The 123,114-nt window shown below is 40.6% G+C and overlaps 1 protein-coding gene across 2 annotated transcripts; it reads right to left on the bottom strand.

Annotated features, from left to right (window-relative positions):
* Positions 1-8,119: 8,119 nt before the first annotated feature.
* Stk32a (serine/threonine kinase 32A) lies at positions 8,120-121,975 on the bottom strand. Of its 2 annotated transcripts, XM_059246521.1 has the most exons (13): positions 121,792-121,975; positions 117,730-117,875; positions 86,763-86,818; positions 85,620-85,771; positions 61,240-61,413; positions 35,971-36,008; positions 27,725-27,814; positions 18,422-18,519; positions 13,547-13,663; positions 11,535-11,660; positions 10,037-10,165; positions 9,333-9,397; positions 8,120-8,581 (listed from the first exon to the last, which is right to left on the bottom strand). In XM_059246521.1, the coding sequence occupies exons 2-13, from the start codon at positions 117,779-117,781 to the stop codon at positions 8,485-8,487; spliced, it is 1,194 nt and encodes a 397-aa protein (XP_059102504.1). In that variant the 5' UTR covers positions 117,782-117,875; positions 121,792-121,975; the 3' UTR covers positions 8,120-8,484. The 2 variants fall into 2 exon arrangements, with proteins under 2 accessions (XP_059102504.1, XP_059102505.1); XM_059246522.1 differs by lacking the exon at positions 13,547-13,663.
* Positions 121,976-123,114: the final 1,139 nt, after the last annotated feature.

Genomic DNA, 123,114 nt, shown 5'->3' with positions numbered 1-123,114 from the left:
AATGACAGAATCCAGCCAATTCTTCCACTTGTTTTATGACACCAGTGTTTGCTTTCCAAGCCTCTTTTCTGGGTTGTGAAGGCCTCACAGGCAGAACACATGGAGAGAGAGGTCTCTTCCTCTTCTGCTTCCTTGGTGCTCATCAAAGGCTGCCACGGACAGTGTGGCACAGGTTCTGGTTGGGGAGAGCAGTGACTTTTCGATGGCCTTCCTCTCAGCCCTGGAGAGGCAGCTCGCTCTCCCTCCCTCCCTCCCTCCCTCCCTCCCTCTCTTTCTCTCTTTCTCTCTTTCTCTCTCTCTCTCTCTCTCTCTCTCTCTCTCTCTCTCTCTCTCTCTCTTTCATGCCTGCAAGCTGAGGGGAGACACTTGCTCTTGCCTGCTGAGTTAGCATCATGGCAGAGAGACTCAAGGGTGATGTGAGTGACTATCTCTTGATCTTCTTGGATCCAAACACATTCGTGATTTTTCTTTTTTCTTTTTCTTTCTTTTTTTAAAAATCTTTTTGGAAAACTGACTTTCTCAGTTGTTCTAAATCTTGACCCCTAATAATAATCTTAGCTTCTATGGGAGTAAAGCAGAGATTTAAGGAAGCCAGCCTTGAGTAGCAGGAGTATACCGTATGTTACCATCTTTTCAATTCTAAGCCATGTGTTTCCTCTTCTACTAGCAAGTCCAGGGGGTGGGGATATCACTTTTTCATTGGTACTAAAAATCTCCAGGGTGAGGTGTATGAAGTGACAGGACGCACCCTTCTTGCCATGGCACATGAGGGGAGTGGGCAGCAATGTTTGCACCCCCTTTTGTTTGTTGGAGTTGGAAGTCCATGTCCCCATCACACTATTTCCAAAGCCAATTGTGAACCTGATTCTGTGAGCGAGATAGGGGTCTGTGGAAGCCAGTGGGCTCTCCCGCAGGTAACATGCTATCAACTTTGGCTCAGACGTCTGTGCTCTGGAGGCCCACTTGGGAAGAAATACCACACTGTACTAAGTATTCTGAAGATCAGAGCAGGGCTCATACACCTTCTAAGTACTTAGGAGAAGCCGCCCTCTCTGCCTGCAGGTGGTTTTTGTTTATTTGTTCTGGTGTGTTTGGAGGTGGAGGATTTATTTGTTCATTTTGTTTTGTGGAGCCGGTCAATTGAGACCAGGGCCTCTCCCGTGCTAGGCAAGCACCCTTACACTGTGCTACACGGGGCCCCCAGCCCTGACTGCAGGTTGTAATGAAACTGAGAAGCAGAGAAACATGAGCAGTTTGGTTCTGAAGGGATTTGGAAATAGCAGAGGAAGGGGATTTCCCTGAGCAAGCTAGTTTCGGCTCCAATCATGGAAAAGGCCCTTTCAACTTCTCAATAGAGAATCTTGCTTTTTAAAGCTCTCATGGTGCTTTCATTTTAAAGGAAAATTTAGCAGAAGAAAATGAGGGGAGTGTAGTCTTGAATTACAATTCAAAGATAGGGGGATTTCTCCAGGAACTCAGAATGACTTTTACAGGGAGTTTTCCAGATCCGAAGCATGTTTACTATATACCTCAATAGCCAGGCTTGGCTGCAGCATAGGCTGTAGTACCATCGGTTGCCACCAGATGGAGGAAGAGACATGCAAATTAACTAATTCAGGGCCACAACTGTGTGGTTTCCCACGCCTGAGACCAACTGGTCCCTCCAAGGGCCTCCCTGGTCATGAGAAATAACCTTCTCTGGGTCATCTGCGCTGCACTTGGGTCTTCCAAGATGTGCCACTGTGCCGAAACTTGATGTTCCATTCGAGCATCCTCTGTGTGAGGTGCAGCTTCATGAAGCCCCCAAGGCGGGCCGGCACCATCTCAGGACGCCTCTCTTTCTTCATGCACTGTTAGTTAACACCCAAGCATAGAAATTCCCGAAACTTCATTGACAACTCCCCCACTGTTTTCTCAACATGAGGATTTTTCTAAGCAGCGTGTTCCTTGAGTTGAAATTTTATATTTAAATTGGTTCTGCTCCATAGATAGATCAGACAGACAGCCCCAGTCACTGAGTTTCTGGGAAGGAAAATGACAAGGATTGGGGGCTTCCTCCAAGATCACTGCCATTTTATTGAAAGGTGGGAGGGCATGATGGGAACTATCTTCTCTCAAGAGGCTTTGTCATCCGGGCTTTCCACCCAGCTCCCCTTGAAGAACACCATGTAATCTCTAAACCCCAAGTTGTTTCTAAGCCCCGATGGCAATCTATTGACATTCGCTCTGAAGGGTCACAGGCTTGAGTGGTTGAGAAGATCTTGGCGGAGCAATGAAATCGGCTTCCCAGTGAAGATATTCCTTCTAGTTCTAAGTTTTTTGAAAGTAATAGAATTATAGTCATCCTCCAAAATGGTCTTTTCCCCACTTCAGCGTCCAGTGGTTCTTTGGGTCATTTCTTCATGACAATACCCAGAGATATTATCTCATCTCCCAAGGCCTGAATCCTAACTCTGGACTCCATTCTGCTCATTCTACTAAGTCCCTTCCAAGAGGCGAGTGCTTCCCGATTTTGATTCCTGCCCTAAGGCCCCAGGTCTTCTCCCCTAGCCGGCCCCAGCTTGAGTCCTGATGCAGTCATGGGCTGGCCCAGGCAGCCAGCATCCCTCCTCGTAATCCCCCTTTGAGACATGGTGTGTGGGTGTTCAGTTCTGTGTCTGGTGGCAATGGACAGACAGTGAGTCTCCCTGTGACCTGTGCTAGCTGTGAGGCAGCTTGGAAACTGAAGAGCTGCCTGATTTGAACCGTGAAGAAAACTGTGTATTGAGTTAGCTGAGATTAAAGAAAAAGAAAAAAAAAAAAAAAAAAAAAGCTCATCAAGTGACTGTTAATGTAAACCTGGTTATTAAAATAATTATAAAATTACCAGCATCGTTCTCCAGTCTTTTGTGCATGGAATGCCGTTTCACCTACTGTATTGAAACTCGGGGAGACTGGGAAAACGACTCAGTGGGTAAGAGTGCTTGCTGTGTAGGAACAAGGATCTGAGTTCCAATCCCAGCATCCACATAAAAAGCCGGATATGACCACCATGCATGCCTGTAACCCCAGTGATGTGGTGGGATAGAGACAGGAGGATAGCTGAGAGACCTTGTTTCCATGGGAGAAAGTGATAAAGCAAGACAGCCGATGTCCTCCCCTGGCCTCGGCGACCATGCACATAGAAGCACAGCCACATACAAATGTACATGTTTCACACACACACACACACACACACACCACATAAAAAACCCACAAGGCAAAGAGAAAGAAACCCCCACAAGAAGACACAGTTGGAAGACGACAACTGTGTACAGTTTTCGATCACATTCATTCTTAGTGTAAAAAAAACAAACAAACAAAAAAAAACCCACATATATCAGGGGATAAGTCTAGCTGACTCTAGGACAGACTTTAAAAGGTTTTGTTTTATTGTACTTTGGTGTGTTTCTGTCTTCAGCCAAACCTTGTTACTCTGCTGTTCTGTAAACACGTTCTACTTATTTCCAAAAGCCTGGACTTGGAGGGGAAAACCCCCAAGTAAATCCATGATATTTTTTTTTTCTTCAGCAAGTTAATCTCAAACAGTCCAATGAGTGTCTGAAAAGAAAACTGTTGGCTATGCCCACTCTCCTGGGAGCTTCTCTGTGTATATTAGAGAGTTGGAGGTTCTGATTAGTATAATGAGTCTTTAAATGTTGTCCAGGCTTGGGGATGCAGCTTAGGGGTAGAGCATTTGTTTAGCCAGCAGGCAGAGGGCCCTTGGTTAGATCCCCAGCATGGCAAAAACAGAAACAACCTCATGCCCCAAACAACAAGGAAATAAAGTCCAGTTCAGGGCTCTCAGATGATTTTGGCTACTGGACCTTCATCGCTTCTCTCCCAGTGTTGGGAAACATTCCTGAATCCAGTTCTCGTTTATGTAGGGCATTCAGTGGCGAGGTGTACACTGGTACATGGGGGCCACTAGAAGTGGGATTTTAGGATGTCTGAAGAGCTCAGATAGAATCGTGAGACACAGCATTGCTAAATGTAAGTGGTGAACCCAGGCGGCTTTCCGTCTCAGCCCAGCCTTGCTGAAGAGGTGCTTCTGCCTCCGTAAAGCTCATTCCGTGTGGAGGTAACACCAGTCATTGGCATCTCCAGGCTTTCACTTCACCTTCCTAGTGTACCCCAAAAAGAGATTTCCTCAATAATCCCAGCCAAAGAGGATAAGTTTGTTTCACCTTCAAGACTGGTGAAACATGTCTCCCTTTTCATGACCAAGGAATAGCTAAGCCTATTAAAGACTCGGGTGGCTTTAAAAGGAGCCATTGGCACCTGCAATGATCCTAGTTGGGATGCAGTGTTCTGGGAAGGATGAAACAGCTTTTTAAAAACACTGATGACAGAGACACACTGGCTAACTTTCATACCTATGGAGTCTGGAAGTGTTCAGCAGCTGAGTCACACTTGACAAGGTCAGGAATGAGAACACTGAACAGGGATAAGAATAACAAGGGTATTCTGGTTTCCAAGAACTTTCCAGAATCAGCTCTCCTAATGCCAACCCATCACAGAGGGAACAAAAACCCAAGGAGATGGGAAATAAAGGTACCAGAGCAACCTGCAAAATGAGATCACGTACCTAGGGCTGGCTCTCTTCAGAATCTAGGGTGCTGGATCCTGATCTTTGCTCGGCTGGCTACTGGGAACAGCATCCTGGACACTTGGCATGGCCTGGGCAACAGGGCAGCTGGCATGCAGGACTTCAGAGCCCACTAACTCAGGACAAGCCCAGGAGCTCGCGGACTGTGGAGCTGTTGTGAGTCTGCAAGTTAGTTGAAAGTTCTCAACATGCCTGCTGTCCTTTACCTCAGATTATGGGCCTTGGAATATCCTCCCGTGGCTACGGCATAAGGAAAGGAACAGGACCCTTAGGAGTGGAGACCATCTCAAAAGAGACACCGATGGGCTGTTTGTAAAACTCAGGTCACAGTAAAGGGCAGAAGGCAGGATTCTGGTGGCACACCCTCTGTGAGTTCACTAAAATGTACAGGCACAGATCTCCAACACTATCCCTGCTAAAGGCTCATTCTTCTCAATGGAAATGGAAGTAAGGAGAGGTGACGTGGGATGGCCAAACACATACACAGTTGACAAAGGAAGGCCAAGGGCATGTTGTTACAGAAGACATTTTAATCCGTGCAGGCACATTTACATCACATACACTATGGCTCAACAGAAGCACACTTTTTTCTTTTTTTAATTTGGGGGCTTCTAAATCAGCCACCAGTTTAGAACAGCACAGAAAAATGAAATCTGGAGTCTCGGTGTCTATCATTGGGCAGAGACACTGAACTCACGGTGAATAGCAATCAGCAGTGGACAGAAGTAGGAGACAGATTTTGCGTGGACAGAACATAGGAACACGGAGGAACTGAGCAAAGTGCTAGCCATGCCTGTTTACTAAGCGGCTGAAGCATTGAAGTTCAGCATCTCTGTCAACCTTGAGCAGCAACATGGGTCTCAATAACCACATCAGCACTCTTTCTTCCTAATTACATATTCACACATCCACTAGGAAAGCCATAGCAATAGTCGTTTCTGGATCCCCACTAATTAGATTACTGTGGTTTATTTAGCAGTGTTCTGTGCTGCTTATAATTCATTCCTGTCCTAAAGATGATCTTGGCCAACACCAGGGCTGCTGTGGGGTCATTGGGTCCTAGCAGGGTACTTCCTTCCAGGGAGTGGGGATCACGGCCAGGGGTACTCCATGGGTAGGCTGTCCCATCCCTCCACTCTGGGTCACTGGGAATGCCTGGAGATAGCAGTTCACTGTGGTGTCACAGCTGGGACACTGTGGTTTTCAAACCTTCCTCAGGCCTTTTAGATGCTCTGGAAAGTACGGGAGGAAACTGCATGGAGAGATTCTGCAAGTAGCAGAAAAGAGGATGAAGTAGTCACATGGTTTTCTGATGTTCTCAGTCCCTAATTTTTCTCAGAAATATAATCGAGGGGATGTTTCATCTGGGGGGTGCTAACATTTAGCTCAAATTAGGGAATAAAGCCAAGACGCAATCACCAGGAACATTGGGAAAGTTTTGTTTCTGTTGCTTTTAAATCTCTTATTTAAATGCACAGCAGTGGGCAGTGCTGAGAGTCAGTTATTCTGCATAACCAGATGCAGGGATTCTGTTTCGCCTGGTGCTGGGGACCTAACCCAGGCCTTCGTGCATGCTATGCTCATATTCTACTGTGGAGGTACAGACCCAGCCCAATGTGTTTTTTGTTTTTGTGTTTTTCTTTTTCTTTTTTTTAAACTTGAAACACACTGTGTGCCACTCATCTGACTGGCACTAGAAATCTACCCAACTCTCACACTAAACTATAACCAGCACATCCCCAGTTCTGAAAGCCAGTGGTTCTCAGAAAGATGCTCAATGGGAATAAAAACTAGAGATTCGAACTTCAGAGATTGCATGGGATCCTATCCCCCACCTTAATGTTTAAAGATGCCTACCGTCCACAAGTCCTCATCATCCCCAGCGAAGACCTGCTGATCCTGCTGTCCTTTGAAAATCATTTCTGAAAGCTTATGTTTTGGAGGATGCTGACAAGATCCAGGAGAAGGAGGGGCCAGGTGAAAGAGGGTGAATCCATAGTACATCAGGTCCTCAGTACAGACAGACAACAGGCAGAAGCTGGAGTGTGTGTGTGGTCCCTGACATTTGTCGAGGTGCCAGCCTGGAGCAGAATCCAGTCACCTCGGGGTTGCTATGTTTGACCCATTCACCTGCCTGAAAGTCAGGGCAAGTGCTTTGAATTAAAAAGTGACTAAACATAACCAAAATATCACAAGCGACACACGAGAACTTCAGAGACAGGAGTTGGATAAAAGAGGCGGTGTTTGACTCTTTAAAAAAATATGGCTGCTCTTAGTAGAGAGGCACTATCACACAGCTATGCCAGAAGCTCTGGTGAACCATCCATGCTGGTCTTAAATTCAGCTCTTGCTTTTCTACACAGATTTACTTGCCACAGTGTCTACCGTCAATTTCCACCTGTCTGCCCGCCCCAAATGACAGCTTGCTGTCATCATGGTGACCACTAGATGGCCTCAGTTTCCAAGGAGTTGAAAACAGTGCTTTGTAAAGCCCAACTGCTTCTTCGTTCTACCCAGTGATGCCAGTGGGGCACCCAAAAAGGTTCTAGATTTCATTTGCGTCAGCACAGTGGTGTTACATCACATGCACATTTACATGAATACACTTTGCACACAATTGAAATATAAAGACAGGAAAGAGTGAGACATCAGTAACATTTTAAGGAGCTAGGCAATTCTTGCCAGCCATATCACAGTGAGTATAACGTAGAGGCATCAGTCTCCCTGAATTTGACCTCTGGGATCTGTACGCATCCTGTTGCTTTAAATGTTATTCTAGTCTGTAGCTGTGTGTGAATTGTTCCATATGTTAGGTGACCAATATGAAAAATAAAGGACCAAACAAAAGGTAACATGTTTCATGACAGAGAGGCAATGGACTGGCTAAGTTTTCCTTGCCTTGTGCTACCTGGAGTTAGGAGTTTCTCAAGGGAAACTTTCTCCAGCTTCCTGTTTTAACATGCCAGATAACTCTCCTGTAAGGTGTAACTTCACTGACCCGTTGAAAGCCTTCACTGGGGCAGCACTCTGTTAACCCTCTCCAGAAGCAGGTCTCTGCCGTTCCTGAGGAAAATCAGCCTTCAAATGGCGGGCGTACCAGAGAACGGCAAATGGAGTCCAATAGTTCACCCCTGCCACGTTGGAAGTATCAGAGCTTGCAGCATTTACTAGACTGCTGCATGTGATTCCTTCCATCAGTACCAAGTTCATCGGACCAAGGCCATATCACTGAAGAGAAGGTGAGAGACCATGCGCACAGCAGACCCTTGCTAACAGATACCATGCCAACATAGCTCCCCGCTGCAAGGTCCTATGAGTCTCTATGACTCCTAATCTGACCTATGTACTTGTTTCTGATGGAATATCCTATTCCTGTCTAATCAGGCCTTAGAATTCTGGCCTCTCTATGATATTTTCCAGCCCTGAAGAGGCTCACTGTATACAGTGTCCATTTTTACAACGTCATCAAATAGAATGAAAAAAAAATAAACCTACATTCAAATATTCATTTAAAAATAAAAATAAAGCCTGTTTAGAACAAGAACTGTGGCATTAACAGACTAAAGGCTAGCTCATCTGAAATAACGCTCTACCTTTCGAGCAGTGAACAGAAACAGAGGAAGTCGTTAAACGAATTGCTTAAGGTCACAGAGTTCACTAGTGGTGAAATCAGATCTGAGGAGCTCAGAACCAGGGCTCTCTTCGCTGTAGAGTGTTGCCACCTTCGAAGGATGTTCATTCACATTCTGTAAGTCGTGAGGTGTGAAGTGGTAAGGACTGCCCTTAGCTTTTCTGGACGTGATAATCAGAAGTTTCTGGCCAGGTACGGAGAACTGTCCCCCCAAAATGATGAAACCTCACAGGTTGTTATTCTCGCCATCCTCCTCTTCTGCATTGTTTTTGGTTTGTTCCAAGGCTAGATTTGCTTGTCTTTGATTAAAGTCTCTTTTTACTCTTAAAGGAGGAGAGAGAGAGAGAGAGAGAGAGAGAGAGAGAGAGAGAGAGAGAGAGAGAGATTTGTTCATTCAAAGGAAAAATGAATTTAGATTTTTGAAATGATAGCATATAATCCAATATTTTTTTATTCTTTTAAAACAATTAAAATATAATTCCATCATTATTCACTCCCTTTCCCCCCTCTCACCCCTCTTATGTCTGACTCAGCCCCCTCCCAAATTCACTGCCTGTTCCTCTTTACCCATTGCTGTTACAAATACAAATGAATAAATATATAAATACAACCTGCTGAGTCCATTCAGTGTTGCCTCAATTTATAGAGAGGTATGAGCTAAGAAAACTTTTAAAAATCATTACATTGGGCTGGCAAGATAGCTCAGTGGGTAGAGACACTTACCAACAGACCTGAGAGTAACCCCTGGGAGCCACAGGTGGAAGGAGAGAAATGACTCCTACAACTTGTCCAATGACTAGCCCCTGTCCTCCAAAATGTTAAAAACCTTTAAAAAAGTCCTTGTGTTTACATTCCAGTTCTCATAAGCAAAACTACAACACTAGGGTTATTTATCAGTTAAAAAAACACTGACAGAAAAAAGGCTCCAGAAATTTCAAAATTTTTATTCTAGATTTGCATCACTTTTATAATCAGAAAAATAAAAACTCTTAAAAACATATCAAATCTCTGCAAATAAAATCTGCCTAAATAGAGTCATTTCAAGCTGCTGGTCTGCACCCCACCATTACTCACTTTTCTCTGTTGAAAATTATAAATTCCTTCTGCACAGCATCAAGGTGCTCTTGAAGAAGACATGTCTTCAAGGTGAACATAACAAAGAAACAGAGGCATGCTTAGCTGGCACACAGGAACCACAAATAGCCAATAACCTATATTCACCAAGCAACCTGGATCAAAGAAGTCCTGTTTCCAGATGGGGAACAGATTCTGGGAGCATGGCAGGAGAGGAATCCCTCTACCAGGGCCATTGTTCTATCAGAACTAGGTACAATGATTTAGGAATTCTGGAATATATATATATATATATATATATATATATCTATCACTTTCAACTTCCATCGGAAAGTTATTACAATAGTAATAACAGGTTAGTTACAATTTCACCACTAATGCAGCAGTGGTTAACCCACCCTATGTGCCCCTGTCAGCACCTTCAGCAGCCTGTACCGGAGCTTTCAGAAAACATGATGGGAAATTACAATGATGTCCTTCAAATCCTGGGGCTTTGGTAGGTTCTGCTTGCTGCTGGTCATCAAGGAGGGGCAGACAGCCTAGGGGTCATGGGAGCTGTGCCTCCCTCATCACCAAAAAAAACCCAACATCAGATAAATGCAGGCTTCTGAGATGACCTCCCCACAGCAGCTCTGGGATAAACCGCACTTCCCTGAGCTTGTTGCCCGGGGGTGGGGGTAGGGGTGGGGTGGGGACCCACCTACCTGAGAGGAGTCACATTTTCTCATCTCCTTCTCTTTTTTTGCCAGGCGCTTCTTTTTCTTGTGAAGAGGTTTGGACTCCAGAATCATTTCTTCCAGTTCAAAAGTGGGGTCACAGTTGAGCCTGCCTTTCTGTAAAGAGGAAAGCATGACTCAGTCCTCAGATCCTTGCATCGTTCCTAAAACAGCCTAACACAGAGAACAAAGTCCTAAAGGGAGCAGTCCAAGCTTAATAACTTGGGCCGACTGAGGTTTTATAGCCTTTACTGCCAGCATTGTCTTTAACATTCTTTGATTGTATAGCTTGTTTATTTTTACAAACTTCTAACTATCCCTCAGTGAGTAATGAAGGAGACCATATTAAAATAATACTTCTAAGGTCTGAGCTTCTGGCTTTCTCAGTTTGTTCCAATAACCGCATAGAACAGAATCGTGGCCATTGTTTGTTCAGCTTCCAAGGTCACCAACCAAATTTCAACATCAGGATTTCTGAACATGAGGCCAAGGATTTGCCACTTGATAAGTTCTCCAAACGAGTCAGATTCACAGACAGACCCAAGATCTATATGGTGGCGCTTCTCCCAGGAGTCAGGAGTGGCTAACAGAAGGAAGTTTGTATCTGCAGCAGGTGGTACCCAGGCTCCCCCATAGTCATACATCAGCTATGCACACAAGTACAGACCTCTTCCCACTTTCCTGTCACTCACTAAGGTAGACACTTAGACCCTTGAATGTCACCACACCGCTCTCTCCTTCCTTCCACAGGGCTTTCATTTGACACACTAACTGGCACCTTATCCAGCTGTTCACTGAAACATCCATGTGCCCATGTCCCCAGAACAAGTGCCTCGCTTGGACTTGAACAGAAAACTCAAGTCTCCACAGGAGCACATCATTCTTGCCAGTGTTCCTTATCCAGTGGTATAATGCAAATCCCAGGCAGAGGAGAGAGGAGCCTCAGTAGGGCCCTCGCCTAAGTTTTATCCAGCAGTGTGGAGTGGGACACAATGACCCTTGTTTGGGTACTCACCCAATGGGAATCATCTCTCTGTAATTATTAGTTCCTAAAACTATAGATCAGTACAATAAAACTTGTAAAAGAAAAGGAATGATTCTAGGAGTGAAGTTTCCCACTAACCAACTCACAGATTTCTGTGGACATCAAAGATCACTTCCTTTCAAGAAGAAAAAAAAAAGTATTGTTCTTTTCAACCAGCATATTTCTGGAGATAACTATTTGGGAGACTAGAAACCTTTTACAGCACAAAACATGGTTAAAACCCAGAAGCCCAGACATCAACATCCCTAGATTAGAATCCCAGTTTAGCTTCTTGCTGGTTGTGTGATTTTTAGTTGCCAACCTACCCCCTGTACCTCTCTGTTTTCTCCTCTGTGTTGGGACATTTTTACATTACTGGTGTCATCACCAAATGAGACCCTGGATGGACTTGTAATGTGGACAGAGTGTGGGAACTCTTAGGGCTTGTTAAGCTTGACTTACAGTTGGAACGAAGCCGGGGATGAGCCTCTTCTGCAGCACTGCATCCCAGTTCATGTCACTCATGTAAGGGAAATTCTGAATGTCAGTCAAGTGAGAGAACCGTTGGTCTGGATTAGGTTCAAGTAGCTGTGGACGAAAGACAAGCACCATTGTCACAAGGAAGGCCAGATAGGTGGGCCCAAAAAATTCCCCCTAAGTGTTCTCAACTGAGTATCCAAGGGGAGCTCCTTGTAGCAGAAATGGAGCAAGTGGTTTGAGAAGACAGTGATCCCCTGCTCCTCCCCACGTGCAAATCAAGTGGAGAATGCATGCTTTGGAATAACAGAAGTAATGTTTACAAACTGACAGGGACAAATGGCTTGTCCCAGGAATTAAACAAAACTTCCCTTCCTGACTCTCCTACTGGGCAAGTTTGTTTCCTAAACCTTGGCTTGCCAAGCTCAAGTCACGGGAAACAGTACGAAGTGAATATCGCTTTACAGAGTTAAGACCTGAAGCTGTGTTTTTCAAATGATGCGAAATGGCCCGCAATTCTTTTTTTCTTTGTATTGTTTCTTCGATTTATGACCCATTCAAGCCCATATGTGATCTCACTGTACCTGGCTCACATGCAACTCCAGACCACACACAACATATGACTTCAATTCAACAGTAGCCAAACAAGCTCATTCACTACCCAAGGAGACACATCCATTGACCAGGTGACAGTGTAGTATTGACAGAGCAGTGTCAATATGCTGTGGTGGTATTGTGTTCCCCAAAATATTATGTACCCTAATAAACTTATCTGGGGTCAGAGAACAGAAAAGCCACTAGATACTTAGAATAGGCAGTGGTAGCACACGCCTTTAATCCTAGCATTCCAGAGGCAGAAATCCATCTGTTGAAGGATACAGCCAAGCATGGTGACTCAAGCCTTTAATCCCAGAAAGCAAGCCTTTAATCCCAGGGAGTGGTGGTAGAAAGCAGAAAGGTATATAACGCGTGAGGACCAGAAACTAGAAGCATTTGGCTGGTTAAGCTTTTAGGTTTTGAGTAGTACAGTTCAGCTGAGAGTCATTTGGATATGAGGACACAGAGGCTTCCAGTCTGAGGAAACAGGATCAGCTGAGAAGTTGGCCAGGTAAGGTTAGCTGTGGCTTGTTCTCTCTCTGATCTTCCAGTGTTCACCCCAATAACTGGCCTCGGGTTTGATTTTATTAATAAGAACTGTTAAGATTCCTGCTACAATAGGCTTCTCTTGGTTTCTATACTTACAAGGGAGTTGTAGAAAGCAATATAAGGACCCTTGTCTGTCAGAAAATCACACTAAGTTGTATTGATCTCAGGGAAGGTGCTAGAAGAGTTAAGGTGTGAAGCAGTGACCCAGGAGGAGAGGGTGTCATGTGTAAAACCTAGTGGTGATATATTGGTGAGGAATGGGAGGAGAGCCTTTCAGCCAAACCTTTGGCCAATCAGCCAAACCAACCAAAGGGTGACCAAAATTCTCAAAGTTTGAGAGGCTGTTTATAACCATTGTAATGCACAATTTAGTTTGATCTTTATTCAAAGACCAATGAGAAGTTGCTGAAATATGGGAAAGGGAACGGAAGAGAGTGGAGTGGCAGGAGCACACGACACATCAGAAAGGACTTGATGGCAGCTGGATTGGAGAAATGCCAAGGAGATGAAAGGCCGTGAAGGTGACAATGGCTATTGAAAGGATAAATTCAGGATCAGGTGATGGACTAGATATGAGAATGATGAGTGAGCCCTGGTGAAAGGACCAGCCATTGGGAGGGAGGACACGGGAAGAGACCCAAGAAATACAGGGAGATTAAGAATTATATGAGTTTGAGAAGGCCTTGAGACATGCAAAGACATGATAAGAAAGCCATGTATTTGAAAATGGTTAGTCACAGCAGCCATTTGACAAATGTGTGTTATCCTGAGCACATCTTGACTTCTAACCACAAACCGGGATATACACTTCCTTTCTTGACTCCCTTCCAACATGCTTCCTCCTGTCTCACCTTTTTAAGAAGGGATACCATCTCTTGCGACCAAGCAGAAGGGTACGTTACAATTGCCGTCTCAAACATGTTCACAATTTCTTTGCTGGAAGTACTGGAGCGGATATGATATGGTCTCTTAAGGGAGAAAAAGAGAAAGAGCTTTCATTTTTACAGGTCAAAGGGGGAAAAAAGCCTACAAGTATTTATGAGGTAAACTTTGAAATAATAAAACCTCAACAAGAACCCCTTCAAGATGATTGACAGGTAGCCACATGGGGTACCTGGTCAAGGGTTGTCAGAATTACTACAGGTTTTTTAAAGAAATGTCACCGACTTTAGTTTTTCATCAGAATATCCTAAGTTTTAAGAACTTGTTGTATTACAGATCCAAACAAAATATTTCAGTGGATTGAACCTGTCTCTGATGCACTGATTTCAAACTGTTTTGTTCATAACTTTCTGGTGTATTTATATAAAAAGTGAATAATGAAGAGAAAAACTTCAAATTATTATAGAAGATTGATCACAAACGGATCCATAATTTTCCCATAGCCTTATCTGAAATACAACAAAAACTAGGTGTTGTGGTGTGTGTTTGTAATCCCAGCACTCGGGAGGTAGAGGTAGGAGGATCAGGAGGTTAAGACTGGCCTCAGCTACATAACAAGTTCAAAGCCAACCTGGGCTACCTGAGAGAGACGTTTTTAAACAAACAAAAATGTAAAAACTAAACATAACGAGAAAGTTAAGGATAGGAAATATCAACTCCAGTGTCTAATACTCTGCTTCCATGAAGTATGTAGTGGAGAATTTTATGCTGGGCTAAAAGGTTAAACAAACAAACAAACAGCAACAACAACAACAACAAAACTTTTCTAGAACAGTCATGGTCATCTATGGCTTTAGCGTGAATAAAAGAAATTAAAAACCAAAATGAAATACGTATGAAAATCTCATTTGGAAACGTGTTACTTTCTAACCTATTCCGAAAATTAAAAAAATAAAATATTTTTTAAAATAAAAGACAAGCTAATGATGATTTTACATCTGTCCACTAGAGGGCAGACGTTATGGGTACTAACCTCTCTGCTGGGCTTTCCTGTCTTCTAGGGAAACTGTAAGCAACTTAAGAGCCAGACAAAATTTCCACATTAGATTAATCACAGGACACTAATGTGTGTGTACACATTTATCACATGACTGACCTTTTCCAGATGTTTAAGTAATCACTGACAGATGAACTAATCTGGAGGAAGAGGGAGTGTTTGTTTTTCCCAGTAGTCAATTAAAAGGTTTTATAGTGCAATCATGGGTTAGAGCTTCGAGGTCAGAAGGCTTTGGATGCTAAGCCAGGTCATTCATTTTCTGACCCTCAGTTCCTTCATGTACAAGATGGAGCTACTTTATCAGCAAACTGAACCACTGCCAAAAGGTTGCTGGGGAAAACGGGAGGAGGTAATACAGGGAAAGTTCTCTGTGGAGTGACTGGTGGCTAGCTGACAACATGATGGGACATGTCATAGAACCTGAACGTGTGCGGTCAGCAAAGAGGGAGAATATATGACTAACGGGCGTGCAGGAAGGGGAAGGGTTAGATGGGAGTAAACGGTGTCTTGTGATTGTGTTTCAAGAGTACAGAATGAGAAAGGGTCAGGGGAGAGACAGCACAAGCGTTCCATCCCCTCCCAGAAATCAGGAAGCACAGCAGGAGGATGGCGAGCTTGGATTTAGCCTGGGCTACACCATGATTCTGTCTCCCAAACAAAACACAAAGAGCTGCAGCTATGTGACAACCAACACTACGGGCATAGCTCCCTGGAGTACTACTTACCGTTAATACAAAAGTATAAAAGACATGGAGGTACTTTGGCCTTCTGATGACTGAGACTGGGGGGTGACAACAGGTTAATGTTTAAGGTCCGATCCACCCAAAGTGCAGCTAGGCTCAGAGGGGCTCTTAAAGCACATTTTCTCATTATTTTCTTTTTTTCTATAGATAAGAGTGTGCAAAATTAGCAGGAAGTTATTGCTCCACACACCTCCTCTGTGGTTTGGTTATGATGATATTTGTAATTAAATGTTGCTATTTCATTTTCTTCCGATTAACTGTATTTTTCAGCATAATCACGTACCGTCTCTTAGTGATTCCTTCCTAGAATGTGCCAAAATGGATGTAGAGGGCTTTGTCCCTCTCCTCATTTAATATGACATGTGCTGATGAATAGCTACACAGTGTGGATGATATTAAACTATGTAAGCTATATATCCCATTTTTAAAATGAATCAACAGTCTGATCACATGGAACAGAAAACACAAAAACTGATAAGCTTGGAAATATTTGTAAGATAATGTATTTACAAAATAGAGTTAGTTGTGAAAGTAAAATACACTGAGTTATTATCATATAGAAAGTTATATATAAGTACATATATATACATATATATGTCTCAGCAGGAAGTTAAAGCATGATTTATTTTTGTTGAAATTGCTAAATGTTTCTACATATAAATATTTGAAGAGGGTTTATCCACATGAAAATAGAAAGATTTGGGAGTGACAACAAAACACTAGGGATTTGTTTTATTTTGTTTTGTTTTGTCTGTTTGCTGGTGTAGATTTTGGTTTTGTTTGTTTTAATTTTCTATTTAAATTTTTTTGAGTTACATAACTTCCCCCCTCCATTTTCTCCCTCCAAACCTTCCCATATATTCCCCGCTGCCAGCATAATCCCTAAATATTTATCCTCATACCTACAGCTAAGTATAGTTCTCTCACTCCTCATCAAGGAAATTTTTCTTTGCAACAGATGGAGACCATTACAGAAAACCACAACCAATCAAAATGCAGAGTTGTGGAGTCCATTCCCAACAGATATATCTACAACACAACTCCTGCCCCTAAAGATCTAAAGATCATTATGCAAGAGGCGTGGCTCCACCTGGTGACTTGTGGTAAAACGCAGAAGAAGAGGGGTGAATTACAGATGAAAATTATGGAGCAACGAAGAGGCAGAAACTGAAAACTTGCATGTTTGGACTGTATTCATAGTGTAAAATAATGCAAACAAAACAAAACAAAAAACAGAAGAAAAAAATTAAAAAGGATATAATAGAAGCTCCCAGGGGGTGGGGGGTGGGGAGTGCTATTCTGAAGAGAACGTGACAGACAAGGCTGGACAACTAATTGATGAGGAAATGCTGCTTGTGAGCCACGGGCTTACAAGAAAAGTTAGAGGTGCAGGTGGGATTATGCCAGTAGAGAGAGCGCTTGTTTGAGTTAAAGCGTACAGACAGTGGGCTGCAATGAAGGAAAGGTGTCGGACAACTCAACATCTTCTGTCCCATCTTCATGGTCAAAGAGAACGAGTTGGACTCCGTTGCTTTCAACTTGGTACTCCTTCCTGCTTTCTTATTTGTCTCCTCTTGAGGGGGACTGTCTAACTTATGCCTGTGCCCATCATTCTATTTTGGAAGCACATGATTTGTCTGGCTTTACAGGCTCCCAGCTAGATGAGAATTCTGCCTCAGGATGAAACATGCCCTGAGTCCCATCCACACTGGATTTGGATGACATTCAGATGATGCTCGGGACTCTAGAGATGATGCCGGAGGGAGAAATGGCTATTGCTAATGGAATATACTTGAGTGTATTTTACATGTGAAGAGGAGGTGGGTTTTGGAGATCCAAGAAAGAGAAACACCAGGGTGTGGCTGTGTCCCTCACACACAGTCTTATGTTGGAGCTCTAACCCTCAATGAGATGGTATTTGAAGACAGAAGTATGGCAGACAGTTTGAGACAGAATATATCCTGATGGAAGAACCTGACAGTTTAAGAAGATTAAAAGACCCCCCCCCCCCGTTCTTTGCCTTCATATCCTCTCTGCATCCTTACCTTCTTCCCCCTGTTTCCCTCCCCTCCCTCTTCCTGTTTCTGTGTTGTAAGGACACCAGAACCCAGCATTGCTGACTCTCTGACCCAGACTTCTAGCCTCTACCAGCTATAAGAAAATAAATATTCTAAGTTACCCAGTTCACAGGATGCTATTTTGGTAGGCTGGGCTAACTATGATGAAACTTTGAGAGATATCTGAATTCTGCATTAGTTTGTAAAAATTGTATAAAATATTATTTTTTATTATATTTCTTTGATCTTTTTTTCTAGAGAAGAGTTTCTTGTGTGAGAAATGCTTCCATCGACAAGGACCCTACTCCAATTTGCCAGGGAACTCATACCCAGCAGCCACGCCAGACGGGGGACAAACAAGCAGTGCACAAGTTGTCTGGTGCCAATATCCACACTCTTTTTTGAGAGGTGTATCTGAATTAGAGCTCTGTCGAGTGATTGCAAAATGATTTTCTTTAAACATGCACGTATATTTACCCAAGATAGTGAGGTGTATTGATTTCCCTTCACTGGGAGTTTCTGATATCCATATTATTAATTTATCTATGTAATTAATATTAACTGACAGATTTGGTGACACATATAGGACACTGGACTAATCTGTGCAGAGGTCTCAAGGGGTATTATTAATACCAGACAGTGTAGGTGTTTTCTGATTTCAAGTAAATGGCTGCTTGGTTCTTAGCAAATACTGCATTCTTTCATTCAGAAACAGAATCTGAAGGGGCTAGGAAGACGGATTAGTGTTTAGGAAACTGGCTGCTTATGAAAAGCCTGAGTTTGGTTCCTGGCACCCACATCAGGTGGGTTACAGGTGCCTGTAACTCCAGTTTCAGGGGATCCAATGCCCTCTCCTGGCCTCTGTGGGCACTGCACACATGTGGGGTACATACACACACGGGCACACATACATACACATAAAGAAACAGATCTTGAAAGCATGTTTTCTAGAATAATAAGAAATGAGAATGTGTGGTTCTACTGTACCCGGCCTCTCAACAGTTCGTAAGCTGTCACCCCCAGGGACCACCAGTCGACAGCAAAGGAGTATCCTGTTTCCTTCCTGGAGCTGAACATCTCAGGTGCTGCAAAAACCAGAAAAGGTCAGTTTCACTCCCCGTGACTCCAATCAATCTGTTTTCCCAACACATTCCTCCAAAGAAGAATTAGCAGCCTGAAAGGTGTGAACTCTTTCAGCAATGTTTATTATTCATTGGTAGATTGCTCACAGCAGGCAACATTTTCTAATTTTTTAGCTCTCTTAGCACTCCCATTCATCCGCTAACACAAACAGATACACATAGATCTTTACGGACAAATTCTTCTCTTATTTAGAGCCAATTACTCTGTAGGTCCTATTGGGCCTCAATTGAGCCACTACCTCTGAGACAAAGAAAGCTGAGGGGTAGAGAGGGGTGTGTGTCTTGATCTGGAAAGTCTACACTAAAGGGGCTGAAATATATAGCAATCTCAAACAATACTTAAGAGTTGTACAAGACAAATATTGGCTTGGGGATACCTGGCAGCATCAAGGGAGGTGAATGCAGCCTCCTATTGTGGGTGAGAGCAGGAGAAAAGGAGAGAGGTCACTCAAGGGAAGTATAACACTTTGCAATAACCATGGGACATTCATACTTTATAACTATAGTTATCTGAATTGACTCTACTGGAAAGTGGTCACCATCAACTGAACCTTCAGAGATGACCCCTCAGGCCTTCTTTAAGCACTTTGTCATACCTTTCTGAGAATATACTTGCAGCCTAAAGGTTACAACAGGGGACATGAAGTGCAAAGCAAGGACAGGGATGGTGCTGTTGCTCACTGGTACACACACAGTGTCTACTACAGAACCTGGCACTCAGAGTCGGTAGATAGAAACTTATCACACAGAGGAATGAACACTGAAACCACCAGACTTGTGGTTTCATTATCTCTCTAGTTGTGCTGGGTTCAAATGCTGCCTCGACTACTTCCAGTGCCCATGAGCAAATCAGTTGGCACCTCATAATTCCTGCCCCCAGCAAAATAGGAACACTAAAAAGACTTCTTTATCAGTTTAGAAACTAAATGAATTAATGCATGTCTAAATGTCAACATAGTGTCTGGTATTTGCAAACAAACAAACAAAGAAACAGAAGCAAATGTCCATAACAAATGAGGAATTTATCTAGTTCAAAGGTGCACAGAGTTGATGCCAAGCCTCCTGTAGTGAGTTCCTGGGCAAAGGAAATCCTGAAGACATAGCTTCTTTATTCAAGTCTGCTTACCTGTGCATTTGAATTCTAACTAAATTTCTGTGGACAGCTTCCCATTACAAGGGTAGAATATCGACATCCTGATGCTCAGGACTGACTCTAAGAGCTTCGTGCTGGAGGACTAAGTGGGTCTCCTGCCCTGGTGAATTCATGTTTCACGCATCACTGTGTCCGTTCTTCAAGTTCCAAGTCCCAGTGCAACTGGGGAGATAATGGCCCTGACCCTACAGTGCTCCTGCACCTCTGGATACAATGGACTGTATTTTCTCATTCCTTCTTCAATGTTGTACCACAAATCATCTCTAAGGCAACAGGTGGCCAACATTCCACTTAGAAGACATCCAGACCATTTGGAACCACGGCAGAGACACTGTTGTTAGGAAATGTCAAAGTAAATATTACACTATCAAAACAGTATACTCTCTAATATCAAAGCATCCTTGAAGGAGGTATGACTATTCTTTTTTTTTTTTTTTTTTTAAGACAGGGTTTCTCTGTGTAGTTTTGGTGCCTGTCCTGGATCTCACTCTGTAGACCAGGCTGGCCTCGAACTCACAGAGATCCACCTGGCTCTGCCTCCCAAGTCCTGGTATTAAAGGCGCCACCGCCCGGCATGACTATTCTTTTTGATATTCCACAGTACAAGTAGATGTCTACCTTTGATCTGCTATTTGCTCTGTTTTCAACCATGAAGCCATTTGTATACGCATTCCTCCACTAAACAAAGCTTCACGGTGTGCTAAGCCCCGAGGAATTATGATGGGAGTTTAAGAACAAAAGCCATGACAACATACAGAAGTGCAGTGACTCTTTAGGCCCTCACACAGGCAGACAGTGATGGGAGAGGCCGAGGGGCTTTCTCTGATTCTTTGGGAAGATCCCCTGCTCCCGAGAGGAGCCAAACGGAACTGGAAAGGCATCACTTTCCCTCCAAGTAGACAGGAGGAGGTCTTTTGTGTGGAACTTTTTTTTTCTTTTTTAAAGAGTTTTTCAATATACCCATTTAGAAAGCATCTGAAACAGAAGAGAAGTGAACAAGTACGTAGAAGCCAGTGCCCCTGTGGCCATCATGCACGATCTTGCTCCCACCACAGCACCTGTCCTGTCCACTGTGCTTAGAACTCACCATCCTGAATTTTAATTGAATAATGCTTTTTTTTATACTAATATATACACTTCTAAAGAACAGTTTAATTTTGCCTGTATTATATATACTTCCTCAGGGCTATGAATTAATGGACTGAGGGAGTAGCTAGCAGCATAACTGTTTACTTAATTTGTTTCAAGAAATTATAATAAAGGAAACATTAACAAAGTAAAAAATGGAAAAAAGGTGAAGGAAAACATCCTTATATTCTATCAAGTCCTTTTAAATGAAATGCTAGTCTCTGTAGTCATTTGTGTCTTGCTTCTTTAGCTCAATAATATTTGCTCATGATTTATCCAAATTACCAGACAATTTGGTTTGTTTGAATTTAGTTCTACATGAATACATGGTGATTTACATACCTGCCCTATTGTGGATAGCTGTTGGAGTTATTTTCAATTTGGGAGTATTGCAAACAGTGCTGTTTGGACCACTGCTGTGCTGCTGTGATCCTGTATCACTAGTGATGCTGTCAGGAGGGGACATGCTGGAGATGGGGGTGTGCATTTCATACACCTAGATAAGGCCAAAGTACCCAACTAAGGGCTGTGCAGCTCACACCAAGGCCAGCAGCCGAAGTTCCTTCTGCTCAACACTCTTTTCCACACTTTGGGTTTTTACTGATTTGTTGCATGTGCCATTTTATTTCATTGCAATTTAAAATGAATTTCCACTGATTACTAACACACTTGCTACAATTTCCATGTTTAACTGGGTATTTGAGGATGATCATTTGGTGTTCAGAGTTTAAAAACCTAGACACTAGGTTTTTGTCAGGATGTAAGGAAAAGGTCTCCCAAATAATTCTATAATATAATGAAAATAACTCACAAGATTTAGCAGAAATTACCTCAAATCTCATCCTTTAGTAAACTGTGAAAATGATGAGTTTTGGAAAAAGAACATAAACCCTTATAGCCCATACATTAACCTACATTATAAAGCTATGACAATTAATACTGAAAACCCCAGAGTACAGATATTAGTATATGAAGTTACTTAAGTGATGATTAATGATTTTCAAATCGGCATGGGAGGGCTGTAATTTCACACAGAATTTCCAAATAATTACTTAATAACCTAACAAAAATAAAGTAAGATTCTTACTAAATGTATGTTCAGTGAAAGTAGTGTAGAACTGATAATAAGTAAAAATGAATAGAATAAAGAACATCTTAGCTAAACTTATCTAAGATGTGGAATAAGAAGATCTAGCTAAGAACAGCATCCATGCCAAAAACCCTGAATAAATCCACAAGCAAACCTGAGAGACAGGACATGTGCTCCACATGTGCCAGGCCCTGGGCATGAGTCCTAGCCCTCCACACAAATACGAGTAGTTTGATCATATTAACAAGAAGTTCAGGGCACATGCGAGCAATCCCATCAGTCCGGAGACAAAGCAAGGAGACTGCTGCACATTTGAAGTCTGAGCTCATAGAAAGTTCCAGGCCAGCCAGAGCAACATGGAAAGAGACTGCCTCAAAAACTGAATCTTAAAGCCAACAAATTAAGGAGACAGAAAACTCGTGTGTAATAAGACAACAGATACTACACAGTAGGAGCTAGGATTTAATATACCCAACGCATAAAGGAAGGGATTATTTACATAATCACTAAGCAGCACCAAGTAGAGAAGAAAAGCAGACCCAATAAGAAAATGAGCAGATTCTATGAACATGAAATACATAAAAAGCCACAGAGATGGATTTCAACATCACAATGTGGTCCACTCCCACTGATCGTTTTGGGGAGGTTGAGGTCCTGATAATTGGGCACAGGTGAGGATGCAGGGAAGTTCATGTGTTATGTTCTTCCAGCACAAGTGGAAATCAATATGAACCTTCAGGTAGAAACCTCAGCCTATGTGTCCTGTAACCAGGAATTCTTTCTTGCAATGTTAATTTTAGTTAACAAGTAAAACTTATATATGTTCATTGTACACAATACGTTTTAAAATATGAATATAGTGTGAATGGATAAATTAAAACAACTATTAATTCAACACATATTTACCATTTTTTGTCATTTAGTGTGTGTGTGTGTGTGTGTGTGTGTGTGTGTGTGTGTGTGTGTGTGTGTTGTACACTTGTGCACATTCCATTCTGTGACGTGAATGTGGAGGTCAGAGGACAACTTGTAGGAGTCATCTCTCTCTTTCTACTATGTGGGTGCCAAGGATCTGCTCAGCCATCTTGTTGGCCCCCTTCCTGCTTTTTTTTTTTTTTTTTTTTTTTTTTTTTTTTTTTTTTTGGTTTTTTCGAGACAGGGTTTCTCTGTGTAGCTTTGCGCCTTTCCTGGGACTCACTTGGTAGTCCAGGCTGGCCTCGAACTCACAGAGATCCGCCTGCCTCTGCCTCCCGAGTGCTGGGATTAAAGGTGTGCGCCACCACCGCCTGGCCCCTTCCTGCTTTTTATATTGATAAAAAACCAAAGTTACTCTTGATTCTCAAGCATAGAAGACATTATTTCATAATAGAAGTCATCACAGAGAAATAATGAAGTTGGTAGAAATGATTCTGCTAACAAGATTTCTATTACAAAATTATATTTCAAACTGAGAAACAACCAAGTACTCAACAATCAAGGAAGCTAGACACATTGTTGTGGTGCACTCTGATCTGCAGCACATGATACAGAATGTTAGCTCTGTTTCCTGACATGGGAAAATGAACAGTGTTAGTTATCAGACAAGACTCGGGCTCTGTTGGCAGAGGAAGGAGGTGTGTTGACTGACTTGAACGAAGGGCATCAGATGGCTCACAGGTTCTCAACTTTCCCAATGCTGCGACCCTTTAATATAGTTCCTCATGTTGTGCTGACCCTCAAACATAAAATTATTTCATTGCTACTTCGTAACTGCAATTTTGATACTGTTATGAATCATAATGTAAATATCTGATATGCAGGATATCTGATATGTGACCCATATGGAAGGGTCATTAGAGCCTCCCTTCCCAGACCATGCTCCTCATCTTTCCTTGGACCTGTTTGCTAACTGCTCAGATTGCTCACTTCTAAAGTAGAAACAGCAACAGTTATTGCCTTGCAGAATTGTCTTCAGAGTGAGTGATCCAAGGCCTCCTGTCAGAATGCACCCAGCAAGCTAGAAATGTCAGTCATTACACCATTATCACTGCCATCTCCCCAAACGTTCCAGGCTAGGTGTTTCTAGATTCAGGTTTAATTTCATGCTCTGTCAATCACTTGCTCTGTGGTTATGATCATGCCATTTTCTCTCCAGGTTGGATTTTTTAATGTCGAAATAAAAATAGTAGTAAAATCTGTCTCATGGAGTTGTTTTAATGATATATAAATATTAAAGATGTAAGAAAGCACCTGGGACATCATAAGTGCTTACTACATGCCAGCAAATGTTGTTACCTTTACATTATCAAATGGATATTTACGTTTAAGAAATTTAGTCTAGTCCAACTTCTAAAAATGTAAAGATAAATGTGTTTGTACATAGAGAAAAACATTCAAAAGGAAGCTATAAACATCTATTGGTAGGAAAATTAATTTACTTTTTGCTTGTCAGCATTCTGTACTTTTTTCATAGTGGATGTGTGCGTGCATTCGTGTGTGCGCATGCGCCCCCCTCCCCCACAGTTTCTCCTCTAATAGGGAGAAGGCTTTAATTGGTGAACTTCTAATTGATCTGGATTATACTCACACAGCTCTAAGGAGAGCTAGAATAACGAGGTGGAATAGGAGGGCAGAAGGTAAGAGCATGTGGAGGACACGCCTCTCATCTCATCTTTGATTCAGCCTAGACTTCTGTCTTCTTAGTTTTTTATTCTTTCTTTCTTTTCTTCCTTCCTTCCCTCCTTCTTTCCTTCCTTCCTTTCTTCCTCCTTCCTTCCTTTCTCCTTCCCTCCTTCCTTCCTTTCTTTCTTTCTAGTTAATTGCTAGTGTTCTACACCACCATTGTAAAGTGGGTGCTAGAAAATTACCTGAAGGCATAGTTTACTAAATTATATGAATACAATTTTAAAAGAAAAAGCAGGCTTGTAACCATAATTCTTCATGAAAAGAGATCTATCAAAAAACCCACACACAAAAAAAGGCAAAAGCAGTTGTTGGTAAAGCCATAGGCAATGTCCTTCACACATTCCTTTTGGAATACAATGGGAAACATTTCTAACATGAATGTCAAACTAAACTGGTTCAGCTCTTAAAGAATCATGAGTGGAAATTACCCAGCATACATTTTGCCTCTTATGCCTCCCAATATCTGAAGCCAGACAAAGCTTGACTTAAGGCTAAGACTTTCATTTCAAGACGACTAATTGTTACTGTGCAGATCATGGTAAATTGCTGAGGGTTGGGATGTCTTCATGTAAAAATGATAGGTATAGTCAGCCTTATAGGTCAGGTTGAGAAAAATAAATGAATACATGGATGTAAAGTATCTAATGCATTGTCTGGTCCACAGGAAGAGTTTGATAAATACTAGCAATTGCCCATTAAAAGTGTGAAAGTGGGATGGTGCCTGGCCTGGTATCTGGATCCCAATTTCCTTGTTATATCCTATGAAGATGCTAGAAATGACAAGTGTGAAAAAATTAAATTATACAGATATTATACTTAAAATGACTGGGGAGAGGAAAGAAAGTGGTCCTCCCATGCTCCTGTCACCATGGAAACCATCCCTAGAAACCTCAGATGCATGCTTTATGACTTGGCGCCAAGAAAATAGCCTATAATGTGGAAACCTGGGGAATAAACTGGACAGACCAGCAGGCCTAGATATTCCCTTTTATCACTAGAGTGCCATGGGTTGTAGGCAGGAAAATGGGCTGAATTATATGTGCTCATTATTTTAGAAGTGACAAAAGAAATTTATTCTCCCCACTGGTCATTGAGAGCCATGAAATCTGCAGTTGTTCAAATGTTACATATAATAAGGCCTCTCCCCCCCCCTCGAGACAATCTTATGGTGGTCTTTCATGTAAGAGTGACCCCCCGCCCCTTACATGGAGGAAAGAGAATAAAAAACTGGTAGGAAAAAATTGAAAGTGACATTGCTCTTATCCTTGATTTTTCAAGTTCAGACCTTTTTCTATGAAATTCTCTGGCTGTATCTAGCTTGTTTCATCCATTCTACCCTTTACTGAATCCCTTTAGTTTCAACAGCTTTAAAATCTTAACTAAGTAAGAGAGATGCACAAGAGGAGACTGTGCATCTGCTAGTAATCCTGCATTGTTGAATGTCTTGTAACTGGTTGGTACCCCACCCCCACCCCATTGATAGTTTATCAATTATCAAGATCTAATACATTTTAATTCCTTTACTTATTATAATGCTTCAAATATCTTAAAATTTAGTATGGTGAATCTTGAAAGTAGTCTCTCAGAGCTCAGTCACCCACCTCACCAGGCTGGATTTTCAAACCTCGGTGTAGGGATGGAGGACTGGGCTGGCTCTTACAGACCTCCATCTCTTGTTTCCTAGCAAGCACTGCTTGTGTTTGAACATGTAAAAGGGACCACGAGTTCCTACTACAAGTATGATGAGTCTGCCACAGGGCTGGCAGAGCTTGCCATTTCAGCTTGCACACCAGTGACCTGATGACTTTGTAAGCCTGTTGATGACAGGGGATCCACCCTTAGAAAGTCTGCGGCAGTTAGTCTGTACTGCAACTGGTGGCATCTCCAGTGAACCATACAGACGTGAGTCTCCTTTCTAAGCTGTAACTCAGCACTGGAGGTACCCCTGTGAAGCTGGACCACAAGTTTTACCAATCCCTCTCCACACACCAAAACAGTCAAGTTCTGTCTCCTACTACTAATATGTGTCTCCACAGTCAAGAAACCCTCACGAACAACTAGGGTCTGTCAACTCAGGAAACAGCAAGCCCAGAAGACAGACAGATATCTAACTCGAATCTGAGGGTTAAGATCCTGATATTACAGCCAAATCAATAATTAACAGATAATTATGAGAATTAACTCACATCTGTAGCAGTGATGTGAAAGAGGATGCACTTCATTACTGTGAGAACCACATGTCTCCTGATAAATAGTTCTCTATATTTTTCAGCGCAGACATGGGGTACAGCAAGTTCTACTAAAACGGTGTTTCTCTGCAAATAAAAACACCACTGACAACTGAAGATGGAATTTGTAGCTGATTTGTTGCTACAATTAAATGTAGATTTTATGGGCTATTTGACTCCCAGCCCTGCATTGTTAAATTCTTAATCATCAAGGCAAAAACCAGTTCCATATATCTCTGTAAACGAAGGAGTGCACATAACCGAACAGTTCTTAGGCATAACCTCTTTAGAAAATTAACTCATGAGATTGCTGTGGAAACAAAATTGAAGCTAACCCCATAACTGGGAAGGTACTTTGGAAACTTTACCACATTGTGCATGCACACAGTATAATTTAAATAATACTAAAATCATTACTCTGGTCATATGTTACGACTCATTTCTGATTCTTTTGTTTGATTTGTTTTGGATCTCTCCTACTGGCATGTAAGTTCCATGAGGTAAAGACATTGCATGTGTTGTTTTTTAATGGGTCATGATCATGTCAAAACCCTTTCACATACATGGGTAACTAGCTATTGACTGAATTCATACTTTCCTTCAGAAATGAATAGACAACTAACTAGGTCATAAGCTAGCATTTGTAGAATGTGATCGATGTCCCTGCTGGATCAAGGTCACCCCATGTAGCTTACTAATGCAGGTGCTTCACTTCAGACCTATGACATCAGTAGTCTCTCAGGTAAAGCCAACCGGAAAGGAGTCTGTCTGCTCCCAGTCTAAGTCCTTTTGAATTTGACCCTCAACAAATAGTATCTAGAAGAATTAGAAATAAAATATCTGTTCTTACAAAGGAAAGACACTTATGAAGCTGCTCACACCCACCCATGTAAGGCTTGGTGCCAGCCACGGTGGTGATCCGAGTCTCCTTGGGCAGCAGAGCAGCAATGTTGAAGTCTGTGATGTGCACATGCCCTGCGGGGAGAGGAAGACCAGGAGAATGTTAAATCCCTTCAACCTAGAAGAACAGCCATCCATCTAATTGAAAAGATCTGGATGCTTAGCCTGTTAGTTCTGGTATGCTAGCTGCAACTGAGTACAGGCAATAAAAGCTCCCTTATTCCATTCTCTAGGCCAATGAAGTTTTAAACCAGCAGGTCTGCAGCAGACAGAGCATGACTCGAAGCCATTAGTCTCTGACTATAAACTTGTAGTACAACCTCAGACTGTTTGAAATGTGGTAGATGAGTTCATGCTCCAGGAACTCTTCTGGGTGTTATTGTCTGCTGACACCAGTCTAAACTGCCTATCCTATATATACCATATAGGCCACAGCCAGGGCCTTGAAAAGTATCACAATTCTCATAATCTCATATGAGATCATTTAAAAAATACAAGTAAAACTACTGGCACAGGTATGGGTGCACATTTTTGTTGTTGCTGCTGTTCTCCTTGTTTTTCTAAGACCCCATTTGTACAGGGGAGGCAGACAGGGTATGTTGCATTCAGTGACTTCTAACAAAGTAAATTCTATTAAGGGACAACAGGAAAACTTCAGAATTTTATTTAAAGGGATTGGGGGCCAGGAGATGTGGTCTGTGTCCAGACCTCTGTCCCTGACCTGTAGTAGACATTAAGTCTTTTTCCTACATTGAGCCTAAATTTCCCCACATTAAAAAATAATGGGTAGATTAGACGACGTCTAGGGACCCTTGGAGTTGTGAAACACAGCAATAAACAGGTCTCTCCTGGTTGTAACACACTGCAATAAAGTGTGTGTGTAGCACTTAAGTTTGGTAAAAAAAAATATACCTTACATAATGTTCCAGGGATCCTGTGTATACAACTGGAAGGAAAAAATGGGCAAAGCAGGAAACTCAAGCTAAGTTGTATGTTAGCTGTTGCACAACAGTTATCTGCCTTGCTAGGAACTGGGAGTGTTGGCATTCCCATTTATATGTGTTGGCTGCTTTGATGAAATAGGGTTAGAAGAGGGAATACCACTTTATTCTCCTTCCGGGGTCCGCAGTCGAAACTCCCCACACCAGACTCCACAGTCTGCTTCTGTCCATCCAGCCCATTGCTAAAGAAAACTCTCACTCTCTCCATCAACATGGCTCTGTTTTGTGCAGAAAGTACTTTCTTTTTGTTTGTATGGCATTTTCATAAGGTAGAAGGAGCGTTTTGTCAAAATGAAAGTTAAAGTATTCTTGGCCAAATCACATCAATGAATAATTTCACTAGCTCTCTTTAACATAGTTCTTGGTTTCTTTTTACTTCTATTTCTCCGTAGATCATGATCCAAATATTGGACAACTTTGGAATTCGATGCAGATTAGGTGGACCTGAAATTGCCCCTGTTATGAGCCTGTTCTCTGGAGTCAGGATGTGTGGCTTTAAGTCTAGTCCCCACCACTACCCAGCTAAGGTACCTTGAAAAAGTCACCTGTGTTCTCTGACTGTAGTCTCCTTACTAGGTAAGGTTATGGGAAAATGAAAGACAGCAGTGACTATGGGAGACTTAGCCCAGCACTCGTCAGGGCACCAGAATTTTGACAATCATCAGAAACTAAGTCATAGTTTTTGCAAAACACATGTTCCCCTCCAAACTCCCCTCCAACTACAACTGAATGGATAGGAAAGCCAGGCATCTGCATTGAAAACAAAAAACTCCAGAAGATGGTCATGAGCAGTTAGGCATGGAATCTTTTCCTAAACCTTGGGGAGGTTTTCCATCATTGGTATATGGTTGCCTAGAAGCATGTTGGAGTAGAATGTAAAGGATGCTTTGGATACGCCCAATCCTGAAGCCTGTTTTCTGGACCAGAAACATCAGTGTCACTCAGGAACTTGTAAGAAATGCAAAACTCTGAGCTTCTCCATATTTCCGGGTCAGAAATATGAAGGTCCATGTCCCAGCATTCAAACAAGCCCTTTAGGTGACTCTGATGTCACAGAGAGCTTGACATCACTGTTTTGAAAGAAGACCTGGCTCAGTGGAATAGTGAGACAAGTCTCACAAGACTACAAAGTAAGTATGGGGGAGACTGGCCCAAAAAAGACAAACCCAGTCAGCACTGACTGTCTTGTGCTCAATGTGGGTGAGTGAATGATGAGTATCTACTAACACCTGCACACGATTCCTTCAGTTTTCACAGTGCTGTCACTACCTGTCCCAGTGAAGTGGTCCCTGTTGTATAGGTAACTGGCTTATAGCTAAGTTCATAGGATCCAGAAGTGGCTGAATTGAAATTAAGATCTGGAGATTGGTTTAGGATCTAGATGTTGTTCTAGTGACATTTTGGTTCAGATTCTGAACCTCCCAAAATGTTGTGTGTTCTGTCACAAAACCAAAGGACTGAGCAACTTGAAACACGTAGTTTTTGATTGACTCAGACATCTTCCCCTGCCAGGATGTGAAGGAAATATGTGAGACCTAGGATTTATAGGAGCTCTAGCTGGTGCTATGCCAACTTCCCAGTGCCATGGGCAAAGCTGAGCCTCAGTTCCCATGGGTGCTTCTGTTCGGAGCTTAGCCTGCCAGCTCTCTCCTGTGTGGTGAGGGTGACTTCCAAGGCTGGATTATAGGGATGGGTTCACTGTGATGGTGATGGAAGGAATCAGGACTTTCCTTGAGAATGAGGAAATGTTATACCTTCTTCCACAACCCAGGGCTCCAAGCAACTCCTGGAATAAAGTGACCAACCTTAGAGATACTAGATTCATTGTCTTTGCTTTGGTGCTGACCTCAGCATTGTAGGATGTTTGCTGTAAAGTTTTTTCATACAAGACTAAGGACTTCCTGATCTAGATACCTGGGGGAGAGTTTCCACCTTGGACAGCTTAAATATCCTGAACTCATCTTTCAGGGCTATTCAGATCAGCTATCACTGCTATCTGTATTCTTCTTCACTGTGCTCAGTTTGAGGCCCCTTTCCTCAACACATCTCTCCAAGACACCGTATGTAATCAGCTGGCAATGGCCACAACTGTTAAAACATCCAGGTTTGCAAGTGTTTACAGTATGTGCAATAAATAGAATTTTCCTGTGATGTCAGCTATTCTCACCTATAGCTAAGACATGATCATCATTATCTGGGGCCACATGCATTGTCTTACATTTTAAATAGGATGCTTTCTTGAATTTTTTCAGCATGTGTTGGGACTCTTCATGGAGGAAGCTAATAAGATAGAAGGCTCCGTTCATTCTCGTTCTCAAGAATGAATTTTCACCTCCCTCTCTTGTGACTACAGATATTACAAAGCTAAATTATGTATAATTTTATAATCACCAAAGTCTTTGATATGCCAGAAAGACATTATTGTTCCTCTGAATATAACATTCATTTCCCAACTAACTTAAGAAAAACACAAGTTCTTTAGACACTGAGTAATTGATAGAATTGGATTGGCCAGTTCAACTGGTAGGATGTGAAAATACGTATCACAACAGTTTGCTCCGATTCATCCAAGACCTGGTGCCATATTGGCCCTGAATTAGTATAAGTGAGATATCTGGGGAGAGCAGTAACTTGAGTGTTCAAAATGAAAAACATTTTTTATGTCAAATGCTGAATCGTAAGAGATGTTCATTCACACTGCAAAGAGATGTTCATACACCATCTTGTATGATCTCACACACATGCCACCACGTGCTGGTGAAAATGAACAATATGAATCATTGGAATAAAACAAAGCTTCATCCTTTTACTGAGCACAGGTGAATTAAGACAGGAGCCACAGGGTGTATACCATACTCAAGTGGAAGGATGGGCACAGGAGGAGGCGTGTAAGAAAAATGACACAGCCGCCCTTCTCTCTAGGCCAGGGGTGAAATACTGAAAATGTGGTGCCAGAGATCAGTGACGCTTCAGCTCTAAGAGGAACATGGGAAATCGGAACAGCTGCTGCTCCAAGGGGCAAGCATCGGTTTGTGGTCCAGCTGATTCTCATAAGAACAACCACATCAGAAGCTTGGAGGAAACAGGTTTGGGAATGTAGTCACTTAAAAGCGACTAATAATTTTGGTTCATGAACAGTGCTGAAGTCCTAAATTGTTTGTAATCTAAGTGAAAATGACATCAAAACAATTATCTTTTCTAGAAAGGGAGCCCCAGGATAGGATTTCCAGAATGAATCCCAGACTTTTCACCCTGTCTGCTTCTATATTACTCATAATCTTTTCTTTTATTAATAGCAACAATTCTGAAGGTGAGTTCAGAACGGGAATACAATATAGTTCCTGTGGCTGTTGTTGCTGTTCATTGTTTAAATCAAAGCCTGGTGAGTAAAAGGGGGCAATGGAGATTTCCCATTATCTGAGACACTGGAACTGTCCCTCAGGAAGGCTAGGAAGACAGTTTCCACATCCCAAGCCACAAAGCCCTAGCCAGAATGAAAATGCCAAGAACAGTGACCTCAGATAACTGTGTAAATGAAGGAAGACAGGTTGGACCATTACAAGGAGAGTTACTTGAAGATTAAGGTAAAATGACCTTGTTTAAACCCAGGATTCAACAAGAAAAAAAGGATCATTGGTACATCACATCTTAAAAGCCACAGTAATTCTCTGGGGAAGGCTAGTAATCGCTTAACTTCCGTAGACTCTATCTTTAGAGATCTGAGCTATATCAGATACATACTGCTCTACACAAAGTCACACAGAACATCATCAACACAGTCCTTGGCCAGCTCTGAAAGCCTCTACAATCTCATGGAAGCCCCACTCCCATTTGGTTCTAAGTGGTTTCTGTTCATTTGTTTGTTTGTTTTTATGGCTGACATTGCATCATACGTTGTCAGTGTTGTGTTGGTGCTTAAAAGGATTCCAACGTGTTCTTGTTTTCTGAGAAACAAAGGCACAGAGACTATTTGGGCAACTTGACCAAACTCTGAGAGCTAGTGAGAAGTGAACTGGATTTTAAAACAATCCAACTCTGGTATTCAGACTCTAAACAACACTATAATCATTCTTTCGCAAGAGTAAACTCTCTGTGGGGCTAAACTTGAAAACTAATTGACTAATTAACAAATAATTCACTCACTTTCTTCCTAATCTATAATCACCAAATTTCCAAGAAAAAATAATGATGATGAGGAGGACAATGATGAAGAGAAAGTAAAATGAAGGATGATGGGTGCATGTGTAGTATAAGCATGAACAAGCATGTTCTAAGAACCAAGATTGAAACTGGAGTGAAAAATGTTTCCATTGGTAAGGTCTACATGTCTCCTCAGAGTCTTACAAATGATAAAGTGATAGATATTCTTGCCTAAGGGCAGCTGTCTGTCATGAAATGTAGACCAAAACCTGGTTCTGCTAGGCCAGCCATGTTCTCCCAAAAGCTTGGTGACACAGAGTTGCTTTTTGTCTAAATAACAAAAGGGTGGTGTGTGCAGGCTGCCCTTCTCTCCAGTAATGAAAATTCATAGTGTATTTAAACCAGGCATGGGAGGATCATGCCTCCCCTGGAAGTCTGGGAGAGCTGGTGTTTTCATGAAGGTCACCTTCATGGTAAGTCTCAGCATTGCTCTGAATCTCAGAAATGTGTTCCAAAATGTCAGAAGCTATAACGGTAAAGAAACAAGACATTGGAAGGAAGTGGGGAAAAAAATCCCTTCAGACAGTCCATAAATAAGTAATGACTTTGCGCTTTGCAATTAGGGGCCATGAACAAAGGTGTTTCTTAGCTCTCTGAGCCTAGATGGGGCTGGGGAAAAAAATCAAGTTTCAATTCAAGAAGGTAAATAAATAATAAGGGAAGGTTGGTCCTTGAAGTTTCAGTTTTAATTGCAAATCCTGCCTATCAAAGTTGAAAACATAAGACTCTTCACAGATTCAGGTTTGCTTTGCAGAAGATTTTCAACACGAAACAAGGGTGAAATTGCCACTGTGAAGTCAGGTGAGGGCAGCTAAGCACCCTGGGACTCCACAGGGCTTGAGTCACACATACCACTTTCCTAACAATGCACCTAGTAACACAAGGGCCCCCTCCTGGATCAATCCGCATGTACCCGCTGCTTTAAACAATCAAGTGAGTTGCTCTTTGACTGTCCTATACCAATACCCATTTCCATTTGAACATATTTTAAGATACAGTAAGGAATGAAGGAGGAAGAGAGATTAGCCAGTGTACTAGCTGGTTTTGTGTGTCAACTTGACACAAACTGGAGTCATCAGAGAGGAAGGAGCTTCAGTTGGGGAAATGCTTCCATGAGATCCAAACAGTAAGGCATTTTCTCAATTAGTGATCAGTCTGGGAGGGCCCAGACCATTGCGGGTGGTGCCATCTCTGGGCTGGAGATCCTGGGTTCTATAAGAAAGCAGACCCAGCAAGCCATGGAGAAGAAGCAGCATTCTTCCATAGCCTCTTCATTAGCTCCTGCCCCCAGATTCCTGCCCTGTTTGAGTTCCTGACCTGACTTCCTTCAGTGGTAAACAGTAATGTGGAAGTGTAAGCTGAATAAACCCTTTCCTCTCCAACCTGCTTTTGGTCATGGTGTTTGTTGCAGGAATAGAAACCTAAGCTAGCCATTACTTCACACTGGTTTGGGGCTCATGTACATTAAGGTAACTGTGTCCTCTGAGTGAGCTTTTAGGTAACATCCTCTTATGCTTATGCAAAATTGGACATGTCTATGATTAAAATCAGATGCACTGTGGGAGAAAACATAGTAAAAGGAGCTTACATCATTCAATCCTATCAATCAAAACAGAAAGACCTTCCTAGCAACCAACCTTTTCTCCTGGGCTGCGTAAAAATGAAGCCTCAAACCATAACTGGGGCTCTTGGACACTCTAGCTGCAGTAGGCTACTGCTTCTTTGCAGTGTGTCTTCTACCGTCTTTAAATGAAACTGCTTTGCCATTTGTATGCACTTTTTCAATTATCTTCATGAGATGCCAAGAGCCTTGAAACACTTATTGCCAACAGTGCCCACTGGCAGTACTCCCCCATTTACAGCAGAAAAGCTGTGTGCCCTACAGTATCCCCTGATGTAGTACCGATAACTCCAAAAAGACTTTTTAAAATGTTGAGAAGAGGGCTGAGGAGGTATCTCTATGGTTAAGAGCACTTGCTGCTCTTCCAGAGGACCCAGGTTTGATTGGCAGCATTCACAGGGTGGTTCAGGGCAATCAGTGACTAGAGTTCCAGGGGATCGTATTCTTTCTTCTGGCCTCTGCTGTTGGTGCACGCACATGATACACAGATATACATGCAGGAAAAACACTTATACACATAAAATAAAAATGTTAAAACATGTTATAAATAAACCATGCCTATTTCATTATGTTGGCAAAAATCTTTTTTTCTTTTTTTCTTTTTTTCTTTTTTTTTTTTTTGAGACAGGGTTTCTCTGTGTAGTTTTGGTGCCTGTCCTGGATCTTGCTCTGTAGACCAGGCTGGCCTTGACCTCCCGAGTGCTGGCATTAAAGGCATACGCCACCACTGCCCAGCCACAAAATCTTAGCCAGTGAGCTTGTACTTTAGGCAGCTACTATCCCTTCATGATTACTGCCATTTTCCACTATCAGTTTTACATCTGGGCCAAATAATACCATTTTTACCTAATTTACATTTTTTCTTTAAGCTCATTTATTTTCTTAACTGAAAAAAAAATGAACATAAGACTTGATAATCTCTTATGTGTGGAAGGAATTTGCCTTCATGAGATGCCAACTATAAAAGAATACACTAACAAAATCATCTCAGTTACTTGGTGGATACCATTACCTGACAAATGCTCCGCATTCAGATTAGCTCTATCTTTCACTGGAAGATATTAGGAAAACTAGTACTAAAATAACCAGATAGTTTTCTGGAAGAAATGTAGCACTGGAAGAAAATAAAGAATAACTTTCTCATTGTGTTACTTATCTCAATATTACTTAAGAGTCTATTATTGGATTATTACATTGCTATAAAGTTTTCCTATCTAGTCTCTCCTACACATAGATGAAATGTATATATGATATGTGTGTATGTACATATATATATAATATATATATATATAATATATATATATGTGTGTGTGTGTGTGTGTGTGTGTGCCAACTGAATCAAGCTAGGGTGATCAATGTGTTTGTAAATACCTGTCACATAAATGATTGCAAGCAAATCATTTACTTACCATGTTCATCCAGTAAAATATTGTCAGGTTTCATATCCCTAGAGGAGGAAATAAGGAAAAGATAAAGTTGTTCATAATAAAACAAACAGAGCCATATGGTAAAAGCAAAAATGCTCAATAGCTCCTATTTAGGGTTGAAACATTGTACTAGCATTTCATCCTATTATCATAGAATCTGATACAGTTAACATTAGATGTGTAGATTAGAAAACTAAGGATTTAGCCAAGGTCATAGGTCAATAAATGGAAGAACTGGGTTCTGAACCTCGGCTTGTCTCATGCACAAAGACTCTTAATTGCTATAGCATGAAAGTATTGGTCATCCCGGGTTTATGGGACATTTACATTGACATAAAGTAGCATGAGTAACATTATCCATTGTCTTCCTGTGAAACCCCAGTTACACATGATGTAATGCCTTTAATTGCTTAATTATTGTACTTGGGGTAGTAACAGAGACAAATTGTCTATAAGTTAGTGTATAACATGACAGCTGTAATTACTATATATATATATTGCATTGTGTAGTAGAAATTTGCTAAGCTGGTCAATTTCTGACTTGCTCAACTCAAAGCTAAAAAGGTAATTGCATGAGAAGGTAATGGCAATCTGCTTGGTAGTAATATTCATTTTATTATGTATATATTTATCAATGCATCATATTGTATACCTTTGAAATGTACCTTTGTTATTAGAAATGAAAAACAAAACCAAAAAGATGATAAGGGGAAGAGAAAACCACTCTCTTTCAATGAAAGGAGTTTGTGTTGACAGATGTGACCATTGATGGCTACAGTGTTTTCCATGTCCTCATGAAATGATTACACTGGGCAGTTCTCCTCAGTCAGAGACTAATACTATAGTTCATAACAACCCAAAATTCTCTATGCTCAGATTTTAACTACCCCTCCCTAATGTGCCATTAAAATACTTCTTCCTAGATTCACAAAAACCATTAGGAAGGAAATTGTAAAATGGATTTGGGAACACATTATCAGCTTGGTCAAGTGGCTTTTATGTTGTCAGATTAAAAAATGACCTTAGCTTTTGTCAGACCAAGGCTGGACATCATCTTTTCTTGACAAAATCAATAAGCTTTTAAAAAAAAACTTACTTATAAACAGAAGTCAGTACATGCTACTTCCAGCATTCAGGTGGCACAAATTGTTGTGAGTCTTGAAAATTCCCTTTCATGCCGTGGGCATGTTAAATTCATTCTGGACCCATAGAGGGATCATCTTTCTCTGTGGCAGGATTCTTTTCTGTGCTACAGGGTATAATTTACTAAAAAGTCAGTGTAACAGGTCTTCAAATTGCAGGTTGCTGTGGCAAAGCACTCTTGTAATATTGAAGACCTGTCTCCACACCCTTTGTTTGAAGAATTAATAAGTCCAAACTCACACATGTCATAGAAGCTAATGCATTATCTGGCTCTGTGTTCCAGCTATGTGAACATGTAGGATCCTCTAACATATTTCCTGCAAACCCTTGCCTGCTTGTTACTGTACTCGTTGCTCTTTAGCCTGAATCAGAACCTCTCACCGCCCCTCTGAGACACAGCAGATTCATCCTGGGCATCAGAGATTTCACTTCCTCCAAGAAACCTTCTATGACTTTCCAATGCTGGACCAAATGTTTTGATGTGGTTTTGCCCCCACCCCCACCCCCCCACCCCCTGTAATATGTGTCACACTTATATGTAACTCTTCTTCACAGTTAGGTTCATGACCTCCTTGATGCTGGGGATGGTTTCTTGGACAGCACATAGAGTCATGGTCTGTGGTGGTCATTAACAGAGACACAGGGAAATTCTAGCACACAGTAAGGGGGATCCAACAGTACAGGCCAGTAGCTACTGTACATCACCAAAACTCTCTGTAGGAGGAAGCTGGAGGTAAACCAGGTATCAGGCTCTTTCTGCCATTTTCAGATCGTATCCAGTTGATATCACTGTTTTCCAGGAAAGCAAGAGGCTCAGGCAGGAAACAGTTGGGTATGGCAAGGCCAATATCAATATCTCTTTGCCTGTGTTTATGAGGGCGCATGACAGAAATGAATCAGCACAGGTTTCATATTTTGTGAGTTTCCTATTAAGTACTTGAGTATCTTGGTTGACTCTTTTGGACTTTCTTATCTTTTTGTCCACTAGGTTTCCCTGAATCTATCTCAAAACTTAGACAATAATACAGAGGAATCAGAGAGATGAATAATTGGTTGAATATGCTTTCTTACTTCAATATTATATTTCCTCTCCCTGTATTTATCTACTTAGGTAAGCCACTGTGCTCAGATAACAGAGAGAGAAATGAGACCTTGTTCCCTCAGGGATGGGGAGGATGAGAAAGATACATAAGGAACCAAACCAGAAAGGTATGAAATGGTAAATGGGCTCATTTGTCACAACATCAGTGAAAGAATATGAGGAAATCTAATAAAAATGTGGATTTTTAAGCACTGTAATAAGTTACATAAGCTTAGACTCTAACTACACAGTTTTTTCAAACTATAATGAAGTAACTTCTAAATCAGTTCAGAGAAAATTACAGTATGATAAAATGGCTTATTCGTGTACCAGAAGAAACTGAAAAGAAATTGAGAGAGTTATATTAAAATTCCTACTAGATCAAGTTGAGTTTTCTAGTTCTGAATTTCAACTCCATTTCCTTTCTTTAGAAACACTTCAGTACCCTAACGTAAATCAGAATAAGAAACCACATTTCCTAAGCTGATTATTTAACTTGTAGCTGGTTTAACTTAATAGCCAATAGAACTGGATGTGTTTGAGGTTCCCTCAGAAGCTTGGAGCAGGGAGGACTTTCTGCCCTAGTTCAGACCTAAGCCATCAGACTCTGTGTCTGTCCAGAATTAATGGGATCCTCTCAAACATTCTGAGGAAAAGCCACATTCAGAAGGCTCATCAGGAAAGCAACAACCACCAATAGTAGATGCTGTTGAGCATGTGAAGGAAATATGCACACTGTTAGGAGAACTTAAGTGAGTCTGGCCATGGTAGAAATCAGCATTAAGGTTCTTCTAATGACCAAGACAAAAAAGACACAGCTATGTTCTCCACACAATAGGATGGAAATAAAATTGAGGGTTCATATCCAACTAAGTGTCAGTGTGCCAGGCAAGGCTGTGACACTGGCCTACTCTAAGGTCACTTCACATTTTGATCATTCCTCAAACCCTCACACCCTCCCTCACTTATTGCTTCCTCTCAATAGATGACTGTACGTTGTCACTTTGCAAAGAGCAGAGAACCTTGTGGACCCACCTACCTTTTAATTTACCACTGGCTATGGCATACCAGCTCTTCTGTGGGACTTGGAGTCCTGTCCTCTCTCCTTTCATACATTCCCTCGGTAAGTGTCCTTGCAGTCCACACCAGCTCCTCCTTCTCCTCTACGAAAATATGTTACAACCGAATCTCAAAGAAGCCACTTCCATCCTCACTCTTTCCTTAATGATGACACTTCTGAATTGAATGTTGGCAGGTGGAATTGGGAATGGCATCTGCCACTTTTATCTCAGATCACTAACCAAACTTTCATCTTCTTGGGTCCTTGAGATTACCCTCATCAGGTACGTCGGCTCCCTCACTGTGCCAAATCCAATCATCAGGCAGTTACTCATGCCTCAGTTCTGGCGTGAGGTGGGGGGTGTTGATCACTCCTTCCCACATGACACACTTTGTTTTCATGGCTTAGAAAAAAACCTCATTTTCTGGATTTCTTCTACCATGGAGATCCCGCCTCAGCCTCCTTTGCTAGTAACTTCTTGGTTGATTCTCTAAATGTGGGGCTCAATCAAGGTTTAAGAATATGCAGAACTATATCCCACTAAATGACTGCATTTAGTCTTATGATTTTAAATAGTATTTACATGCCAAATGATAATGCATATGAAGCACATTTCTAGTCCTTACCCTGGAATTACAGATAAGTACATAAAATTGCTTATCTGATGGTGTCATCTGTTTAAGATACACGAAAAATACAAAATTCCTTGAACAGAACCTTCTCTGTCTATCCATAACCCTCACACAATAACAAAATGATCCAAGAATTTCTTACCCCAGTATCTGGCCCCATAGTTCTCCCATTTTAAAATGGAAAATCTTGAACTAACTCTAAGCTTTCCCTTTTGAATTCCTAACACCAATTGCTTAGCAACTGCTGATAAATCTACCTTTAAAATAGAATTGCTGGAAATAGCATGGGGATCTCCCAGAATACGAAGTATGAAAATACCACATGATACAGCAACTTCATTTCTAAGGTGTTTAGCCCAGAGGTCTGAATGGGAATTTGCATAGGGATTTGTGTGCCCAGACCCAAAGCAGTGTTATTATTCACAACAGCTAAAAGGGAAAAGCAACCCGTGTGTCTATTGTTACGTGAAAAAGACAAAATATATTTACAATGAAGTACTGTTCTCTTAAAAAGAAGGAAATTCTTATAAATGCTGCAGCATTAATGAACACATTAATGTCTAGAAGACATTGTGCTGAGTGAAACAAGTCAGATACAAGAGAGCCGTTATTGCATGGTTCAAGCTATATGAGGTATGGAGAGCCATCAAATGCCCATAAATGCACATGCTAGAGTAGATAGAGAATGATAGTTTATCATTTAAAGGTATAGAGCTCTAATTCCGGTCAATGGGAAAGCTCTGAGGATGTGAGGTGGCTATGGTTTCAACCATGTTCAAATATTTACTGTATTTTGTCATTAAAATGATCCAGGTTCATAGCTTATACAATGTAAGCATAAATAGATGAATTAGTAACAGAATTAACATCTGCTGCTGCAAAAGCACTTCTCCATCAGATACTGCCATGGTACCTTTTCCTTGCCTCCCTGTTTTCTCCTGAAAATCTCTCATCTTCTTAGCATCTGGCAAGGAGTATCATACTCCATGTGCCTTCCCTGATTGAGCTCCCACTGGCTTCCACCCCCCAGGGAATAAGAATGACTCCACATCTGCTGCCCAGTACACACAGTAGTGTGCTGGTGCAGGTCAAATTGCACCACTGGCCTTTCTCCATCCAGCTCCCTAGCCTCCTTTCCTCCTCTCCCAGACAGCCCCTTATGCTCACAGTCCTGATCCCTGCCCACTTCCATGGCTGGAGAGCAAGGTGCATCACCCCCACCCCATCCGTCCTAACGTTTCTACCTGTCCCATAGTTAGTAAAATACCATCACCACCAGTTGTTTCATTGTTGATCTGCTCATTATTTCTATCTCTTCTATAAGGATGAAAGTTCTCTGAGCAAAGAGTGTCATGTTTAATGCTGTAGATACTGGGACTCATAAAAGTGCCCAGAACAGAGTAAAGTGTTTTAGTAAATGTTCATCATAAAAATCACGCATGAGCCGGGCTGTAGTGGTGCACGCCTTTAATCCCAGCACTCAGGAGGCAGAGGCAGGTGAGTTTGAGGGCAGCCTGGTCTTCAGAGTGAGTTCTTGGACAGCGAGAGCTACATAGAGAAACCCTGTTTTGAAAAAAAAAAAATGCATGAGTCCTGGTACTAAACTCTGTAACACAAAACAGAAACACAAAAGCTTCCAATAGGTCTTCCATGGCAGTTATACTGCATTCGCTGCCAGCCAACTGCAAACCTGACCCCTTTTAGTAAATGTCTGAGCATGCATCAGAGTGAGGGATGACAGGCGAGCTCTGTGCAGTGAGCGCAAATGACTTCAGACAGGGGCTTTGAATTTGGAGAGTGGTAAAGTCTAAGTCTAGGGACGCACCTATTCAATAAACCACAAACAAAGCTATGTCTTTCTGAGTCTGCTCTTTCCACCTTCAAGGACTATAAACAGTAGGAAGAAACCCAATGCTCCCTGTGGTACAGTCCAAGTGGAACTGATATATCTGTCATTCTCACTTGAGTGACTTTACAAGACATTAGCAGAGTTTAATAGGCTAATTACATCCCTTCACTGCACCTACCCTGGAGTCAAGTTGCTCACCCTGCAACTTCACACGGGGTGTGTGAAAATGGGGAACAAGGAACTCATTGTATCCAAACCCAGATCAACTTCCCAAGCATCCCACAATTTCTGACTAGGCAACAGGTTTGTTTGGTTTTGGTTTTGTTGTTGTATAGCATACCCTCAAGCAGGGTCATCTTCAAGTTCTTGAGAGGGGAAAATTGTGTGTGTATGTGTATGTGTGTGAATGTGTGTGTGTGTGTGTGTGTGTGTGTGTGTGTGTGTGTGTGTGATAAGATTCAGAGTGTCACATAAAGACTACTGGTCCCCAAACTAGGCCTATATTAAAAGTATGGGGTGGTAGGACGGAAGAAGAAATTATAAACAAAACGTAAGTTGAAACAGGAAGCAGAGTAAAGAGTTTTCTGGACCAGACTGTGTCCCAGACACAGATACTATCCTCTAAGATTACACTTCACAAGCTTTGCTTACAATCCCAGTTCTCTCCCTTGCTTCTCATGTAATCTCGGACCCATAATTTAAGCTAGGATACCTGACCTTTCATCATCTGCACACATGATCTGATCTCTGTAATGGAGCCATGGTAAGGAATAAAGGTGGAGCCCTGGTGAGGAGTAAGGGCTACACAGCCTGGCAAGGGTCTGCACTTAATCTCTGTTTTACCAACTGTCTGCTGAATCTGCTCATCTCCAGCATCTCTTGCTCTTTGCTCCAGGGAAGATGAGTTACAGAAACCATTAGTAGAGGATCAGATAAAGGGACTGTGGGCTCTCAGGACCACACTGAATATTTCCAATGTTCAGTAAATGTGTTGGACATACTTGATATTCCTTTTAGATACATATGACTATTTTAGGTTAACAATACTTTCTAATTTTCATTCCAACAAACACATCCATTATGTGGTAAGAAAACAGGTTCTATTCATTATCATGGTAACATTAAGAGGGGAGGTGTTTCAGGGATCAATGAAAATGTCATTTGGCATGCCTTAAACAATTTGTGTTTCTCTTCCCATCATGTCACTCACGTTCTCTTCTCAGTACCTTCCCATCTCACATAGCTTCTCCTATAGTCTGTGAATTTCTGCCCAATTGCTCCTGACATAACCCCCTTAGCATACAAAAGCTACATCATTAGACACCTATCCCAGCACCCCCTGCTTCTCCAGATCCCCACCACCTAAGCTTTTATCACCTAAGAAAGCCTTGCTTTTTCAGTAGAGTGGGAAGAGGGCAGGAGGGAGCAGATGCTGAGGGACACTCAGTGGAAAACAGATTAAGCTTCAGTAGAGATTGTTCAGGGAATTAACAGAAACATTAATTCAAGACACGGGGAAGAACCTCTTCACAGTCCCCCATTTCCAACGCTGGCAGGAACCATGATGAAATCTTAGTCTGTGACACAGCTGTCACTAAGGCTTGAAAGGGCCTGGCTGAAAGCTATGTTTAAGTGCAGAGTACAGTGGAGAGGCCAGCCTGACTTCCAATGTCTTTGAGCCCTGATCTTTAGTGATTCACCCATGTCTTGTTCTAAAGGAGCACCCCCTGACAGTTGTCTCTTATTCTTGATTCATCCCCAAAATAAATCAGCAAAGCTGATTTTCAATCAATAATCTACTAATATTCTCATAATTACCCTGTTTATAAATGGCAGAGGTGGTATTTAACTCACATACCTTTTCCTCACTGACTAGCTTAGCTATTTTAAGTAGAACGGGAGCTAGGTTCCCTAAAGACCAATTGAACTAGTAGTTTCTGCCTAAGTTGATGACGAAGGCTTCCATGGACAAAGGGAATGAGGGTCATGATTGATTAGCAGTTCCTAATATGAACACAGAAGGGATGCTTGGGGACAATCACCAAAACTTTCTGGACCTGTCCTACCTTCTAAACAATGCTACTACTTCTAGCTGGGGTCATTCTTGCCTGTGCCATGGTAGCTGAGTGACAAACGTCTGATAACAAGTGTCTTTCATGTCTCAGAACAGCTCTGTGCTATGAATGTCACTGCATTTGGACAGATGAAAAAGGAGAGGCTTAGAGAATGACATCTCATCCAAGATCACCAGACAAGACCTCACAGAGCTAGAACCCTACCACAAACTGATGTAAATCTGACTTAACTTTTGGGATCTTCATGCCTTACTTCTCCTAAGGAAAGAGAGAGAGATGTTTTTATACACTCAGAGGTTGAGCTCAGCTCAAGTTGTCTTACAGCAAGTATATTTTTGATCATATTTGCCTACTGTAGATTTATAAGTCATACACATATTCTACTTTATGATGCTTTGCTAAAGATCAGATGTTATGTGAATGTAGTTTAAGATACATTGATATCGAAAAGGCAGAGCCTAGTGAAAAGCTGGCTTTGCTTAGCTATTATTCCAGTTTCCCATGTCATGCTATCTCTCCCACTCCATGTATTCCTGCCTTTGTGGTGCCGTCTGCCATAAGATGTCTGCCCCAGCTGCAGGGGCCTCACAGTGCTTTAGTATTTGGGCTTCCAGTCCCCATGAGTATAAGATAAATAAAGCCCATTTCTTTATAAATACCCAGCTACAACTGTTTTGATTTAGCAATGAAAAATAGACGAATATATACGTCCAAGTCTATTTCATTTTTTTTTTAAGTTTTCACTTTCTCATTGTAGAGAAAAAAAATCTGTTCTCTGTGAAGATGAGATGCATTCATCCTGATGACACAGGTTCCCAGCAGTGGAGAGAACAGACACCCCAGCTTGAGAAGTGTGTCTGTATATAATAGTCCTAGTAATGAGAGTTTTAAAAATTGCAATCTCTGGAGACAATGCTTGCCCAAGGAAGAGTCTCCTTTAGGGCTTAGCATAAGTCAACACTCACTAGTTACCATTAGCACCTTTGATTCAGATCCACTCTGGTGGAAACCCACATGCATCAACTAATAGAGTAACAGGGACCCAGGCCAACTCACACAGCCACTAAGACCACAGTGAACTCTCAACTCCACAGGGTTCAAGTAAAGATGCCCCAGCCTGGAGAAGGGAAGGCACCTAGAAGTAAGGCGGAACCAAAGGGAATAAGGTCTATTAATCATAGAGAAACAAGGATAAAATCTCTTTTAAAAGTCAGGTGATGGAGACGAGTATTCAATTAGAAAGAAGATGTAATCTATACTTCAACTCCAGAACCAAAGGCACCCTCTCTAGCAGAAGGAAAAATAAACTTGTCATTTGAAAATGAAGCAAATTAACTCTCCAGATGCCAAGAGAATTAAAAATAAAACAAAGCTAGAAGAACATCTGTATCTTTCCAGAGCAGACTACGACTCCAAGAGCCCGGGGATGACAGGATTTGTATGTCAAGCACATGCCTTGTTTAGGAAACAAGTCACAGAATACAACCAGCTGGTCCATGCCCTGAGCTGTTTTGTTTTACTGTCCTATCATAGCATACAAGGTTATAATGAAATGTCTGTATCAATTATGTATCATTTGCCTGAAAATCATGCTAAGTGTTTTACGCATATTATTTCAATTACTTCCTCCCCTGCTCCACCAAATACCTGATGGTAAACAGTATTATCATTTTGACCTTAAAGATAGTGATACTGAATTCAGGAGAGACTGGGAAATTGTCTAGGTCTCATAGCTACTGAAGGGTGGAGTAAAGCCAGGATTAGAACATTGGTTACGTAAACCCAGACCCCCGTTTTGAGTGGATGGAGATATGCAATGTTAAAACTGCAGACAAGTGCGTGATGTGGTCACAGAAGGAGAAAAACCAGACATCAGAACAATGGGGTGCAGACAGAAGTGCTGGTAGGAGAGTGAAAATTCAAGGCAGAGAACAGCTGCTTGGGCAGACGCTACAAGGAGGAGGAATGCACCCATGCAAATTGCTTAAATGAGCAAAATTGCAGTTCAGGCTGACTGGCCGGGTCCTGCATTAATCGCTGCCTTGTTTTTTTTTTTTGTATTTATTTATTTTTTTACATGTGTTTTGATGCTAGCGACAATAATCTTACCTCTCTGACTTATGCAGGGAGTGTGAGGATGCCCACGGCAGCTTTGATTGCTGCCAGCTGGGATGTGCTCCTGGGCAATGAGCTGGGATGTGTGCTCTGCTTTTTGATCATTGAACTGGAAGGCTGCGCTGCACTGTGACCATAGCAGAGGGAGGAAGACAGCCCTACAACCATGTAATCATGTCTGAGCATGATGGAAATGCACCAGGAAATCCACAAAGCTGACTGTGGAATGGTGGCCGTGTCTTTACCACCTACTGACCTGGACCACTCTCTTCCCCCACCCACTTCCCAGGTAAAATCTCTCGAGATGGACAGTCAGTCACTGCACTGTTTTTTGGCAGGACCTGATTCTAAGGAATATGGTGCTTACTCAGTACTCACCAAAGCACCCAGCAGAGCCCAGACCCTCCTGAAACCCCTCCTCACACTTTCTAAGATTGCCTGCCATATTCCCCTGCATCTGCAGCTTTTTCCTTTGGAACAAATACCAACAAACATACTGGGTTTTAGATTACAGATGTGCTTCATGCATTCCTGGGGATGTGAGCAGGTAGGAATTAGGTAGACACACTTCAGGAGGAATGGTGCATCCAGGCTCCTGTGCTGATTCCATGCTGGCACCAAAAGCACAGCTTTGAATTCTAGATTGCCATTTTGTTCCATTAGTGATTTGATTTGCTGGTTCCTGATCTCAGAACATTTGCTACAGCTTTAGACCTCGCTTATAGCTCTAGGGCAGAAAGCAGCTGAACCCAGCGGCACTAACTGGGTTTCTCCTGTTTTATTAGGGAAGCCAATAACTTTTTTTCTTCCTTTTTGAAGAAGTCACTAGCCATACTGACTCATACCCATATTGAAGCGGGGATGTTGGGAACATAATCACTGTGATTGACCTAGCCCAAGCACTGAACACTAACCTGGGTCTTTGCTACCAACCTGGGGTTATCTCACCAAGAAAGAAGGGAGATTTCTATATAACCAGGCAGTTTGGAATGCCACTGATGCCAACTCGCCTGAGGGTGAACCACAGTCTGGTTATGTTTGACTCTAGAAAGTCAATGAATCTCCCCTTGGTATACAGTAACTACTGAATGAGCATTGGAAATTGTAGGAAGAATAAGTTGTACATAAGGACAGTGTGATAGATTTAAGTAGAGTAAGAATATAAGTGTCCTATGTAAGTATGTGAATTTGCAGATATTTAATGACTAGAATCACATGCTCACAAAGCTCAAAGAATGGAGACTAGTGGGGTGGACACAGGTGTAGCACTCTGATGGACCTCTTCTGGGCCAGGAGTTGTCACTGGGTTGATGCATCTAGGAGTATCAGGCGAGCATACTCTGGCATTTTATAACTGGTATTGAGACAAAGAACAACCCTCCCTAAATGCACTTGACTGATGAGTAGGTGATATTAGACTAAGTGCTCAGAAAAAGACATCAAATCTTTGCTGTAAACACTCCATAACGCTTTCCCTTTAAATAATCGAAGTTGTTAGTGGCACACTGCTTGATAGACAGCTGCCAGACCCTTCTCTGGTGCCCAGCTGCCTTGAGTGAGGAGCTGTCAATCACAATGTCCCTTGTATGATTGTGATCAGCTGGCTTGTGATCATGGCCGCTTAGCTGCTTTGAATACTTCCTGGACCTTCTGAGGAAATTCCACTCCAGCTGTAAGGACCACAGCAACTGTCAGCATCCACACTGCCCATCACACACACCCACAAAAAAAACACCCCAAGGATTGAATCTGTGCTTTATTCAGAGAGCTGCAATCTGGGAAGTCAGAATGAAATCTGCCTTCCCCGATCTTTCTCTCATTAGCATTTTCATACAGAACCCGAACAAAGGCATCAAATCCATTCAGAATCACTTCTGTCCAGGTGGGTCTTGTCTCTGGAACTGCCCCCCCCCTCCACTGCAAGGGGAGGGTTGACATACACCAAGGCCACAGAGCCTTGCACACCTACTGAGCCATTCTGGACCACAGCTAGTTTTAAGGTTAACTCACAGAGAAGAGATCATTGGCCACGGGCATGTGCTGACTCCATCCTTCAGAATAAAGTGCAGATGTGCTGACTAGCGACACGCCACAGCCACAACTGCAGCAGAGGCACTGATGTTCATACTGGAAGGCCTTTCTCCAGTCACAACTGCCCAGGACTGTTGGCAGCATCTTTGAGAGATGTCACTCAAGTCACAACAAATGTCAGTGACCTCTAGGTGAACCTGACTGCAGTCATTCCCAATGGTCCTTCCCATCTTGCTGCTGTCTCCAGCCAGGCCAGGTAGGGAGCAGGTCCCAGCCTGACTCAGTGCAAAGCCGGCGACAGATGAAGTGTTGACTATGCTGCAGAACTAGGGTCTGCGTCTGCCTCTCCCCTGTTCTGATTATGTAAGCATCCTACGTCAGCCTTCTTTGGTCAGTCAGGAAAGTCTGCCCATGCACTGACAACCTCCCTATGCTGTGACACTAGGCCATGTCATATTTTTTACTTGTTTATGATCTTTATGATGGATAAAGCGGGCTGAGCAGGTTACAGTAAGAATAGAGGAAATCAACCAACAGGCTTCCAGTCCCAGGCAGTGAAGAGCCACAGCCATAAGGCCACTTGAGAATGACTTATGGGGCTATAAGTCCTGGAAACTGCTAGGGCTATAAGTTTTCAGAACACTCAGCAACTTAGACAGCTAAGGAAGAATTCTAGAGATCTGCGCTACTGACTGTGGAGCCTGTCGGGCTGAGAGGCTATGAAGAACTCAGTAGAGTAATGGCAGATCCCAGCCCCGACAAGAGCTCCAGAGCTACCAAAGGCTTGACACTGAGAGCTTGGACTCTGTAGTGGTATTATTGGCTGTTACTGGGCCACTGTAATTCAACACACAAAGCAATAAACCTTTACTGGGATACCTACAGCCACTTGCTGGCTTTGAAAGCAGGGAGGCCCTAAGCCTTTATTTCTGAAGGTGCAGAGCTATTAGCTTCTGGTTTTGAAAGCACAATATGCTTTTGAGTTGTGTGCCCAGATCTATAAGTGTCTGGCACTGAAAGCCGTAGCTATAGGTCAGTACTTCTCGATTCGGAGCTTTGGGCCTCTGGAATTAAAAGCCACTCTGTAAGACTCAGGTTCTGAAAAGTGTTAGACTTTCAACTCCAGCAGAAGCTGCCTTTTGCCTGTTCATTATTTCTACCTGACGAGTAAAAGAACCCTCATGTATTTGTGACAGGATGATGAAGCAGTTTGTGCAGACTACACACAAGCCCCATACAGGCTTTACTGTGTTACATAGTGTTGGATTATACATGTATGCATATATTTTATAAAAATATAAAGGTATATAACAATTAATAGGCTTTATATACATAAACACATATAATTAATATACTCATGCAACCGAAAATTAAATGCATAGATATATTAATTCATAGAGTCACATGATGGCAATTGTCTCAGTAACAAATGCTTCAGTCCAGCTCTAGATATTTCCAGCTTCACTTGAGGTAGAAGTTAGGGATGTGTGCTTTACAGTCAGATGATCCAGGTTCAAATCCCAAATCTGCAACTTCCTAATTCTGGGACCATGGGTAAATGCGATCACCTTCCTAATATGCATTCCTCACTCTCCTAATAGTTGCTGTAGTTTTCACTTGGCTATTTAAACAGATAAGATTCTATGTAGCTTAAGGACACCTACTCTATGCTGACTCTAAGCATAAGCTAAGAAATGTCTTGTCATGTGACTACAGTTACCAGACCAGGGATGGACTGGTGACCCAATTTGAGCTACTAAATAGGAATGAGAGTGATTAGAAGCTAAAATAAAAGCCCCCTTGGTATCCTGAGTCAGGTTTTTAGAAGGAATGGTGATCATTGGATTCAGAAGAGTTAGCATGGAATACAAGTACTGTGTTAGCATTACATGGAGGAGCAGGCTGAGGATGGAGGGTCCACAGAAAGAGCAGATGAGAGAAAGAAGCTACTTGGTCAATGCTGCTGCTGGATTGTTGAATACGTAATCTGTAGACAAGCTTACATCTGGATTTTCCAGTTTTATAGGATAATATTTATTTTATTATTTGAAGCAATGTGAATTTAGGTTTACCATTATTTGAGCTCTAAACTCGTGTACATTAATAGAACAAAGGACAATGAGCTTTACTTCATAAAGTTGTGACGTGTGGTGGTATTGTGTTCCCCAAAATATTGTGCACCCTAATAAACTTATCTGGGGTCAGAGAACAGAACAGCTACTAGATACAGAGGCTAGAAAATGGTGGCACTCACACCTTTAATCCTAGCCTTCTGGAGGCATGGATCTCTGAGTTCAAAGCCACACTGGAAATATCCAGGCATGGTGACTCATGCCTTTAATCCCAAGAAGTGAGCCTTTAATCCCAGGAAGTGAGGGCAGAAAGCAGAAAGGTATTTAAGGTGTGAAGACCAGAAACTAGAAGCTTTTGGCTGGTTAAGCTTTTAGGCTTTTGAGCAGCAGTTCAGCTGAGATTCATTCTGGATAAGGACTCAGAGGCATCCATTCTGAGGAAACAGGATCAGCTGAGGAACTGGCAAGGTGAGGTGGCTGTGGCTTGTTCTGTTTCTCTGATCATACAGCATTCACCCCAGTAACTGGCCTCAGGTTTGATTTTATTAATAAGATCATTTAAGATTCCTGCTACAGTGATGATTTAATTAAATGATCCACATAAATCTCTTAATACAGAACCTGGCACAAAGTAACTGTTCAGCTAAATTTCATAAAACACTGAACAAATAATTAGCAAGTGCCCAGTGTAGGAAGAGCTAGGTCATGAGCCACTAATGGTAAACTGAGAGTGTCAAGAGATGAACAGGTGTTTTCAATGTTTGTTTAACCATGGTGACATCACAGTGGTGACAGGTCTCACTCATTACACATGACAGATTAGGCTAAGCTCCATTATACTTAAAGCCCATGCCTTTAATCCCAGTACTCAGGAGGCAGAGGCAGGCAAATCTCTGAGTTTGAGGCCAGTCTGGTCTACAGAGCTAGTTCCAGAACAGCCAGTGGTACACAGGGAAACCCTGTCTTCAATAAATAAATAAATAAAGTATACTCAAGTCTATATTATTCTCCAAAACACTTTTGTAGCATTCATGACAAAGTTTGGTGGTGTACAGTCATGCTTACTTGTTTCCAAGTTGCCTATGACCACTGTCACTCAGTATGGCAGAGGTGATGTGTTAAGGTAGAAATGCTGAGGTCCTTAAAGTATAATGCACTTGATAGTTGGGCTTTGCAGAAAGTGTGTCTGTCTTGTATCATCAGGATAAGAAGGTGAGGGGGTCAGCTCATGGGTTCTTTCTTACTATGTGAGACCAGCTAACAGGATCTCTCTAATCCCTCCCATCCTTCCCTCCTGACCACACACTGTAGAGTGAAAATCAAGTTCAAGAACATGCCCTCTCCTGCTTGCTCTGCCTGTTCCCTAAGCACAAATATAAAGCAGGACTATGCCTGCACACTTGTTTGAATGTGGTAATGGTCTAGCCTCTGCTCACACTTGTTGCCTCACTCCTACCCTCACATGCCCTCTGCTCTGCACCAGGACATAACAAACACCCTAGGAGCTGTTTGTCTGGCTAGCCCTGCCACCAATGCTGCCAATATTCCAGGTCACCTGTGGGCATAGTGTTAAAGTAGCCCACACACCTCCGAAGTGTATTCACTCAAATCTTTGTTTACTATAAAGTACTGAACACAATCTGTAACTAACACAGCTCCCTCAGTATTTAGGTCCTTGTTGATTGTGTCATCTCATTAGCTGTAGTCCTTAAGAAGGCAAAGAAGGAAGAGGAGGAGGAGGAAGAGGAGGAAGAGGAGGAAGAGGAGGAGGAGTTATTGTAGTTGTAGTAGTTTGCAGAAAGTGTGCAGAGCAGAGGGCATGTGAGGGTAGGAGTGAGGCAACAAGTGTGAGCAGAGGTTAGACCATTACCACATTCAAACAAGTGTGCAGGCATAGTCCTGCTTTATATTTGTGCTTAGGGAACAGGCAGAGTAGTTTTCACCCCCAAAATTCTATTCCCAGCTATGTCCTTGACATATACATAAGTAAGCAATACTGTTTAGTATTAAATGATTAAACCTAAAAGAGTGACGCTTGTACTTCGTATTGCAATGCATGCTAGACTAAATGAAATTGTATTTAACGCAGCTCACAGGTTACATATTAATGAAACTCTTAACCTTATTGAAATTATTAAAAGTTCAGCCCAGCCTAGTTAAATGTTAACCTGTAAATGAGCATCCCCTTGCCTTTTCCAAGGTGGGTAGAAAGAAGGTACATTTTAAAGGCTCTTTGCAATTGTCTGAAGCATAATACCAAGAGGGCAGATTCTCTTGTTTTCACAGTGTGTAATTCATGCTCATTCATTATTTGGTAGCATGGCAGCAGATGCTGAACAGAGCACAGCAATGTAATACCCTTATTACTTCACTGTGTTTTGTTTCTAGGGCTCAATAACCACTTTGCTACAGCAGTTAGGAAAAGAGAACATTTGCAAGGGCTTGTCATCTACTGAAGATAAGATTTAATAAGACAACGAGGAGGGGCCTTTCCTTAAGCACTCCAGAGAAGACGTTAGCCTGAAACTTAATATTTCAATGCAATAAACAACAAGTGTTGTCAATACACTGAAAGAAAGGCAAACCTCAAGCAGAACACACATAGTGAGAGCAGTAAAGTCATCTACAATTACTCTGAGGCTCATACTTTTCTCAGGCTGAACACAATGCTATGGTAAATGAGGAAAAAATAAAACCTCCTTTACAGATATATAAAAGCAAAGCAAGACACCTTCAACCTGAGAATTCAAATACAAATGCTGTAGATAGCTGAATTATCTCACTAAAGTTGAAAGATAAAAACAAGGAGTAGATCTAAGCAGGAAAGAACTGCATGCTTCTGCTGTGTCATGAGCTTGGCTGCTGCTGGAAGTTTCTGCCTCATGGTTCTAGAGACTGCAAGTCTAAAGGATCCTTAGATCCATCTTCCACAGAGACCGTCCTCTCTTGCCTCTTCTAGAGTCTTCTGGTATTTAGGTAATCTACTGTTCTTTGGTTTATATACATATGTCTCCAGTCATCCATCTTCCTATGGCCATCGTGTGTGTGTGTGTGTGTGTGTGTGTGTGTGTGTGTGTGCACATGCATGTGCATCCACATCCAAATAGCCTCTTTTTATAAAGCCACCAGTCATGTTTGAACAGGGCCCATCTGAATGGTCTTATTTTAATTTGAATATTTCTATAAAGATCCTGCTTCCTAAAAGGTCACATTTTGAAACACTGAGGGTTGAGACTTGAATGTATCCTTTACTCAAAGTATGCTAGTCATTTTTTGTCAACTTAATATGAACTAGAATCACCTGGGAAGATAAACCTAATCAGAGGAATTATCGCCATCTACCTGGATTGTAGGCAAGTCTATGGGCATTTTCTTGATTGTTGAATGATGTGGGAGAGCCTAGACCACTAAGAGCAGTGCTATCCCTAGGCATGTAGTCCTGAGCTGTATGAGAAAGCAAGATGAGCAGGCCAGAAGGAGCAGACAAGTAAGCAACACTCCTGCATGGTCTCTGCTTCAGTTCCTGCCTTGAGTTCCTGTCCTGACTTCCCTCCATGAAGATTTACTGACCTGAGTGTTGCAAGATGACATAAACCTCATCCCCTCTGAGCTGGTTTTGGTCATGGAGTTTATCACAACAAGAGAAAGCAAACGAGGAAGGGGAAATATAAAATAACATACAGTCGTACCAACCACAATCATCTTGCAATTGGCTAAGTAGCACTACACAGCTCATGTAACCTGGAGGGTGTGTGTCAGTTATTTTCGTAAGGATAAAACTAAGGAAGCCTACAGTTAGAGCAGGAACAGTCTGGTTATTCTGTTTGTTTGTTTCTGTGCCGGGGTTGAACCTCAGCTCCCTATGAGTAAAGCAAGAGCTCTACCATTCTCCCTCCAGTCAGGACCTTTAGTTAGATAATCTTGCATTTGAATTTAGTCTCCATACACTAACTGTACATGGCCAAGTTACTTTAGTTACTTGCATTTGAATTTAGTCTCCATACACTAGCTGTGCATGGCAAAGTTACTTAACTCTGCCAAAGTATTGTTGACTGTCAAATGGGGTACTGTGTACAGCATGCTGAGTACCACAGGGCAAGGTCTTGGTATGTGTATAATAAATAACTCTTGTTAAGTCATTAAAGCAATGACGTATGTACTTTGTATTATAAATTAATTGGGCAAAAAGGCTGGTGAGCTAAAAGAAGTAAACACATTCAGGAATGAGAAAAATATCTCACCAGGTGACTCATTCTTAAGGGCTTCAAAGCTGAGCTGTCACTGGGTTAGCATATTCATTCATTAGGAACTGATCTGTCACTTGAATGATTAGCACCAAAATGATCTCATTTTTGCCTATGAATTAGCACCTCAAGAAAATAAAATATGACTGCTAAGATACTACAGTGTGTGTAAATTAGATGCCAAGGTGACCTCCCGGCCTAGATCTCTGCCTGCAATAAGCTAAAGAAAACAAGTATGATTTTGGTTCACAATTGAATTGCAAACAAGAGCTTGTCTGGTAAATGGGCTAAGAGCTGTTTGCCACACTTCCATGCTCACCAGGCAGATCACTTCAGTCACATAGCCTTCCTGGAGGGGAGTATATGTGTGGTAGAGAGCAGAGAAAGGACAAGCTCACGTGTAAAGACCGTCCTGCTGAGGCAAAGAGGATGCCATCCTAGAGACTTGTGCATGAAGGAATCACTTCTTACCCCTGTCAACCCCCTCTCTTCTTCCTCGACAGAGAAGTTCGGGACTCTGCCTAAAGTTGTAGAGGAAACTGGCATTGGTATGTGGCACAGTATACTTCTTCAGGAGAAAAGTGGCAGACAGATATTATGGGGACACCCCCCCCCTTCATGATTTCCACCTCTTGTTTATGTCCTTGAGCAAACAAGTTCTATCACTTGCTTCTAACCAACACTGTTTTGGGATTACTGGGACTATTGGGATTATGTTATAGAATATTATATACTGTTATTTGAAGATATAACTGCTGTCCTACTAGTCAGCTCATTCTAGAGTCTAGGTGTTCTTCTTAAATTTGACAAAGCAAGCTGTCATGAATCCTGCAGCTTCAAAAGGAATGAATTCTATTAACTTCCTGTCTGAGCTTATCTGGCCTAACCTTAAAGAAACCTCAGTTACACTATGTCCACATTCCAAGCCAAGGAAACTGGGAGCTGATAAATGTGGGTTCATTCCCTACAAAGGATATCAAAGGTGTCACGGAATCTCTTCTCCTGTAGCCAAACAGTAGGAATTTGTAGAGCAAATTAAGATTTACTTCAGAAAACACCATCCATTGTAAACTTACTTTGTACGATTATCACGTGTACTTGCTGTTCTCACTCATATGTTTACCTATGTTTACACTGAATTACCCAGTGACCCTCTACTTTGATTGGTGTGCCAGATATTGGTGATTAAACATGGGTAAAACATTCTCTATCCACAAATAATTACATTCAGGAGAGAAAGAAAGCATTATACGAATAACATCATGGCTCAAAAGCCACAATTAGAAGCCTAACCATGACCACTGGGCAGATGTAACGGAGTAGGAGTGATGGTGGCCTAGCCTGTGACAGAGTCACAACCGCTTATAACCTTTATAATGCATGCTCCCAAATTTAAAAGCCTTTCTTATTTGTAAACCATTTTTCATGATCAACTGTTATCAGTGCTACAATAGAGTGAACATCTTCCTCACCATCAGAGCCTCGGCTCTGCAACGCTGTCTGGTAACCACACGCTTTGAAGGGATCCTTGAGTATTTAGGCTAGAGTCATTGTTCCCAAGTTTTGTTTTGTTTTTTTTATTTCATTGTCAAGGTACTGCTTCTGAGAAGGATGATAGGAGTTTCTTAAAAGTTGCTACATCGGTCTGAAGGGTTGACAAGTGAGGATTAATTCTTATCTGCACTTTGCTTCAGAGTGAAGCTGGCTGCCTTTATTACTTCCTCCGCCCCTCTCACTATAACAAAGACAAAGGTAATAAGTGAAAGCACAATCCTGTGTTCTTCTTGATAATTAAAACTTTTCTATTATTCCCTGTTCAATATTTCCATTATTGATGGGAGATAACATTTCACAATTTTCTCTGTTGTGCTATGATTATTTATATGAATTGCCTAATAGGATTTTTACCTCATTCCTATAGGAATTTGGAAAATGATGAATTATAACTTCATTAGAGTGAGTTTTTTGGGTTTTTTTTTTTACTATGAGGAAAATACAATCAACCATCTACTGTAATCTGAGATGACTTACTGTTAACTGTCTCATATAGCTCATCTCCATAGCCTAAATTTATAATTGAGTCTTCTTTAATGTCTGGCAGGAGAATGACTACCAATTCCTTCTTGGCCTGCAATAATTAGTTTCCATCAGATTATTCATTGGAGGGACTGTGGCATTCTAATCAAATACTGTTCTCCTCACAGGAAGTATAATGAATTTAGGCTCTCTTATTTTTAATAGAAGCAAATAATCACCCTGTTCTCACTTTAAAGCCTTACTGACTTAATATAAATAAGGGGGCATTAAGATAGGATCTTCCACACTTTGAAAACTAAAGTCAGTTTTCAATCTGTGAGCACAGGAAAACATTTGAATTTCTTGACTAACAAGAAACTTGTCTAATTATATAAATCAAAACTAAGGTTATTATGCAACTTCGCCTTTATCAAAGAAAGCTCTGGAAATTGATGAAAATCGGCTCAATATTTTGCATATTATGGGAACTTTAAAAATTCAAGTTGAAAAATTCTATCAATAAATTAAGACAAAGATCCACTTATATTCCACGTGAAGTTTATGGCAAAGAAAGTAGGTGCAATGTTTTAGAAAAATAAGACACACATCCGTTGGCAGGGACATCAATGTAAGAACACAATTAAAACAGAGCCCATTTTACATTTCTCAGATAGAATGAGCTCTCTCTCTCTTTCTATATATATATATATATATATATATATATATATATATATATATATGTATGTCCCTCCCTCCCACTCTCACTTTCTTTATTTCTGTGTGTCTGTGTACTAGTTTTATGTCAACTGGACACAAGCTAGAGTCATGAGATAGGAGGGAGACTCAATTGAGAAAACGCCCTCATAAGATTGGGCTGCTGGCAAGTCTGTAGTGCATTTTCTTAATTAGTGATTGATGAGGGAGGGCCTGGCTCATTATAGGTGGGCCACGCCTGGGCTGGTGGTCCTGGCTTCTGTAAGTAAGCAGACTGAGTAAGCCATGTGGAGCAAACCAGTAAGCAGCACCTCTCCATGGCCTCTGCATCAGCTCCTGCCTCCTCCAGGTTCCTGCCCTGTTTGAGTTGTTGTCATGACTTCTTTTGATGATGAACTATGATGTGGAAATGTAAGCCAATTAAACCTTTTCCTCTCCAACTTGCTTTTGGTCATGGTGCATCATCACAGCAACAGTAACCTGAACTAAGACGGTGTGTTCATGCAGAGGGAGAGATTATGGACTCACATGGATACATGTACTTGTTGAGGTTAACAGGTTGAAATTAGGCAACTTCGTCAATTACTCTTCACCTGATGTTTTGAGACAGAGTCTCTCACTGAACCCGGAACTGAACAATTCAGTTCGGAAAGCTTGTCAATGACGTCCAGGGATCACCGGTCCCCAGTCACTGAGATTCTCGATGTGTGCATTTCTTATTTGAGTGCTGGTGATCCAAACTTATATTCTCATCCTTTTGTAGCAAGCATTCTCCTGACTGAGCCATCTCCCTGGCCCCTGAATAAAGACTCTCGTTTATTTGGTCCCTGTTACATGGTCTAGGTCTGATTGCTGCTTTGGCCATTTAAACCTCTTTTAAATCCTCTGAGTTCTTACAACACTGTTTCCTTATCGAACACCTTCTCTCTTGTACTCCAGCTTTCCTCATCAGTTTAGCTTCTGGTTTCAGATTATCCTTTAACCTGGTGGCTCCAGTGTGCCATCTTTGCCTGTGCAGCTGGAATATGGGTACTTGTGGACTGGTGGCCATGCTCACCTTACTGTGTGCTCTCCTCAGGCTCCAGCGACATTCAACCTCATGGGACAAAGTGTGGTCAGGAGCTCTGCATTTCCTCAATCTGATGCTTCCCCTATACTCTCACAGTGTAATGTGGGGTAAGAGCCTTAAGGACTTTTGTTTGTTTGTTCGTTTGTTTGTTTGAGACAGGGTTTCTCAGTGTAGCTTTGTGCCTTTCCTGGATCTCGCTATGTAGACCAGGCTGGCCTCGAACTCACAAAGATCCGCCTGCCTCTGCCTCCCAAGTGCTGGGATTAAAGGCGTGCCCCACAACCGACCGACCAAGAGCCTTAAGTTTTTTAAACAGGAGTTCCAGCTGTAAAATGGGGATAGTAATGCCACCAACCTCCTGTAACTAGAGGAAGACTGACTGGTAATTCCCAAATTCTGAGAAAAGTACCTGAACTGGAAGCCACTGGTAAATGGTGGGCTGACGTTATTCTTGTTCCATGCACATTCACTGAGTACTTACATCATTTTGAATCATCTACTGTCCAGAGGCAACACATGGGTGGACTCTAAACATAGAAGTTCTGTATTTTATAGCTGCTGTTCCATGTAATTGGTTACTGCACACTTGGACAAATCCATGATGCTTCATCTATTCTTTTTCATTCACACATTTTATGTCTTGGAATTCAGAGTTTTATAGTAGTATTCTAAGCAGCTGAAAGATGATTTATTCTGTCATCTTAGCATCAATCAAATGGAGCATTTATTTTACTGATTCTTTTGAAGGAAGCTATAGTTGTTTTGAAGAGTTATATTTTTAATTTGAATGTATTCCATGAAGAAGCCCATGTTATATATCACTAAACACCCTGGGAAAGAGCTAAACCATCAGAATGGAAAAATATGTGTTGTAATAAACGAAGAAGGAGATTTTATAATGAGATTCCAGAAGCCCAAATTGTTTCTGAATTCATCCCTCAACTTTACACCCCACAAAATCCCATTCTCAGAATAACACTATTACTACCTATCATTTAAATTCCTTAGACAGAGGGATATTCCTTAATTAACCATGTATCTGGTTTTTAAAGCCATTTTAAAGATAACACATTTAATTGATATCTGGCATTTTAATAGTAAAAAGCCTAGTTATTGGACAATTGAAGTATCTATCTGGCCCATTGTCATGAAAGAACTTTAACACTGGCAATATATCTTCAATTTACTAGAACATATAAGAGTTTAGCCAGCATCTATTCCTTCATAGTTTTTCCAAATACTGGCAAGGCAATGGGAAGCTAAGCAGACATGGCTTCACTCCTGGAGTAGAAGGGCACAAATGAACTAAGCAACTGCATATCAAAAAGTGTCAGAGCTTCCCAGAAGTGCAAAACGCTCTGATGGTCTATACACTACAATGCATGGGAGGTGAGTGGGGCCCACAGGCAGCAGACACACTCTTGAATTGTTCTGTGACCCCAAAAGGACAGCATCTTAGTTTGTTTCAATGCTGCATCCCGAATGTCCAGATTTGTGTCATTCATTTCTATGTGAGAAGACATTTTAGCACAAACAGGCCCTCTGAGAGTGGACAGAAGTAAATACTGTGTGAGTATAAAAAGCTAGGAACAGGAAGTTCATCCCTCATGTGTCACATGATTTCAATGGCCCAGATTAGATGAGACTAGTGAGGTGTGAGGGAAGAAGAGAAAGAAAACAGACACCAGCTAGGTGAGATCTCCTTCCGGGTTCCAGGTGAATTTCTAGCCTGAATTCCTCTCGGAATAAAGCCCTTCCCAGAAAAAGCTGCCAAGAGCCAGCAAGCCTGCTCTTCAAAACAAGGTCTTCAATTACCCACCAAATACCAGGTGTGTAAATTGCCTTCTGAAGTCCTGTGTGATTAACTGGTCAGTTTTCCATTTAACTATGCCTTAAAGAGCACATTTCCAGTACAAATGGCCTCTCCAAAGATGGAAAATTAAACAGTTACTTAAGTCTACCCACGTAGAGCCAGAAAAGAAAAAAAAGGATTAGTTCATGTGCCTACAAATTGTGGTAGTACCTGTTCATCCACAGTCTCAGAGCTGATCCAGAAAAGTTGCAGAGAAGTATGCTATCCAACTCAGGCTATACTGAATGAGATATAACTGTACTAAAATCTCAGTCAGTTCTTCAAAGATTAGAGAGAACAGTAGTGAGGATATTGGCATTGGATTTTATCTAATGATGTGTAATCGATGTTTGTATTTCACATGTGTATTTAGTACTCTCAGTATAACATGTCTCTCTCTCTCTCACTTAGGGTTGGAGAGATTCAGTTTTAGATCCTGACAGGGCCAACTGTTAGAAAATCTTTGACTCACTTTCTTTTTCGGTACAATGGGGACACTATAATTAAATGGGAAGTCCTTGTTGATGCTTAAAAATTTAAAACACTAATAAAATGTTTCTGAGTCCCCAGCACAAAGTAAACCTCAGTAAAAGTAATGGATATGATGATGATTTGATTATTAATAAACCTAGGTGATAATTTCATATTTATAAATCATGGTTTTCTCATCTTTAATACAAGTCTAACAGCAGCTCTGATCTTTATCCAGGTTGTTTTAGTGATAAATGATATATAGTATATGAGAACATCATTAAAGCTACTATTTTTTTTTTTACAATTATAATGTATCCTTTCCTGTCTACTTGGATGTATCCCCTTTTCACCCTTTATTTATTTTCTTAAAACACATTCTTTAAGTGCAGGAGACTCCTTGTTTTTGTTGCCCCTGTTAGCAGTGGACACCTGGGGGATTTACTTAATACAACTGTCATGACAGGAAGACATTAAGCCAAGTTTTCTCCTATGAGGAATTTCTTTCTTATCTTGCCCTCTGCATGTTTCCACCTCTATTTGAATTAATTAATTTAATATTGAAGTTCTCACCTGTCACCATTCCTTATCTCTCTATATGCAGTTATAACCAAGTACCAATAGACATTGGTAGTGATGTTTAGTCTTGTCACATACTGTGACCTTGGACAAATTAAACTTTATATGTCAGTCACCCACAGGGGCAATGAACCAACCCCAAAGGGCTGCTGCAATAACTAAATGAACATTAAATGCAGCGATGAACAAGATTTGTTCATTTCAGCTTCTTATCAAGCCCATGGATTGTCTTCTTGGACTTGACTGACCTGTGAATGATGCGCTGGCTCTGTAGGTAGTCTAGGGCCATGGCCAGCTCACAGATGAAGAGCTTCACCGTGTCTTCCTGAAAGTGGACATTCTGCTGAAGGTGATAACGCAGGTCCCCACCGAGTAGCAGGTCCACCACCATGAACATGTCTTCCTCATCTTGGAAGGAATACCTGGAACAACATTAGGAATATAAATATCAGGGCTGGAGAGATGACTCAATGGACAAAGTGCTTGCATGTCAGCCTAGGGACCTGAGTTTGAATCCCCAGCTCCTGGATAGAACCATGGCATGGTGGCTAGTGTGAGAAACCCTGCACTGGGAGCCAGACATAGGAGCTGATCCAAGGTTGGGGACAGACCTCTCAGGCCAGCCCATCTTGCCAAAAAAATGAGCTTTGGGTTTATTAAGACAATCTGTCTCAAAAGTAAGGTAGAGAAGCAATTGAGGAAAGACACTGTCAACGTTGGCCTCCATGTGTGCCTACATGAGAGAGTACATCTGCCTGCACACATGAACACACATGTAAAACACACACAATTTTTTTAAAAATAAACACCAACTACACTTACAGGATAGAGTACTGGAGGCAACCTCTAGTAGACTACTGCCATGCTCCCATTTCTTACCAAGAAATTAGGGAATAGTAAGTTTAAGTGACCTCTACCAAGTAAAAATCCTAACAAATGATACAGCCAAGGGTTCTCCAGAGACAAAATGAGATGTGAAAGAGAACAATATCACATCATGAAGCACAAACAAAAGAGAGAACTCTGTGGATAGGGTACAGTCAGAACAATAGGTATGATGGAAAGGCCTGAGTTTGGGGAAGAATGCATGGGCCAATTCTATGACAGGAACTTATTCACCAATCTATAGACATTGGGGATCACTGGCAAGTGTGACACCAGCTGTATGGCCAGATACCAGCTCTTCACTTGAAGGAGCATGGTGCTGAGGACTGGGAGACAGAGTGAGACAAAACCAGCCCCACATGGGCCCCTGTTGAATACAGCAGAGATGTGAGGATTTGTTTATATGCACAGAGCCTTGGTAAGGACGTTCTTCTCCAGTGGGGATTTGTCTTGTGCCCACGGCTCAGGCATGATTTATTGTCACAATGAAGTTCTCTAAATCAATACTGCTTTGATGTGTTTCTGTTTTCCTAATGTCACTCATTTCATATTTTGAAGTTTTATTTGCATTAAAGAACTAAGTCTCTGCAAGCAGTACCCAAGGAAACATAAATTCTCGGTGATGAATTCTTTGCTCAGGAGTAACTGTCGAACACCAATGTCAGGACAAATACTAAAAAGCGGGGTGGGGGGTGATTTACAAACAATAAGGAATGAGAATTTCAACACAGCATTAATCTGAAGGAGGTGATAGACTAATGAAGACTGATAGTCCCTGATATTTGTTCACTGGCTCAATAAATGAAATTTCATATTCACAGAGAAGATGTCAGAAATTAAGCTCTTGGGGAATTAAGACAAATGAAGGGAATAATTTTTGAAACTTTGAGATGTGCACACTTGGTATTATCTTTAGAAATTATGTATTCTCTTTACCTCAGTGAGACAAGCGGCTGGCTAGCTCTGCTTTAGTTTTAAAAGGCACCAGGAGAGCTGCTAGGTCTGGACACTTCCATTTGAAATCCTTCCAACTGCACCAACACAAACTATATTCACTGTGTTCTGGACATCTTTCAGTGAGTCACCCTGGGATAGTTAATATGTAATCACACCCCAGGTCTACTGCACCTCAGGCTGCTCTCAGCAGTGGAATGGAAAATATACTTTCTCATGGGATGAGTTGCTGATGGAACAAGGATGGTGAGAATGGGAACTGGGTACCAAAAGAAGGGAAAACACAGAGCCAATAATACATATAACTAGAAGCCAAGGGAAAGTTACCCTGTGGAGCAGACTTATGCTACACTTTGCTGTTGACTGCCTTGCACTCTTAGACCTGCTAACACATCAGGGGCTCTTCTCTCCTATTGTTGCACTAAATTCCAAGTGTAAATGTTCCTTGTACTAAATTTAGTGTGAACAAGCAAACATTTTTATTAAGGCTTGAGTTAAGAGATTTTTTATCCAAAGAAGAAACTGATATGAGTGCCAGTTGTGACAAGTTAACCACAGTGTTCCAACATGTAGGGGATTAATAATCAAAGAGAGAAGAGGCCAAGGCAAGAGGCAACATGCTCCCCTGGCCAGCAGAAATAGAAATTTAGTAAGCTGTGAAGGCAAGTCTGACTGTTAAAAATCATCTTCCTTCTTCAGCTTGTCACATCTGAATCCTACTTCAGTTTCTTAAGTCTCAAAGGGAAAAGATAAGCATTTAATATTCTGAAAATATTTCATTAAAAATATGCAGGCATAACATAATTTAGTGATACACAGAATGTTTGGGTTCTTAATATAATCTTACTTTTTAAAATAAACAGACCTTCCTGGTAACTCAGCATGTGTCGCAGAGGCTCATGACTGGGTTTCTGTAGCCATTGTTTCCTATACATGGCATAGTTCTTAGCCAGCTATGCTAAATTAACAAGTCTAGCCCTGATGCACGTGAAATTCACTAGGTCATATGTTCATTAATACACCCACAGGCCAATCTGATGGAGGCAATTTATCAACTGAAGTTCCCCCCAGGTGGCTCTAGTTTGTGTCAAATTTACAAAAACCTAACCATCATGGTGGTATTACACACACAAAACAAAGAAACAAAAACATGTGTCATGTGTATGTGTGTGTATGTACAGTGTACATATAATGGATATATTTTAAAAGACATAATACATACAAAATAAAAAGGAAATAAACAATGCTGATCCATGCAGTAAGTTTTCTGCCAAAAACTTACTTTGTCTAAATGATGGGATTTATGTCATTTTTAATTTTATAGTTTTTGTTTTGTATTTTGCTTGATTTTGAAATGCAAATAAACACAAGAAAAAATACATTCTTCTACTTGTATCTAATATTAGTTGCCTCATTAAAAAAAAAGAGCTAACAGTGTTGGCTTCTGACGTGTATAATCAAACTAGGAACATTCACCAAATACAAACTCAATGTCCATAGTTCTATACTATACAAATATTCCTTTCTTTAAATCGAACTTTTATACAATCCTGGGAGGTCAGAGTAGCAGAGTGTTGTTGTTCGTTTTTTTTACTCTTTGGCTCTTTTAGGGGGCCCACCATCCAGCTCCCAAACAAATACATGCAGAGTCTTATTCTTTCTTATAAATGCCCAGCCTTAGCTTGGCTTGTTTCTAGCCAGCTTTTCTTAACTTTAACTTATCTCTTCTACCCTTTGCCTCTGGGCTTTTCCCATTCTCTTACTTCTATAAATCTTACTCTTAACTCCATGGCTTGCTATGTAGCTGGATGGATGGCCCTTGACGTCCTCTTCCTTCTCTGGCTAATTCTTCCTCTCTTTCCTGATTTCTCTTTCTGTTAATTCTTTCTGCCTGCCAGACTTGCCTATCCTTTCTCCTGTCTTGCTATTGGCTGTTCAGCTCTTTCTTAGACCATCAGGTATTTTAGATAGGCAAAGTAACACAGCTTCACAGAGTTAAACAAATGCAACATGAACAAAGGTAACATACCTTATAATATCTTACAACAGCAGAGAGAAATAACACTAAATACCTTTGAAAAAGTCATATGGAAAGTTACTGCTGTAGAAACTTCCTAAAATATACATAGACATATGTATCATATATAAAAGGAGTTGAATGGAATCACTCTATAAGAGGGGAAATGCTTTTTGCAAACAACATAGGATATCAAATAAAATTCCCAGAGATGTGTATGGGGTACCTATTTTCAAGTCATTGGTAAATGTGGTTCCATAGACCCCCACCTCTGATGTATTACAGACTATTGTCATTTTCTCCAAAGCTCGATGGTAAGTCCCTATTGATGAAAACATTCCAGGAATTTGAGTCATAGGGCATGGAGAAAACAAACTGATACTAACCTAGAAGCTGCATCATTACTGGATAACCTCCATAGTTCTGCAATTGTCTAAGAATTCTACTAGGAGAGAAAAGTTAATCAACAGTATTACCTGATTGTGAAACCTGCAAGCTACAATAGCAAGTATTCTGACATGGTAAGCCCAGCAGTACATAGTTGGCATGAATGTTATGGGAGTAACCAACCACTCTATAATTGTATTGAAAGCCTGCTACACAAGAGAGAATACATGCCTAGTACCATTAACTTGGCACAAACAGCATGTCTGCTAGGCCCAAGGCCCTATTGGAGAACCCAATGTTTTTATTCTGCTAAAAGGACAAAGTAATAAATTATCCCCAAGCTCTTGTCTTAATACATACATATTACTGAATTGTTCACCCTCATTAATAAACTTCTTTTTTCATTGGTGCCTTTACCAATACGGACTCATTCATTCATCAATGAACTTCCTTTTCAGTAGATGGTGATTAAAATAAAACCCCACAACTGGTCAGCATGCATAGAATAAGAAATTGTAGAGTGCTCAGCTCTAAATGGAACATCTATATCACACACTTTCCGCAAGTCTCAAGGATCATCATGGAAGAGGTGACATAAAAACTATGAGAGTTGGGGGTAGTGAATAACTGCAGAAAAACTGTATTTTTTTAGACATGACAGGACTGTTCACACATGAATCACTATCACACTGACTGTGTGCATAAGATCTGTACAAGATCAAGTCAGCTAAAATCTAATCATGAAAAGAGGAGTTCAGGAAGGCCCACCTGTGTCTGAGGAGCCATTGGCAATTGATAGCTACTGAGGGAGGGCAGCTCAGTGTTCCTGCAGCCTTTGAGACTCTATCCATGCACATACAATCGTCACTAAGTGGACTCAGTGAGTTTGGAGAAAGGAATGGGAAGGTAGTGGAGGAATTAGAGGGGAGGGAACAAAGGGTGGATTTGATCAAAACACATAATATCCATGTATGAAATTCTCAAACTGTTTTTACAAAGAACTTTTATAGATCCTGTGGGTTTTGTATTCTATAGCTTCCCTGACCAACATCTTTTATATTCTAGCAAAAGTTTTGTTGAAGAAATCCAATCATTTTGTCACAGTATTTCAACAGGCTGGAGTTTTACAAATTACATGCATGTCCTGCATCTGATTCACTTCACAAGTCTGTATTTTGTGAAAACTGGTAGACCGATCTAAAGGCTTACTGAAATTCATGTTGCATGGATTGTTTATTTGGGGGGAGTGCAGAGCTACTTTACAGCTGAGTCTGTACACTTTAATAAATGTGTATATAATTAATGCATCTATCTTGTACTGTTATCTGCCATTAGGCATCATTGCCTAGAGCCTAAAGTTCTTTCAGAGTGGTAAAATTGAACCCTGTCATTTCTCCTTACGTTTTAAATGGAGTATTTTAATAAGAAAAATGATTTATTAAACTATTTAATTATGGGGAGATGTGGTTCAGATAGGAAAGATTAAAACAGATGCTTAAAAGTGATCTCTCCTTTAGCAATGATTTTCAAAATGATTTGTTTCCTAATAACTTTCAAAAGCAACCAATACAGTTTTTAAAAGTGTCCCAATGAGCTCAAGGGTTTGGTGTTATCATTCCTGTTGTTATTTGGTTTGTAATGTTCATCCTTGAACTGGGGAGACATAATCAAGCAACAACACAGACATATGACCAAGTAGGCTTCAATACTTTTATGGTATAAAAACATATTGCTAGCTGTTTTATATAATTTCTACTCCAGACAAATGTGGTTGTCAGAAGTGTTCTCTCTCTTTTTCCCTCTGTCTCTCTCCCTCTCCCTCTGCTTCTCCCTTCCCTACCCCCTCTCCCCCCTCCCTCCCTCCCTCCCTCTCTCTCTCCCTCCCTCCCTCTCTCTCTCTCTTACACACACACACACACACACACACACATACACACACACACACAAAATGAACATGTGCAGACTCAAGTGTAATCTACAATAAACACATATTAACTTTCATAAGGAAAATAAGTCCTTCTCCATCACTGAAGGTGTTGGTCTATGATAACAGACATATAAACATGTGTTAGTTCTATCCCATCAGACATACACTCCACTGTCAGAATGGCAGCATCAGCACCCACCGAAGCATCACTGAAAACTCTGTGTACTACTTTTACTCTTACTGTCTGTTATAATATTTCCAACTGATCAAGCACAGTAAAGTTGCTGTTAGTAACTCTTGCCACAAACTGGATACAGTATGCATATTATGAGAAAAGCTGAGCATTTTTGATGACTTATCACATCATTTTCTGCAGTGGCTGTACCATTTAACATCTTCATACACAAAGGTAATGGCCCCAGTTTTTCCACATCCTTTTCAAACAATACTCATCCCAATGCATAGGAAGCAGTGTCCCACTATGGTTGTGATTGCAGTTTCTTAATGTTTACTCATGGTATACACTTCCTTGGGTACCTATTGGCTACTCACCATTTTGGAGAAAACCCTCTAGATTAACAGCTTTTAAAATGGGATTTTTCCTTTTTTAAAAATTTTCAAATAAGAGTGTCTTCTGAGCCGGGCGGTGGTGGCGCACGCCTTTAGTCCCAGCACTTGGGAGGCAGAGGCAGGCGGATCTCTGTGAGTTCGAGGCCAGCCTGGTCTCCAAAGCGAGTTCCAGGAAAGGCGCAAAGCTACACAGAGAAACCCTGTCTCGAAAAACCAAAAAAAAAAAAAAAAAAAAAGAGTGTCTTCTGTATACTATCTATGGAGATTCTTGCCAGCTATAAACTGTCTCTATTTTCTCTCATTTTATGTGGCGCCATTTCACTTCTTGATCACAGCTTTGAAGAACTTTTTTTTTTAATTGGTAATGTCCAGTGTGTCTTTTAAAATATTGTAGCACACATTCTCTGTACATCATACTTAAGAAGCAGTTAATGTATGAGCTTGAAGAACTATTCTTATATTTTTGTAAAAGTTCCTAGATTTAGCTCATGTTATGTCTATCATCTATTTACATTAACTTCTATATGTGATATAAGGTTTCCATTCTTTTGCTTTTTGTTGCCCAGTTGTCTCATTACCATTTGCTGAATTATCTAGTTTTTCACTACTGGATTATCTTGACACTTTGGTTAATAATTAGTAACAATTGATGTGAGGATTTACTTTTAGATTCTCAATACTCAGTATGTCTATTTTTAATGCCTGCTACTCTGTTGATCCTGTAGGTTTGTAGTAAATTTTGAGATGGGCAAGTATGAACACCCCCAACATTGTTCTTTCTGTTCAAGATTGTTTCAGTTAGTTCTTGGATTGTTAAAAAAAATTCTCAGATCCCTTGAGTTTTTTTATGTGAATTTCTTTCTTTCTTTCTTTCCTTCTCATTTGTTTGTTTGTTTGTTTGTTTGAGTCAAGGTCTCTCTCACTATGTAGTCCTTGCTGGCCTAGAGCTCATTATGTAGACCAGCTTGGCCTCAAACTCATTCAGATCTACCTGCTTCACTTCCTGAGAGTTGGGATTAAAAGTCTGCAAGCTTCCACATTAGCATGTCTATTTGGTGTCATCCTTATTCAGCTCATGCTTAGGAAGCCATGTAGGTGAGAACTCATGGATGCAGCTTCTGACATCTCTAGGAGTCACAATCTCACAGCAAACTCCAGGTTTCACTGGCTCCTACCATCTTTCTGCCCCGTCTTGTTCAGTGATCCCTGAGTCTTAGACACAGGAGTTGTACTGTAGAAGTATTGTTTGAGACTGGGCTATACAATTCTACATTTTGATTGGATGTGTTTTTCTGCAGTGGTCTCTGTTGCAATGAAACATTTCATAATACGGACTGAGCAGGTTGTATTTATTTATGCATTGAGAAATACACACACACACACACACACACACACACACACACACACACACACACCAGCACCTAAAGAAAAAAGAGGCCACAGATTTGAAAGAGAGAGAAAGAGGGGGTACATAGGAGGGTTTAGAAAGAGGAAAGAGAAAGAAGAAATGGTGTAATATAATCTCAATAAAAAATTAAAAATTTCTCTTTTAAAGTGTATGCCACCACACCCAGTTCTTTGTAAATCTCAGAAGCAGTTTGTGGATTTGTGTTTTTTGTTTGGTTTGGTTGGTTTTTTTCAAGACAGGGTTTCTTTTGTAACCCAGGCTGCCCTGGAACTCTCTGGCTGGCCTCAAACTCAGGGAGTTCCCACTGTCTCTGCCTCCCTAAGTGCTAAGATTAAAGGTATACACCACCCCACACACCAGCTTCAGTTCCTGTTTTCTTAAACCATCCAGGACTTTCATAGGGAAAGTCTATAGATTGTCGGAAGTCTGTTGGTTTTTTCACTTAGCAGTACAAGCTGGAGAAAAGGCCATAAAGAGTTACCTGTCATTTCCTTTTCTTATCTGTGACATGCTACAATTTAGGTCCACCACCTTGTTTGCTCAAGCTATCCTCTGTGGGAGACCATGAGGGCTGTTTCCAAGCTTTTACTATTGGAGACTCAGGTAATACACTCCTACATACATAGTGCATGTGTCTTTTTATACTCTACTTAGCATTACCATATATTGCTAGGAGTAGGTTTGCTAGTATCAAGACTCATTATAACGGGGGCAAAGGCACACACAGTTGTGTTACATACTACTAAGTTTGTCTTTGAGTGTCTGTGCCAACTCTGAATCCCACCAGGAATATATAACAATGCAGACTTAGTAACATTCACTTTCTAGGGAAATATTGTTAAATTTCCAGGGATTTTTCAACTTTGGAAAAAATTCATCAGTACACCACACTTTAAAACTTACAAAGCTCTTATTTCTCTGTCTTCTTAGTGCCTTACAGAGTTTACGGAGGAAAAATGCAGCTTAAATACCCTCCTTATTCCAATGGCCAAATGACATTACCCACTCTTGTGTATTTTCCAGCCACATCACTGAAAGCCATGAACGTGATGACTCAGAGTATAGGCAGATCTTTTAGACAGAATAGAATTGAGAAAACTACTAGATAGTCAAACTTCCTATTTTGCAAGAACAATTTTCATGTACATCTCAGAGATATAAAAGCTTGGTCTGAGTTTATCTCAGCTTTACTTTAGTGTCTCACAATCTCAGGGTTATTTCTATTTCCCTCCTGTGCAATTCCTAAGCACTCAGACGCTTGCCTGTGATAGAGCATTTCAGAAACTTAGCAGTGGATGTTCTTCTGAATCATGCTGTATTTTCACAATTTATTCATGGAGCTTGAAGTCCTCACTTGAGGGAAAATTTTGAAGATCCTATGCTCTCTTCCTCTCTGTATCCATCAGGAACCCCTGACATATAGTGTGGTGTATCATGTGTACCTGTTTATTCAATGATGTTATACAAATATTTATTGCATATCTATATTCCTGTACAATGCATTGCAGTTAAAGGAGTGGCCCAAAGAATATGGGTTTTCTTCTCTCTTGAAATCAACCATTTAAAAAAAATATTTACACAAATAAGTGGTTAGAAAATTTTGACAAGAAATATGAAAGTAAAATACAAAGCACTATGATAGAAATTAACAGAAGGCCCTAAAATTAATTATAGGGATCATAAAAACCTCAAAGAAATTGGACGTGAGCCATAAACTGACATCTTCACTAAAACACAAAGATATGTAACTTTCACAGTGAAAAACATGGTGTGTAGTTTTTCATTTTAAATCACAGAACAGCCTGTAGATTATTTTCTCATGTCCTTATGCCATAGCTGATTGTTCAAAGTATTGACCTTTCTCTGGACAGAACTCTGCGTATTTTGTGATCCATAAGAGCATCATGCTTGCTCTAGAGATCTTGTATATGAAGCCTCTCTAGGGGAAATTTGACTACTGTAATTTGTACAGAATCTCCTGAGATGGTTCCCTTAGAGAATAAGATCTGCAGTAAACAGGCAAAGGGGAATAACACTTCTTGTTCCCCATGTAAATGGAAAAACCAAGACACATGCTCAGATGTTGGTGAGGAGCAATTAAATCAGAACATTACACAAAGGGTTAGAAAAAAAACAAGCATTAGAAATTGATAATTTGTGGGCTCTGTGACAATCACAGACCACTGCAGAGAGACCAATCCAATTTAGTGATTCTGGGTCGTTGACAGGATAGTAAATGTCCACTTGTGCTTGGGAACAGATGGGAATGTCTTGGCTGGTATTAGCAGGGTTCAGAAGGCTGAATCAGAAGTGTTGATCTGCCATTCCTGAGTAAAGAGATAGGTCATTCATCTGGCACAGTTGGACTGTCCATCCCTATGTCTCTCTGGCTCAAAAGACGATACATTCCTTACTGAACAAGATGGAAAACTCCAAGAATTCTATGGCAAAGGAAGGCTTCCCCAGCATAGACACAAGTGTTCTTCCTTTGTCCTTCATCTCCTTCTTTCTGATTCTCTGTATTGAATATGCCTAACTTCCTTTCAATCAAATAATGCCTACATCCAAACTGGACCAACATCATCTTCTGTAGAGTTGGGAGCAGCCCGGATTCCTGTGTTAGCAGGGATGTACTGCCTAGCAATGTTTCTGACAGTCAAAACTCCTCCAGGCAAGCAAATAAAGAACCACCCCCCACTTGAGTATTTTAAAGAACAAGTTATGATTTTGTTCCACTAAAATATATTATTTATCATGCTAAACGATGTCCACATTTTCAATTAGTTCTTTGACTGTATTTATTTGTAAATGCTTTGTTGAAGGAATGATAACTGAATAACTTACATACATAATGTTAAAATGGAATGTAAGTTAACATTGATGGGATCCAGATTGGCCATAACACTGGTTTTGTGGCTCTGACCTAGTCTGCCTATTTTTCTAAAGGGACAAAACGAACACATACCACACAGGAACTGACATGAAGACAGTATGAGACGGCATCACTTTCCATATGATATAGGAGATTGAATTACTTTCCATATAGATGTTCTTAAGTTTTTCCTAAGAATATACATCCTTTTTTTCTTTTTCGAGATGATGTCTTGCTAGGTAGCCCAGGCTTGCCTCAAACTTTCAGTCGCCTTGCCTGAGTCTTCCATGTGCTGAGGTGACAAGTCTACACCACCATCCTCGGCAAGAATCTTCTTGAGTCTATGAGAATCCTTCATGATGAAACCCTAATCTGATACATCTTAAAACATTTTAAAAACTACAAAACTAATATTTTCTATGTGCAATCTATGTAGAAAAACACAAAATTGCTGATTTGATTCACTTAGAATTTATAAACACAAATTTTAAATGGATACTTAGAAAATACCACTCTAATTTTCAAATTGTACACTTTCACTTATTTCTCAGCTTCTCTCCTTAAAATTTCCACACCCTTCATTCTTAGTTTATGATGTCATGAGGTAAGAAGAAACAGTAATATGACCATTACTTCCTCATAGGCTATTAACAAACCTGCTGCCCCCCGCCACCCTACATATGCTTAATATTTGGTGTTCTCTCCTAGTACAGTGAAAGAAGCATCCTCACTTCTACCTCAGGCTAACCCTTTCACCTGTACCTTCACCTAAGGCTAGTCCATTCACCTTCATCTTCCACATAGGGGATAGCCCATTTATACTTGTCAGTCTTTCTCCTTCTGCCCTTCCTTGACAATTCTTTCCTCTCACTGCTTTATCATCTTTGACATTCACCCCTATTTATATATATCTCAAAATGTATACCAAATAAAACATGAGTTTATAAATAAAAGAACTATACAAATAAGGTGAAAATATAGAATCTAAGACATTTATGAATCTCATAGTGACCCAGGATTTTATATAAGTGTATAAAGGAGACTGGAATTTGACCGAATTTGACCAAATACAGTTTATTTTGGCGAGTTGTTTTGTGAGTCCCAAATCAATTTACTTTTTTTTTTCAGTTTTTCGAGATAGGATTTCTTTGTGTAGCTTTGGAGCCTGTTCTGGAACTCACTCTCTAAACCAGGCTGGCCTCGAACTCACAGAGATCTGCCTGCCTCTACCTCCTGAGTGCTGGGATTAAAGGCGTGCGCCACCCCCATCCAGCCACAATTTACTTTTTATGCAATAGAAATGATCTCAATTTAAAAAGAAGTTACTTGATAACCTGTAGTACTCATTCATTTTAAAATTCATAGAATCTAGGGAACTTACTTATTGTGACCATGATAATAGATACCCTACAGAAAACTTCACATGGCATTTTAAAATATTAAAACCTGCTTCCAGGAACTCAAGAAAGACCAACGTGCCCAGGATCACTGTTGGGCTCAGCTTTGCTCCCTTTGCACAGGAGCAAAGGAATGAGACCAGACAGAGAGAAATGAAACCACCATTGTCTGCTCATGACATGGTTATAAATATTGAAAATCTATGGGGAAGTTACTGAGGAAGCTCAGCAGGGCTTGTGGGAATAATGCCAATATACATTTTATTTTAGTATTCAAGCAACAGACTACGAGAAAACACAAATTTAATAAAAAAATAACATTATCAAAAACATCAACTATTTAAGAGTAAATCTTAAAAACAGATAAAACAGGCCTCCACACCAGAGTTACATTAAAAACAGAAAAAAAAGGGAGAAAATCAAGGGTTCTCTACATTAACAAGAAAAACACGTAATGTATGAATGAAGAGATTTACTATTTTAGTATGATACAAGTTCTCCTTGAATCAATCTATGAATTCGATAGTACCCAAAATAAACACCAGTAGCTTTAAAGTACAAATTGAAAGGCTATTATAAAATTTATATAAGATTGAAAAGCTTCAATTGTAGCCAACAGATTGCCAGAATTGTACTGTTGCAAATGAAATAGGAAGCCACAGGATGTGGATGTGCCAGAGTAGCCTTTTCATCCATGGGGCTGAGTGCAGACATCCACACCTGTGTAGTACCTAGGGAGATAGATGATAAACAGGGCTGTGCTGCAGGAAGGTTCACTCTCCATCCAGCCTCCTGAAGCTCCCCGCCTCTCCTATGAGCACTGTGGAGCCCTCAGAGCCTTTAATCCTCAGCCCTTATGTCTAGCCTGCACTCTCTCCAAAGGGGCTCCCTTGCGGTCCCTGAAATGCAGCCACTAGCCAGTGCTCTGCACATTCCTGTCTTCTCTGACTACTCCCTGGAGTTTGGGCTTCTCCAAGAACATGGTGTTTACTCCCTACCCAACAACTGTATTTAGATCACTGAGCTGAAGCCCAAATCGAATCTGCTTCTCCTCAGATCTCCCCATCTCTGTGGACGACACTCTCATCCAGGGTGCTCAGGCCAACAAACCAGGAGTCTTTCTTTCCTCTGTCTTGTTAGCTAAGGGGCAGGTCTGCTTTTCTGAGCAGAGCCAATTAGACTTCTTCCTGGGACTTTGAATCTTGAGTGGTTGACACAAGGTTAGGAAATTGGTTGGAGTTGACTCATCTGGGCCAGACAGCCTCAAGAGTTTGCCCATTAGTCCCTGTACCTGGATTTCCTGGAATTGCCTTTGTCTCGGCTCTTCAACTTCATTTCTTCATCTAAGTTATCTCTCATGGGCCCAGTGAGTCTCCTTTGAGCTGAGTATTTTTAATATCTCTGTGTTGTTTTCTATAAAGCGACATCCCTAATATGATGAGAGAATAAAGAGTGGATATGTGTATTATGAAGACCCAGCTAGTCCGCGAGACTAGCCCATTACTCCATGAGACAGCCAGTCATCAAGTACATACAGTACAATTACTGTACATGGGCTACCCAATAACACTGTGCCTCTGCTAAGTCCTTCAGGGACTGCCCTTCTGTCTTATCCATGTACATCAGGATCATGCCCAAAAACAATTATTGCAATGAGGCAGAATTGGGGTTTAGAATATTTTAATACAGGCTTACGCACAAGGGCTCAGAGAAAGAAAGGGGCTCAGAAGAAAGCCAGGCACGCTTGAGAGCATGCGCGTGGGCTTCTTAGAAGAATTACATACAGTAACACACACACACACACACACACACACACACACACACATATATATGAGTGTGAGTGCAGACTCTTCAAAGGAGAGTTACTTCAAAGACACACTCTTCCTTGAAGACTTTCGCAGCTAGATGCACTTGGTTACCTCTTGCAGTTCCCAATTCTAGCACAACTGAGAGGTTTTACCATTCACTTGGTCGTTTGGTTGTTTCTTAAGGACATTTTGCATCTTGTGGTGGACGGTTCCTTAATTAACCACAGTGGTTCCTCTCCCTGCCCTCCTGAGATCCAGACTTTGCCATGACCCTCATCAAAGTAAAACCTGCTTCTCTAGCCCTGTGATCTGATCATGACCTCATGATTCACTTTGGCCAGTGAGACAGGAGAAGACGTGAGGTAGGCAGAGGCTGGAAATGTGCTTCTCATGAAGTGTATCCTTTTGTGCCTGTGGAATCCTTCCACGGCCACTTGACAGCACCCCATAGTTTCACTGCTGTGAAGACAGTAGCAGAGATGACTAGTACCAGTTCTCAAGAACTAGGTGGATTATTTTGGATGGCTGCCACCTCGATCTCGAACAACTTCAAATAAGTCCTCCCAAACCAGAAGAAATGCCTGGCCAGGCCATAGGGTCATGAGGAATAAAATATCGGGTGATAGAGACAGAGAGTCACTCTCCTTCCATGAGGAGCTTCACTCAATTGTTTAAAGGCATGATTTACTAAGCAACTACTATGTGCAGTATTTTATATATGTATTTGGATCATTTATAGCTATCTAGATGAGTACTGCTATTATTCTCAATTATGTATAGGGGAACCAAGCAAAGTACCTGGGGTAACTGGCTTAACTCGTAGTTAACAAACAGCAGAATAGGAATTAAAACATGGGTCCCTCAGACCCTAAGGCCAGGTAGGACCTGGAGTGAGTGTGATTATAAAATAGTATGTTTGTGAGGGTGCAAAAGTGTTATTGATATGGTGGGACAAGATCAATCAACCAGGAGCCAATAACCTGGTCCTACCACTGACTTCCTTGATTCATTCGATCAATGAAAAGGTATTTATTGATAGCTTGCTGTGTGCTGGGCACTGCTGTAAGAGCTGAAGAAGGAGACACAGAAAAGTGTGTAAGCATACTTGCTTGCCTTGTTATATTCCTGTGGTGGGTATGAGAAATAATAAACAAAATTAATTCTGCTGCTTTGCATATTTTGTAGGGGATTGTATAAGACAGAAAGAAGGCAAATTTGAGGGCAGGTTATCAGATATGAGCCCAGGCAGCCCCTTACAGTTAGTTGGCTCTGTATAACTCCTGGGGAAGCCCCTCAGTTTCTCCAGGTGTAGAATGGAACTACCAATCCCTCTCAACTGAGTTTGTTAGGATAAACAAAGACTCTAATATACAGCAAACCAAAAGCAACAGGACGCCATTCAGAGGCACTTTGTCAGTTACTGAGTTCCCAGTCTGTGACTCCAGAAAACTGAGTAAAGATCATTGGTAAAGCTTCCAGGCAGCCATTGGTGGGGCTGTGTGTGCAGCTGTCTGAAAGGACCTCTTGTCACGCTCCAGGTACAGGTGGTCTTTTCCACTTACAATAGATGACTTTGTCCTCTAGTTTATTAAAACCACGTGTGAGCCCTTTTCTGTTCAGGGGGCCCAGGGACCCAAGCAAGCAGGGAGAGAGGCCTCCAGAGTGCCTCGCAGCTGCAGGCTTAATCTCAATTAACAAAAGCCACCTGGGGAAGCTGCTGCAAGTCTATTTGTTTTCTGACCGTGGGTTGCCAGGGCTTTGTTAACAGCCCTCAGGGAGGGACTCACAGCAAGACTGTATTTACTTTTCCTGGATGCCAGCCCTGTCTAGCAGCTTTCACTTGATAACATGCCCTATATCTGAAGAGTCTTCCTGATTGGGTCCAGGACCAAAAGGCTGGCAAGGTTGAATGTTAATTCAAATGTTTTTCCTCCCTGACAGCTTGTCCTACAGGGGTGAACTTCTATTCCTGTTTCACAGGTACCCACACGCAGAGGCATTCTACTAAATCCTTACATGCCTTCCTCACAGTTTATATTTCAATGGCCATTTGATTGACATTAGTGTTTTCCTATCAATAGTAATAGTGTGCAGATAAGAGTTCTGTCTATTCTTGCTCATCACTATATCCTCTCACTGTGGGTGTGTGTTACAATTAGGATTGCCAGATGGAGCAAATAAGAGTACTCTATAGCCAGTTAAATTTGAAATTCAGATACATTCAATAATGAATAATTTAAAAATATGTCTGTGTGGCGCTTGGGTCCTAGGCTCCTATATTTATATGGCAGCCTGAAATATAGCTTGGTTCTGATGCTCAGTAGGTATACACACTAAAGAAGGAAAGAATGGGGCTAATGAGTGACAAAACTAGAAAACTATATGCAAATACTTTTCTGGAATGCACATATCAACATACTAAATATGGGTGTTTGAAGGGGTTAAGATGTCTAAGGATTTTCTGTTTGTCTATAAGATTCTTTTTCTATTTTTCAAATTAGTTGCAATAAGCAGACAAATTTTCCAGCAAATATACATGCCCACAAGGGGAGAGAGATACACATGCACACACACACACACATATACACACATACACACATCTATACATTCATACTTCTTAACATTAAAGCAAACAGTGTTTAAGAGAAATGTGTTTCTTTTTCTCTGCTTGAAAAGTAAAGTTTTCTGAGGACAACCCCAGAGGCTGGGTGTATCTTGAGCATGGACGAGGTTATTCAATGAAATACAGGAAAAAAAAATTAGAGAAACAGAAGGTGTGAAATGGGTAGGGGTTTTATATTTTAGACAATGTTTCTTAAGGAAACTAGCCTCCAAAGCTTTAGAGATTTCCAAGTAAATCTAATAGTTGAGCCAGAACATAAACCTGAGTTATATATAATATTCTGGGGAATATTTAATTAACTTGTGTTTTATTTGATGAATGAGAGTGGAAAATCAAAATCAACTCTAATAAAGGGTGAATTGCAAACACTTCCCATGATGCTTTGGAATCAAGCATCCTTCAAGTTAGTTGACTTTTGGGCATCCACACTGGCCAGTTAGTGACTAGTATTTTTAGAATATTATACCTGCATGGAACAAGGAAGAAAAAAAATGCTAACAAATAGTTGCAAGAGCCTAGATGCTAGGTAACCCTTTTCATCCAATGAAACAACCCATCATTCATTGTAACCATGTCTTCTGACAATGTGACTTAAAAATGACAGATCATTCATTATTAAGACAGATCATCATTATACAGAAGCTTTGTAACATGCTGATTTCTTCTGAAAAGTCTCACTTAAAAACACTGTAACTTAGGACAGAAAGCATTACAAGAAGAAGGAATACATGTCCTCTGTGAAGATTTTTATCTTAAGGATTAAAAAGTTAAACTGGCTCCTGCTAAGGGGCTATGGGGAGCGGGAGAAAACTCAAGGGAACAGGAACAGGGTGATGCAAAGTAGAAAGGGCAGTATTAGGAACGGAGAGGTTTCAGTGGAGGTTTCATTTAGGTAAGATGGCCAAGGAAATTTGTAGAGGAGTAACCAAGACTAGGGGTGTGTGCAAAAGCCATATGAAGACCTATTTTATAGACATTAAAGATACAGTTTCAATAAACAAGTTTAAATAAAGGTACCCTATACAGTGTGACAATGCTCTTCCTAGAGCCATAGGTTATTAAACAAAACTCTGAGTTCTAGGTATGGGATTCCCCCTTATATGCTGCAGATGAGGTATAGAGACCCACAGAGGTTTCATAATGAGAACTAACTCAGGGTACAAGAATCTGAGCTTGCTTTACCCAGCAGGGCTGCATAAGGGAATGATTTGAACACAAGCATGATTACCAAGTGTTTGGAAGGGTCTACACTTGGCTGTGTGGTATGCTTTGATCTAGCAAGAGAGAGGTCTCTTGCCCTGGCCTTTGGCATTGTTTTAAAAAGCCCCTTTGAAAAGGCAGAAGGGACCATTGGGTTTTGATCCAGGTTCTCCCAAAGCTATCCTGTGTTTCTGTCTTTCTCCTCTTCACTATCTTTCTATCTAAAAGTTTCTTGTATCTCTCTCCTCCTCCTAGGAACCCTTTTAAAAGTGGCCTCCCACAGATGGTGGCAGAACTAGGAACTTGGGTGCAGAGGAAATAAGTGGGGGAGGAAGCCCCACAGAAGGAGTGGACATGTCCAGTTTTGTATTAAGATTAAGGCAGTGGTAAACTATTCTTCAGGAGCAAAAACTATATATAGAAAAGTTAGGCTGTAGCAAGTATCTCTCTGTCTAGGTTTCTCTCTTTCTTTCTCTCTAACTTCCTGTCTATAAAATTAGGTAAAAATATAGGGTTAGGTATATGGATATTATGTAGGCTTAATAGGAAGGAACTTAGGGTAAGAGTAGAATTTCCCTTGTGCCATACCTGCAAACAGCATTCAGGAACAAGCAGTCACTGCAGACTTAGCAGTCTGAGAAAGAACAGCTGCTATGGGGCAAGGAAATAATAAGCAGATATTTGGAGATTCACTTATAGAGAGTTTGAAAACTAGGGGAGTTAAGGTAGAACCACAACAAGTACAGAGGTCCTTGGAGTTCACAGAGGAAATGTGTCCTTGGTTTTCTGACTATGGGACTCTGGACACAGACTCCTAGGGGGAGAACTGGAGCCAAAATGCAGCAATATTATGAGAAACACAGACCGGAAAAGGTTCCCATGGAAGCTTTTGGCCTGTGGGCATTAATTCAGGACAGCTTAGATCTAAGTCCCTGAGGTAGATATGGGCAGAATAAAAACCTTCTCTTCACTGGAGCTGCTGCTAGATGAGAATTCTTTTACAACATTGATCAATCAGGGTCAGTTCCCTCTTGGCCATGAAGCCGAGCTTAAGGAATGAAAAACTTGGGAGGAACTGAAGGGCTTGAAAGACTCTTTCCCCAAAACTGGAGGCTCTTCAGGTCTCTCCTTCTCAGAAGGGTACTCCTTTTCCTTCTATAGGGGTATAATTAGACTCACCTGGGGGGTCATCTATTAGAATGGAAAAGCTGCCCATAATTGCCCTGGCACAAAAGCCTCCTGGAACACGGCAACCCCTAGGCTGCTAGTCCTGTGTCTCCCCTTCAAACCAGTATTAAGGAGGAAGCTAGCAGAGGGTTAGAGGTGCAAGGATTTCAAAAGTTCCCGTAATTGAACAACCAGGCACCCAGGGTAATATAGTGTGAGTGAATGTAAGCAGAGCTGGGGGTGCAGGAGCTGCAACTGGCTGTAGCTGGGTTTCCTCTCAGACCTGAAATGACAACTGCAGCTCATAGCAGCTAGGTTTCCTCTTTGGGCCAGGGCTGCTTGAGAGTTGTGGCTCATAGTAGCAGGAGGAACCTTGAGCCCCTAGGGTGAGAGGCAGTTGAGAGTGCTCAAGCCTCAGGACTAGTATTGTAAAAGCCTTAACAGATCTAGCAGTTAAAGCCACATGGTTTCTATTTACTGGCTTTAAGAAAGTCTCTTTTGAAAGGACTCTTCCACAGCCAGCTAGCAGCTTTTCCTCTGGAGCAACTCTCCTAGGGAGAGCTAATTGAAAGTGCCTCTATAACTGAGAGTGAAATTTCATCAACACTTGTTTGAACTTAGTTGAACTGTTGCATTCAGAGGAGCTGCAATGAATTTTGGTAAATGGACTTCCCTCTGGCTGGTGACTAGCCGCCAGCTGCCACTGGGTGCACTTCCACCATGGGAGTGCACCACAACCGGCTCTAGGATGGCTAGGAAGGTCCAGAGGGTAAGGTGGTTGGAGGGGTGCCACATCGAGTGTTACAGCCCCCTAGCAGCAGCACTCACTGAATCCTGGGGCTGAGGGAGCCAAATACAAAGATTCCAGAGCCACTGATGAATTAGGCTCTGATTTCAAACTTTCAGGGGAACGTTAAGACTGTTATGAGAACTGACTTTTTTGAGCTTTTGCAAACCTCAGTAATGAAATAGTTTTGAGTTCACCTACAATTTTAACTGTGGTGATTCACAATTTACATACCCTCTGTCTTGTTGGAAGAAAATGTAAATAGTTCTGTTAAAAAGTCTCTTTTGAAAGTTTACTAAAGTGTGTGAAGTGTAAATAGTCCTATAGAGAGTTTGCTTTTGAACTTAAGTTTGTAAGAATTGTAAATATGTATAGTAATATTCATGCTAGTTGTTAATATGTATAGTAATATTCATACTAGAATTATGCTAATCTGTTGATATTAATGAACCATGGTTTGGTGAAACTAAGGGAGTCTTTAAGTTTGATGCAGTTGAATCAAGAGTTTATTGATCTAGAAAAAAGAGCTTGGCACAGCTAAGGCTGTTATAGACATCTTAGGCCCATCCAAAAAGGACATTCCATCTTGGTCATCCTCCACTCCTTTACTGGGGGTGTATGGCATCCCTAGGAATTGCTGTGGTTGTTCCAACTACTTCCAAGCTCTTAGTAGGAGCCTGAGTCAGAACTGAAGCTCTGTATTTCCCCTGCCAGAGGCTGGTAGAGATGGGCAACATTCTTCTTGCTAGCTTCCAACCTAAGACAGAGTACACTTGATGGAAAGTATATCTCCATGACAGGTAAGGCTGATTAGGGAAGAAGAATGACCCAAGGCAGGGACAGTCTGAAGGGCCCTTTCATATATTAAGAAGGGGGAGCTGTAGAGACCCCACAGATTCTTACTCAGGGTCCAAGAACCTGAGCTTGTTTTATCCAAAGGATGACTTGACCATGGACGTGATTATCAGATGTTTGGAAGGGTCTACACTTGGCTGTGTGGTGTGCTTTGATTTAGCAAGAGTCAGTTTTTTTGCCCTGCCCCTTGGCATTCTTATAAAAATCTCTTTTAAAGAGGCAGAAGGGACCACTGGGTTTTGTTCCAGGTCCTCTCGAAGCTACCCTATGTTTCTGTCTTTCTCCTCTTTGCTATCTTTCTATCTAAAAGTTTCTTATAACTCTCTCCTCCTCCCAGGAACTTTTTTAAAAGGTAGGGGCTGGTCTCCCACAATCAGGGAGTTGCCATAGATACCCAAAACAATACAGTCTATTGTCATTGTCCTGGGTGCCCACTAGAGCTCGAAGGTAAGACTTAATTGCACAAACTTTGGTCACCAGATGTGGCAAAATCAAGCTGAAACTTATCTGGAAGCTTCCTTTCTGCTGGTTAGTTCAACAGTGCTGGAATGTGCTATAATGGCTACTGAGGAAGAAAATTCACCTACAGTCTTACCCAGCTGTAAACACATTGAACTATAATAACAGTCCACCTGGCAGGATGTACCCATTGGTGCAATAGTAGCATATATGTGATAGGATAACCAATAACTATCTGACTGAATCCCGTGCCTACTCTAACAGAGAGAAATTATGCACAGTACAATAAACCTCATCAGGACTGGTGACTGGGGGAATCACTGGCCCTAGAGAACACACTGCTATTGTTTTTGCTAAGGGGACATGTAGTCCTACTGCCTTCTAAATACTCATGTTCATAGCCACAGATTAGTGTTTCTCTCAAACATTATCAAAGAAGGTTCTTATTACACTATGCAGTCATTAATGCAGAGACTGTAACTGGTGAAAACGCCAAGTGTAAGGGATTGTAGAGTGCTCAGCTCTAAAGGAGATATCTTATATCATCTGCTCCAAGCTCAGAGGATAGTGTAGAAAAGGCAGTGCAAAGAATGGGAGAACTAGAGGAGGGGAAGCTGTGTTCCAAAAATCTTCTCTAGATATGATGTAGCTGCTGTAGTCATGAATTAATTTCAGCTGTGTTTACTTGGACAAGCCCTGCACAAGACAGGGCCTGTCAATATTTTATCATGAGTCCCCACTTATCCCAAAGGGATTATAAGCAGCTAATGGCAGCTTGGAGAAGTGATGTCACTTTCTTTCATGGTGTAGGCACTGATAAGTTGCCTAGGCCCCATTAAATAACCTTCCACCTATGCTCATACAAGCAATCCTAATTAAATTCAGTGGACCAAAACATTCAAAAGAGACATGAAAGAAAGAGGGGCACTTACTGGGAAAAAGAAAGTTCCAGAGGGAGAGACGGAGGAAGAATGAAAGAAATAAATGGAGAATGAAATGATGAAAATTCACACACACACACACACACACACACACACACACACACACACACACACTACTGTCAATGAATAAGAAATAATTATGTGTTCTGCACTGTGTATGATGGATGTGGGGCTTCTCCTCCTTCTCTTCTATCAGTGGAGTTCACCCAATATTTCACTGTGAGATTCAGTGAAAACAACAAAAGAACAGGGTACATATGTCATAACACAGTGATTCTCAACTGTTGTTCACGATCCCTTTTGGGATAGAATGACCTTTTCACAGGGGTTGTAGATCAGATATTTACATTATGCTTCATAACAGTACAAAAATACAGTAACAAAGTAGCAACAGAAATAATGTTATGGTTGGGGGTCACCACAAAATGAGGAAATGTATTAAAGGGTTACAGCACCAGGAAGATTGAGAACCACTGTGAGAGCATGTCTGTCACACTATGGCCAGCTCCGCACATACAGTGAACAGAATGTGGTCTGGAATGAGAGAATTTCTAAACATTTTTGGCTTATTACATCCCGGCGCCCAGGTTTCATTGCCTGTACCCACATAGCCAGAAGAGATGAAGCACAAAAGAGGAAGTCTCTAGGTGTGTCCTTATGAAGAGTTCTTGACTCTAAAAAGGGAAAATGAGTTGGCTGTGCTTTTTAAGGAGGAAAAATATGACTTTGAACAAAGGGAGGCTATGAAGTGACAGCACCTTGTCATTTTTAGGGAGGAGAGAGAAGAGAGGATATGATGATTGCTAAGCAAGAGAAAGCCTGCATCCATTTTAGCATCTTACATGGCAGCATTTTGAATAGGCCACTCTAAAATACTGATTAACAAATACACCGAGGCTGTACCAAAATTAGACTCTTAGGAGGTCTGAGTAGTGCACAAATTATAATAGATCTATTTCTAAGTCACACAGAGCCCTCTCCTTTTCAACTGAGAAGCATCTAACACATTGCAGATTAAGTGGACTGTGTTAGGTAAAGATGGATGGAAGCAGGCTTTATGCACTGATGCCTCCAAAAGAATCTCCTCCAGCACATAGTGAAATCTCAATTATTTTTCCATTAGCATTCTCTGGATAAAGACTTTCATTTTCTTTGCTCCTGCTGGCGAGTAAGAACTACTTGGCATGCATATTTAAATAACAGTCATACTGAATTAACTTTAAGATCCAGCTCTTACCATAATAGATGCGTTAAAATGTACAGAGAAATGAGAGAGAGAGAAAGATCTCAATGCACAAGAAAAGCACCAGAGGTAATAAACATGACAAGTGTCCCAATGTCTTCTAAACCTTGGTTTATGGCAAAGGGTTTGAGGACTGACCCCAGATAGCTAATGTATAGCCAATGACATTTTAAGCCTGTCTAAACCTATTGACTGAGGAAGGCAGCACCTGTCTTTAGTGAATCACAAGCATCCGTAGCTGTTTCCAAAGTATAGCTCAAAGAAACCAGCCTGTTACCAGATACCTTAAGGAGAAAGTGTCTTCTACAAGATCCCAAGATAAACCTCATGTTAACGAGGGAGGCCATACTTGGTTCATGCCCCACAGTCCATCAGAAAAATCTATCTAATTAGAGATACCACATCTGAGCACATTCATTATTGGTCCATGTAATTAAAATTCTTTAAGAAACACTAACCCCAAGGGCAAGGGGGAATATTTATTTGTGACAAGTTGCAAAAAAACAACAACTTTGGGTTGAGATGGTTCAGTGGATACAAGCATGAGAATGGGAATTTGGATCCCCATAACCCACGTAAAGCTGGATGCAGCTGCACAAATCTGTAATCCCAGCACATCAAATAGGAGGTGGAGACAGAAGAATCTCTAGAAGCTTGTAAGCCCCACCAGCCTGGCGTGTGCAGCAATAAACAAGAAACTCTATTATTTCAAATAAGATGGAAGAGAAGGACAAACACCCGAGGTTGTCTTCTGATCTGCACACAAATACAATTTCACACACATCTACACTCACACTGAGAGGCACATATGAACTTAACACCCCCCCCACATACACACACACACTACACACACATATCGTATACACACATTAAAAGAAAAACCATTTTGGTAGATTGCTAAACTCATGTGTGCAAGGTCCCAAGTTCGACCTCCCAGCACCGCAATAAAACAAAACAAAACAAAACTTTTTTTTTTCTCATTTTAACACCAAAGTTTTGTACAACATAATAAGGAAAACCATAATGAGGATTGGCCAATGCACATCAAGCAGTCATGATGTGATGATGTAACTGTGTTTGCAGATGGATTCAGGCGTGTCCATTCAGAGGTGCAGTCAACACACTTACCACAGATTCACCAGAAAAGGATGCTCCAGGCCCTTCATGATCTGGAGTTCCTTGAAGACATTCCTCACTTCATTGCGCTCCACACACTTCTGTTTATTCATGTACTTCATGGCATACATCTTCTTGGTATCATTCTTCTGCACGATGCAGACCTGATGATGCAAACCTCGGTCAGTAAGTGATTAGGGAGAAGGAAGACTGTGGCTGAGAGACACAAAGCAAGACTTATTCTTCAGCATGGCATAGAGCCCTTGCCATTCTCTGGGATTAAAGTTCTTATTGTACTCAGGGTAAAGATTTCATTTCCATCCCCCATGTATTTAGTACATCAATAATTGAATCTCTGCTTCCTCGTACTAGTTTGCCTGCTTTTGCTCCTGGGATCTATGAGACATTTAAATCTGCTTCCGTGTTAAGAATCTTCTGATAACAAATAGCATCCTTGATCCTCCTTGAAGTGACTGGAATGGATGTGACTAGAGAAGTAAGATTAAAAAAATAAAAATTAAAAAAAAAAAACACTAGGCAAAGCGTTTCTTTTCCCAACATGGGTGACATAGTGGAAAAGAGTAAGCATAAGGAAGCAGCTACATAATTGTCCATGTTTTGTAATTCTTTTAGAGGCCTATACAACACTCACCCAAACAACAAGCAAATTTAATATGAAATCCCTGTTTTTAACTTAAAGTATGTCTCCATGGAGAAACTAATACTCAGTTTGAAGACAGAAGACTCTTACAGGAAGCTGGACTATATATATTTTTCATGGAAGCATTTTGGAAATTGGGGAAAATATAGAAACTAAGTGGCTTCTTTTCCTCATGAAAAATTTATGTCTCATATTCATAATATAACTCTTACTGAGAAATTTGCGAATCTGAAATCTTAACGTTCTTTAGGATAAAGAGAAAACTCCCCAAGTACCCTGACAGTAGGAGACTTGACTGACTTGAACAAGGCAGTCCTGAGCCAGCACAGGGTTCATCTTATAGTTGACTTTCATTATATGATGGTGACAATTTTGTAAAAGTACATTCTAAACCATTTCCGAGTTATCTGTCTTTATAATGCCAGCACCTCAACAATCTCTGACTCTGTCTGTGACCTACAGCTCTGCAGGTAGTTGGACAATTCAGTTCTTACCTTCCCAAAACTGCCCTTCCCAATGGCTCGCAAAATTTCAAAGTGATCAAAGTTGACTGTAAAGCAAGAGAATGAAGACTATTAGGAGTTTTGATAAATTACTTTTCAACAGCTAATCAAAGGAACAAGCACTGGGCTAAACCGAAGCACCTTGTCTAAAGTGACACAGCAAACTATGTTAAAATACCAATTTATTCACCAAAAATGACTTATTAGCCACTAATCACATGTAGCCAGAGAGCTTAGGTAGTGTTAAGTGAGCAAAAATAGGAAATCTACCTTTGTGAAGCCTGCAGTCTAACGACACTATATAGAGTGCTTTGAGATGAAATACTCACAAAAATACATGGAAACTTAAAAGTGCATTCAGTCCTAGGAAGCCCAGAGACAGTGGGGCTGTCTCTAAGAACACAGAACACTGATTTGCCTGTAGACACTGGAGAAGGTGTGTCTGTGACTCTAAGCCACATGGCTTCATGGAAAGCTGCTATGCTTTCAACTTTTTTCCCTGCTTGCCTATTTTGCCCCTACCTCACTCTCTTGTACTTAAATGATTTCAATTTCCCCAAGTAGTAAAATGCTGCACCCATAAGTTCAGAGAATGAACTCAACTCCAGCTTACAGAGGAGAATGTGTACATAGGTCCACTGAAGTGAGCTTTGAAGACGGGATGATCTGCACATGCTCTTTTGCATCCACAGTGTCTCATGATGAGAAGAGATATCCACTATGAGCACACATGATCTTTCAGGTTTAAGCTCATAAAATAATTCCCAAAGAGAACAAAATTCAGATTCTCTCTGGCAGGTGACAATCTTTGGTTTCTTGCCCTGATGACGTTAAGAAAGTGTATTTCCTAGTGTTGAAATAAGGATTTAGACACACAAATTCTAAGTGAGAGATTAAAAGAGTTTCTAGGGAAATACTGTGAAACACTAGAATGTATCTGTTATTGCTTAGAAAATTTGGCACTTAGTTATTTATGGGAAGGTAACATGCTATATCACATGTGTGCAGGTGAGGAACAGATTGGAGGAGTCAGCTCTCTCTTTCCAGAATGTGCATTCTCTGGACACTGAGCCATCCGTCCAGCCCTCTCTCAACCCGTGAAGAGCTGTTTTCTGTCTTTATTATCAACAATTAGCTTCTCTCCCCATGAAGGGAAAAAGAGATCAGGGGCTCCTGAAAGTGTCTGGGTTTTCTGAAGCTCACACGTTTTTTTATAATGACTTCATCATCACTTCTCTGAACTTCCATTTTTTTTTTCCTAGCACAAAATCCCTTTAATCATATGAGATCATAAGTCTACTTCTGTGGACTTAGGTTTTTTACAAATGGTCCATTCTAGACTGGGACCCCAAATAGCAATGTGATTTGATAAGAAAAATAGCCTCAGTTTCTCCATATGCTCCCCAGGAAAAATCTCCTAGGTGAGAAGACAACTTTACCTAGAATGTGAAGATAAAGCCATTTCCTTCCTGAAGTATTATTCCTGTGAATGACTCATCTACCACAGCATACACTCCAGGAAAGACTGTGTATCATTTTGCTCACACTGGTTTCTCTGCAGCCTCAGAAGATTACCCACCAAAGCAGGTGAAGCTGTAACTCTCTGTAGCCCCTGCAGAGCCTAGTGCCATGATTTATATAAATTTGGCTCCCAGCAAATTTATCAAACTAAGCCATAAGGACATTCAAGACTCCCCAAACAATTGGGTCTTGTAAATATGAATAATGTAATCATTTGGGCCATCTCAGGGAACATTTTGCTAACTGTGTGTGGAATCCCATTAATAAGTTAAGAAACAGGTTTGACATTCATAAGAAACATTAAATTTTTAAATGGAATAGAATAGAAAGTACCAGAAACTACTCAAATGGGATATGAGTAGAATGTCAGCTCTGAAACATTTATTTTATACATGTGGATAGATATGCAATTTTTGGTGTATGCCTTACCTTGAGTTGTCATGAAAATAGTTAGCAAAATGTCCTCTCGAATTACATATTGACTTGTAATTCAGATCAATGACTTTTTACACTCAGTACATGAATCTCAGGAATACATTATTTACTATGATAACATTAAAAGTACCGGGAAGCTTGAAGTGTCATTGTGATGTTAATCTATTTCACAAGCCATGTCTTTTTCTAAATCATTCTAAGCATTAGTCAAAATTAATAAAAGATTGCATTTCAAAGTACCTGGTAACTTTTGAAAGGACAAATATCAGCTCAGGACCCCCAAACCATATTCTCAGCAGAAAGGAGATTTAATTGCCCCAGAGGGACAGAGGGCAGGGAATATGAGACAAAGACAGGAGAGAGAGGATGAGGGAGAAGGAGAAGGGAACAAGGAAAAGGGGGAAGAGGTATTTGCCTAGAAGGGACAAAGGACTGCCACTAGATAGAGAGAAGATAGAAGTGGCACATAAAAAAATGGCAGTTTATAAAGTACAAGGGAAATGTACCCCATGTTAGAATGAGGTGTTTAATTTTAACTGGGCATGTTAATTAGGTGAGCCAAAGAGGGTTTTTGATTGCTGGACTTCAATACTTTGATAGCTGGATCTTCATAGTCTGCCTCAGGAAGAGGGATTGGCCCAATAAAAGAATAGGCCTTGTTGGCTAGCTTCAGGAATGTAACCTAATGGTTTTTAGCAAGGCAGAGGAAATTGAGAAGGTCAAGGCCTGCCAGAGCCACATGCTCAATTCAGCTAGTGCCCCTTCAATTTTATATTGGCAAAACTTCCTAATGTAATATGCCTTCCCAAATGTCAGTTCTCAGAAAAATCTGAGGAAAAAAATAAACATAGAAAACATATCTTGTGTCTCTTAAGTTAAAGAGAGAACAGACTTGGAGCTAGTGCCTCGCCATGCAAAGTCCCCCCTCCCTGGAATACAGCCTAGGGAGAAAAGCAGCTGCTGATGAGAAGTGACTAGGGGGGCTGGAGAGATGGTTCAGTGGTTAAGAGCACTGGCTGCTCTCCCAGTTGACCCAGGTTTGATTCCTAGAACCCACACAGTAGTTCACAACCTTCTGTATCCAGTTGCAAGGGATCTGATGCCCTCTCTGGCTTTTATGGGCACTAAGCATGCTTGAGGTACAGAGACGTACACGGAAGCAAAACACCTACACCCATATTTTTAAATGATTTTTTCTTTTTAATCATCCTCAAGACAAGCTCTAAATCAATCAAAACAGTCCCTCTAAATGCCTAACAGCACAATCACCAGTTAGTATGAAAGCTAATTTGAAAATACAACCAAAATTCATACATTGAGACAGTACTATAATGAGAGAGACAAATTCAGAATTGTTGATTTCCAACAGAATCCCAGTGTTTTGTAGACTTACAGTGTTTGCTTTTCTGATTCTGGACCCAGGATCTTCCACTGTCTTCCCAGGCATCATAATGCAGTTTTTACACATCTACCCACTCCAACTGAAGAGCCCGGGAGAGCAATGTGGAATTTTTCCTCTCATTTAGAATTGTTTGAATCAAATTATACTCACCAAGTCTTTCCCTAAACAGAAGCCTGCTGTCTCTAAGACACATTGCTGATGATATTACCAGTTTCTTTATTTCTCTCACTCTACCCCCCCATCTCAACATTTTGTGAAACTAACATTATTGAAGGAAGAAAAGGGGACCACTCTCTTTCAGAATATGAGATAAGACCCTGACACTAAGGCTTGGCAGAAGGACATTCTAGAAAGTGAAGCAATGCATCTTCGTTATTCTATTTTGAGATAACAATATTTGAAAACCTTGATTCCAGCCTTCGGAAGTAGCAAATCGTTAACATATGTGAGTCTATTGAGAACCAAGTCCCACAAACTGCTTATGTAAATCTTCCTATTGATGATGGAACAAGGACACCAGCTGTGTGACCCTGGACAAGTTACTCAATCTTTCCAAATCACAATGTCCCATCTGTAAAATGGAGCTAATTAAACCCAACAGGCATGATCCTTCCAAGATGAGACACTGTACGCCAGAAGTGTAGTGTCTGGCCCACTGAAATCTAAAAATGACAATCACTTTTAAACGTGCAGCTATTCAATGGAAATTGGACCTTATTTCCAAAGTTTCAATTCTGTTCCTACAGTGCAACCACTGTTACAAGTGCTAGGATGTCCTTTTAAGGGTTTTTCTCAGCATGTGTGGGTTCCTTTCTGGCAGCAGGACAGCACACTACCATCGGGACAGGAGCAGGTTTTCTAGTAACTCCACCGTGTCTGTCCATTCGTATAAAAGACAGAGCTCTAATTATTTTAAACTGACCATGTGTCTTCCATTGTCTCAAACTACTGCACTAATTGATGAGTATTGAAAGGTGATTTACTTATCTACTACCAATAACACTGCCCCAGATATCTTGGATGAGTTTTTGTGCATCTATTTGTAGGCTTAATTTATGGGAATTGGGCCAAAGTATGCCAGCTTTCTAGTGTGAAGATATTGTCAGTGGCCCTCCAGAGACACTGCACCTATCCTCCTTCATATCAATGACATACACGAGTGTCTTAATTAGAGTCATTATTACTGTGATGAAACACCATGACCAAAAGTAACTTGGAGAGGGAAGGGTTTATTTGGCTTATACTTCTATATCATTGTTCACCATCGAAGGACATCAGGACAAGAACTCCAATAGGGCAGGATCCCGGAGGCAAGAGCTAATGCAGAGTCCATGGAGGGGTGGTGCTTACTGACTTGCTCTCCCTGTCTTTCTGAGCCTGCTTTCTTACAGAACCCAGGACCACCAGCCCTGGGGTGGTTCCACCTACAGTGTGCTGAGAGCTGGGACCTCCCACCTCCATCACTAATTCAGAAAATACCCTACAGGCTTGCCTTCAGACCAACCTTATGTATGTATTTTCTCATTGAGGCTCCCTTCTTTCCACTATTCTGTGTCAAGTTGACATAAAACTAGTGAGTGCAAGAAGATCATTTTTAACTTGCCAACACTACTACACACAATTGCCTTGATTTGACAAGATAAAAATATGAATATATTGACTTATTTTATCTCTTTAATGAGTCAAGCTGTATAAATATGTTATATATTTTTCAGCAAACTACCTGTTCACATATTTTGCCTATTTGAAGTATTTGTTAGTCATTTTGACTTGCATGTGCACTTAAATTTAAGTAAATTAATTGATTATAAAATATCAATTCAATTTTTCTTGGCTATCCCTTTGAACACATTTAAATAGTGGAAGTCTTAGAGTCAAATGTATCCATCTTTTTCTTTGGCCCTTCTGAGTTTGTCTTATTTGAAAATTGCTTTTAAAAACATGTTCTTATATTTTAAATTAAAAGCCTTTTATAGAAAGTAGTGCTTATTAATTAATTATTTTTTAAAAATTAATTTATTCTGGTTGGAAAAGGGCGTGAGAATGTCACCACATACAACTGGAGGTCATAGGAAAATATGCTGGAATCAGTTCTCTCCTTCCAGGTCATTGAACTCAAGTTGTTGGCTTGCAGGCAAGCTCCTTTCCCTGCTGAGTCATTTTACAGGTCCATTAAAGCATTTGGCATGAATATATAATGTATATTATATATTCTGTAATACAAATGCTTTTTAAAAAAAATCTTTTTCTATGGTATAAACATAAAGTGTAACTTGTGTTATATACTCTCATACACAGAACCAAAAAGTTTCTAAATCCTGATGTTTTCAAGAACCTAAAAAAATCTGTGTGCATGGATGCCAATGCCGTTTCCAAGTTCTGACATTTTTTGGATATCTATCAGCTTCAAGGAGGTCTTCAGAACTTGCTTATGCTGATAACTTTTGGGTAAATGCTAGTTTATAAAATACAATGCTAACTTTTGATGGTTCATGATTCCAGTCACTAGCATATTAAGTCAGGACAGCCTGACTCAGGTCAAGAGCATCAAAATAAGACAAATTTCTCAGAAAATGGAAAAAAAGAAATAAAAGGTTTTTTTTATTCATTTTTCTACAATCTTTCTACTTAAATGTGATGATATTTAGTTCTGTGCTCTGTAAAGATAAAGTCAGTTCTACATGAAATCTTAATTGCTCAGCTGTTCATATACCCCACTTCATCTCCAGCCTGCAAACTCCTTTATTTTCCTCCCCAGGGGAGCAGAAGACCAAAGTGTGGTAAAGTCCAGCAAAGACAATGCTCATTGAACTAGGCTGATGCTCAATGAAAATACAGTCCTTGACCACCTAGTCAGCAGCTGTGAACACTGTTTTAGGCCCTGAGAAGTCTGTCTGCCCACTGGAACTTTCAGTCTAATGGGATGAGAAAGTAATCAATCATAGCCAATATCCAACCTTATATAAAGGATATCCATCATTATTCTAAGCATGTGCCATAATTACCCCATCATTCCACCATTTCTACAAAACAGCACTACTATAATTGCTATTCTTTTTTAAAGATGGGCCAACTGCAGCAGAGAAATTAAGTAATTTTCCCAAGGCCAGAGGGCCAGAGTAGTAGAGTGAGAATTCAAATTGACTCTGTAGCTATACTCCAGCCCTGTTTTCTGCTGCCTTCCATTAAACATAATCTACTTTCCTTTTGCATATGAAATACAATAAGCCACAGAGTCTGCCAAGGCCTGACAGCATTTACATCTTGGTTTCCACTTTTCTTAAGTAGGTATTTGTAGTTTTGATGGGTGCTATCCTGGAAACCAAGTCCCACAAACTACTTACAGTCATTCAACGACTGTCAATCATTCCATCCCTCATCCCTAAGCAGAAGCCTTAGTCTAGATGTTAGCCTGTAATTCAAGCCATTCTATTCTATATCCTTACACTGGTTTTCCTGATCTGGAAATGTATGTTTTTCTCTCTCTGTTACTGATGTTCAGAAAATGAAAACAACTGTCTAGACACAAAGGAAAGGGGTCATCATTTCAACAGAACAAAGCCAATACAGAGCATACATTAGAATCATAAGATAGGGGAGCAGTCCCATGGCATTGAAATATTTGGCTTCATTTTCAGAAAGTTCTGATTTTGTTTTCCACCCAGGAATCTCCAATATTCCTTCATCAATTCCAATTTTATTTATTTTATTTATTGTGAAACAGGGTCTTACATAGCATAGGCTGGCATCGAACTCACTGTGGTCTTCAATCCTGATCCTCCCAAGTACCGAGATTACAGGAATTTGCCACACCTGGCCAAATATTAACTTTTGAAATTACGACTAATTCAAGTTCAAAATAATGCTGATGTGATTGCTCTAGGAAGATCAGAGTTCCACAAAGAAATCAAGTTCTGCTCCTCCAGGGTTCAGAACCCACTGAAGCACCCTGAAGGAGCTGCTCTAAGTGTCGGTCGGGGTCCTTCTCCTTCTTACAGCTTTTGCTCTTTGCATTGCCGCATTAGTATCTTCATTTGTTTTCTGCTACTATGACCTAGTTTCTGAGACTGGAAATTTATTAAGAAAAGAAAGCAGAGTTTTGTTCAGTTCATGTTTCAGAGGCTGGGAGTCCCAAGAGCAAACTACTATTGGCTCATGGTTAGGCTTCCGTTGCATTATAACACAGCACACAGGCTCATGTGTGACACAAGGCACACATGTGTCTTCTCCTCATCATCTTATAAAGACACTAGCCCTATCATGTTGTCATCTTGACGACCTTATCCAATCCCAATGACATCCCAAAAGCTCTACTCCAAATACTACCAATATGTTGATCTTGGTATTGAGTCCCCAACACAAGGAAATCAGGGACCCACTGAAACCATAGCAACTGGCATATGAGAAAAAGTCCCAGGAAAAGGGATGAAAATTTGCTGTGTCATTTTTCCTGGGGAAAATGAACAGACTTTTGTTGAATCTCAACAGAACACATGATGACAACCAAAGAAACAATCCCAGGCAAGTCTAGTTTGGTGAACCAAATGAGTTGACTGGGGTTACTTAAAGAAGTACCTGTCACTCAAAGGTAGCTGCATCACTGTGAAGGTGACATGGGAAAGCTTCGTCTCTGGAGCTCCCTGCATAGACTGGGGAAAGCAACTGGTGTGACAGTCTCTCTTTCTCCAGCGATTATAACCGCTTTTATCACCTTGGGGAGGGGCCTGTGAATCTAGAGTTTCTGCTAGAACCTGCCTAGCACAAGTCTGCATGAATTTATTTAGGAACACTGTTCTATGCAGTAAAACACAAAAGATTTCTAAGGCTAGGGAAAAATTTCTTCTTACTTTATAAAATTAAAGTTTCAAAGAAAAGCAACAATCATCTGGACCTTCCAAAATGAGGAGCAGTTTAGCAGTTAGGCAAGCAAAGAAGGGCAGGGAGGATGCTCTTACAAAGTGACCCAAATCCCTAGGAGAAGAGTTCATTAAGGGACAAGTGATTGAAATTATTACCTCAAATCTCCATTTCCACCTTGATCCCATCCTTGAGTCTCAAGAAAATTTATGCTTTTTCACATAAAAGATTGATAATACATTTACACTGCCTTCCAGCATGCTGTATCTTGAGTCATATTTATTTAAGTCCTACCTACATGCATGTGTATCATACAGACACGTTGATACACATAGTTTTATATAATCCTTGTCCAAACAGTGTGAAGAGGTAATATTATTAGTGTTTTGTTGATGAATTATATACACCCAGAAATGAAATCCCCCAATATTGGGACTTAGATTTCAATCCAACTATGTATGGCCCCAAGTTCCATACTTCAATATTGTGATGAGCCTGAAATCCAGAATACATTAGCACAGCTATGGAGCCCTTGAGTTTGGAATTTGGCTATGCTACTACTTAGGAGCTAGCAATATTAAGCACAGCATTCAATGCCTCTTCATTTCAACTTCTTCCTCTGTAACATTCTGATCACACATAGTCCAACTTCTACAATTATTATAAAGTCTAGGAAACGAAAGCTATAGCAATGATGTGGATCAAGTGTTATCAGCAGAGTAGGATCCAATAATTATTACTGCTTTTGTTTTTGCTAGTGTTACTGGACAAGCTATCTTGACATCAGCCCAGAATTACTCCCTTATTAAAAAAATATTAAGTGAAATGATGGAGAATTTGATAGAGGACTTCAGTACAGAGAATATAGGCTGAGTGAAGAAAGACATCGGGTGTGACTTTTTTCCCTATGTCATATCACCTAGAGACAACAGAAAGCATGATTAATAGACACTTGGTAACTAAGATAGAGGAACGGAGTGCTGCACCAAGGAGCTTGGATGACTTTAGAAGAAAAAATGTAAAACCTTTTTTGTTCATCATTTCCTAATACATCATTATTAATAGGGTGCACCTTCTAAGAGGTCACACCAACAACCTATTGTTAAAAGATCTCTTGGGCCTGCAAGATGGCTCAGCAGTTAAAGGCAAGTGCCACCAAGTCTAACAACCAGAATTCAATCTCTAGGCCCCAGACAGTGGAAGGAGAGAGCCCACTCTTGCAAGTTGCTCTCTGGCCTTCTGAGACATACATGCACATGCATGCCTGTGACATACACGCACATGCAACACACAAATAAACAAATAAGTAAACAAACAAACAAATGAAATTAAAACTTACTAAGACTTCTTAGTAGGGTAGATAGTAATGGAAGTCTCCATTCAGATGGTTTCCTGGTACTATTACAAGTCCAGATTTCTTAGCAGATACTGGATTTCCATATTAAAGCCTCAAGGTTTCAGTTATTTTTCAGAATGAGTCCCAAGTGTTGAGAGCTACCATTTTTGCACTCCATCTACTTCATAGACACCAAACCTCCTAAGTGAGGGCAGGGATGGAAGCTCTACAGCCACTGAGGATAATTAACATGAGAGCCAGAGGATATTTGCTTTGTCAGAGCTGCGTGATCTTTGAACAGAAGTAAGTGTATTTCACTATGGCAACAGAAAGGCATCAAAATTAAATCACAGCCTTCCAAATAGAGATAGAATCGGCCGCTTTTCTAACCTTGTCTGCTTATAAGAATGGACACTGCCTAGTTGGCCAGGGAAAAAAGAAAAGGGCCAGACAAATTTGAGGTAGCACTTGAGAAGATAATTCTTTGGGTTTGTTGTACAGTTCTGCATGAATCCGATGAGTGTCTCATTTGCTGTATTGCATCTCAAATGGAATGACTTAGCAAGAAGTGCTTGCTTACAGCCTTTTAGGACAGTCACAGTAAGACAGGAAAGAAGCTGAAATCACGCCCCCAGAAGCCACAGCTGTGCTAGAGAGTCAAATCAGCAAGCCTTCAGTGAGCATCTGGGTGCCTGGGACTCTGTAAGCACTGATAGGGAAAGCAAAGGGGAGTTGGACTCAGTCATGTCCTCAGGCAACCTATGCTCTCCAAGGGGAAGGAGGCTGAACACAGGAGAGCAGATTCAGCCACCGGAGGATTAGAATACCTTGTTCATTTTCATGATTTTATTTTTCTATAGCACATGTGTCACTGAAACTCACTCACCTTTCTGGAAAGAGATGATGATGGATGATAGATAGAGAGATAGATGATAGATAGATAGATAGATAGATAGATAGATAGATAGATAGATAGATAGATAGATAGATACAGATAGATGATAGATAGATGATAGATAGATAGATAGATAGATAGATAGATAGATATAGATAGGTAGATAGATAGATGATAGATAACAGAGAATGATGATAGAGCAATATGATTAACAGATGGTAGAGTGATAGAGAGAATATATATGATAAAAAATGATAGTGTTCTAGTTAGCAATAACTGTCAAGTTGACAAAAGACAGTCTCAACTGAGTAATTGTCTTTATCAGAGTATGTCTGTTAGGGATTATCTTGATGGTTAATTGATGTAGGAGGCCTCAGCCCACTGTGGGAGGTACTATTCCCTGAACAGAAAGCTCTGGACTGTACAAACAAGGTACTGAAGGATGAGCCCATGAGCAAGGCCACAAGCAGCATTTCTGCATGCTTTCTGCTTCAAATCCTGCCTTGAATTCCGCCAACGATGGGCTATAACCTATCAGCTAAAGTAAGCCTCTCCCTTCCTTAAATTGCTTTTTGTCATGGTATTTGCCATAGCAACAGAATGAAACTAAAACAGATTAATAGGTAGATATACAAATGAATGGATAGATGGATAGCTAGATGGACAGACAGACAGGCAGAGAAACAGACAAGAAAGCAAATACATATGAGTAGTTTTATGTTAGTTCAGTTTTAGTGGTGTTGTGGACCTTCAGAAATGTGAGAGAATGGTAAAGTGCAGCTGTTTTATTTATTTATTTGTTTGTTTGTTTGTTTGTTTGTTTGTTATTTTGGGACAGAGTTTCTCTGTGAAACAGTTCTGGCTGTCCTGGAACTCAGTCTGTAGACTAGGCTGGCCTTGAACTCACTGAGATCTGCTTGCCTCTGCCTCCCAAGTGCTGGGATTAAAGGTGTGTGCCACCACCGCCCAGTCTGTTGTATTTCTTAGGTTTTAATGAGGATTGAATGGTTTGATAAAGATAAAAATGATTTGATTCAGCAAAGGTTGCATTAGACTTCTATTGCCTCCACTTACAAGATACTGGCCTTTCTGAGCTTCCAATTTCTTGCTTACAATCAAGATTTTTTTTAACTGAAAAATGTTTTCAGTATAAAAATACAGTGCAGTAGAAATAAGACCAATAAAACTACCTAAAGATAACCATTACTCATATTTCTTTCTTTCAAATTATTTTGTTAAGTTTTTATGCTTATCTATGTATATAAATAATCAAATGTTTCTAAAGGCTTTTTTATGAAAAACTAAGAGTTATGCTGCTCACTATTCCATCTCCCATTCTTTCCCACTTAGAAGCAGATATTCTTCCCTCTTTTAGCTAATACATGGGTAATTTCCACCACATCTTAAAACCGTATATCTTTATTGTCCATTTTCCTTCTCAGCATTAGTCATTAGGTACTGAAATGCAGAGATGGGTGAGGATTGTCTTATTTGCTCATTCTTTTGGTTTTAAACCCAGCATGATTCCCAGCTTTCCAACATGATTGCCTCTGCCCTACTCATTTCAACTAGCTCAGAATTATGTAGTTCTTCTGACTACATAATTGCATGTCCTATGAGTGTCATGTCGCCAACTAGGATTCTCTTGTTGCAGTTGGTTGTGTGTGCCACTGTTGCACAATTTTCATTTTCCCTGGGGTGACTGTCTTGTTCACACGTGCCCTTACTTGTCTGTATGTCTTTTCTCTTTTCATTTCTAAACTCAGTTGTTTAACCCCCTTGTTTGAGTTCAAGGGCATCAGTCATGATAACACCTAATGGATGTCCCCGAAAGTCCTCTGGCCTGTGCCAGTCTGGTCATCCCCTTTGCTAGGCCTGTCTCCTGAGCTGCCCTTCACCCTCACCCTGGGGCTGTTCTGCACTTTTAGTAAACTTATGCCACAGCAGCTTTATAAGAAATTTTATGTAGATACAATTTTAAAATATTGTGAAAACTCTTTTTATTGGCTCACTGGTAGTTTGGCTCTGTGTTGGATATCAGGATCAGAAATTGCTTTTTTCTTCAGAATTCAAAGGCACTGCTTTCCTTCACGCCAGCTTTTAATGTTGTCACTAAGAAGTCCATGACTGTTTCCATGGCTGTTTCCCTGGACCAAAATTTTCTTCTCCAGAACTTAACCATGTATTTATGTTGACTGTTTTCAAATTTCATGATGACATAGGTTACGATACCAATTCCAGGGTCATTTTTGTAAATTATACTGTTGGTCCCCTCTTCCCTCTATGCTAGCTTCCTCCCTCTCTGTACTTTGTAGGTGTTTGTTGTTGCCTATTACTTTGAACCATGGTCTCACTATGTAGCTCAGGCTGGCTTTGAACTCAGAATCTCCTGCTCTAGCACTTCATGCTCTGGAATTACACATTTGTCCCACTATACCTACTGTTTTCTCACCTGGTACTGTTTAAAAATGACAACTCTTCTTGCCCTTAAATGGCCTTAGACTTGTCTTTTTATCTCCTATCTCTGTTTTCCCGTTGTTCTAACAAACTTCTCTAAATGTATCTTTTTAATCATCTTTGAATTTTTCCACTTAAGCTAAAAGATGCTTTCCCAAAACTAATTTTTGCTTTCTGGCTATTACTCCACCCCCTCTTGCTCTGCATTGTTTTTAAGATCTTTTTCCTTCTCAGCAATATGGTTTGCCTGAAGTGGTTTCTCCTATTTATCCATGCAAATCTACTTTAGTTTCTACAGGTCATTTTATAACCTTTCATAAGTGTCTGAAATCCTCATATTTCAATGTGCAGCCCTGATGCCCTGTTAGAACATTCTAAGCATGTGGACCTTGTGAGCAGCAATGCCTCTATATACCTTCTATATAGTTGTGGCTGGGAATCAGACTTACAAAAACCTCTAGAAGTACTCCAGAAGATACTAGAGTTGAGTTAGTTACCACTTTGAGAAGTGGGGAGAGAGCGGGAAGAGAAGCCTGTGGCAGCAGTAGGCAGAATCGATCCTCCCAGTCTCTCTGTCTTCTGTAGCCATCCCCAATCTCTTCACTAGGGTTGCTTCCTTTGTAGAGGAAAAGCCACACAACAGCATGAAAAATCAGTTGTTTTCTATGTTGGTTTTCTGTCTGTTTGTTTGTTTGTTTTGTTTCTTTTTCCCTGTCTGGCGGGGTATTAGAAGGAAATGAATTTCTGAACAAATAGTCAAATACTCTCAATTTTAGATCTCCCCATTCACCTCTGCCTCTAGTGGCTCCTGACACTGCACTTCCTAATCACCAGAGGCTTTAGTTGGTGAATCTGCCCATGACCCAGGTCTCTCCACAGTGCTTAAATCTTTTTTTTTCTTGATTCTATGCTGTCTGTTTTCTACTTTCTGCTTTATTAATAATGAGATCTCCTCTGCCCTGTTTTTCAGGCTTCTGGGACAAGATTTTAAACCAAATGATGTTAGAGAGATTTTCAAGATGGGCATGGTAGTGAACACCTGTAATCCTCAAATTCAAGAGGCTGAGCCGGGAGATTGTGTCTTTAAAGCTAGCCTGGTCTACATAGGGAGGCATACACACACACACACACACACACACACACACACACACACACACACACACACACACACACCATTGAAAAAGAGAGAATGAAAGTTTAAGAATGTATCCTGTTCATCCTCTTTCTCCAGAGGGTGTTTTTCCCTCACCTATGCAGTGGGATTATGATACCTGCTCTACTTTACGAGGAGGTGGTAGGGATTAAGTGAGACAAAGCATATTAAATATAGAGAGAGTATAGTAAATACTTAGTAAACAAGAGCTAATTTTTTTTGACAGAATTACATCTAAGAGTAAGAATTAACTATTTATTTAACATTCACTGGCTCTGTCACCTTGGTTAGTAGATCTTTGGAAATCATTTTAGACTCATCTCATACAATCAAGCCAGCAAATAACAGTGGTTTTCTTATTTGTATCTCAAGATTATTTCAAGAGTCAAATTAGTAAAAAGGATAGCAAATATGAGATGCAAAGTGTTCTCCTTGGACTTGGAGGCAAGCAGAAGAGGGTGAGCATTTCATTTCTAGCTCTTTCTAAAGTATGAGCTTGTCCATGTTTTTCTCTCAGAGTTTTGGTTCTCAACTCTGCACATCTGTGTGGCTGATCATTTCCTCATAATGTCTCATGAGATTACGATGAGCCGGGTTGAGAAGGTATCTACATTATAAGCCCTGCTTTTATAAGCACTGATCCATCCTCCTCCTGCTGACAGGTACTCACTCCTCAATCTTTCTCTCCAAGCTGAATTGTCTAGATTGAAGTTCCCCTATACAACTTCTCACCCAAGAGAATCATAAACTTCTGCATGTGAAGGCAAGCTCATTCTTCAATTTGGCAATACAGCATGGATGTCTTTGGTAAGTCCATAGATCATTTCTTCAAAAAAACCCCAAACAAACAAAAAAACAATGGAATACACAGAACAAACTCAGCTTTATAAAACTTCTTACTGGGCTCCTTGGAATTCTGTTTATGGACCCATGATAATAATCAGATCTCCTTTAAATGGATGGTGGTGTTCTCTAAGCCAGAATGCTAAAGTAAACATTAAACATAGGGCTGTTTTGAAGAGCGAATGACAATCTAATCTGCTAACACTTGGGAATGCTTGGTTTGTGAAACAATGTGCTAGCCATCTTACAATATTTCATTTAATCATCATTATTCAAAAAAAGATAAAATAGTGAGTCTTGAAGACAGTGGGTAACATACTCAAGGTCTGAGAGTTTGTGAGAGTTGAAATTTTTAATAAAACCAAGAATGTCTATTCCAAGTCGAGTGTCTCCTAAAGAGATATGTCCTAACCCCTGACACAAGAATAATATGAACTTATTTGGTAATGATTTTATAGAAAATATGTTTAGTTCAATTTAGATGATGTCATAATGGTATAGAGAGTCTCCTAATCCAATATTAGCATTTTCCCTGTAGAGAAAAAATTTCATATAAATACAGGCACAGAGTGAAGATATTTTTGTGAAGACACAGGCATATTTGGATTTACCCTGCCTCAAGACACAGAACACTGGGCTACCAGACCTTTGATGAGTCTGGGAGAAGCATCACCAAAGAATGGAAAGGGCGTATGGCCCTGTTGATACCTTGATTTCACACCTCCAGCTTCCACTGTCCTGAGACAATGGATTTCCCTTTTTATATATAAACCATCTGCTTTGTGATACTTACAGCAGCAGTGCTGGGAAAATTTATGTGATGAGTAATTCCAAAACCCAAGTTCTTTTACTTTAGATAAAAAGCATGCACTTTCTCTATCCATACCTAAATGGAGGTAGAATCACTTATCCAGTTATCACATTTTATTTATTTATTTATTTATTTATTTATTTATTTATTTATTTATTTATTTTTCGAGACAGGGTTTCTCTGTGTAGCTTTGCGCCTTTCCTGGAACTCACTTGGTAGCCCAGGCTGGCCTCGAACTCACAGAGATCCGCCTGGCTCTGCCTCCGGAGTGCTGGGATTAAAGGCGTGTGCCACCACCGCCCGGCCAGTTATCACATTTTAAATGTGATAAAATGTTAAATGGCAGGAAAGTATTGGCTAATAACAACTCCAATAACAAATTCCTAGAGCTTGCAAAACAGCTGGAATTGTATATTTATTATCAGAAAGTGTTAAGCAGAGCAACAGAACCATGCTAAGATCCTGGATGGGAGCACCCTAGAATGCCGTGGGATGTCACTGGTGCCAGTACTAACTCTGAGAAGAGGACTGCTTCTCTTGTGTATCATTTCTGTCAGAATCAACTGAAATTCCCTGTGCACAACACATTCTGAATGAAAGTAACATGGTATACTCTGGTCTTCAGAGCACCCACTCCTTCCACATGAATAAGCAAATGGGATGTGCAGGCTGCAGGCTCAGGCATAGTCCTTACTCTAGCTAATAGCTTACTACAAGATTATTTCATGGCAAATATTTTGAAGAGGAAAAAAGGATCATTCTTCATCCTCATGTAAGGGTAAATTCAAGTCCTCTACGATAAATGCCGTGAACGGCTGGATTGTAAGAGTTTCCGTTGAACAACATTGCTCCTAGAAATATACACCAAAGATTAAAAGCAGAAACTCTAACAAATACTTGTATACTGATATCCACAGCAGTAGATCTCAATAGTTCAAACACACAAACAGCCCAACAGTCTACAGCACAAATAACATAAGTAAAGATGAATAATATCAATGTAATATGGAATATTATTGGACAACTAAAAGTGAGGTTTGATGCACACTGTAATAATGAACCTGGGTGAAGTGAAACAAGATAGACAAAAGGGACAATCTTAAAGGAGTCCCCTTCTATGGAGTGAACAGAATACCAATGTTTCTAGGGACAGAAGTAGGGAGAGATACTAGGGGCAGAGGCAGAAGGACCTGAGTTGTTTAATGGACATCCTGTTTCTCATTGTTAAGAAAGAAGGTTCTAGAGATGGGTGATGGTAGTGGTTGTACAACATTGTGACTGTGCTTAATGCTGCAGAAATGTACACATAAACTATCTAAAATGTTCAATTTCACATTATGTGTATTTTCCACACTACAATGCTAAAATATCTCACTTTTAAATAGATGGTATAAAAGCATCCATAAGTTTCTTAAGAGCTTGTTAACTGTATTTACTAAAATACAGACTTTACTTATTTCTAAAACATAGTCATATTTGTAATTAATTCTATATAAATAAACCAAGCAAACTTCTTTAGTGTTTCATCATACGTAAATGATTTGAATTCTCAACTATAGAGGATACCTGTTACTTTCTTCCTACAACAAAGTTTTTTCAAGGTTAAAGATTTATTAAATCACAGCATTGCAATGTAAAAGATCTCATTTTATTTTAGCACTTACAGTTAAAACTATGTATATTTTAGGTAAATTGAAATATGTTTATGTTGTAGAATTTCCCAGACACTAAATTATAGTTTCAACAAATCAACAAATGTTAAGCAATTGGAATAAGCTACACACAATATTTGGGGATGTGGGGTTCTAGAAGTATATACACTATCACCCCAAATATGTCTCATGCCTCTTATAAATGTACCCAATCTTTACAGAGACTTGAATGTATTCATTTAGTCAATAACTCAAAGACCAAGAATTAAAAGATGGACAAAATACAGAATTAACAAAGTTTCAGGAACTTTAAACTCCAGTAAGAGGAGAACACAATAAAAAAACTAATTCAACAACAAATTTTAAAAAATCCAGGACTGTGGTGATAATTGTGTCCCCCAATATATTGTGCACCCTAATAAACTTATCTGGGGTCAGAAAACAGAACAGCCACTAGACAGACATAAAAGCCAGAAAATGGTGGCACTCACACCTTTAATCCTATCACTTGGGAGGCAGAGATTCATCTGGATCTCTGTGAGTTTAAGGCTACACTGGAAACAGCCAGGCATGGTGACACACACCTTTAATCTCAGGAAGTGATGGCAGGAAGCAGAAAGGTATATAAGGTGTGAGGACCAAGAACTTTTTGTTCTGCTTCTCTGATCTTTCAGTGTTTACCTCAATACCTAGCTCCAGGTTTGTTTTTATTAATAAGACCTGTTAAAATTTGTCTTACACAGGATAGTCGAGATGAAAGATACTAGGATGGAGAAGGAACTTCTGAATGCAAACACCTCAAAATATTAGCTATGATGGTCTGCATACCAAAACATTGTCAGTAAGTTTTTCTCCTTGATTTTGTTTTTTGAGCATTCTATAATTCATGTACATTGCTTTCATAATTATCAAACTTCCTCTTAGGTCCATAGTTATATATGTCCTAAGAACAGCCACCATGAAGCCCATGAACCTTTGCATCCAAGTCTCTCACAATAGTGGCACGTAGAGAATATGATGTCTACAGTCTTCTGGAGGTCCTGGGGAGAGCAGGCAGGCTTACTTATATAAACAGGAACTTAAGACTTAAACAGAAATGTCTTATAATACTGCAATCAGGCATTAATTTTTGAACAGTCATCCTTCTATTTTATACTATGGGCAGAAAATGAAGTTGTCAAAGCAGCATCCATATTTTATGTAAATAAATACAGGTTATCTCACAGGCATATGCATTAAGTTGGTCTAAAGCAGTCTAAAGAGAGTAATGAGCATAAAGAAGAATACATGATGAAAGCCACTGAAATAATGCTTAGAATCAAAGCGGGTAAAGAGAGGTGAGCAAATCCTGAGTAGCTCCATGATTGATTTGAGGAAATAACCTCCAGTCTGCAATATTCTAGTTTAAGAGCCACGGCTGTGACTTACTGCAGAACTGAAGAGGAATGTCACTCGGAAATGAAACTACTCACAGCTTTGTGAGCAGAAATCAGAGCAAGTTGAAGAGTGATTCCCCAAGTCGGTTCATTTAATTTTGTCACTTCTCTCTGGCCATGCATACAGGGAGGATGTACCTGTAGCTGCAATAACTGGGGTTCAGGATATGATATAGATATCTGATTTCAGGAGTTAGTTTAACCTTCCTCTGCCTCAGTCCAGACCATGCATGTTTAAATTGCAGGCTGGTCTGATAATAAAATGCACTATGATTATTGGCTGTCTCTAACAACACCCCTAACAAGAATTCTACTTATTTCTCGTATATTTTTATGTTTCTTCTCTGAACTTTCATCAGTATTTAGATGTAGAAACAGGGCTGGCTAAGAACCCAAGATACAGGAACCCACCAGATAAACTGCCATCTTAGAGTGGAGAGCCATTTATTATGCCCTTTCTAGGGATGTCATGGTGGCTCTCACACACCAGTTACCTTTGAATCAATACACAGACTCTTACTATTGATAGAATCTGGCAGACATCTTGGTTCCCAATGAGCATCCAACCCCTATCACTAACTGGGAAGTAGAAAGATATGAGCCAAGGCATCATTCCCAGGAAAGATCCATCATGCCATTCAACTTCTCTTATTCTCTTAGACACTCAGTTCAAGTATTAACTGGCAAGAACTTACAGAAAATCAAAGCCCACGAATAATACTAAAAAACGAACCAAACAAACAAACAAACAAGAAACGTCTACAAAGCAAGTTCCAGGAAAGGCGCAAAGCTACACAGAGAAACCCTGTCTCGAAAAACCAAAAAACAAAACAAAAAACAGTTGTAATCTTTTGAGTGCCAAGCCATGTGTGACTACCAAGATCCCACACTGCTGAAGCCAGCCTTGGTCCCCACTCTGATTTAACTCTTCCTTCTCTTTATATAGGTTCGCTCCCATCAGCATCAGTACACTCGAATACGCCTCTGAAAAGATTTCTCTGTCACTATACTCAGCTTTGACTGTTGGTTTATCCTCTGCTTACTTGCAGGTCACACTTCTTCAAGAAGTCATGTATATTTGCTGCACCCACTTCCTTACCTCCCATCCACCCCTAACCACTTGTCATCTCATGCTTGCACAATCCTTCTGACATGCTCTTGTCAATAACACCAGATTCCTCCTTGTTTCCATGCCTTTAAACATATCCACCTGTTCATCCACACAGGAGCATCCGACACAGATGACTTCTACCTCTTTTCTCCGGACATTTTCATTGCTTAAATTTTGGGACCAACCGTGTTCATTCTGATCTGCCTGTTACATCTTTTTCCTTAGCTGGTGTGCGCTCCTCTACCTGACTTCTCCATTTGGGACTACCTTCCTCCTTTCCATCCCTGCCCTTCCTTAAGGAAGATGCACCAGTCTGTAAGGAATCAAATGCCATGCCTCTGTTTCTAACAGATTTTGCCCTCAACACTAGGCCCTCAATTCTAGTCTTCTAGCTGTGGTAAAACAATGACTAAAACCAGCTTGGGAGGAAAGGGTTTATTTCATCTTACATTTCCAGGTAACAGTCAATAATAGACAGAAGTCAGGACAGGAGCTCAAGACAGAAATGGAAACAGAACTGTAGAGGGACACTACTTACAGGCTTGCTTTCCACAGCTTGCTCAGCCTGCTTTTTTATACAACCCAGGACCACTTGCCCAAGGGTGGCACCTCCTACAATGTATTGTACTTTCCCATGTCAATCATTAACCAAGAAAATATCCCTACAGACTTACTTATAAAGCCAAGCTGATAGAAGCAATTCCTTCACTGAGGTTCCCTCTTCACAGGTGACTCTAGTTTGTGTCAGACTGATAATGAGTAACCAGTGCAACTGGACAATACCAGATTCAAAGAGAATTTATAACTCTGCCTCTATCTGTCCTGAGCTCCTATCCCCACTCTTCTTAAGCAAAGACCCAGGATTCCTTCTTTTTGTCCTTTAAATCTTACTCCACATTCAAAACACCAGTAACTTCTAATTGTTTTGTGGAGGGAAAAATCAGTTTTCAAGCTTCCCAAAGTTTCTATAAACTCCATCTCCAGTCATTATGTCAATCTGGGCATTATCATGTTGCACTTACATAATGAAAGTGCTCCTAATGAAAACAGACCATTTAATATTATCTCCACCTCAATTCCTTAAGTGAATTCATAACAGTTATACATAAAACTTCTGATAGAACTTTGAATTTCACAGATCATAAAACCTTCTATTTCTTTTCCTTCCTCAAAATAATTTTAAAAAAAAGCGTAAGGGACAAAAGGAAATCCAACACTGAGTGATTTATTTTTTATTTACCAAGTGAAAGCATTGAAATCTATAATTCTAATAATTACAATGAACATGGATAATATTTATTATTATGTGCCTGACACTAGTCAAACTCTTTACACAAAAAAACTACATGAGGCACACATGATTATCTGTTTCCTTTTACAATTAAGAAAACAGGTCTGAAGCAAATTGCTTATCTAAGTTTTCACTATGAAAAATAATTTCAATTTTCACAATCCTCAAATACTACAAACACAACAACACAGACCTAAACACAATTACAATTCTAATTGTTTAGCTTGGTGAGAAACATATTGCCTTATCCTAATTTCCTCATTTTACCTCAGTCAAACAAAAACGTGGTCATCCATAGCAGTGTCTGGGAGCTGTGGCTCTCTGACAGCTTGATACTGGTTATGGGCAAAGGGGAGCTCTCAAGACTATCCCTTATGATCCACTAGTGAAAACTGATTTTGTACATCATCATCAATCTGGCACCATCCCAGACAAAAGTGTCAATAAATGGTTAAGGAGTTGACAGTCTGGCAAGACCTTTAAAAACATGGTGGAATTTCTCCAGAGAAGCGGCCTCCAGGGCAAAGGATGGCCACTGTGTGCACTATCAGCATTTCCTTTTATGAGACATGGTGCCCCAGGAAGTCAGGGATTTGCTGTGACCAACACTGGGGCCAAGACAAAGCAAAGGATACTTTTCATGACCCACTGCCTAGGCCCCAATTCATAAATTTATTTGGAAATCAGAAGTATGTTAACACTCTAGAAGAAACCACAAAGTAGGACAGTGAAGCAAAATGAAAGATTAATATCTCTAACTGTTGGATGCCCTTCAGTTGAACACATATCCCTATTGGGAGGCAAATTCTGCTTTAGTCATATTTCAAATACAATACTGGTTGTAATTATTTACTTGAATCCAGATTATGGAGTAAAGAAAATTTTTTTTTTGTGTGTGTGTGTGTGTGTGTGTGTGTGTGTGTGTGTATTTATCTTTCATCTATCTATCTATCTATCTATCTATCTATCTATCTATCTATCTATCTATCTACCTATCTATCTGTCTAATCATCCTCCCAATTTGCACATATTATCTTCCCAATTTGCACATATTATCTTTGCAAACACTAGCTTATTGTTCAAAGTAAATCTCGCAGGTGAAGTAAATGAGAGTTAGTGAAGGCTGAATTATCCAAGAACAGATTCTGGCCTCTTTGCCCCATCTCTTAAATCCAGAGGATTTAGTTATGAATAGAAGAAAGGTTCCCAGGATGTGTACTAAATGTCTACAAGTTACTGGAAAAGAAAGATTTACACGGTATAGTCTCTGGACAGAATTTAGCCCATCATCTATTTTCATACATTTCATGAACAATCATTTTTACATTTTAATTGACTGGAAATATCAAAGAACACTATCTGATGACAACTGAAAATATTTGGAAAGCCAAATTTTATAATCTGAACACTTGTATTGGTATAGAGCTATATTTGTCACACTACCTGTCAATGACAAGTTGACTGGCAGTGATTGAGGCTGTCCACATTGCCTACAAAGCATAAAATATTTACCATTTGGTTGTGATAGAGAACTTTTCCTACTCTTGTGCTAAATTAATCTCACAAACAAATTTAAAAACAAAGATACAGACTCTTCAAGTAGGAAAGGAGCTTAATTGTATTTATTTTACTGTAAACATGCCTCCGAGAGGAGACAAAAGTAATTTAAAAAGGAAAAGTAAAGTCTGAGTCGGGCAGTTAAATTCCAAATCGACATCCCTAAATTTTCCAGTCTTTATGTGCTATCTATATTGTGTTCACTACCATGTCTCGTAAATATAATATTCCATCACTGGCTTCTTACCACTTCATGTTTCTACATGTAACTACCACAAATGTCGCACAACTCCACACAATTGAGATCACTACAAAACCCATAAATTGAAGGTTAATAGTTGTCACTATAATTAACATGTGCAAGCCAAACAGCAAGACTTGGCTTTTCAGGAAGGCCTTCATAGGCATTCTCATTGAACATCAGCTGCATACAGGCACAAGCTTACTACAGATTCAGTTTTTCCTCTAACAGGGTTCTGAAGGAGGGGACTGGTCACTGAGCCTAACCAACTCACCCTGCCCCTCTCTGGTTTGGTGTTGATTCCAGAAACCACACTGATTGATAAACAGCACTGTGACTGGGGACTGAATGCACCTTCAAGCAATGGTAAGCCTGACAAGACAGGCCACCTACCAATGAGGGGCAGTATATATGATAAAAAGGTTGCAACCTAGAGCAGATATAATCACTTCATGGGGACCAGACTGCTCCTCTCAAGTAGTAACATGGTTAGTAACTTCTTCTTACCACTCTTCTCATGATCAACCAGGAATATTAACCAACACTACTTAATTATGCATACCTCCAGCACGCTCATCTCAGTCCTTTCTCTTCTTATATCATATCAGTACCCCAAACACAAACTTGGAGTCTCTAGACTCTGTTATATGTTCCTTTTCTCAATGTACCATGGATAAATCTCTCTCTAGTTTGCACAGCTAGTCATCTCTTTGGTTGATATCTTAGGAAAGTGTCGCTTTTTGGAATTTCTGGAGCTAAGGCTTTTGTCCTAAATCTTTAGTTAAAGTTATAAGGTGAAATACCTTTTTAAAAATCTAGTCTTGGATAGGATTAAAAAAAAAGGATTATCATTAGCAACTACTTGACTTTCACTTGGTCATAAAATATTCTTGATAATAACATCATAAAAAAACACATTAAAATTAAATAAATCCAGCTGTTATTTCAAACAGATACATCCAACATCCCAAAATTAAGCTAAGCTATCCTGTGTTTTCCTCATTAACCTTAATAAACATGAATCACACAGCAATGAAGAGCTTATGAAGAGGACTTAGGGAATAATCATCACTCTTCATATGTACTATGAAAATCCTATTATGCTTCTACAAATTGTATTAAGAATATTTCACATAAAATCTATTCCTATTCAACCAGAAGGGGCAATGGCAAGAAAGGATGTTTTCAAGACAACCTCTCCTTTGTTTCCTAAACTGTATCCCACAAATATTTTGTGCCACAATAGATTTAAAAAGTTTCCATATAAGTAATGGTTCAATTTCGAAATATATCAGAAAAAAAATCTCAAGAAGACTGAGATTTTAATATTGTAGGTCTTTTATGAACCTTTTTTATACTCGTACGATTGTGGATCACTAAGGCAATGTGGTTACCTTCCCAAATTTGAATAAATTCTCTTGAATGTGTTTCTAACTGATTGCCGGCAGCACTCAAGTGTCCAGTGCTGGCTAAAACTTTGAGGTCTGTTTTCTTGGCTTTCTAGTTTGTTGTCTCTTACCTTTTTCAATGCTTTTTCATGGAGAAATAAAGCACTTGCAAATTAAAAATATTTCCACAAGAAGTTGGACCTGAGGTTATTTAAGATAAAGGAATTGACTGAATGTTAGATGACAGAAGTATTTAAATAAGCCAATTCTCAGGGGGAAGGCAGAATTACCTTTAACTTTTCTGGTTATTCCAATCTCAATAAATATAACATAAAGCAATATTGCTCTACTAAGGTCTGTAGGAGAAAATCTGGAATTCATTGACCTACCCTCTTGGATAGAAACATGCATTGCATGGGTGTTAAAATTCCAGCAGTTTCTAACATCCTTCCTAGCTGGAATCAGTTCAGTAATCCTCCCATTTCTTTTGGATTGCAAATCTGTGGCCAGTTTTCTTGGCCCAATATTTTGAAGAACCCCCATTGCCTCTGTCACTGAAGAAGATGTTGGAAACTGGAAATAGCCACATATCCTAGGAGACGAGTGTTGCCAAATGAAAGAACATTGAGTTTTCACCAAGTCCAAAGAAGAATGCAATAAATGAGCTCTCTCTGCAAACTCAGGGCACTGATGAACTCTTTGGAGAAACTTTTTAACCTAAGGCCAATTTTTCTTAGCTGCAGAAGGCAGCTGTCTCTTGGCTTAACTAAACAAACTTTTCACCTCTGTGTTCTCTGTGTGTGCTTGGAGACACATCACTACCCATGATCATGGCAGGATACTCTCCTCTTGTTGAACTGTATATAACTTTTCAATGTTTAACATACTGGTTGAAGAAAAAAAAAAGAACAAATAATAAGCAATTCCACCACAACCAAGAAAACCAAACCAAAGTACTGCACTCAAAATAGCTAAGGTAGATTTAAAACAACAATACGAACATTAAAAACAAAGGTCATTTGCCTTCATTTTCTTTGTGAATAACATATTTTTCTATGTTAGTAGTTTTTTTTCTCAGCATATGTATATAGCCACTAGGTGTGGGGAAAACTTGCCTGCTAATCAAATTAGGTTGCTTTAATGGTCACTTTGAGTTTAAAAAAGAAAAGGAAAGGAAAAAAGAAAATGTCATCTCAGGGAGATAAAGACAAGCCAAACAAGAGACCATAATTTTGTGCATCCAGTAACTTGGCTTATATAGATCTCCTCAGAACCTATAAAATCCTGTGTTCTGTGAACTGTGTCAACCAGTTCAATTAATATTGTCACCAGTAGGTCATAGTGACTGTGGCATCTATTGAGTCACATTTAATCTATTTGTTTTAAGAAACTGAAATACTTCTAAGAGCTCATGCTAAGATTTTCTGCCACTAGTAAATACTACCATTGATTATCATTAATTGGGTGGTTACCTTATGCAGAACATCTTACTGTTTTACTTGCATTATTTTACTTAATCTGCAGTTACCCAAGGACATATTCAAGACATGCTTTGTTAAAAAAAAAAAAGACTAGATAAGCCAAACTTTATTCTCTTCACTAGCAAATCTCCCACTTTGCTTCATCAAAGACCAACCTAAGTAAAGAACAGAATGACACTTTCAAGCTTAGACATCAGATGAGCCACCACAAAATGCTAGTGTCAGGATGAATCCTAACAAGGATAGCTCACCTCAAGGGACTTCTCATAACAGTCCATCTCATTTCTTAATTATCTTCAAAGTGAACAAAACCATTTTTCTATGAGAAATAACCCTTAAAACATTGTCTGAGGAAACTATTATATATTCTTCTTAACTCTATGTACTGGGGATATGAAACCACTTAAAGGAAATGTTAAATACTTTTTTCATCACATTAAAGAATTCTTCTCTGCAATATTTTTAAGTAATTAAATTGGCTCATTTTACTGCTCTAGATTCTGGCCCAGTTTGATTATTTATACAAAATTATAGATATAAAAATGACATAGATATTAATGTTCTTTGATTGGCCCATTGGACAAAGCTGGACAGTAATCAAATGCAGCCTTGGTTTGTGCTCAGTCCACAACCACACAAAGTACGAAATGAACCTCACTGGATTTACTGAGCTGAAACACAAACAGAGGCCAGAGAGGTGGTTCAGTGGGTAAGGCATTTGCCACACAAGCATAAACACCGAAGTTCAGATCCCCAGAACCAATAAAAGCCTAGCAAGACTGTAATCCTAGAACTGGGATTGGGAGATGGGAAGATACAGGCAGATTCTAGGGGCTTGCTGGCCAGTCAGTCTCGCAGAAACTTCAAGTTCAGTGAGAGATCCTGTCTCAAATATATAAAGTAGAGATGAGATTGAGACATGCACCCAATGCCAACCCTTGCCCTCCAAACATGAATACTTGTACACACATGAATATCACACACATACAAAGTAACTTCCTCACAATGGCATACCTTTCCTCCTCAAAATTTAATGATCTTAGAAAGTGTCTTAGTTAGGTTTTCTATTACTGTGAAGAGACAACACGACCACAGTAACTCTTTTATTTATTTATTTGTTTGTTTGTTTATGGTTTTTTTCAAGACAGGTGTAGCTTTGGGGCCTGTCCTGGAAATTGCTTTGTAGACCAGGGTGGCCCTGAACTCACCTGCCTCTGCCTCCCAAGTGCTGGGATTAAAGGCGTACGCCACTACTGTCTGGCTTGACCATGGTAACTCTTATAAAGGAAAACATTTAATTAGGGTGGCTTACAGTCCATTATCATCATGGTGGGACATGGCAATGTGCAGATAGACATGGTACTGGGAAGGTAGCTGAGAGTTCTATATCTTACGCTGGCAACAGGAAATTGTTTGTCTCACTGGGCATGGCTTGAGCATATATGAGTCATCAAAGCCCGCCTCCACAGTGATACACTTCCTCCAGCAAGGCCACACCTACTCCAACAAGGCCACTTCTCCTAATAGTGCCACTCCCTATGAGCTTATGGGGGCCATTACATTCAAACTACCACATAAAGAGATAAATTGATATGGAAACTAAGTGCAATCTCTTGGACAAACCCATGTGCACCAAAGATTATTATGATGCAGGTGAGTGTGCACTCCCAAAATTGTCATTGTCTAAACTTTGGAGTTGCTTTTTCTTGTGCTTGAACTATTCTTCTGATGCCTTTATATAGCTAGCTTCTTTGAGCTCCAGCTATCACTGTCATACTGTTCCCAAGAGCACTCAGAGTCTCTTTTTTTTTTTTTTCTGAACTTTCCAGGTTTGTGTCCTTGATAAATGTTTGCCTCCTGTCTTTAGGTTACAGGCTTCAAGACAAAGAACAAAGGCCTGGCTCCTTTCTTCCTCAGTTCTCTGCATCTAGCAAAGTGACAGGTAGAGCAGTGGTTCTCAACCTTCCTAACATTGCGACCCTTTAATACAGTTGTTCCTCATGTTGTAGTGACCCCCCTCCCAACCATAAAATTATTTTCACTGCTACTTCATAACTGTGGTTTTGCTACTGTTGTGAATTGCAATGTAAATGTCTGATATGCAAGATGATCTTAGGCAAAAGGGTTGCCTGTGAAAGGGTCATTCCACCCCCCAAAGGGATCACGACCCACAAGTTGAGAACCACTTGAAGTAGATGCCTTTGCCTTTCACTGGTAGCAGCTTATGTAAACGAACTGGGAGCCTAATTTCTCTAGGAAGCATAGACTAATGCTCTGTTTATTTCAGATTTTCCCCTTATGGGGGCTGTTGTAGGTTTTCCTATTGGGTTCTGGACAAGAAAGCAAAAAAAAAGGAGCAATTTAGGGGATGTCAAGGCCTATCTGGGTATTAAGCCTAACTCTTCTTTAATCTCAGTTTATTGTTTTGGTTTAAGAATAGTTTAAAGAGTTATAAAGTGTAGCAAACCATTGGATATACAGCTGTCTCTGCTACTCCATAAGAAGGAATGGCTGTGCCTTTGCAGCATCACAATACTCAGCCTTCAGATGCTGGAAATAGCCCTAGCGACTTAAGTGTGAAGTTGATGTCCATTTACTCACTGTTTACTATGAAGACCTTCCTCATGCAAACACTGGTTCTTCGTCCACAGAGAGCATAGTGAGCCACATCAAAAACCAAAAAAACAGTCTACTCGTCTTTCTACCTCAGAGATGGGAAAGTCACATAACATTGCTGGTCTCTAGAGCCTTCCTTGATAAAAAACAAAGGCAAACACCAAAAATAGCAATGAAAAGTTTAAGATCTTTCCAGTTATGTAATTCTTTTTGTCTCTGTGGAATATTTTTTAGAGACAGTAGTGATGCTATTCCTATGTTGATAGTGAAGAGCTTGATATTTGAAACAAGGCATGTAGACCAGTCAAATATTCTATATTTAAGTGTTTGCACCCAAACATTCAATACCAGAATGTGGCCATTAGCCATAGCAAACATAGTGTCTTCCCATCCACGACAAACTTCAAATTATGCCCCATTTTGTAACAAGAACTTAATGTTTAGATGGTTCGTGGCTACCCAAAACAATAAACTGCATTTTGCAGGCTATCTTAGAAGTAAAAATGTGCATGTCAACCAAAGTGCTAGACCATATCAAATCCTTAGAGGAATGAGTACATCCTCCTGACTGTCCTCTTTCTCAATAGCTGGACATTGGATATAGATGGGCCATCAAGAGGCATGAGGGGATGGGTACCACTCTTGAGATGGGGGAGACAAGAAAAGACAAGACAATCAGAACCAGTGCCCTAGCCTTGTGCTTCCAAAGCTGCTAGAGAAGAAAAAGCATGTCCATTCTGCATCACCCACTGCTATCTTCTGTTTGAAAGATCAAACTCACATTCTAAAACAATGAACTCCCTAGATGATCCAGAAGTGGCTGTGTGATCCTGCAAAGTGACTTGTTCTGAGCTGGAAAGGACCTTCGAGGTTCTGTTCTACCTCTTCACTTTACTGAAGTAAAGATTGAAGCTAGAAGAGTAGACACATCTCTTGATCTTCACAGCTAGCTGGTAGTAGAACAGGTCACAGGCACCCTGAATTCCAGTTCATCCTTCCCCTTTCTGGTGCAATTAGCAAAACTCCATAGAAGTTATTCTTGACTTTCCCTCTTGGAAGGCTGAACAGCTTATTACTTGAGACCAAATGTCTCCTTTGTCTAAGACTGCAACAAACAGCTACCACCCAACACATTCCAATAAGGCTGCTCAACCTTCCACCATAGGTAGAAAAGAAGACGCAGCAAGGCCCAGGCCCCCATCCCAATGTGCCACTGCTGGGGACTGATGAAGAAGGAGGACTCAAGCTTGTACTTCCTGCCTAATGAACCCTAGCCTTGAATGTTTCCCTGTTCCTCAATGAAACTGATTATTCTCACTGTGACATCCCACAATGAAATGTTTGGGATACAGAAGCATGTCAGTTACAAATTCAGAAGGCACCTACTTTTTAGAATCTGATTCTATAATATTGTGAGGAACAATTATCATCTACATGAAATTTTCTATAAAAACTTGTGTAGTTTTTTTTTTTCTTTTTTTTATCTTTTCGCACTTTGGGTGCCCACCACCCAGCTCCCAAATAAATACACAGAGACTTATTCTTTCTTATAAATTCCTGGCCTTAGCTTGGTTTATTTCTAGCCAGGTTTTCTTTTTCTTTTTTTTTTCTTTTTTTTTTTTTTTTTTTTTTGTTTTTCAAGACAGGGTTTCTCTGTGTAGTTTTGCACCTTACCTAGAACTCACTTTGTAGACCAGGCTGGCCTCAAACTCACAGAGATCCGCCTGCCTCTGCCTCCCGAGTGCTGGGATTAAAGGTGTGCGCCACCACCGCCCGACCTCTAGCCAGCTTTTCTTAACTTAAATTATCCCATCAACCTTTTCCTTCTGGGCTTTTACCTTTTTCTATTTGTATATATCTTTTCTTTCCTTCTTAGTCTATGTCTGGCTGTTTGGCTAGGTGGCTGGCCCCTGGCATCTTCCTCTCCTCCTTTTCTCACTCCTCTTTTTTTCTTTCTCCTTCTATTTATTCTCTCTGCCTAGCTATTGGCCGCTCAGCTCTTTATTAGCCCAATCAGGTGATTTAGGTAGGCAAAGTAACACAGCTTCACAGAGTTAAACAAATGCAACATTAAAAAATGCAACACATCTTTACATCATTAAACAAATATCCCACAGCATAAACGGATATAACACATCTTCAACTAATATTCCAAAACAAACTTGCAATGGGAATAACTTCAACTGTCAAAGGGACAGAAAAAGAAACACATAAATCACCCAAATATCTACCATGGGCGGCAGCTCTCTTTGGAGAAGGGAAGACACTACATAATAGTGATTAAGAAAGTTGCCAAATGTATCATAAAAAGTAAACAACACATTCTAGATATTAACAAGGTCCTGGGGATTCATCCTTCGATTCGTTCTCCCTCTATCCTTAGATACCCGGCTTGTAATTACTTGTGAAGCCATACATTTGTATTTGAATTTCACAAAATCCCATTTTTACATGCCAATGCGTCCCATTTCTTACCGTCCTCATTTTCATCAAACACTGGTGCTTTGCTTGACGTGTTGGCTCCCATGGTAAAGTCTGCACTGATATGGTCAGTCTAGTTACAGGATGCTGGAAGAAATACTCATCTTTGTCCAGTATAAGTCCTGCAAAGTTAGGGGTATCTACAAAAAGAAGGAAACAAAGAAATAGTATAATATACCTTGTGACATATGCCCTAAATGAAGATTGTAACAAAAACATTAGCTTGTATTGCTGTAGTGGAAATATTTTGTCCTTTAAAATTATAATAGATACAATAGTGTATGGGACAACAGGAGAAGTCATGCTACACAGTGTCATCAAAATCCAATCTGTGCTCACAAAGTGGGAGGACAGCAAAATATTTTCCCAGGTATTAAGAAAAAATTAAGGTAGTAAGTGACTATCAAATAAAAATAATATTAGCAAACCTCTATGTTTTAAAGAAAATAGGCTAACTTTACATTTCCATTTTTTGCTGTGTGACCAAGAACAATATTAAAGTCTTCACTCTTAAGCATGAAGTTGTCTTATTTTTCCCCTCACCTTGGAAGGTACCACGCTGGATTGGACGTTACTAGCTAGTAGAGGGCATCCTCCAAACATTTTTCCTTCTCCTGGACTTGGGGATGATAATGGTTTTTACCGAAAAGGAGAGTTAAATGTCATCTACATACATTTAACTCTTTGTAAATATATGGCATATATGTAAACATATTATATATTCATATTATATGACTCCTATGTTGTATCATATGAATATACATTATGTGACATTTATAAATTTTGCCTGTTTGGGGGGATATTCTCTTACAGAGCTGAGACTGGCCTTCAACTTCCATTACCTACCTCAGCCTCAATAGTTTGGAGAGTAGAGGTGTTCACCACTAGCCCTGGTTCTTATACATGTCCTGATGTACTGAGTACACAAATGTAGATACACACTTAATACAGCAAATTAAATTCTTTTATAGTATACATATTCAGCAATTGCTGATCATCCTAAAGCTCAAATTAAATTATATAACCGAGAGATAAAAGCTCCTTTAAAATGTACATTTATTCATTGATTCCTTTTAAAATGTAAGTGTAAAGACTCTTGCCATCCCGGAACCTATTAAGCAGAGGCAGTGTCTGGGTTCCATAGCTAAAAATTGCATGACTGTGGCCTTGAAACAGTTACTTAGCCTCTGGCCACTAAAATGGGGACATAATAGTGCTTCCTTCAGGAGTCACAAGCTCAAACGCCTTTAAGTGCCAGGAAGCTCATACAAAAGACCAAACCAGACCAGGTACAGGACATTCAGGCATTATGAGGACAACAGCAACATTGGCTTAATCTAAAAAATGTACTTGAGATCAGATGAAGAAATGGTTGCTGTGTGGAAACACTGGCCAGGGATCTTTAGAACTACTGAAACAGGCCGCAGAGCCAGATTTTATAAAAGGACACTTTAAAATTCAGTTCAGCTCTACAGCTCAAAAAAAATATTATGCTTGGGACAAATATGATTTATAGATACAGATAGAGAAGCAATAGAAGTGTAGTAATTAACAAAGTACTTGGCATATACAGTATGAAAAGAGTAAATGTTTGTTTCTACTATGTTGACAGGTACAATATTTTCTTAGCATTTATTATTTTTCAGTTGCGGACACTTGTTGGCCTTTTGTTCTGTTTTGTTACTTTTTCCCCTTGGACTTTTTACACACTAAGTAAACACAGATTAGATGCAGAAATAGAGAGAGCACCCAAGACGGGCTGGTTTACAAGTAAGTTATTTTTAAGAGGACTTGGGGAGTCCCTGCATATAGAAGAAAAGCTCATTTTCTCATTAGGAAAACATAAGTCAGGCCTTCATTTGGAAGGAAGATCCATTAAGGAATCGCTACTTTTCCAACTAAGTGCCAACTGCTGGCAAAATGCCTTATGGTCTTTAAAAAGAATCATTAACTGTAGAGCAAAGAAAGAGTCAGCAATTAGGAAGTGACCAATTAAATGAGCTAGGCTTGGGGAGAGGGTTGGGGCAGGTGGCTGGTGGCTGCATCGAGCTCAGTGGGATTATTGAGATCCAGGAAGATAGAGAGAACTATTGTCTATGTAAATTAAAAAAATCAAAAGGCTTTTAAACAAGAGAACAATGAATAAAGAAAAAGTATGTAGACTGCCCATTTCATTTGGTGGAGGGTCAAGAAGCAGAATGGATCATCCTTTGTGCTTTATTATTGCATGGAGAGCAGGAGGAAAAGTGAATAGCAATGACTCTATTACTAACAGCATTAGAAAATCAATCCTATATATTTGAAGGAACAATGGTTGTTACCACTGCAGAGTTGGACTATATTCGCTTATATCTGGTAAAAACAAATCCTGAATGCATGCTTTCACACCACACAGCAGCTCTACCATTCTTGTATTTTTCTTCACACCTTATGTTTTTCTCAAGTAGCCCATCTTTCTGCTACATAAGATGTGCCAAGCATTGACCTTGCACTTTGTCAAATCAGATGGAGAAAGAGGTGGAAATATTATCTCATTTTCCCACATTTTAGACTTACACTCTGGTGTGCAATTTTATCTACTGCCTAGCCATCAATTTCACTGAGAGAAAAGCACATGTAAAGGGAACCATTGCCATGATGTTTAGAAGAGGACAGGTAAACAGTCCTAGATGATGGCTTAACATCTTCCCCCATAATCTAGCTGAGAACTGTCTTTAACTTTTTCTCCCCCAGTGGATAACCAAATTAGGTAAGTTTCTTTCATAACTAGAAAAGAAATGGGCCTTTCTCTGGCAGGAAAATGGTGACTCATTCTTTCCACTCTGTTGAATAGAGAACAGGAGAAATGTTAAGACTCTTTCCCATAAAACCTCTACCCTCTCTGACCTCCTGTTCTGAGTCCCCAGGGTCAGCTAAGCGTGGAGAGCAGCAGCCATGTGAGGAAAGGGGACCCTAAGCATAGGAAGAGGAAAACAGATTTGTCTTGCAAGAATGGATAAGAGTTCACACTCTACTTTGAGTCCATAATTACCAGATTATTAAATGTAGCCTAATTTGCCAATATCGGCATTTCAAGTGTGGCTCGTAGCCCTGAAAGGTGGGCTGCTCTGAGTAGCTCTGTCTCCCTAGAGACTCCTAGAACTGGAGAACACCAGGTGTGATGCAAGAATATTGCAACATCTGACAGAACCGTGTAGATTTCATTATCACAATGTGTGCCCAGTCATAATTATTTTTTTTTGCACTTGAAAAACAGAACTTAAACTGAAAATATTTAGAAACACAAGAAAGAACAAAAATGGGAAAGAGCCAAGTTAGCAACATTCTCTGTTAACAATTGTTTGTATTTTTCAACTTTGTTTCATCGTTTTTAGGTATTGAAAGTTAGCCCTCAAGCCAAATAGACAGCCTTTCCCATCTCCCAAAGACAGCTCATGGATCAGCACACACCTCCGCACTTTTAAAATGGAGAAGTGTTTTAAAATAAGCCACCTGAACCGCACCACGGAGGGTGCACCTAGCGTCTTGCTGGGCTCATTAGCCATCCTACTTCTGAGATATAAGTATGAGCACGCACGCACACACGTCTTTACAACTGTGGTTTTAAGTGCCGCCTAGCCATCCACGGTGTGAATACAGCACACTTCACTTTTCTGTGTGAAAGTGTTCAAACTCCTCAGCATTGGATGGGGCAGGAGACGATAACAAGCACGAGAAGATAACAAGCAGGAAAGCAATGCTAGCCTCTTTTCAATTTAGATGAGAGAAGCTGGTGGAAAAACCACCCCCCACTCATTTCAACCCAGAGAGTATTTTAAGTCTTTGGGACAGAGGTGGTGCAAAGCTGGAGAAGCCAATGAGGGCGATAGCTAGAGTGGGTCCTATCCTCCATCTGGTTGTGCCAGCCACGCTGACCGACTGCCTTTGTGTTCTTTCTCATCCCTCTCCCCTTGAACTTCTCAGCTTCCCACCAGTGCCCTTCTTCACACGGGGCTATTCCCTATGTGCAATCTCTACTCACCCACTCCGTGTCCTTCCTCCAGCCCTTCCACTCACCTCAGAATGATGCTTCCATTCGAGGAGCTGGGGCTGACCGCACTCCTCAGGCCAAGAGCAATGGGCACAGAAGACACCTGCCTAGCAGGACGCGGCTGCAGGAGCAGCCAGTTAGGGCTGCGTGCGGGCTCAGGCACCTGCGGCTGCACAGGGGGACCCAGTGCAACCGCGCAGCTCCCCAGCGAGGGGCGGGTCCCGGGCGAGGAGGAAAGCGCCGAGCAGCCCGCCAGGGGCGTCCCCAGACGGCGCCCTCCCCTGGAGCGGACTGCCAGTCGCCTGGACCCGTGCCAGTCGCCTGGGGACTGTGCGTCGTTGGCGGGGGCCGGACAAGCGCCCCGGGAGGGCGAGCTGGAAAGCAAGAGGGCGTGGCTGGGAGCCGGATCGCTGGCTCCGCTGGCTCCATCTCAAGCATCCTCCTGCTGAGCGCTCCCCAACTTCTCAGACCCGGCCAGGAATCTCCCCAAAGTGGTCCGTGGAGAGAACTCCCGTTCCCCCATCCCACTCCGTGCAGCAATGCAGGTGGTGGGTGTGAGGGGGGCAGGTACTAGATTCGGAGAAGTAAGGGTAGTCCATGGCTTTTTATTGCTGGGGTACTTGAGGCACAAGACAAGGAAAGGTTGCCCACTGTAGCAGGACCATCTTTGGGGAGACTCTCCTGGCCCCCAGCTTTTCCTTCATCTCTGTACACTCACCTGCTGGTGGAAGTAAGAGGGGGGACCCCCACAAGTACCAAGAGAGAGCTGTCAGGTCGTCTTCCGTGGCAGTTCCGTCTACTTCCCTTGGCAGTCAACATCACAGCTGAAGTAACTTACTATTTCTCTCCAAGGCCAGGGTCACACTATCCCGGCCAAGGGAAGAGTGGTGCAGCAGCTGCTTCAGAAATGACCCCTATGACAGCGGGGCAGCTGCTGGGCGGGACAAATAAACAGTGGCGCATCTAGTTTGGAAGTGGCAACAAGTTCTGTCCATCCTCACGTATCCCTGCCATATGAGAATTCCAGATAAATGCTGGCGAACACTCAGAGAAACTGAAGATGAGAACTTCGGGGTTAAAACTCCCATTATTTCTAAACATCTGCAAGTTTTCACAATGTTTTTAAAACTGTTTAAAAAAATAATAAAACGGTTAAACAGAATGTGTCTGCGACTAAAATGTCGTCTTCAGAGTGCTACTCGCAGATCTGTCCGGCTGTGGTTCCACGAGAGTGGAGACACAGAACCAGAGAGTGGAGACACAGAACCATACTGGAACTTCTCAGGGCGGCCCCTGGTGTCTGAGATTGTTGAAGCCTCATCAAGTACAAAAACGGAATGATTCAGGAT

This window comes from Peromyscus eremicus, chromosome 19, assembly GCF_949786415.1.
Source record: "Peromyscus eremicus chromosome 19, PerEre_H2_v1, whole genome shotgun sequence".
NCBI lineage: Eukaryota > Metazoa > Chordata > Mammalia > Rodentia > Cricetidae > Peromyscus > Peromyscus eremicus.
Note: the sequence above shows the minus strand (reverse complement) of the source record. Positions and strands in the feature narration are given on the sequence as shown.

Excerpts from the sequence above, each read along its gene's own strand:
- Stk32a (XM_059246521.1), bottom strand. The coding sequence starts at position 117,781 with ATGGGAGCCAACACGTCAAGCAAAGCACCAGTGTTTGATGAAAATGAG. Across the intron at positions 27,815-35,970 it reads TATTTTACTGGATGAACATG|GGCATGTGCACATCACAGAC; the intron begins GTAAGTAAATGA and ends CTCTCCCCGCAG. Across the intron at positions 18,520-27,724 it reads TGGCACCAAGCCTTACATGG|CACCTGAGATGTTCAGCTCC; the intron begins GTGGGTGTGAGC and ends TGGTTTTTGCAG.